General features: G+C 37.3%; 1 protein-coding gene across 4 annotated transcripts; it reads left to right on the forward strand.

Moving 5' to 3' along the window:
- Positions 1 to 11,664: 11,664 nt before the first annotated feature.
- Positions 11,665 to 114,902, forward strand: FAT1 (FAT atypical cadherin 1). Of its 4 annotated transcripts, none has more exons than XM_079305585.1 (29): positions 11,665 to 11,929; positions 19,838 to 23,126; positions 48,332 to 48,646; positions 65,581 to 65,642; positions 68,419 to 68,748; positions 69,258 to 69,468; positions 73,250 to 73,389; positions 80,736 to 81,011; positions 81,219 to 81,429; positions 83,783 to 87,850; positions 88,489 to 88,685; positions 90,005 to 90,158; positions 91,557 to 91,790; positions 92,988 to 93,377; positions 94,572 to 94,786; positions 95,188 to 95,325; positions 95,619 to 95,762; positions 97,867 to 98,064; positions 102,116 to 102,917; positions 103,829 to 103,960; positions 104,069 to 104,232; positions 104,803 to 105,265; positions 105,801 to 105,954; positions 106,186 to 106,296; positions 106,509 to 107,140; positions 107,387 to 107,524; positions 109,566 to 109,625; positions 112,247 to 112,282; positions 113,187 to 114,902. In XM_079305585.1, the coding sequence occupies exons 2-29, from the start codon at positions 19,859 to 19,861 to the stop codon at positions 113,807 to 113,809; spliced, it is 13,866 nt and encodes a 4,621-aa protein (XP_079161711.1). In that variant the 5' UTR covers positions 11,665 to 11,929; positions 19,838 to 19,858; the 3' UTR covers positions 113,810 to 114,902. The 4 variants fall into 4 exon arrangements, with proteins under 4 accessions (XP_079161711.1, XP_079161713.1, XP_079161712.1 ...); XM_079305586.1 differs by lacking the exon at positions 11,665 to 11,929 and adding an exon at positions 13,623 to 13,738; XM_079305587.1 differs by lacking the exon at positions 109,566 to 109,625.
- Positions 114,903 to 130,496: the final 15,594 nt, after the last annotated feature.

Raw genomic sequence — 130,496 nt, forward strand, 5'->3', positions numbered from 1 at the left:
TTCTCTTTCCCAGGAAACCTTCAACCCCACATGTTCCCTAAAAACATTCAGGAGTCTTGTATCATGCTCAGAGAATTGTTTCATCTGGGTTCAGGGAGCAATGAAGATGTGTGCCTCATAGCCACAGACCTAGGAAAAACAATGTAATGAGAAAGAATTAAATAAAGCAGAGGGAACTGGGCTTCTCAAGAAACTGAGGGTCTTCTTGTTCAGATTGGTCACACACAAAAAAAATCTCGTCAAATCAACCCAGCTGTGATTAGAAGAGCCAAAGGAAAACTGATTACACAGAGTAAACCATCCATTTCTTAAACCAATGGACACACCCAGGCTGAGAATTTAATCCCTATGGATAACTATTTTTCCTGTGAGGCCGTTGAGCATTACAGTGGTAGCAGTGAATCCTTGTTTCCTGCACGTTCCCTGGCATGAACAAAACCCATTTGTACTCTGGAGTTAGTTGCAAAGTTTCTTCACTGGTTTCTTCCTCTCAGTTTCTCTCCTTTAAGTAATTTCTTCACCTTGATGGCAGAAACTTGGAGGAAATAATGGAGGGATGCCTTTTTAGCACTTTAGGATAAGGACCAACTATAAATTCTATGTAATATATTGTTGCTTTTACAAACACTTTCGTATTGTCATCTAGAAATGCAATGCAGCACAACAGAATGAAAATTATTTCAAAGGACAGACATCCCTTATGCATTTTATGGGGTGGAGGGGAAATAAACAAAGAAAGCAAGGGTTTGGTTTTCTTAAAAAAACCCCAACATTCCTGACACTTGAACTTCAAGGAGGAGCACACTTGTGTCTGTCTTTCTGCTATTGTGTCAGGATATGTATTAACAAGTGAAAGGGTCATCATTGTATTAGGAAGCCAAACAAAATATTTCTTTAATAACTGAATGAGCTGCATACATAAACTATGGAGGCCTCACTTAGACTAGACCATATTACATAGATCAGCTTAAAGAAATATTTCAAGATCTTAACCAAACAGAAAAGGAAGTTAAATAAAGCTCAGTCATTGGCTGTTTTGTTTTTAAAAATTCACTACTGAAAATCTGATAGACATCAGCTTAACAAATAAATCATGAAAAAATTTTCCTTGGGGTTGTATGTGACATTTTTCCTGAATTTACTTTAATCAAAAAACAGTATTGATTTTTCTATGGTTTAAGATGATAGTAAACTTCTTTGATCTTGAATTTTGTTTAGGACCAATTCTGTAACTGGATTTTTCTCATGGAAGGTGCATTGTCAAGTACTAGATACAGAATTTCTTCTTACCTCTCCAGGTAACTTTAAGAAAGGATTATTGTCTGTAGTAATCTGTGAAGTCTGAAAAACTCAAGTCCTTTATGTCCAAAGCAACATAGAGGGATGGCAGTACAGGTTTCACTCTATTGTTATTCCCCACTTATTTGCATTTTCAGCAAAAAAGGTAGTCTTATGTAAAGTCTCTAGAAGTACCCCTTTTCATCTTCTGAAATTTTAAACATGTATAAAACCTTTCTTTGCATCCTAAACACACATCTACACAAAACTGGATTCATTCTCAAAAAAATTTCTTACAGCCAGTGATGAGATATCAAGAAGTCAGTATATTCAGCCTCCACTAAAATGGGCCACATTCAAGCCAGTGACTTGGCTGTAAAAATTCCATTCTCTCTCTGGAGTATCTGTTATCTCAGATAGCCTTTTTACTCTGTAATTATTTTTGTCCACTAAACTCTAAACTACTGAATGATGATTGGGAAGATACAGAAGATTTAACATGTATATTTGATATTTCATCAAAATGCAGAAAACTCTTTCATGATCATGGCTTTTATTCTTTTGTGCAGTGATGTTTGCAATTAGAACACAGTTGAAATAAATACAAAATAAGAAATATAGTCCACTGTCAGTGAAGATACTCTAGAAAAATATTTTAATCAAAACTGAAGAGAGAAGAATATTAAAAAAGGACAAAATCTTCATAACACATTTTACAAATACAGCTAACATAATACAATCAAGTAGTGCTCTGTTATAGCCACTGAAATTTAATTATGTATAATCTTTTTTCAATGAGCCTGCCTGATTGAAAACATTTTCATCAGACAGAAGGACAGAACTGAACAAAGTTTTAATAAGCAGTTTGTTTATGTGGTTGGATACAGTGTACAGTCGTTGTCACCACACAGACTAAGCAGTTTAATAATGTATTTCACTGTTTAAATCATGCAAGATGAGAAGACTTGCATGCAGCAGTACAGTTTCACATAATGTAGTTTCTGCCTGCTGCCTCTGGTAATGAAATAAGAAGATAGCCAGAATATTTCAAGTAGTTGGGTAAAAAAACTTATCTCCTGCCAGCACAAACATAGTTACTTTCTGAATAAACAAACTTCTTCCATTGTTGTGAAAGTAGAAAGTGCTTTTCCAGTCTGCATTTTACTTTCATTTTGCAAAGGACTGTGAAAGAATTGTGGTAGTGATTTCATGACAAATAATCACTCAATTGCTTTTGATTCCCTGACATACTTCAACCCTGACAGGAAAGTACAGGTGATGATCAATTCTTGCATTTATTTTATATGGGGTTTTTTGGGTCACCAATTAAAAATGCTACTGTAAAAATATTTCCAGCTCAACACATGCAATCCTTAGAATCATTTCATTTGTACAATGTCTTGATAATATAATATATAAAAATGGAAGTGACGGGCTATACAACACAACAACACTAAAAAAATTCAGTATTCAGTGTATTTGCAGGAAGTTTCAAAACCAACCCCCCTTGAAACAGAAAGGCCTCTTTATTTATATTGAGGAAACACTTGATAAGATATTTTGTTGATCTCAGTTAGATTTTCAGAAAAAGTTCAAATGAAAATGCAGTGGAGTGCCCTACTCCTGAACACTTATGACGGTAGCAGTAATAGGAGAGAAAACTAAGCAGGAAGAAAAGTCAATAACTTGAGAGTAGAGAAGGAATTATCATCAAAGCCAGTCTTCCATCATGTATTTAGGTTCCTATTACAGTCATAAGATTATAAGTACACAGAAAAGTTGACATAGACAGCACTAGCAGAAATATCCTTAAAACCTGTTAAAAAGGAAAGAGGGTGGGGAAGAGAAGAGAGAAAATACAATGCCAAGCAATGAAAAACATATTTAGATATGAGTTTTCTTCAAAATAATTTTATTTGATGCAATGCCTTGAAAATGGCAAACTTAAAGTAATCTTTTTCTTTATCACCCTGCTTTAGTAAACTGCTCTTGATTAACTGAAATATATTTTCTTTAATTAATCAGTTCCTGTTGGATAAAATACATGCTGAAATATTCTTTATTCTAGATTTTGGGCAGCATGGCTGCACTGTGATTTATTTTGAATATTATAGGTCTGGTAGAATATTTGACTCATCAGGCTTGAATAATACATCTAATGTTGCTTCCACAGGTCTGAAAAATTCCATCTGTGCAAGATACATATGGACAAATGAATCACCACAAGAATTTATTACTGGTTACATCTGCTTTCAAGGTACAAACAGACCTAACTACACTGGCTAGTTGAAAAATCTGCACAAAACCTGCAAAAATTACCTGCTGCAATGGTAAGTTCAAACATCTTAACTGAATGCTAGCTCTGCAGCATACCCAGTACCTTTTCTGGAAGTGAAAATATTCCCTTCTCTGTCCCTCTCATGAAACTCATCTGTTGAACTCACCAGTCTTCCTCACCAATATACTTCTTTCTGCTCCCTATGTAAGAACCTCTTGGCAGATATTTCTTTCTCTGTAGCTTAAACTAAAACAGGGGCAATTTTTTCTGAACTAAAAGAAACTGCTTAGGAGTTGTGTTTAGGTGGCATGCAAGCTTTATTGCATAGCTTCAGCTTCCAAGACACCAGCTTTATAAAGATTGCCAATATAAAACAATAGTACAGTAGAATTTTTTTTGAGGGCAGTTCATGCCTGAAGGCATGCTCCATAACTCGCTGTAGGTAAGCAATGATGTTGCAATTGCAAGCAGAAAAGGACACAAATACATTTCTTGTGACTGACACACATATATGCTTATAATGTAAAAATGGGATACATTGATATTGATTCTTAGTTAGATCCTAGTCTGATATATGCTTTTATTTAACAGACATTGCCCTTTATGTGATCCCATTTCTATGAGGGACTTTTTCCATACATTCAAAGTGACACAATGTTGGGCTGAATGAACACTTCTACAGTGCTCATTATTTGGCTAATTTAAAAAGGAATAACCTCTCTGATGTGCCACAACAGAACTAAAGATGGTATAGAGTACTAGAGATAGTATAGAAAGATAGTAAGACTAGAATGTAAATATGACAAAGCTTTATTTTGGAAGATGATGTGTTATATTGATCTTGGACGTTCTGTAAGGCTTTTAATGATTTAGCTATTTAAAATACAGAACTTTGCCCAAAAAAAAAAAGAAAGTAAAGAAGGCAGAAAATAATATTCTCTTTGTTTATCATGAGACACAGAAGGTTAATGTGTGCTGAAAAATAAGAGAAAAAACAGGTTGTCAAGTCTTTTTCAGTAATACAGAGCATATGAGACAATAGATAATTTTTATGTGGAATATACATATTAATCCTTTTATTTAGAAATTTTTTCTTAGCAACACAATTTCTTTGCATATACTAGAAAATAAATTACACTGCTATATGACAAGAATTGTGATGGAAAGCCAAGTCAGGTAGGGTGGATAGACCAAGACCATTTTCTTACACAGAGCTGCCAAAAAGGGATACTAAATTACCTTCGAATACAGGAAAAGCAGATTTTATTAGCTTTTAAAGTAGAGTAGTTGACTTAATGGTGCCTAGGCAAGACAGAAAACAAATAAAAAGAGTTCATAAAAGATTCTTTCTCTGCCCACTGTGCTCTTGCAGGAGAGGTTCCTGTTTCATGTGCTGGATTAATTTCAGCTGGAGGAGCAATGTTTCGAGAAATAAAGAACCAACCACCCCATTGTACTCATGGAGCCATTATTATTTCCATGCCTCACAATGGATAACTGTGCAACCTTTTAATAAACTGTCTTTAGACCAGAGACTCTCATCTCCTTGCTATGACACTCTGCTTGAACTAGAGAGCTAAAAGGAAAGGGGACTTGTCATGCTGAGCACCTTCTATCTGTTCCTTAAACATTCAGACTCTTCCGAGATCCAATAGTCTTTCACTGAATTCAGGTTTTTAAAATTGATTTAAGTTGAATTTTGCTTCATGAAATAGAGAAGAACACCATGTAAGCCAAGGAAGAAAGGGTTTTTCCAAACCTACAATCTTTCTGGATCAGACAATTCAGTTTACAGAAGATAATATAACATATGGAATGGGAATATCTAGTTAGGAGAGTCCTCTTATGCTGGACAAAGTAATATTCCCAAATACATTGAACTCTAGAAGCTGGGTGCATGAACACAAGGGTTAATCTGAAATGAACCCTAATATTACTAAAATGGGCTAAAAACCACCAGTAAAGACCAGGAATCTTCATCTTGATGAAATCTAAGGGCTCTTAGCTGTCTGTCCAGATTAATTGCAGCAGAAGAATAATGTATAATATTCCATTCTGTGGAAAGACATTGAGCCTTAGTGATCATGGAAAACAGCTTCCTTTCTATCTATCAGCTTTTCAAAATTCTGAAGTCATCTAGGTCTTTAGCTGCTTGGATTTGCAAATCCTCAACCTTAACCTAAGATTAATTAAATCTGAATGAATAAGATATCTAGTCTTAAATCAACATGAAGTTTATGACATGGTAGATGTCAGCACAAATAAAATCTCTTTGAGATATACAGTAAACTGAACTTGGTTGGGTTCTAGACTTACATGCTATATATTTTAATGCTATAGATTTATAAGCTGTAAGTCTAGATCTAGTCTATTAAAAAGGACCAACGACCAAAATAAGAGATATGGTGACTTGGTCTTAGAAGAGACCTATACATACATTTTTTCTTATAACCTGAAGACTACCTAAAGACATTCAGAGTATTACATTCCACCACTAATCATCCTACCAAACTAAAACCATCCTACCAACCCAGGAACATTAGGTAAATCTACTGCTTATGCAGAGTCAAAACTTATTTCAGATGTTTATAAGTACCACAATCATTTGGTCTCTCTACTTTCTTCCATAGTTCTTCAAACTCTAATTTTGGATTTAGGACCAATTTTAGAATCAAAAGGACCAGCATGTTAGCCCAAAACAGAACACAGCACTTGTACAACAGTCCTTCTTTTACTTCATTCAATCCTACATAATGCTGTCACCAGAGCTGTTACAACTTCAATTTTGTGATCTCACATCAGCTCTGGGTTCAATGGAACCTGGACAACTAATTCCAGCTACTTAAAATCAAGCAAGTCAAATTATTACTATTTTTTAGCACCATGTCATATAAGCACTATTTGGACTTCAACTTTTTTTCAGTTTTGAAAGCTCTAAAAGAGATGAAGAACCAGACCAAGAAAATAGGATATTTAAGATCTGGTGGAGAGCAGATTTCTTTCATCTTTTTGTACTAGAAAGTACCAGTCATATCAGCTCTGGACTGGTGAGTCTGAAAATCCCTTTCCTTACTCTAGTGCTAACCCTGTTCTTGATAAAATAAAAAATACCTACCTACATAGCTTAAAAAATTATTTGTAAACTAATGACTGTCATAGCCTAGCCCTTTTTGGATCTTCTCAAACATTTTAATTGTGCTATAATTACTTAAATCTAAACTCAGTAGTTGTGTTGTAGGCATGAGACTCTGAACCAATGCATTTCTGCCTTGAGCTGGGGGGATTTGAGTTCTATAGAGCAGTCCAAGCACCACTCAGTAGGAACATAGCATCTAATGGAGAAGCAGACTTAGCCTGCCTTGCTGAGCCAGATAACACAAAAATCCCTGCAGATCTCCATCATCTTTCCACCCCAGGGAATACTGAAGGTGAATGGGATGTTCAGTTTTGTTTGGGATGAACTAGCACAAATCGTTACCCTAAATTCCATCCAGACCTTTAATCCAAACACTAGTACTGTCCATAATGGTGCAGCTGGTTCTGTTCTGGTTCCAGGATGGCATAGAGTAGAATAAGTATCATAAAAGCAAACTTACATTACGTGACTTTTAAAAGCATTTATGAAGATAGATTGGTGAAGAAAAGTGTGATGTGGAAAAGTGGCTTGTTTCTGAAGTAATGTTAAAATGTTTCTCAAAAGTTGACATACACAGAGGTAATCTGTAAGACCAAAATGTTGTAAATATGAGGCTGCCTATCTCACTTATGTTTAAAGAATAGTTTCCTTCTTCTTGCTGCTAAAAGAACAAAAGTGAAAAATCACTGCAACACATCAGCTGTCTCTGTCGATTTAAAGGGTCAGAAGATTATTATTGGAATGTTTTAATGTCCTCACAACTACTAGTACCTGAAGAACTAGAGCCTAGAAATATAAAATTATCTCTTAATTTTTCCCCTGTAGCATTGCTCCAGGTTTTCTTTACTACTGCATATGTGTGCATTAAACACATACCCACAAATAGTTGTAGCTTGTAGATTTCATGATTGAGTCACCATAGTAAACTCCTCTTTAGGCTCACAGGGCACACAATAGATTGTCAGGTAGCTGAGATTGTTTAGCGTTTCATTATACCAAAGCTGATATATGACTATTATTTTGACATTGCTGCCTTGGAAGTCTTGAATAGCACTTTGAAAGAATACCTAATCAAATAGTCAGTGATATTTTACGCAGTAATAATTCTCTAGGGTAAAAGAAAGTCAATAAAAATAATTAAAATATGAAAAGTTAAATATCCTTGCTCAAATTCTGTCAAATAAAGAGATGTATGCTAAGGTAATCCTAAAGATTTTCAGGGGTTTTGAAAAAGTTTGGTTTAGGTAAGAAAATGTCAGCACTCTCTCAAATGTGTATTTCATAGAACTTGCTCCCTTTCCCTGTAAATGGCAGAGGGGAGGAAGTCAACATTTGTAGCTCAACCCAAGTTTTCAAAGAGTAGACAAGAACAGCCAGAAAGACAGAATTAGTTTTTATTGCCCAGGTCTGCATTTACTAGACAGGAAACAAGCTAGAGTGATAAAGGAGTATATACCCTTGACTGCAGGCCAGGGAAAGGATAATTATGAAGTTTTGGGAAGTTGTTTTGTTTTGCTTTCCAAAGGCTACAACTATTTGAGGTCTGGGGAGCTCTTCCTAAAACCAGATGAGGAAAAAGAGAACAACCAGAGAAGAACTGTTACCAAACAGCCTCCTCCTCCCTGTAAAAATGCAGTTCAGACAGAGTACAGGTTTTGTGCTGGCCTTTTGTACCGTACAGAATTTAGTTCTTACTGTAAAACCAATCAGGTCAGTTCATATTTAATTGACAGAGAACTCACAGGAAACTGTGTCTGACCTCTTTACTGAAAAGATGTATTTGCCCTCTGTCACAGACAATGGACGTTTATGGCCCCTTTATTGCCCTCGAGTTACAGGCTGCTATTGTGTTCAAAAGTGCTTTTTTGAAGCTGTATTTTGTGTAGCAATTGCAACTGGTTTACCCTCACAGAGACCAAGAGAGAGTTATCCTCTCTTTTGCCATCTCTGAGCCGGTGCAATTCTAAGTGCCAGTTTTGATCTTCAAAGTTTTCTGCAGCTAAATCTGCAACAATTTAAAATAATCTTCTCTTTAACAAAATAGGAGCTGAGAAATCAGTACTTCAGATATCATTTCCCAAGTGCATACCTTGGGTTGAGAGCAGGAAAATTTCTCTGGAGGACACTTGAGTTTGGCATTTACTTCCGATCTCACCCAGTTAACTACCACCTCCTCTTTGTTAAATATATAGCAAACAAGAGTTGAAATCACTGAGGCTAGGTTTTGAGGTAAATTAGTGAGAAGAGTGCCATAACGTCTTAGAAGCAGATAGTAATGGTTGTGATTATGATTATGTGGAAATATAATTTCTATATCAGTATTTGGGTAATTCCTAAGTTGAAGGATTCATGTTTCTCCTGGAAGAAAAAAAAAACAGTTGAGTCCAGACAACTTTTCTTTTTTTTTTCAGTTGAAAGCTGAGCTGAAACTTGTTTCATCTTAAGCAATTTGGTAAGGACAGACATATGTTAATAGATGACAGGGAAAACCTGCCCTCTATTAGCTACAATGGTTGCAAGATTGGAAGACTTTCAGCAATGTGGATGATGCCCTAGACACCCAAGTGTGATTTCAAGTATTCTCTTTTGTATCTTTCCTATAGGTTAGCAAAATATAAAAGAATTTATGAATTTGCTTTGGGATAACATATCACAAAGATACCTTTTCACATTATAGTGAAAGTAAACAATAATTATAACAGCTTTATTGACACTATTTCCAAGAAAAAAATTTAAAGGGCAGAAAAAATCCCCAAAATTAAAATGGAATATTCAGTAAGTATCAAAATGGCTTTGTTAATATTATTTAAGATGTTAGAAACCCGTCTTAGAAGGTAAACCTATCTATATTAAGTAGACTTATGAATACACTTGCTTGGACATCATGGCTCCAACACTTTATCTGAAGTGGTAAGCACCATTTACCCACTATTGGAGAAGGATGGCATTTCCCTTTATTCTTCTTCTAAAGTACTTACTGTCAGCACAGCATGTCTAGTAGGAGATCCAAATCAGAAGCCTCTAATTTTTTTGTTATCTTCACCAGATATTTTTCAGAGATGTACCTGCCCAGCTTACAGGAGGTTATTGCAAGTCTACCACTTCTCCAAGCATTAGGGATTAAAATTTAGACAAAATTTAAAGCACATGGTGGCCCTGACCTTTTGTTACTTAACTCAGCTATCAACCACAATATGGTCAATATTCCTGAAAGGTAGGAAATTTCATACTCCAAGATTACAAAATATTTGCAACTGTAGGGAGTAGAAGTGTGGTTTACATTTGTTTTTAGCCCTTAGCTATAATGGCCTAAAGTGTTTCCTTTTTAGTCCTTTTCTGGAATGCTATTTTCAATGCAGTTTATTTTATGCAACTCACTTTGAAGCAGTTTTCACAGAAGAAAAGGTCATTTGGCCCAGTGGCACTTGGATAAGGACTCAGTATAATTCCATCTAGGGTCTTTAAAAAGAAGATGAGATGCTAAATAAATCAGTCAGCTGTGTCTGTTGTGGAAATCTATAAGGAGAAAGAATTTTGACATTAAACTTTCCAGAGATTTGCCCAAAGTGAACATTCCTAGACTGAAATGGCATATATGCACTATTTGGAAATGTACTTAATATTTATATACTGCAGTTTCTATCTGCTCTTCCTATCCTAGAATCCTCTACACTCATTTGGCTGATAGATTTTAGTGGTGTATCTTATTGGAAATAATGACCCAATGTCTTCAAGTCAATTTGCCTTTTGGAAGAAGGCCATGACTTTAAGGTCCTTAAGGATAAATTGTTTTAAAGTAAAAGATTATTTTACCTTGTGAGAATTTCAGACTGCTTTACAAATTTATTGCTGCACTATGTCTTTCAGGCAAATACTTTTTAAAGCGTTTTCTGTAGTTTTCCCAAAATTTTATAAAACACGCCATTCAGGACCTTCTGGGGCCGCTCCTTTCAGCTGATCCCTGCCACTAGGCAGTGTAACATCTCCTGAACTTTGTCGAAGAAGAGTAATTGGTTGGGGCTGATTTTGGATGAGGGAGAATCACATTATAAGTACATCTTGCTTGCTTGTGATGAAGAGAGGAGAGGAGAGGAGAGGAGAGGAGAGGAGAGGAGAGGAGAGGAGAGGAGAGGAGAGGAGAGGAGAGGAGGGAGAGGAGAGGAGAGGAGAGGAGAGGAGAGGAGAGGAGAGGAGAGGAGAGGAGAGAGAGGAGAGGAGAGGAAGGAGGAGAGAGGAGAGGAGAGGAGAGGAGAGGAGAGGAGAGGAGAGGAAGCTGGGATAGAGTGCGAAATTCCCGTGCTCAGCCCGCTTGGAGCCTCCCGGGCAGGCTGGCGGCTGTGCCCCGCCGAGAAGGAGCCGCCAGGCGCGGGCGGCGGGGCAGCGCCGTCCCGCCGAGCCGCGCGGCCGTCCGTGCGGCGGCGGAGCCAGCGGGGCCTCCAGGCTCCAAGCGGGAGGGAGCCGGGGCGGCGGGGCCTCACCTGCGGGAGGGAGGGAGGGAAGCAGGGAGGCAGGGCGGCCGCGGGTCCCGGTGCCCGTGCCGGAGCGCAGAGCTGCACGCCGCTCCCGGCTTCCGCTCCCGCCGCCGCGCTCGACTGCAGCGGCGAGGGCAGGGAGGGGGTGGTGCTGCCGTGAGCAGGGTCCGAGGGGGACGGACAGAGTGCGAAAGAAGACGGAGGGAGAGGGAGGGAAGAAGGGAGGGAGGGAGGCGGGGGAAGGAGAGAGGGAGGGAAGGAGTCGACGATCCGGCGCAGCGTCCCCACTCTCACTCTGCGCTGCTGTAACTCCTCAACTCTGCCCGCTCTTTGCCTGGACATGTCTTAAGAAAGTTGGATCTCTCCCTCTCGCCTTCATTATTCTTCTTTTTTTCCCCCTTCTCTTTCTTTTCTTTTTTTTTTTTTGGTTTTTTTTTTTTTTTAGTTTTTTTTTGTTTTTTTCTTCTTTTTCTTCCACCCCCCGTGTATTTTTGTTTCCCCGCTCGCTCAAGTTTCAAGCGGCGGATGGGTCGGAGCCGACATGCCGCGCAGTGGCGGCGGGGCCGGGCGCCGCGCTGGCTGCGCGCCGGGGCCGCGCTGAGCGCCAGGGCCACCGCGGGGTTCACGCTCTAGAGGCGTGTGGGCACCGGAGCATTGCTCGCGCTTTCTCCAGAGGACAAAAAAGAAAGCGGGGGGAGGAAGCGTGCGGAGATGAACTGAGCTGGAGCGGACTTTGTGAGAAGAGTGCCGAGTCCAGCTGGTCTGGTGAGTTCTTTGTTTAATGAGTTTATTATCAGCAGGGTGCTGAGAGGGATGATTCCCTCGAGAGTTCTACTGTTCTAATTTGTTGCGTTACTGAAAACAGTAGGGTCTTCGATTCAGCCCGTGTTATTTAACTGTGTAGAGTGCGTATGTTTATGTATGTACCAATACAAGTATACACACCCGCACATCGACTCTATGCAAAGCTACGTGTACCTGGATATGAAGGTACCCCAAGCTTTTCCGTCCCCTTCCCAGAGGCTCAAGTTTCGCGTCCCGGAGCCCTGCACCCGGAGCCGGGCTGGTCGCCGCGGGGCCAGCGGCTCGGCTGTGCTCCCTTCGCAGGAGCCGGCGCTGGCAGCAGTGCCCGCCGCCCGTGCGCTGTGGCGCGGCGCCCCCTGCCCGCCGGCCGCGGAACTGCGCGGGGCAGTCGGGGCCGGGGGCTGCGGGGCCGGGGGCTGCCCGGGCCGGGGGCTGCCCGTTGCAGGGCCGGCCCCGCCGAGGGACCGCTGCGAGGCAGATCCGCCCGCCTGCGGGTTGGTGACCCTGGGAACCAGCGCTTTCAGACGGGCTTGGTTCCTTTTGACCTGCAGCCCTGGGCGCCTCAGGCTGTGGTTGAAGAGGGGCTCCCTGCGCCGCTGGCTGTATTTATTATGTGGCTAATAAAAGACGTTGGCGGGGCTAATGCCTGGTAAATGCGCCCCCCGCTGGCGGCTCCTTCCTGCAACCCGGCGCGTCGTCCGTGAGTCCGCTGGGACAGGATTCCCCAGGCAAACATTTGATCATTATTAAATGCGATCACTTATTAATGAACGGGGAATCCTTCAAGGACTGTTTCGGAGTACTAATCTCTAACGGAGAGCTTACAGACTGCCCGATACCCCTTCAGCATGAATCCGGCAGGGCGCTTTTCCTGTTGAGGGTACGGAGAGGTTGCCCATACCCTCTCCGCTGGCCGCAGGGTGGTCGCCGCTGCGCTCCCCCGGCTCCGCGCTCCCTCTCACTGCCGCTGCTTTTCCTGACGCCGGAGCAGGGCGCCGTTCCTTACAGCGGTGCCGGGGAGACGCCAGTCGATTTTGGCTTCTGCTGAGACCTCCCTCATCCGCCCGGCCGTTCAGCAGCGGCTCGCCCAGCCCAGCCCAGCCGAGGTGGGGAGGCGTGAGCCCCGCCGGCGGTCCGGGGGCGGCAGCCCGGCCGCCTGTGGGAAGGGGAGTGGTGGCCGAGGCGCTGCGGCTGCCGCTGGGCGCTCCCGGGTACCACCGGTGCGGGCGGGCACCGCGGGACTTGTCCCGGCCACTCTGTTCCTCAGACAGCAGAGGACCGCGTGTTTCCGCGGCATCAATCCCCGGCCGCAGCTTTCCGAAGTTCCTGAGTAGCGTTTCTGGGCGAGAACTTCGCCATAGGCGAAGTCGCCCGCGTCCCTGGACCGGCACACGATTCCCCGCCGCTCCCGTCGTGCGGGAGCGGGGCGAGCGCGGCGGAGGTGAGGGATGCCCCCAGCCTCGGGCTACCGGGAGGAGCAGCTTGTGGCTTCGGTTCGCCCTTCCCCCGCTGTCCTGTTCCCGGCGGGGCCGGGCAGGGGTGCCGGGGCCGCCGCCGCTCCAGCCGAACGCCGCAGAAACGAGTTCCGGAGGGGCGGCCGTCCAGCGGCGCGGAGGAATCCGGCGGCGGGGGGCGCCGCGGCCCGCAGGGGGCGGAGAGCAGCGGCGCGGCGCGCCGGCGGCCGGGCAGGAGAGGGGAGCGGCGCGGCAGGCACCGTGCGGGGCTGGCCCCGGCCCGCGCCCCCGCCCGCAGGCAGCGAGCCGCAGAGAGGTGAGCGCTGCGCCACGCAAAGTTGGCAGAAGTTTTGGCGATGGGGGAGGACGGGCGGCGCGGACCCCTTGGGAAGTTGAGGCTCCGAGGCGCGGCCGGGACGGGGGCGAAGCTACCCGGAGGCGCCGGGCGAGCGGCCGCCTCGTGCTGCGGCCCGGCGGGGCGGGCTGCGAGCGGCCCCTTCCCCTGCTGCCGACTCTTCCCCTGCTGTCCGCCCCCCTCCCTTTCTGTCCGACCCCCTCCCCTGCTGTCCGACCCCCTCCCCTGCTGTCCGCGCGTCCCGGGCTCTGGTGCCCCGTTCCCCCCGCGTTCGGGCCGCGTTCCCCGAGAGCCAGCAGGACTCTAGCGGGCAGGTTCCGCCTGGGTCGGGCAGAGGAAAAGAGCTGGCGGTGCTGCTTTTCCCCCAGGCAAGGTGTCTGAGTGCGTCTGATGGGCCATTGCAAACTTCATTCCCGGGTGAGCCGGCAGGGGCGGTTCGCGGCGGGTGAGAAGTGCCTCAGGATGAATTTCTTCCTTTGTTCGCACTTCCACACCGCCTCCCTCGCTGCGTTCCTCGCCGGATTGCTCCGAAAGGTAAAGGGCAGTGCCCGCCAGGACCCGGCGTTTGGCAGCGGCTCTCCGGAAGAGCCCGGCTGGGCTCATCGATCGGCTTCTGCTGTTTCTTATGTTCTTCTTTACGGTAGTTGAAAGCAGGACAAAGTTATGTTTGAAAGATGCACTTTTTAATCTCGCTCGTCAGTAAGTGACGCCGTGTTTTACCGCTGATAGTATCCCCCTGTAGTAAACTTTTTTTTTTTTTTTTTCCGGAAAGGCATTAATAAGTTAAAGGAATGCTGCCTTCTAGCAGCAGGTTTTCCTGCGGTTTAAATACTTGCATACAAGTTGTTCCTAGGGAGTGGCGTAGGAAATACTACCTGTATTCTTCTACCACCTCTGCTGTCTCTCTGTAAAAGGAAAGAACGTTCTATAAGAGATGTGGATTTCCCATTTGCTTTTCTAACCGTTTGGAAATAACTCAGCTGTTTATATCTTATTGCATGCTGTAAATTATTTTAAAAGTTTTATTTCATTCAGTGCGAAATCCTAAAATCTCTTTTAGAAAACTGAAAGGTGAAGCTTTAGTAGTCACACTAGAAGAAAGACAGTCTATTTTTTTAAATTAAGCTTACTGAGGAACTTTGGCTAAGTTAACTCTGCTATCAGTTCAAGTAAACAAGTGTAAAATGGCTTTAAACTGTCGAAGATTTCTTGTTTGATTTTTGGTTTTCTTGGTTTTTTTTTTTTTTTTTTTTTTTTAAGTTTAAACCTGAATTCAGAATCAGAAATTTTTAGAACAGCAGAACTATTTTTGTTATCACAAATTTCAGGGTGCCATGCTAAATTTCAATCAAACTCTATGCACAGAATTTGGAGGTCTTTTCCTTGCTCAGCTGGTTAGTTTATATTAGATGCACTAGTAACTAACTCCCTACAGATAAACAGTCAAAACTCTCCATGTGAATCTTTGTTTCATTCTGGTCTCAGAATTTTTGCCTGCTGTTAGAATATACGTGGCACATTTTCCTTTTAACAGCTCAAAAACATAAAGTATCTCATAAGATTAATTTATGACCTGGGGAACACAAACATGAAACTTACTGGACTTTAGTCACAAGTTGAAACTGTTAAGTTAATCTCTGCGACAATGTACATTTTTTGAATAACTTACCAGCTTTACTAAAGTAATACTACTATACACTCTCATCATGTGTTACTTCTCTGAATACGGAAACAGACACCTTCCCTCTCTGAAAAGCCGAAGACACTGTTAATTTGTTTGGTTGGAAAGTGTTGAAACAGCTAAACCTGGTATTTCTTTTTTTCCCATCAGACTACATAAATAATTGCTTTTAAACAGTTGGAAGGATAGGTGTAACCACAATTAGTGCAGCTTGCAAAGTCACACGATCTGTTATAGTCTGCTACACTAGAAATCCTGTCATGACTGTTTAGTTTCACAGTGCATTTCTGTCAGACAGCATCAGTTGGGTGTGCTGATCAAAACTGACCTTTAAGGTAAATAGTTAATGTTTTGCTTGGTAGGTAGGGTATTCTGGATTTAACTGGTAGAGTTTGCATGTAGAAAACGAATAACAATGAAACTAAGACTAACTAGGGTATATGGCCTGGTTTGGTTCCTTTTTCTACCTGTGACTTGTGTTGGTGAGCGAGTAAATATAATCTCAGTGTGTGCTCCCCACAGATACATGGTAAGCTTGGTTCAATGTATCTATGCAAAGCAAGATAATCGTGGTTTGATTTGTTTTGGTGGGGTTTTTTTGGGGTTTTTTTTGGGTTTTTTTTTTTGGTTTTGTTTTTTTGGGGGTTTTTTTTGTTTGTTTTTTTGGTTTTTTGCTTGCTTGAAATTGCCAGCATTGAAATTGCTTTTTACTAAGTTCTGTACTTCATGCTTAAAACTTTCGAATCTCAAGCTATAAACTTTGAAATCTAAATACTGTAAACTTCCTGTTAGGGGAAATAGTCATTTGTGTGACTGCTATCTTATCCAGTTATCTTAATTTGTAAGTTAGCAATTTGAGCTCTTCTAGACTTAGACCTTTAATGTTAAGATAATTCATATATCTAAATTTCATTAATATTTTTTCAATATACATATTATGTTAATGCTTTGATGCATTAATAGTTTTTGTGATGTTGTAACTAAGTAGTAAAACTGTCTTACATATCCCAGTGCCCAATTTGCATATAAATAAATATGACCTGGGTTTGCATTTAAATAAAAATTATCTGAATAATAATTTCCAGACAGAAAATCAAAGTTTGTTTGAAAGTAGCTTTTCAGAATAATACTGTGTGCAGTTCTTATGCATTCAAGGCTGTGGTGTTTTGTTAAGCAAACGGTTGCCTTATGTATTGAACATGGATACAGAAAATCCTAAACTGGTCATGTTCCAAAGATAATAAAAATTTAGGAGTTCAAAGTGTAGCCTTTGGCTGAAATGTTTCTGAAATTCAGTCATTTTGGCACGCTGTAATGAGCCATCTGAGTTTATATCTAACACATTATCACTTTGTCTTAATGCTTTCAAACTTTCTCTTAGTTGTTAATGGTCTTTATAACTGGAATTGCTTAATACTTTAGATATTTCCCAAGAATATAGTATGTTGATTTTTGGATAATCCTAGTTTCTAGTAGCTATGTAAATTATGACAAGGTGGAAAAGGTGTCATGTAAAAGAAATTCCTAACTTGTTTTTATCTGACATAGTTAGCTGTTCAGTAGAGAGATACTTTTGCATTCTCGATTGTGACTCAGCAAGTCGTAGGGGTTATTGCTGAGGAGTGGATTCTCTTACTGGTGGTGTTATTGTTTGTGATGGGCTGTAACTGTTGCTGGTTCTCAGCAGACTTGAAGTTGTTACAGAAGAGCAGCAAAAAGTGCTCAAGGTATTATGGCACAGAGAAATGCTTACAGTAATAGTAAAACCCACAGAAATGTTTAGTTTGAATATTAATGAGAAGTTTGGATATTTAATGCAATTTAATGCATCTTAATTTGGTAACTGTCCCATCCAGTGTGCCTGAGATGTGAGAAGCAAATTATAAAGGATACAAACATCTACAGTGTTTTACATTATAAATCCATCACTTCAAATAGCCTGTTGCCAAACTTAAGCATAGGCAGTGAGTTAGCAGGTGCTGCAGCATCAGAAGTAAAGCTGAGTTTTGGACTTGAGTGAGTATAAATTAAAAATAATAATAATAGTGATTAAAAATCCCAGTGCAACTGAGGGAGAAAAGAGAGAAGTATCTGATCAGATCAACATAAAACTTGATCATTGAGTAATACGTTCCTGGTAACAGATGACTTCCAAAATTCCAGCAAGATGGAGGAAAAACTGAGTTTGTTGATTTCTTTAAAATGGAGTTTTAAGTAGTGTTAACATTGCCTCTTAAGCCAGTCTGGTGGCACCTTAAAATTTTCAGGGTTTTGGAATTAGTGATATCAGCTATTTATTGCAAAGATTTGGTTGTGTGTAAGAGTTGGTTTTGTTTGTTTGTTTCTTTGGTTTTAAGCAAGTATTTGTTAACTTGGCAGTATGCTGGGACATAAAGCCCTGGAGACACAAGTGTCTCTGTATTCCCAGGACATATCATAGCCTGGGAAAGAAAGTGGATAGGGGAGGAATAATATTGTTAAGCCCTTGAAATGGTAACCTTACTCATTTGCTCTTCCAACCTTTTCTTCATTCAGAGTTAAAACCTTGTAAGTATTGGTTCCTACTAGTGGCTTACTTCAAAGAGCTTTAATGCTCTTTATTATTTGCTTATTCACTTTTTATTTGCTGTGTTTTTAGTTTTAATTGTGCAACTTAAATGCTAGATTTGGAAGACAGACACAGTTTTTTTTCCTTCAAAAGGATATGCCATTTCATTCCTCCTCTACAATACTTCCTATAGTTTGTGTGAATCTGAGTCCTAAATTCCTGTCAAAGTCATTGAGTTAATAATATCTGTGACTGAATTCCTTCTGAGGATTTGAAGTGAACTGTTGACACAAGTAGATTAATTTGCTCTGATGTTTGCTAGTGGGCAGAGTCAGTTCCTGGAATGTCAGCCAGTGTGATCTTTCACCTATCTACCTGAGCAGGTAGGCAGTAGGGAAGAGAGAAATTACTGTAAGAGAAAATGCGAGTGCAGGAAGGAGACAACACGTGATATTATTTTAGCAGAGATGAGCAGAACTAGCATGAAGATAGGCACTTAGGAGAGATTGGCATCCAAAGAATAGGATAAGGGAAAACCTGGGCTAAAACGTGGGGAGAAAAAGTCAGGAACAATAAAAGAATAACACAGTGAGTAATTAGCTTGATTGGTATAGCAGATTGGCCAGGGAAGAAAATTCAGAAGGAGAGGCAAGGGGAAAATCTGAGGATAAATAGGGAAAGGAGAAAGAAACGAGTGTGTACTACTTAATCAAAGTAATCAATACAATGTTAGATTGCTTTCTACTTGCTGGAAAGAAATTTTGCCCCCAAGATCTTGTTGAAAGCTTGGGCTTGTTGAGGGAGCCTTCTTAAGCTTTGAGATCTGAAGAAGTAAAAACGGTTGCTATAAACCCAGATGAAGAAAGTGGTCCCAGATGTCTTGTTCTTGAGGTTTTTGCCTTTCTTCCTACTTCAGTCTTGCCTAGATTTAGGTAGCAAAAATGCTATACTGACTTCAAATGGTAAATCTAGTGCAGCTGTGCCTCTATGACTGTCTTGCTGTTCCAGGCTCTTTCTCTGTCATTTCTAGAGTGTTTTGGAGAAATGTGACTGAAATGTTCTTCCAGTAATTTTGATAGATTCTTCTTCTTACAGCTCTTGATAATAATTTATTTCAGATTTGGTTCTGAGAGGGTAATAAAGGAACAAGTCTTACTCTTTACAGGCTTTATGGGCACCACCTTAGTGGTGCTTGATACTTGTATTTTTTGTGATAAGCACTACTCTTACAAGGGTAGTCAGAGCTGGAGGGAATACAATAGAGAATTATTCTCTGTTTTAAAATATTTATAATTATTGGAACAGGTACACATAGGATGCTGTAAAGAATTGATGGTAATATCAAACCAACACTTGCAATTTACTTCCACGTATTTGGAAATCAGCCATTTAACAATCTAAATGAAATGAGAGAGGAGAATTTTCTACTAGATGTCATTGTCTTGTATGAAATAGAGAACTGGAGTGAATGTTCACTACTCCAGATTAGTTCAGACCTAGTTTGTTGGCTCATAGCAGACAGCATTGACCTATTTCTTCTAGCATGTTGCTTCATGGGGATGTTAATTTGAACTTGATTTTGTGTTCCTCCTGTGTTGCATTAGTAATTCCTAGACTTTTGATGTAATGGATTCTTGGCTTTTTTTAGGAGTTCTACATTTATCCGTGTTTCTGTTACTGCAAATAATTTTTACACTTTCGGCAAGAAAAGGATATAATCTAAATATGTAACATAAAGTTTTCTGTCAAGTATGAATAGTGAACTAAGCATCAATGTTTATTTGAACATTTGAACAATCATAAGTCTTATTGCATCTCTTTCTTGTTTCAGGGTTTCTTTGTAATTGCTGCCATGGGAAGATACTTGACTATGCTGCTGCTGCTGATGCTGCTGGTGCAGCACTTTGAAAACTGTGAAGGAGATCAAAGGCCACATCATGCTCCATCAATGCAATTTACACAAGAACAGTATAATGCCACTGTGTATGAGAATTCTGCAGCCAAGACTTACGTTGGGCATCCAGTGAAAATGGGCATTTACATTACAAATCCATTGTGGGACTTAAGATACAAAATTATTTCTGGTGACAGTGAGAACTTGTTCAAAGCTGAAGAGTATGTTCTTGGAAACTTTTGCTTTTTGAGAATACGGACCAAGGGAGGAAACACAGCTATCCTTAACAGAGAGGTGAAGGACCATTATATGCTGACTGTTAAAGCAGTTGAAAAAAACACAAATGCTGAAACCCGCACGAAGGTCAGGATACAGGTACTGGATACAAATGACTTGAGACCTCTGTTTTCTCCAACATCCTACAGTGTTTCTTTGCCTGAAAACACAGCAATAAGGACCAGCATCGCAAGAGTCAGTGCAACAGATGCAGATATAGGAACAAATGGAGAGTTCTACTATAGCTTTAAAGAAAGAACAGATGTGTTTGCTATACATCCAACTAGTGGAGTGGTAGTTCTAACTGGTAGACTTGACTATTCGGACACTAAGCTTTATGAGATGGAAATTCTTGCAGTGGACCGTGGGCTGAAGCTGTATGGTAGCAGTGGCATAAGCAGTATGGCAAAACTAACTGTTCATGTAGAGCAAGCAAATGAACATGCCCCTGTTATTACAGCTGTTCCATTGACTCCATCAGAATCAGACACAGACCCAACATACGCAATTGTAACTGTGGAGGACAATGACCAGGGTTCAAATGGGGAAATAGCATCATTAAATATCGTTGCAGGAGATGTGCTTCAACAGTTCAAAACAGTGAGGTCTGTTCCAGGTGGCAAAGAATACAGAATAAAAGCCATTGGTCCCATTGATTGGGAGAGTCACCCTTTTGGATACAACCTTACCCTTCAGGCTAAAGATAAGGGGAATCCTCCACAATTTTCTTCTGTAAAAGTTGTTCATGTGACATCACCACAATTTAAGTCTGGTCCTGTCAGATTTGAAAAAGAGATATATAGAGCTGAAATAAGTGAATTTGCTCCTCCAAACACACCTGTCATAATGGTGAAAGCTGTGCCTAGTTACCCACATTTAAAATATGTATTTAAAAACACACCAGGAAAAGTAAAGTTCAATTTAAACGCTCACACTGGTCTTATTACCACGTTAGAACACATAAAAGCACAATATGCATCCCATTTTGAACTTGAAGTTGTGACAAGTGACAGAAGAGCTTCTGCAAAAGTATTAATTAAGGTACTAGGCATGAATAGCAATCCTCCCGAATTTACTCAGACATCCTATAAAGCCTCCTTTGATGAAAATGTCCCGATAGGTACAAGTGTCATGAGAGTAAGTGCAAAAGACCCTGATGAGGGAGAAAATGGTTATGTGACCTATAGCATTGCAAACCTAAATCCTTTGCCATTTGTGATTAACCACTTCAGTGGGATTATTAGTACCTCAGAAGACTTGGATTATGAGTTGATGCCAAGGGTTTACAATTTAAGGATTAGAGCCTCTGATTGGGGTGTACCATATCGCCGAGAAGTTGAAGTTCCTGTTACTATTATTTTAAATAACTTGAATGACAATATACCTCTTTTTGAGAAAATAAATTGTGAGGGAATAATCCCCAGGGATCTTGGTGTTGGAGAACAAATAACAACTGTGTCTGCTATTGATGCTGATGAGCTCCAGTTGGTGAGATACCAAATTGAATCTGGAAATGAACTTGATTTATTTAGCCTAAACCCAAATTCTGGAGTACTTTCTCTCAAACAGTCTCTAATGGATGGCCTAGGTGCTAAAACATCTTTTTACAGTTTGAAAATTACAGCTACAGATGGAGAGAACTTTGCAAAACCATTGTATATCAACATAACTGTAGTTAGTAATCGCAAACCAGTCAACTTGCAATGTGAAGAAACCGGTGTTGCCAAAATGCTTGCAGAGAAACTTTTACAAGCAAATAAGTTGCACAGTCGTGGAGAAGTTGAGGATGTTTTCTTTGATACTCACTCTGTAAATCTGCATGCACCTCAGTTTAGAAGTACACTCCCTAGTAGCATTGAGATAAAAGAGGACCAGCCTGTGGGCTCCACCATAATATCCATGAATGCTACTGATCTTGATACTGGCTTCAATGGAAAGCTAGTGTATGTTATTTCTGCAGGTAATGAAGACAGTAGTTTCATTGTTGATATGGAAAGAGGAGTGCTGAAAATTCTGTCTCCCCTTGACCGAGAACTAAAAGATAAATATACCCTCAATATTACTGTCTATGATCTTGGAATACCACAGAAATCTGCCTGGACCCTTTTAGATATAAAAATTTTGGATGCTAATGACAACCCACCAGAGTTCCTCCAAGACAGCTATTTTGTTGAAGTAAGTGAAAGCAAAGAGCCCAACAGTGAAATAATTCAAATTGGAGCTACTGATAAAGATTTGGGGCCTAATGGAGAAGTGAAATATTCTCTTCTTACAGATACAGACAAGTTTACTATTAATTCTGTGACAGGAGTTGTCAAAGTTATAGGGGTCCTGGATCGGGAGGAACAGCACATTCATTTGTTGAAAATTGAGGCTAGGGACCAAGCTACTGAAGAACCTCAATTATTTTCAACAGTTGTTTTGAAAGTATCTGTAGAAGATGTTAATGACAATGCTCCCAAGTTTATTCCTTCAAATTATCATGTGAAAATTCGAGAAGATCTTCCTGAGGGAGCTATTATTACGTGGCTAGAAGCCTACGATCCTGATTTGGGCCAGTCGAGTCAGGTACGGTACAGTCTTCTGGACAGTGGGGATGGCACCTTTGACGTTGACAAAGTGAGTGGAGCAATACGAGTTGTGCAAAGACTGGACTATGAAAAGAAACAACTTTATAACTTGACCGTGCGCGCCAAGGACAAAGGAAAGCCCGTTTCCTTGTCCTCCACGTGTTATGTTGAGGTTGAGATAGTTGATGTGAACGAAAACTTGCACCCCCCACGGTTCTCCATATTTGTAGATAAAGGCTTCATAAAAGAAGATGCTCCTGTTGGCTCCTCAGTAATGACAGTATCTGCTTATGATGAAGATGCAGGGCGAGATGGGGAGATCAGATACTCCATCAGAGATGGATCGGGTATAGGAGTTTTTCGAATAGATGAAGAAAAAGGTAAGGTGGCTTTCTGTTATTTTTATATACTAAATAAAATCAAATGCCAGGAAAGAGAGAAGCAGCATTGTCACAGTTGATGTAGGTGTTCTTGAGTGACAAAAAAATGTCACCAACAATGTGTATAGTTGTCTGCTACTTCAGTGAAATTATTTTTAGATATTTGATAAATAATTTTTCTCTAATATTCCCACTTCCATCTAGCCTACCTAAAGCCATGCTGAAGTCTTAAAAGCTATAGCACTCAGAAAAAAGTAAGAATACACTTGATATAAAATGAAGGTCTGCCCCACATCCTCTGTCTTGTGGACAAGTGGGCCTGTCATAGTTTCAGACTTAAATGACATTACCTTTCACTGCTTTCACTGAAGGTGTGCGTGGGTGTGATATCGCCATACCTGCTGGTTTTGTTAGTTACTTCCAGCGTTTATAGGTACCCACCTGGAATTCAGTAAACAGTGCTTTCTTCATCAGAAAAGTTCTGCCAAAGAAAGCATTGATGCTGCCTTAGAAAAACCTCATCAAGCAGGCAGAACTGTTGACTTATTTCGTAAATAATGCATACATTGATGAGCCGTATGAGAATGTTTTCAGTGTCATGTGTTCAGAAGAAACGTCGTTTTATTTTCAGTAGAATTCTAGTGCTGACTTTTAACATTTTGGCTGGATGTCTATGTAGCTATCTATTCATTAATGTCTCTGATAACGAGAGAGAGCATTGATATTTTGAAATAAATTGAGGAGGACTCTGGTGCAAAATTTGTCTACAGATTACGTGTAGGTAAATGGTGACATATGTGATCTATGTCTTAAAGAGAATAAAGGTTGTAACTGAGAATAAAGAGTGGGAATTATGTCTGATTCATCCAGTAGTCATTCTCTGTGCTTCCCACAGTTGTGAATCTGGGTAATAGAGACTCATTAAGCCACTTTACTCTTTAAAGTTTGGGTGAACAAACTGTTTCTGACTACCTTTTCTTCTCTGGAAAGTCAGTTATTAAATTATGTGGTTTGTGGCTAAAGAACCAGCTCTACAGCTCTGCAGTGCTTCCCTTAGGTTAGCTTTTGGCGAAGCATGTATTTAAGATAGTGAAACAGATTTTCTAAAAGTGAACAATTGAATTTTTTCTTTCCAAGACCTTGTAGTTTCACTTTTGGCCATTTGGTATGTGTGCAGAATATTAATTCATGTATCATTATGCATTTTTTTTAGCGTAAGTGTATTAAAGTTCACTGTGTGTTATGGTATTTTAGAAGTCTCCCTAGTTGTCCTATAGAGCGAGGGAGTTTGGCAGTTTATTATCAGTGGTAGGTAACAGTAAGTGAGAATGAATTAGTTGTTTGCATGTCTTGCCTCTCTACTCTTTTGGCACTAAGCGATTTTACTTGAACTAACAAATTGGTGTGAGTTTAAGTAAGTTGCTTTTTATCAGCAGGGTTTACAAAGTAGGCAGAGCTTGGGGCAAAAGCCAGCTTCTGTTTCAAAATGCTGTCCAGAACAGTGGCTCTGTATTTTCAGGCATTGTCTGTATTCATATCTGGTATCTAGTGTTTGCAGTTCTTCAGGGATGAAAGTAGAGGGATTTGGTGGGAATGAGGTGGTGGTAGAGTGGGGTTGCTAGTTTTTAATCTTATTGAACAAATTCCATTTATGATACTGGCTGGTATGGGAAAGAAAGTGTTTATTTCAGTTTCCTTGATGTTTTTTTCATCAAATGGTGTTCTAAAGGAAAGGACATTGTGTACAAACTTGACAATGTAACTTGCATTTGGATTGACACTTTGTTTTGGTAAAATAATTGTTCTTGAAAGCACTCTTTATACTGCAGTGTCTGAATATTTGTCATACTTTCTAAAATGGACTGGCCTTGATATAGGGAACAGACTGATTATCAGCCAACAAAGCACATTGAAGAATTTGTGAAAGGAAGATTTGTCAAGCAACTTGCTAACTTTTTCAGCTTGCTGAAAGGCTCTTCTGACTTTAGCCTTGAGCAACATGTCTCATCCTGATGTCTTTGAAGAGCATCATACTACACTGCCAGTTCAGAGATGGATAAATCAGATTTAAGAATTTATTTCAAGTCAACACTTAACCATTCAGTGTCTCACAGTGGCTCTTTTGTCCCTTGCTTATAAGAAACTAAGGACAACAATCATATTTGCAGGTAGACTAGACTAGATGATGATAGAACCACTGAATAGCTAGTTCCATGCATTGATTTTTTTTTTTTTTAATTTTTTTTTTTTTTTTTTTTTACTTTCAGGCTATCTTTCCCATGTTAAGTTTGTTTTAATTTTACAGTTCAAAAGGCAGGAAATAGTATTAGTGTTTGATATTTGTTCCTGTAATTCTGGTATTTTCACAAGGGAATTTATTATATCTTTGCCAGAATGTCTTGCATTCTGTTTTTGAAGACTCACCTTTATTTTTGGTCAGCAGATTTTCATAGGTTCTGTTTTCTGCATTTGTGTCCAAACCTTTAGCAGTGAATCTCTTAATGAGGAGCACTAAACACCAATGCTTCCAAACTCAGGAGCTGATTTCATTACTTAGTTCCCTGACTGCTCTGGTGCTTTTCAAGTAGACATAGAAAAAAGATGTATTAGGGGTGAATTTGGTAGTCAGTCATATTTCAGCTTTCTTAGTCTTCTTAAGCCTGAAAAAGCAATAATGGTCAGAAGAGGAGGAGAACAAGATGGTAAAAGTCTAGAAAATTGCAATAGTTTCTGTAGCACCTATATCACTATCTGTTTTTTGTAATGCAAGAAATAGGACACACACAGTTAATAGGTTTTAAAGTATTTTTCCTTTCGTAAGCTAAAAAAAAGTATTTTTCACATGAAGTGTAATAAAGTAATGAAACACATTTCCTCAGGAAGTTACAGAGATTGAAAGTATGTCTAAAGAAAATAAATTATACTAATGAGATTATTTTGAGGTTCAACCTCGTGCTATCTTCAGCTCATAAAATGTTTACTGGAAGCCAAAGGGATAAGGGAGAGAGATCAGAGGTCATTGCTCAATATATAATTCAGAAGTACAGCAGTGCATTGTGCCTGATATTGTACAAAAATAGAATTTAAATTTCATGATAAATGAAGACTGTGTTATTATATGAGAGGAAAGTGTTAAAATGTCATCTTTGTGCTGTGAATTTATATAGCAAAGCTATTTGTTTATTCTTTAGGTGCGTATTCAGGAGAACTTTGAATTTAAGATAGCTTTTTATTTGTGAGCAGAACTGAAGGCTGTAAATTGAGATGATCAATTGGCTATATAAATTGCCTGCTAAAGCAGCTGTAAAATATTTTCTCAAAGAATTTGATAAGAAGTGGAGCACATCGGTGTGTGTTAATAATAGAAGGCCTTGTTTTGATGCAGATCTCAGTGTGCCACAAGAAAAACCCATGCACCATCTAAATCCCATTAGCACAGAACAGTAAAAGTGAGATAAATCATGTCAATACCATGCTGCTACTTGATTGAGAAAAAAAAACTCTAAAGAGTTACAGAAGCAATTGCTGGAGCAGAACCTAAAGCAGAAGCTCTGTGGGACCAAGGCAATACTGAAAGTTCTTTGTCCCAGTTTTTATTGCAGTGGGTAAGGAGGGAAAAAGAAGAATGTCTTCCTGTTTACTTTTTGGTTTTCAGATACAAGGATGTAGCATTTCCATTGAGTATTTGCACCCATCAAAGGCTAACTGAAAGATGGAAGCTCTAGTTTGTATAAACAGTATTGGGAAGAGCTCGTAGTATTTCTTCCAGTTGTGTAGGCAGGTAAACAGTGTCACTCACTGTTGGATGGATGGACACTATCATGGGAGCACTGTGTGGTGAGCAAGTGTCCACGCTGGTTTTCAGCTGTTGAAATGAGACTGAGAAAAACTTGTAGCAGTTATCTGGCCTTCTCTGAAGAATTCTTGCCAACTAGATTGCTCTTTTCCTTGAGTTATCCAGAATTCTTAGCTTATCATTGAGTGCTGTTCTTACCTTGTTTCAAGGTTGTTTTCTTATGGTTTTGCTTTTCTTTCTAGTGCTCAAAGTTTAGATAGCTGAGGGAGCCAGTAGACTCTGGTTGTGTAGATGACATGGATCATTTATCCTGAGAAAAGTTTCATTGAAATGTTTAGGGAGGATGGGAGCCCATCCTAGAAACTGATGTTCAGAAGTGAAGGAGGGTTTAAGTAATGAATTCCATGGAGTCTGTTATAACTAACCAGTTGAGTGGTTGCATTTACAATCCTTATACATGGAAATGCTGGGTGTTACATGTAGGCCCTGCACAGTAAGATTCCAAGCCAAAGGGAATTTTATAATCTTATTATCAGAAACAGATTATCAGAAACTTAACGATTAGTTCAACTGGCAAGGCTACCAGCAGGTGTTTTCTAAACTTCTTCAATTGAGGATATTTCACAGTACATCACCTAGTTCCAGAGTGGTGAAGGATGATGTGACACTCTGGACCTCATACATGATAACCTTATTACTTGTGTTTACAGTGTGTAGTTATTTGTTGCCAGGAATTTAACTGTTCTTTCATTAACCTTAATTTGAGTTATTAGGCCATAAGTGTTAGAGAATAACAGTAATTCTGCTTTAATGATACGGACAAAGTTTAAGGTGATTAATCTAATTTGCTGACTTAAAAAATGCATGACTGTGGTTATTAAAACAAAGATGTGTCTAGCCTGAAATGCTGTCTCCAGTAGCATAGGCAGGACACAGAGATGATACTATCTTCTAATACTTTCCCAGTCTCTGGTTATTTTGTATTTGGGGAGTTTCTAAATCACATGGTTTGTAACATTCTCATGCTTATCTTTCTTGTGTAGTCTTCCCTTGGAACCATGTAACTTTCAAGTGTAACCTTGCTACTGTGATAAGGAAAAAATGAATTGTTTAAGTAAAGAGTATTAAAGGAGCAAGTAAAAAATTAACAGGGGCATATGGAAGAAAATTAATTTTATTGCACTATCTCCTTATGCATAAAGTAGTGTCAATAAAGCTTAATGGCTGTAGGATGCTATTTTTAATATTTGCAGAACTATTTCCAGCTGGGAAGACATTCATTAGGGGGAATAAATAGCATTTTAACTGTGTGAAGCAAAGTACTCAATTATACTCATAAATGAAACAGAGCGTGGCTAACATGTAATAAGTATGTTAACATCGCTTTGTAGTGTTCATGTAAATTCATTAACTTAAATACAGGATATCATTAACATTTGTACATAAGGGATAGCTTCAGGTTCCATTTCTTCAGTGGTCTTTGGCTTCTGAGCTTTTTGAAGACCGGCATTAGCAAAGTTTAAATCATCAGTGGAGCAGAACACATAAGCACCCACTGGATGGATGTTAAACCAGCACCGTTTTCTGGAACAGTAACCTACTGGCCTGCATCTGTACCAACAATACTTGTACCTTTAGGAAGGGTAACTATACCCAGATAATCTGTTGGGAATCCTGCAGTTCACTCCTAGCTGTGCCACTTGCTCTTTGAAAAACAGTAGTTGGCACAAACCAAAAAATGTGTTGAGCAAATCTTATTGTAAGAAAGCTATAAAACATTAAATTAAAAATTGTAATTGATCAGGTGATGTTGATACTAGGGAAATAATATTCTAGGGGGCTTTAATATGGTTGACTACTTCTTAGAGTATCTTCACATCATAAACTAAGTTGGTTTACAAACATTGCGACAATGGCATTTCCTGCTTGGCTTCTGTCCACACATGCAGTCTCATTGGCACATAGGTTTTGCAGTTAAGATTCCTATATGTGTATTTTGATCAATTAAAAGTAAGAAGTAACTAGGAAGAAAACCCCTCATGGAATGGTGTGTTCTGATAGCATTTTATTCCTGCAAAGCACTGTAGTTCTTCCTACTACATTTGAAGAGAGAGAGGGACTAAGAGGTTCTGTATTTCTGCAAAATACTGAGTGGCTGCAGCTTTTTGCACAGTAAAATTTTACCCTAGCTGGCTCAGGTACAGTCATGAGTGAAGCTCAGAGAACAGAGTAATCTTCCATGAATCTAATTAGCTCTTCAGGCAATATTTTTCATCCTACACTGCATTCTGTGCAGCTGCATTACATTGTACTGAAGTTAATGATTTGCCCATGCAGCTGTAGCAGTTAGATTTCTTCAGTACCTGAGGCATACATGTCCTAGAGTAAGAATTTAGATTATTCTGATGCAATTTGAAGAAAACCCACAAAACCAACCCAAACTAAAAAAAAACCCCAAGAAACCTCCAAACCTAAAACAACACAAAATAACCTGAACAACCCTCAACATGCAAAACAGCCAAGAAAAAAAAAAAAACAACAACAAAACCAACCCAGAATGATTACTAGGTGCTGTTAACTCCAAGTTAGAGTTAAATTCTTAAGCTTATAAATGCTAATTTGGAAGGTTAATACTTTAAATGAGGGGTTTTGTCAGCACTTCAGTTTGCAATTAAGACAAAACCTAATTCTAATGTATGCTGGATATTTGAATGACATTCTAGTCAGCAGACAGGAGTTTTTTCTTAAACAAAGGACTTGTGCAGATTATTTTTGGATTCTGGAGTTGGCTGGGTAGTTGTCACACTGACATCTGGAACAGGATTTCAGGTCAGCACCTGAAACTTGAACATAAACTGTTAAACTCACTTCTTTGGAAAACAGTACAAGGGCAAGGATCTATTTGTTTGAATACTGTGTAATTAAAGCTCTTGAAATAATTAAAGTAACAGTTTCTGAGTTTGTGAGATGTATTTTTGTGTGTATCTGTGAAAAAGTCTATGTTGGGTTGGTTTGGGTTTTTTTTTTTGTTTTGAAAAAATTTGAGAACGTACGTGTTCAAGATGTTTTAGTTATCTGTGTTTAATAATTAAAAATACAGCAGTTCTGGAAGTATGAAGTGGTTTAGGTCAGAGATGCAGAAGTAGTAATTTATTTAGCTTTCTCTGTGACGACAGTTCTGTAAAAATAACACTACTTAAAAAAAGGGGCAGGGCAAGTAAGAATTGCTTTGGCAGTTAACTGCTCTGGAAAGATATTTTGATGCCAGTACATGTTAAGGACTTTTTCTAGTGGTATATTTTGTTCTTTGGGCATTTTTTTCCCCTTTGGTGTTGGATTGAGAAAGATGAGCAGCTTGAGAACATCTTCACTAACTCTGGGCCAGGTCTGCACATTTCCACTTTCCTGTTGACACTCTTATGAATCCTTTGCAGGAGAGTCCTTATCAAGCTTCTCCAGAACAATCAGGAAAAAAAAAGGTTTTGTTGTGACAATAAATAATAAAGCCACATGGTAGTATGCCCACCCAAACACTATGACCTGTTTTTTAAAACGTTTATCCCATGTTTTTATGTTCTCTGTTTTCTACTGTAATTTTCAATGGTAGTCAAGCATGCTATATATGGAACACAGCTGAAATTCTAGCTTAGTCTGCAAGATGGGAGAGACAACCATATCTGTGTGGGACACTTAAATTGAGGAGGCATATTTGTGGTTGTTAATTACAGATGGTAAAAAACTTGGGTAGACTATTTCTAAAACGGGGTATTATTTTCTGCTTTCTAATTAAGGATTTCCAGTGGGTTTGTGTGTGTTCAGTATGATGCTGAAAAGAGTGATGTTGACAGAGAAGATGAACTTTCATTTTGGTTTTATGAATTGGTTTCATTTTGGTTTTATGAATTTTTTCTTCAGTGGCGTTAACACAAACTTGTGCCATTGTGCAAGAAGAAAATAGTTATGTTTAGAAAAAAGTAACTGTTCCTAAATTGAGTAGTGTTTTGAGTTTAAAAAACATTTGCTTAAAATTTCATGCAACTAAAATGTATTTTCCGCCAATTTTTTATGGTTTTAAAAATGAGGCATTTGGCACATAGATTCTCTTTTTATGAGATAGTACAAATAGTTGTAACACCAGCTTGCTAAGTATGATTTTTGTACTTCTAGATCTCCTCTAGTATTAGGAGAAATCTAAAAACCTTTCTTTTAGGAGAACAGACCAAATTTAGCACAATTTCTGTCTGATAAGAGAAATAAAAGAGCCAGGGACCCACTTGCTATCTGTCAGACTGAGGACAAAGCCTGAATTTGCTGCTATTCAGAAAGTATTTTATTAGGAGATGACTAAATTCAGGTGTCAGGCAGCCATGGTACCAGCAAACAAGCAAAGTGTCTTACACCAAAAAGTTAGTGTATGTTAATACTCCATTTCAGAAGTTACTTGGTTAACCTGCCAGGGACCTTCTGCTTTTGACTCCAGTTTGCAGCTTTGTACTACTTACTGAGGGTGTGATTATGTTCATTTTAAGGTCTAGAACTAATGGTGCCACTGGGTTAAATTGTGATATGATGCTGTTGCATTTGTGTTTCTTTTTTGGTGCATCAAACTAAGCCTGGTGTTTGGAGCTAATGTTGAGTTTCAGTTTGGCAGAGGTTAAGGAGGCCTGGGTTTGGACCAAGGTCCTGAGCAGCCTGGAGCTAGGGAATTACTTTTCTTTCTTAGGCTTGAAGAAAACCATGTAATTTGCATTTGTGATGGTGGCAACTCCCAAAGTGCTATTAGGTTGTTAATGCAGCTTTTAGAATGTGTCTTTGTAAAAAGCTGAATTAGTTTTAGACAAACATATTCATCTTATGCTTTCTGTTGGCCAGGGCATCTTCCAAAGTAGTTCGAGTTTTCTTAGGTATCCTACCGAGTAAAACATCACCTTAGCTGCCAAATGGGGATCCCATACAAAAGCTGAGGGTCCCCTCCTCTACTGCAGGCATGCTGAAAGTAAGGGATTGTTCTGTTGTGAAAGGTGTTGATTGGGTTACAGCTTGGTTTGATGAAAACAGAGCTGCCTGGGGGCTGTGTCTCTGTAGGAGATGAACTGGGGCTGAGCCACATGTGGTCCCAAAGATTACCTTATAAACACCAATCAGTTCAGGCAGCAGAATAGATATTAAGGGCCTATTAACTTACTTGGGTCTCTCTTTGACTTGAAAAGTACTTGTGAGCAAAGGAATAGTAAAAGGGAAGGGTTGCCAAAAGCCATGGAAGGTGCATCTTGCTATATCACTGTTGGGACATCTGTTGAATTGGGGATTTATTTCCTACTAGGCATCTGCTGAGCTTTTGAAGTACATATTAAGGTCAAAGGAGGGGAGCTTGGAATGATTGCATAATGTTTATTCTTTTCTTTGAAGATTTTAGACTTTAATCATGCAGCATTTGGACATATTTAACAAAGGACAAACCTACATGAGTATTTGGCAAACTTCCAGAACTTATTACATGCAGTAGTTGCAGCTTTAGAAGTTGGATTTAAAAATACTTTGGGCTTTGCTGAAACAAGGTTTTGCAGGTCCATTTTTTAATCCGTATATCATTCTTACTGCATCTGTGACTTTATTACGCTGGACATCTGAATGTGACCAAAAATGAATTTTCAATTCATCACTCTCCATGTGGCTCAAGAAAAGAAAGTCTCTAACATTCCAGTGCCAACAGAGAGGGATTTTTGGAAAAACAGAAGTGTCTAAAGAATCTAGCAACAGGAGTGCAACAAATAATTTCTGTGTTCAGAAATGAGTTTTCCCCAAGCTCCTTGTGTTCTATCCATTATTCTAATCACTGGTTCTTTTTAATTTAAAATTATTTGTGAACAACAATAATCAATATGTTCATGGTTTTTATAAGTGGTTGCATAGTTTGGATTGGCATTAGGATTAAAGAGCAAACTACTGAGTTAGTAGATATAAGCTGACTTGGCCTAATAGTAGTGGTGGTCATTAATAGTTCATTGGACTCTGAGTTCTGTGTCTTTGCAGACTTCTCAGAGTGGTATTGTTGATAACAGAACTGAATATCTGCCTGTATGTTAGGAAAGTTACACATAGAAAATACAGTAATTGCATTGCTTTGTTGACTAATCTTCTACCTAGAATAATCTTCTCTGACATGAATAATTTCCAAAATCTGCATGTATCTTAAATCAATCATTTTGGGTGTTTATATAAAAGACAGTCTTTTATTTTGCTGATGCAAAAAGCCTGATACCACCTCTATACACCAGAAAGTGAAAATTGCTGAGTTTTGGTTTTGAAGCTGCTGACCATAGAGTGCTTTTTCATGTTTTGTGTCAGATTTAAGGATTAAAGATTATATTGCAAATGTCAAAATGAAAAAAACCATAATTATGGAATAATGGTTTGATTTTAGTGTTACTGGTAATGTACAAGAGTATTACAGAATTGATCCAGTCATATGGATTAAAAAGAAATTAAGATTCTGGTAACACAATATGGTGAAAGTGAATGAAATTAATGAATAATATGCTAAAAATGAATACAGACTTCCTGTATGTGTTGCCTGTAGTCCTGGTTGTATTTATTAGAGAGAGGGAGTTTGGTAGTTCAGCTTGGAAGACTTTCAGTGCAAAGAAGTTGGTGGTGGCATTATGAATTATGGAATTATGAATGTGATCTTTAATGTTGGTATGTTGTCCCCTCCATTTCTTCAAAGCTGTGAGAATGGCAGCTCTTTCACAGGGAATGCATCTCCATTCTACAGGGGGTTTCTATTTTTTTTTAAATCCTTCTCCCCTCTTTGCCTGTAGATTTGCCATGACAGGGTATATCCTGTCTCTATGAAAATTAGAGATTGCTGTCTAATGATAAGGGTTTAATCTGCAACGAATCAGACATGTGGAAACTTCTGTCTGTGGAATTTTCTGTTTGATCTGAGAGGAATGCCCTTGCTGTGCCCTTCCTGTAATGAAAGCAAGGTAGAGTGAATTAAAGTGATTCTAGATAAGATTGGAATGTGTGCATTGGTTATGCCTCCATGATATTTGGTGTTGCAATTCTGGCCATATGTATTATTTTATTATTTAAGATACTAGCAGCATAGTTCATCTTAGTAAAAGATACCTCTTTCTGTTTTAGCCGAAAGTGCTATTTCTTTTCTGCTGAAATTTGACTTAATTACTTAGGTTTGAACACAAAGTATTGCCCACAACAACTAATATTGTCAGCAAGGTATTGAGTGAGCTATAATAATGTAGCAGCTTCTTCTGTAAGTAATAATTTTACAGTACTCACTTCATCTTCTGTTTTAAAGATTTTGTTGGTGTACCATTGTGAGAAATAGCTAACAGTTTCTCTCCATCATTATTTCAAGACCAGTTAATGATTAACAAATGTGAAGCTGCCTCTACAAGGCATGCTACTTACTTTGGAAGGGGGAAGGAAAGATGATTATTTCCTCACATAAGCACTCTGGTGTGATAGTTCACTTTGAAGGTAATTTAAATATTACAGGATCAATTTCAGCAGATTAATCAGAAATGGGAAAATGACCTGTGCCTTTCTTTGATACTTGGTTATATCTATATGCTTTCTGCCTGTCCTGTTAGTTAGTACAGTAATATTTTGGGTTGCTTGTGTTAGTCTAGACAGTAGTTTTAAATTAAAAACTATGTAAGAAGATGTGTCAATTTGTTAATAAGTGGATTACTTATGTATGGGTATAGGCAACACATGGCTAAAAAAAAAAAAAAAAAGAAGGGATAAAATCTAAGCAGTTCATAGTTCAAACTATTTTACACCACTCCTAATCAGATTTCTGAAAGGGGCCTTGTCTGTTAAGTACAGAAACCAACAGGAACTGGGCTTGTAAATATAAAAAACCAAAACTATCATAAACTTGGGCTTTTCAATTAGCTTTTTGCTTGCTTCAAAATGTTCATACTGAATGGTGAAATTTCTTACTGAAATTTTGGACTGACTTGAATCTTTACAGTTCAGGTAGAGGAGGAAAGTTTGAGAAGGTTGAAAAATAGTGGAAAATGAGTTGTCAAATTGTCATAGACTCAAATGACACATCAGTTTTAATGTGCGTTGTTTAATAAGGAGTTTAGGGAGTGACAGAGTGAGAGCGAGATCACTGCTGATTATTGGAGTAAATGTTTGAGTGAATATTGATCAAGTGTGTGGTGATGGGAGGAAATGGAATAAGAAATACATGCCATTCTATTTCTGTAATTCCAGGGATGATAAAAAAATACTTTGGAAACTGAGTCATCCAGTCTAGTCAAACACGAGCATGGCCAACATTTGAGTGGGTTTTTTTGCACAGTAACAGAGATTTGAAAAGGTCTTTTTCTGCAACTCTGTCTAGTTGCTGTGTATTCCGTGAATTTCTTAAACAAGGAAGAAAATCCTCAGTGGTTAGGAGCAGAATGCATTTTCTGCCTAAATGGTCTATTACTTACCTACAATATCATATTGTTCTTTCATTTACAGACTATTATAGTGTTGACAGAGTTGAGCTACTTCTGTTACAGCTTTATGCTAAATTACAGTTTTATGAAGTGTTATTCATAACACTCATTTTCTTTGGTATTGTTACGAAGGGTGCAGTTATCTTCAGCAAAAAATGTTTCTGTGGAGAATAATTAAGAGCTTTTTCAATGGAAATTCTGTCAGGCAGACTCTGTGATCGCTGTTCATCCAAATGCTTGCAGGTTTGGCTAGTAAGCAATAAGGTGAATTAAATATATAGGTTTTTATACTTTTAAACTGTAACTTGCATTCATTTCTACTACTGTTAGTAATTTTTTATTCTGGAGAGTGTTGATTAAAGTTATACATGCAGTTATCTATTATTTATGTGAGAAAAACTGAAACCACCTCCCAATAAGCATCCAGGGTCCCCACAAATAATTATACTTGACATCTGATAAGTAATCTCTAGTTTTCTAGTTAAAAGTCTTCTTTTTAGATGTTAGGTATTGATTCTCCACTGTGCTCTAAGAATTTGCTTACAAATTGAGAATTTCTCATTCGCATAGTACAGTAATCATAACCAAAGAGAATAAACATAATTTTGTAGTACCAAAACTCTTTGCATTCATGATTCCTCTGGCTTTACATTTTTACTCCAAACCAGATGAGTTCAGAAATGGCCTTGTGTTTAATTTGATTCATATGCAAAGGCAAATAAGGCTAATAAAAAAATTAGTTTAACAGGTATTGATCAATGTAGAATCCTCTCTGGAAACACAAGCAGAAATAAAATCTGAATAAATAAATAGATACTTTGTAAGTTAATAAATCCGACTTTCTCAAAACAGGGTTGAAAATGTCTTTTGATGTCATTGGATCCCAGATGCTTTAATTTCATGACTTTGTCAGTTTGCTTTGTTCTGCTAGCATTAGCATGCCCAGAGGTATATCAGATCTTCTTTGTACACAGAAATCAGCTTGGGAGCAGCATTTCTGTTGGCAGTAATTAAGTGCTATTGTGTATAAAGCTACCTGTTGCAGTAACATGAACAGCAGTAATGGCCTGATTTCTAGTATTCCTCTACCTGCCTTTTGATAGATAGCATATCTTTCCTCGTTCAGAGCTGGTCTGGAAACTCTCATTGCTAACCAGTGGTTTCTGCAACTGAAAATACTTTGGAGACTGAAAGCATGAAACAAAATTACAGTAGTCCAAACCACAGCCATGCATAAATAACACACACATGTGCTAAACAACAATTTTTTGTCGCCGGCTCGTCGTGAGCCAGAGTTTCTGTGGCACGCAGCTGTAACTGCTCCTCACTGAAGAATAGGGTTGCTCTGTTGCTGGGCCTTCAGTGTCTGGCAGAAGTTGTAAGAAGTAGTAGAAGTAGTAAGAGGTATACTGCAGTTTCTAATTGCCACCAATACGGGAATCTGAGGGAAATGCTGTGTGTGCAGGAAAAGTATTCTTGGGATACATGGAACAATTTTCCTTATTTAAGATGGTCATTAAACCCTTAGATTTACAGACAAAACCTGTAATCTGTAAAGTTTAATTGTTTTAAAGTATATTTGTTGCAGAACGTCCCAGGTTTTAATAGTTTGCAGAGAACAAACAGCTAGATCCTTTTGGATCAACAAACCAGTTTCTGAACAATTAAATGTGTTGCTCTTGTGCATAATTGGCTTCCCATGCGTCTCATTATTTTCCTTGTAGACTCTTCTTCTGCCTAAGGGGGACCTAGGTTAATCTGTCAACTCCAGTTAGTTTTGAAATTCCTGGGGCCATTTGCAGAGGAATTTCCCCTTCAGAGGCTCCCTATTTCCCAGCTAAATTATTAGACTTACCACACTCACTGTCAACAATTCCTTAGTAGTAAGAAGAGTGATGGAGAAGTTAAGAGGGATTTTGCAGTTGCTGTTGAAGCCAGAGTTCTAAAGAGCACTTATTTGTTAATTTGTGTATTTAAGAAATTCTTTCAAACTTAAAGAATATAGAATTTCATCCTTTGCATTTCTCATGCAGAGGCAAATGCACATCCTTTATAAAACTTTGATTAAATAATTTCCTTCTTTGTCCTTTATGTTCATAAGTAAACAAACAGTGGACCTGTAAAAGCCTTTGCTTGTTTGTGAATCACCTATGTTTTAGTAGAAATGTTCTTGGTCATGAAGGTAACTTAGCTTAAAATAGCTCAACAATGTTTTCCCAAAGTGTTTTTCTTAAATGTGGTTTCTTATTATAATTTTATAATACTATGTAACTGAGTTTCTTGGGATATGGAAACTGGTTGTGCCCTTATCTGTAGACAAAAATCTTTCCTGTTTAAGGGATGGGTGGCCAGAGCAAAGACTTGCTTTAGATCCTGCAAACCTTGCTCTCATAATGCAGTGAGAGAAGCTGCTTTTGTGGGTACCAAAATCCCAGTGCTTGACCCAGAACCTGCTGGCAGTCTGTTCTGCTTTCTCTAGTAAACCTGCTGTAATGTTGATGTTGTAGTGCAGTCATGTTTTTATCAGCAAGCTTTCTCTCACATCATGAATGACTGCTCATGTTAACAGCAAAGCTTGCTTTACTTGCTCTCTCTTCAAGGAAACGTAGCTCCTATGTGGTTGTATTACAATAATTTTTGCTATTGACATAGGAGTTAACATTACATTTCCCTAATGTGGACTCATCAGGGGGTTTTTATGTCTCTCCATATCAAGCTTTAGCAACATGGTCCTGTTCCTCTGTATGGCAATTATATTGCCTGTCAAAAAGCTTGACATACAAGCTGCCTAGCTGACAGAAATAAGCTAGAACTATTAAAATAACCATAAATGAGGCTGACAATGGGAGCTGTCTGCCATTGTCCCAAAAGATTTTTTGAACTGGAAGTAATCAGTTGAGTTCCAAGGCAGCGCCATCACAGATCTTCTAATTGCAAAAATTCCCCCTCGCCAACCCCCCATCTTCCTGAAAGGAAGTTCACAATCTTTGTGGACCTTGGGAGGTTTATTACTTGTAGCCCAGACTACCTAGTACCAAATCATAATTTCTGGGCATGATAGTTTCTATAGACAATTTTGGAACATACCTAAAAACTGTTTTTCTTTTATAAATGATCTGAACTCTGTGCTTTCTGTTAATTTGACTTGTTTTTTGTCAAAATGTGCAGAAAGTAAAGTAGCAAGAACTAGAAGTTAAAATATTACAGCATCTAATTATTTAAAATTCTGGTTTTGACCCATTTTTTTTATTCTACTTTACCCATTTAACTGCTATGTGAAAAATCTGTTTTTTCAATGTTTTAAAATAGTCTGGTTTTGGCATAGAGCTTTAACTATGCACATCTGTACTCCTTTGTGCTATCTCTAGATGCTCTTAACTGTTGAACATGGTGTATTTCTACAAATCTGTCTACCTCAGCCTGGTTTATAAGCCGTACACAGCAGAGGAGAGTAGTGACTTTCTCTCCCTCCACTTGAACACAGTTCAAGTTACTGCTGGTCTTTGTCATTCATAGCACAGAATTGATGCATAAACTGTTCTGTGTTTTATGGCCCGGTTTAGATTTGGCCACGTGATGAGGCTCTTTAGGTGCCAAGTTTTTGTCCCCAAAAAAATATTTTGCAAGGACAGCCTTGATAACTTCTGTGAGCTTGGCAAAATGAGACAGGTTTCACTGGACACTGATAGTGTCTGATTGTTTCAGACTACATTTGTTGTTCCATTAGTGTCATAGAAATTCTTTAATTTTAAATACGGTAATTTTTTTTTTAATGAAACCTGAGGGGTTTGAGAGGTTGTATTAGTATCACATTTACTTAAGGTATTGCTACAAAATTGTATTTGTCTATATATTTTGCTACATCTAGTCAGTTCAGTGAAGTTGAATTTGAGATATAAAACATTTTATTATGATTGAGATTTTTCTTTGTTCCATTTGGTTTGGTTTTTTTTGTCAAAATTTTAAATCTGCTCCACTGGTGATGGTTCCTCTGCGCTGTTTAAGGGTGGGTTCTGTGTGCCTTGGAGTGATAATCTTCCCCTTCCATCTCCCAGAACTTGCAGTAACTGGTCCCTGGGAAGAAAGAAAGCAGTGGTGGGCTCTACATGCTTAAGATCTTGCTACTGCTGCAGTTCCATCAACTTACTAATATTAATAGTGAAACTTTCACTACATAGATATTTGAAACTTTCCAGGCCTTGATTTGTTGGAAAATGAGCAATTTGTCCTTGAAACAGGAACAGCAGTTGCTTTCCATTTAACAGTTCTAGATGAGCATGATTTCTCAGCTCGTAGTACACAAGACACAACTTGAAAAGTGTATAGCTTCCTATGTCAAAGAGCTATAAACAAAATTTAATTACATTTTCTGGAATCTGCCCTAATACATGCTGAGAAAAGACATGTAGTTCTAGTATGATACTTTCACCTTATTTTAAGTACTTTTTCTGTAGCTTTTCCTGAGAGAAGTTTTTCTTTGTTTTCTCTGAAGCTGAAATAGTGAAGTTTCGGTTTTTGCCTTTCTTATAAAGAAGAAATTGCTTTATTGTAAAGAAGAAATATTGCATATATTAATATAATGTTATAAAAGTGAATTAAAACCCCTATATAGTAACTTAATGAATATTTAAATAAATAGATGTGTAAAATCTGTAAAGTATATGTGACAAGCATTAACTTTTAGAATGAATGTTTATATTGTTTATATTGTAAGTAAGACAGTATTATCTTGGAGTACATGACAAAATCATAGGTTGGTTGGTGGTTTTTTGGTTGGCTTTTTTTCCCCTAACATTAAAATATATTTAATCAGCATGCATGTAAAAGTTAAAGCACTGAATTATTAAAAAAATAAATCAGAATGGGTTAATTTGCATTTCAGCTTAGGTATTCTTTAGACATGTTTGCAGACAAATCACCTCACTCTGAGGTATGGAAAGCACAGTATTGATGATTTGTTGCCAGGTTACAGTCTTTCTATCTTTGCCTAATTAATGCTTCTGGAGAAGAGGTGAGTGAAAAGCAATCAACATCTCTTGTTCATGTGTGATTCAAAGGCATGCAATAGTTGCTAGGACTTTTTGCTCTCCTTCAAAGTTGCAAGCAAGGATTATTATATACAGTACAGTTTAGTCTGTGTCAATCTTCAAATGCAAGAAGTCTGATACGAGTAGCTTGCATTTTCAGTGATAAGCCTAAAATTGCTATGGACCCAAAGAGCAAATCATATTTCTCTGGGTGGCTTTTGCACTTTGTTCCATAGGGCTGTAATCACGTAGTGCTTCCTGTTCAGAGTGCACACACAATAAAAGTAAGAAACTCCTCTTATTTGTCAAAAATAATACTTTTCCTAAAGTAAGAGATTGTATATACTTTTAGAAAGTTCATAGTGCCTGCCACAGGTCTTTAATATTTCAAGAGTTAGAGTGCGGTGCCTCTCTTGGCATTCTGCTGTGTTTATAGAGTGGATGAGCTGACATTTCAATTTTGCAAGAGGAATCTCATTCCATTCCTTCTTTAGAAGGAGATTGTTTCATGGAGGTACTAGGATGGAGATTTTGGTCTTTTCAGCTGTTATTTTATGTACTGAATAGTTTGTTGTCTCTGTGGCAGGACATACGTAAAATTTTCAGTGCTTAAGGATAGTTGGTTTGTGTAAAATTAGGGCTGATGTGATTCTATGCTGTCTTTGTTTTGGTTTTACTAAGCGGTTATTTATTACACTTGAGTGATCAAATACTATTAAATTTTGTTGACATTAGCATTGGATGCTGTTTTAGAAGCATGGTAGGCTTAAGATTTAGTTGTCTCTTACACACTGTTGCTTGGTAGAGGCCTGAGTTACAGTAGCACAGTGGCCTCAGGGAAAGAATAATTTTTTTCTTCAGAGTTCAATAGGTTACATGTTTCAAAACCTTCAAATTATAAAACACTTCATGGTATGTAGGGTTGTGCTGCTGCTTCAAGGCATTTCCCAATGTCAGATTACAGTCGTGACCAGAAGTTTCAGAAGTTATCAGAAGGAAGTTGAAAAGCTAACAGAAACAGATAGAGGGTTTTTTTAATTGCTGAAAAAATTGAAAGAATTCTGAGCTATGTCAGTGGCCACAATTAGTATTACAGATGGGTGTAGTACTTGTAAATAGTGCACTCTAGTCTGATGTAGTCTGTTTTATCTTGCATGGGTAGATACCATAACTATTAATAAATGAATTTTTTTTTCCAAGTCACCTTCCTCCTTCTTAGCATTTCTGACAGGGATCATGAAGTGGAGGGGAAAAAAAAAAGTAAAAAACCCCTATGTGTAACGCACAGAAGCACACAGAGTTGCACTTGCCAACTGTCCTGATTTGACTGTGCTTCTAGAAGTTACTCAAGGGGAAAAGGAGAGTAAAAGAGAGCGGATGTGTTCCTCTTTAAGGCCTCTGGGGTCTCCTGAGAAGCAGACAAGCACTGCATCTTTTCCTATGCCAGATGCTCTTTCCTGGTTTCTTATAGATGCAGGTTTTTGAGGGGTGGGGGACTGTTTTTTGGGTTTTTTTTTTTTTTTAATTCTCTCTATTCTGCTATAGCCTCTGTATTTGTACAGCTCAGGAAAATGCTAATCACATCATGGTAGATGATAATGTAAGAAAAAATCTAAGAAAAATAGAGTATGTAAGAAGAGATGAAAAGGAAGTAATTTGTGTTCATCTATGTTTGATCTGGATATGTTTGAATAACCATGCTGTTGTTAACAAAGTATTAGTTAGAATAGATGCTATTTTAAATACAATGAGCTGCACAAAAAATTAAAAATTGAAAATACCAGCTTTATAAAATATCTTTGTTTTTCTGGCCATGTAATTATGAAAATTTTAGGAACAACCTGAAAACTGTCCGTTCTGAATTGTATAACATTAGAAGCCAAAATATGATAGTATTATATTACATAAGATTTTACTTTGGATGATAACCAAACCACTAACAAATCGGGCTGATGTGACTCTTTCTTTGTTGTAACAACAGCTTAAGCAAAGTTTCACAAAATGTAAACCAGAAATTTTTCCAGAAAAACTGGCCTGTAGACCTTTGGGAGCTGGGATCCATTCACATAAAAACTTAAAGAAACTCTGTATGTTTCCTATCTTGTAGTAGCAGGGATTCATGTAGTAAACTGCAGTATGTGCTGAGCAGTTTTATCTCCAATTTGAAAGAGTGTGCAGGCCATAGTGATAGTTTACCCTGCAGTGACTTGCTGTTTGTTTAGAATTCAGGACAGTTGCAGTCTGGGTTGGTGAGCTGGCAGTCTAGTGCCATTGAGAACAGCATGTCTCTGTGTTTATAACAGGCTTAATCCACTGGCTTTTGAAACTTTGATTTGAATTGGCTGTTTGTTGAAGGTCATATTTGATCAAAACTTTTGCTCATGCAATTTGTAAAATATTGCTTAGCCCCCCTAATGGCTTTTAAAGCAGCTGAAGAAGCTTTTTGATTTACCCAACTTATTACAAGTTAGATTAATTGAGTTTGTAATCAGATTTCAAGCATCGTGTTCCAGGCCAGGGATTTCTTAGTTTGTTTCAAATGTCATTCCCGGGGCAAGTTCTGCTAAACTGCATTTTCATGCTTTGCTGACAAATGATTGCAGGTTTTGATTTCCATTATGGAATCATTAATATTGTTAATTAGAGTTCTTATGGATAAGCACACTTAAGGAGGATCATCCCTGGGAATTGGGAGTATTATAGTTTGAGCATTTGTTAATTAGATAAAATTGGCATATGCATGAGTGTCAGATTTGAGGTGTATTTTATGCTTATTTTTGTTTTTAAAAGTGACTTTGGTTGTAGTGATTTGTTTGTGGGATTTAAACCGGGGAAAGTGTTGGTTCTTGTTGAGGGTGGGTTTACTGTTTCAACTTTTTTCTCAGTGGCTGTATTCATAAACCATCCTCCTCCTCCACATTAAATTCTGTCCAAATTATATTCTACAATAATCACTTAGGACTTTTGGGTTCCTTTAATGAAATTGATAGAAAAGTCCTATTGCATCGAGTGGGAACAATATCTAGTGTAAAATTTCAGACATATGAATATTGTAAAATCAGTTCTGATGTTCTCTTGCAGATGACTGAGAAGCATTTAATCAGAGCTCTTTTGTGCTCCCCTCTGGTGGCTAGTGACTGAATTTAAATGTCTTTTTATCCTGACCACCTGAAAGGCTTCAAGATTGCACAGCCAGTCAAGTGAAAAATGCTTTTAAAATCCTTCCTTCACCTTATGTTTTGAATAACAATGTTTGCAGATCCCTGGGATAATCATACAGACAAAAGATTCGTTAGTAGACTTCTCAGCTTGTTTTGCTACATTAAAAGCAAATGATTTGTGAAAGTCAAAGTTAGCCAACTGCCTTAACCTAGAGGATAGATGGGAAACCTGCTGATTAAAGATATTCTGTAAATGGGAGAAAAGTTAGAGCAGAGATGGAGCTTTTACAGCACTGACAATACTGTAGAGGCACTTATGGTGTATTCCTTAAATGTACCTTGCACCACTTGAAAAAAAAGGAAAAATTCTCTCTTGGAGTGAAAACATGCTGTTGAAACTGATGATACGATCAACATCTTACTGATGCTTAATGGATCTAGATGTTTTGTAATTTTAAAACAAATTAAATCTTGCCTAGATTGTTTTATTGTTTTTGTTTGATATAGGCATTCCCATGAGTTTTTCTGTTATCTTGAGAACCACTGGAACTAAAAAACAGTGATTTATAAACTCCACAAGTGCTGAGTGCTGACTTTCAGGCAGCATACAGTCTTATGATGCCCTAGTATGTAAAATAGGTTACTGTAGTCTACATTTGCAAGAGCAGAAAAGTGAGACAAGGACAAAAGATACTTAAAGGATTGGTTCTAGACGTGTGATTTGGTAGAATGATTGTTATTGTTCAAAAAAGTAATCAGTCAAATCTTTTGAGCTGGTGTTCCTTAGAAGGTGTAGTAGGCTGCTAAAGTTTTTGTGCAATTTTATTCATTATTGTTGCATAGAAATTAAAAATTAATTTATTTGTATTCTCATAGGCAAAATCAGGAAAGATTTAACGTTAAACTTGCAGGAACAATTTCAACTAGATTAATGACAATAGGATGGTGTTCTGGAATTACTGATGTAAGATCACATTGTTGAGGGGGCAGAGAAAAAACTGAAGTACTTCATATAGTTATGTGTGTTTAGTTTTGATTGTATTTTGTGACATAAAAGCTGATGTAGGACCAGAAGAAATTCAAGTTTCAATTGTCTGAGCCTGCTCCCATCCCTAGATGTGTACTGGGTTAGTGTATCTGTTCCATTTTATTGCTGGGTTCAAACATCAGGAAGAAAGCTGAGTCATATTATTGGCCAGTCATCCCTTCCCTTGCTATTGCCTGCAGCTTTGAGCAATGAGGAGAGCTGGGTGTGGTGGCCTCTCCTCCACAGCCCTCAACATGAGAAGGCTGAAGGGAAATTTTTGTTCCCTATCTTCTTGTTCCAGTTCACATAGCTTTTATAGAGGAATGCTATTTTGAGTCTTCATTTTTGATGTTGTCAAAGTAATCCACTTACCTGTGATGGCCTGTCTCTAGTAATCATGGCATTGTAGAATAGTTTCAGTTGAAAAGAACCCTAAGGTTCATCTACTTCCAACTCTGTGCCCATGGGCAGTGACACTTTTCACCAGTCTAGGTTGTTTAAAGCCCTATCCAAGCTGGCCTTGAACACTTCCAGGGATAGGACATCCACAAATACAAGTTTCCCAACTTGCATACTCATACCTGTCTATTGCATCTATTTTAAACTGGGTCCTTTGTGCCTTAAAAAAAAATTCAGATATTAACCTGTTGATTAGTGTTAAAAAGTTAGGCAGACAGTTTTGCATAGCTGATTATAAAATTGTTTTTTTGGATGCTTTCTATTTCAGATTGGAAATATAAAGGCCACACATGGAAAAAAATGTTCACTCTAAAATTCAGGATCTATTGAGTGAGAAACATGAGAAAATGGAAAAACAATGACCTGTTGCTTTGACTAATGCATGCTTAGTGTGTGAGTGCCCACGTAGGAAATTGGGACATTCTGAAAGCTGGAGCTGTCTTATTGGGGAGTCTTTACATAATGTATCCAGAGGTCAGATCATCAGACAGATTCTAAACCTGTTATTGAACACTCTGCAAAGTCTTTGTAAAATATACAGAAGTAACATTATATATCCAGATCTAATTTGAAAGTAAAAATTAACCAAAAGACAAAGTTGGCCATGTGCACTGTATCATGCTGCAAGTTCTTCCACATATTTCTTTCTGAGATACAACTTTTTGGGTGTTGTACTTATTTTTCCTCTTCATCCTGTGTGACGGATGTGGCTTAAGGGATTGGACATTTGAGAACTGATACACTACAAAATATAAAATAGTATCAGTCATCCTTTTACTTGGGGAAGGCTTTGATAACTAGAGAGGTAGAATTTGTAAATGCTAGGTGAGCAGATTGCAGGAAGTGAGCTTCATTTCCAGAAGAATCTCTTTTTATCTTTCTTTAGAATCAGCCAAGCCATTTTAACTGTGTTAAAATTGATCTGCTGCTTCTAATGCAGCTACTGTTTAGAATGTGGGAGGTGTAAAATGAAAACAGTTGCTCTTTTCAGTAGGAATCACAAGCAGTAAAGCAGCATTTCTGGAACCCTTGCTAGGAGGGAATTAATACAATCCAGTCTTCTCTTCAGTTGGATGAGAAGGGTTTACAGAACTTTCCAAGGCATACATAGAGTCAACCCAAGAGTAAGTGTTTGTATGCTATATCCAGCATTTAGATTTAGAAGTTAGTCCACAGTGAGTTACAGATTTGTTTACTCTCAAGCAAGTCTCCTGGCTGAGGTACAGCCATGCAAAAATTGTACCGTGAGTTACAAAGTAGAATCTGAGTAATTGAGTACTCAAGGCTATGTCCATTTGTAAGAGCAAATTTATGCAGAAACCAGTAACCAGTGCACAAATCTAGTGACTACTGGATAGTATTACCTTTTTGTTTTTATAGTAAAACTGTCATCAAACAAAATATAAATACTGAGGAAGAGAGACTGGAAATGTAAAATACCAGTATTAATTAACACCTGAACTTAGTTTATGTTGTTGTTCTAGAAAAACATAAAAAAGGAAATTATAAAGCCAGTAGTTTACTTCCAGGAAAACGTTCATAGACTGCATGTATACTTTGCAATTGCAGTGCCCCTCCTTTTTATCCCAGTTCTGTAGCCTTTGACACTATATTGAACCAATTTCCACACTGACATCTGCTGGTAGTTCTGAAATGCCATGTTGGTTGAAATGCTATATATGGGAATTTGCAGGTCTAAACATGAGTTTTAATCCCTTCCAGCCCTTCTGAAGTGATCTTACTGACATCTTAAAGTTTTAAACTGTCATGGTAAGACCTTTATGCAGCTTCTCACAAGGCAAAGAAAGTAGTGAATAAATATGTAATTGCTTGATATTTTGCTCAGTTAGTATAATGTATGTTAAAAAGTGTCTGTAGTGTGTGAAGGACACAATACTTGGAGTTAATTCCTTTCCCAAAGAACTGGCTGGCATATGTTTATTGATGGTGTATATATGTATAAGTATGTACACATATATGTATCTGTGTGAAGTAAATGAGCTCAGTAGAAGTGCCACATCATGCATTACCACATTATGTAGCTTTATCCAGAGTCCAAAACTGGCTGTCATGGTGATAGTTTGACTCATCTTGGCTCCAGTCCCGATTAGTCCTGGTGTGTGAGTGTGTAACAAATACTAAGAACCATGACAAAGCCCTTCAGAATTTCCACTGAAATGGCTGCTAGGGCTTACTCTGTTCCTCATCCTGACATGTATCAGGTTGATTTTAAGTTCTATTGAGAAAATACCTCAGATCAGACACCCTGTAGAAGTGGATCAGCAAATGGAAAGTGTGGAAGTGTTACTGTGCCATGGCTCTATGACTGTTTAATACTCATCCCCCATTTTATGGGTTACACCATATCCCACGTACCCTTTTGACACATGCATAATGTGGCTGTACCTGTGGAGTAGCTGCTTATAAAAATAACGCTGTATTTCTTTGTACTATGTAGATTCTTTAGTCAGTTTTGGCTTAGACAATCTCCATAGCAGACAGCTTTTCATTAAGTTTGTGAATTGTATAGTAGTTCCTTATTTGGTAATTCATTTTATGTTTGTAAGATTGAGCAGATTTTTGCCCCTATATTTACTGCCTTCCATTTCTAGAGTAATGGCAACCATTGGTTAGTCCTAATGCAGCAAAGGTTAGCTTTGGTATAACTTTTGTTTTCTTTTGTGACATGTCTGTGTGAATACAAATCAGTACATCAAGAAAGTTCAGTTAAATAATTCATTTGGGCACAGAGATAAAAATGTTTCACATTTAATAGTTGCTTATTGATATGAATAATAGTAAAGAGGTCAATAGTTTGGCATCTGAACTGGATCGTTTAATATGGTATAAAATTTACTGTAATGAGTGAAGAGGTTGTTCAAGTCCCAAAATATTGTGAATTACATATTTGAATTAATATTTCAGGCAAAACTGATTTTATGAATAGTGCTAATTGGTCTGATGTATTTCAAAATATGTTGGAAAGGAAATCAATTAATAAATTGTTTCAATATGTGATGTATAATTGCTAAAACTGTTATTTTATTTTTTGTAATTTTATTTTTGGGCTTTGGATTAGCCTTAATATAGTTGTGTGTGTTTATTAGCACACACTGTAGAATCAATGTTAGTTATTTTGAACTTGTATTCATTTTGATTTAATTTATTTGAACTTGTAACTTACTGTATTTTTACACTTTTCTGCATTCTTATTGAGCACTTTCTGTTTATCTTTCTTCCATTAAACAGGTATTATTGAGACTGCAGATCACCTGGATCGTGAGACCACTTCACATTACTGGCTTACTGTTTATGCAACAGACCAAGGCGTGGTGCCTTTATCATCTTTCATTGAAATCTACATAGAAGTTGGGGATGTTAATGATAATTCTCCTCAGACCACAGAACCAGTTTATTACCCAGAGGTCATGGAAAACTCACCTAAAGATGTATCTGTCATTCAGATTGAGGCTTTTGATCCAGATTCAAGCTCAAGTGAAAAGTTAACCTACAGGATTACAAGTGGAAATCCTCAGGGATTCTTCTCAATAAACCCCAAAACTGGTAAGTGCAATACAGTGTTTTATTTATTAATAAACTAATGTATTTGCATAAATGCATAAACCAGGTGAAAACAGAATCTTTGGTTTAACATTGAAAACATGCTTTCACAATAGCTGGAGTTAAGCTGGTGTCTTGGGCTGTGTCAATATTAGTAAGTAATACAAACATGTAGAAAAGGATATGAGTGAAGCATTTGGTTCAAAGTACTTGACATCCACATCAGGAATGTTTTGTGAAGGCTTTCTTCTGAGTAGCTCCACTCCAGACTGGTCAATGTCCATGCATATATATAGTGCAGTAAGTATACAGTAAAACTCCATATTTTAGTTTAGTTTCATCCAAATTGTTTTTAGTTGTCTTCAAAGTTTCATGCATAGTTTTTTGTGTCAGCCCTTTTAAAATTTTTTTGGGAGCAGGGAGAGGTGTTGTTAGTATAAGCAAAATAAGCCATTTGTTACTGTAGACTCACTTGTCCCACAGTCAGAAGATACTTTCTTTGTAATTAACTATTGCTGCTGCTAGAAATACATAATTGAGAGGATTATTTTCAGGTATGGTTTTTATGCAATGAAAAGAAAGAGTCTAAGTTCACTGGCTATTTGGAAAGTTTCAGGTTTCAGAAAAAAACACTGAGGTTTTAGCACAAGAGCCAGGTAACCTTTTAGTAACTGAATTGCAGATACATGTGAAAGCTGTGTAGAACAAACAGGTAGGAAGCAAAGTAATCATTCTTAACTGAAGCTACCCAGTAATTTTGAAAATATTTTAAGAGTTGCTTCTCATCCTTTCCTTCTGAATATGGAGAAAATAATACATGTACTAGATGCTTTTCCTACATTTAGAGCTTGGGGTTTTTTGCCAGGTTGTGCCCAGCTTAGCTTTTTATATGTTGAGTTAAGGTATTATTTCACAGTAAAAATTATGAGAGATGCTTCTGATTCATTCAACCAGATGTTTGTTTTTTTTTCTCAGAATTCAGGGAGTTTTAGATTAGAAGTCCTGCAGAGGTGTAGTGAGTGACTTTAATCTATTGCAAACCCAATATGTACAAGGGAGCAACAGAAGCTTTATTAATTTAGCTCTTATCCATTCATGGAAGCAACTTCAGGGGACTTCAAGGAGCAAAAATGGAGTGAAAAAAATATGTTTTGAAGGCTATGGCCTTCATTTTGGTTTGTCATTATTTCAGCTCAGGGTATGAAAGGCTTGTGTGCTTTATCAGTTGCAACTGCTGTGTCAGCAAAGCTCTTGAGTACAAGCACAGGTATGTTATTTGGGTTGTTTCTGCCAATAATTTCTTTGTCAGCATGTGCTGCATCTGTGAAAACACTGCCAAGAGGGACATATGAGATAGCTATAGCAACAGAAGACATTTAGTATAGTTAAAGCCTTCATCTAAGCACTATATTTACAAGATGTTGGTTTTAGGGAAAAGGCAGCCTGACAAGTAAAACAAGAAAAATCTAACCGCAGTCTTCTAGAGTAAATGCAGAAAGTGTTTGTATGCTTTATTTCTGTTTGATTTACTCTGTGTCTCTGTTTTCTCTTGTTTTATATGATGTAAAAGGAAAAGAATCTGTTTTATCTACTTCCTTGCCCTTTCTGATTTTGAAAAGTACTTTTGCCTGCCACTTTGATGTTTTTTGTTGTCTCGATATAATGCTGGTAAAATAGGAATAAAGTTGCCTGTGAGTTGGATGGAGAAAAGTGAGTGACTGCAGTATTCAAATTGCAAAGAAACATAAATGCTACCTACCTCCATTAATTTCATCATCAAGTCATGTAATTGGCCAGTTATTTTTGGTTATTGTTTTCTTAAATATTCCTGCAGGTCATTTTCTCTTCTTCCATCTTCTGTTCTTTTCCTGGCCTTTCTGCCCCTGTATCATTGGTGGCATTTTCCAAACTGTGATTTGAAGAAAGACACTTCTGTACCTCTGTTCCCAAAGTTTTGACATAAATAAATATCTTTATTCCTATTTAATGGTAGAAGAATTAGGGCACTGGGAGATTGTGGCTTGTCTTTGGCCAGAGTTTTCACTTTTCCATGTCAGTAGCTTACTGTGATCTCATTTATGTTAGAAAGGGACCTTGAGAGAGAGCACTCAACACAGTAGATGGTGAAGTGATAAGGAACACTTAATAGAAAAGGAATAAAGATTTTCTGTCAAGAGAGTTTCTTACCTGCCTTTATTGTAGCATACATACATTAGAAGCAAGCAGTGAGATTTGCTGTCCTTCTCAGCTTGGTGTTGAAAAAAAAAAAAAGCGAAGGGACACAATTGGAAATAATTAATTAATTATATTTCAGAACACAAGCACTGGAAATAAAATAATCTCTCTGATTTTCATTCAGCAGAAAAAATTTTTTTTCCCTCAGTATAGTTAGCTTAGGTATTTGCCTGTCATGTGCCATTCATACCACCCTTCACTGGTGTCTATTACTGTTAAAATTGTAATGCTAGGTAGGCAGTCTTCTAGACAGACGTCTTACACATAGTGATAGGGAAAAGGTGGGCAGAGAAGAGAAGGAAAATTTGTTTCTAGAGTGCACTCAGATAATTCAATGGATATTAAAAAGCTAACTCATATATATATTGTCTCCCCATACAATAGACCCTGAATTTCATGTGCTTTAATGGCCATACTGCCTATCCTGTACATGACCAGTTGGAAACTGTTAGTCTGCAGTGGGCAATAACAAGTTTTGACTGAAGTTACCAGGTTCATAAGTTCTCAAGTCTCTCTTCTGTCTATTAGGTATTGAATATATTTCAGCTGAATAGATCTTACTTGGTGTGAAAGTGTTTTCAATAGAATTGACATGTTAAGGAGTTGAAAAAACACTTTGAAATACACTGGTTATTGTTCTAGTTATAACACAGAGCATTTTATCTCCTCTGATCAATTGAAAGAGGACTCAGCTGAAGAGTACATTTGACAAAAATTGGAGAGATCAAGTCCTGACTTGTTTGCTTATGTGTGCATATTATCCCTGTTGTACCTTGTGAAGTTACCACACTGAGATATATTTGTCCAATGAAAAGAAGCCCCAAATTTCCCTTCTAGCCACAGGGGAGATAGGGTAGGAATAGGAATCAAGTCTTTTTAACTGTATCCTACTGTAACATCAAAAATGACAGTATGTCACTTAAGTAGGTGCTGTTGTGCGTCCTCAAAGGTGAGTTGAGGACTGTAATAGCTTCAGTTCAAGTCAGCTAAAATATGTTTAAAATATGTTTCAAGTGGTAATGTGTTATTATTTCTTCTCCTGGTCAAGGATCCACTGCTCCTTTCTCTTTGTAAAATTTAATGCTATGGTATTGTGGTCCATGGCTAGAATTCCCACCCACAGTAGTAACACAGATTATAAATAGAAACAACCTACGTGTAACATGTATCAAATGAAACACTGCATTCTGTTCTCCTGATGTATAGCTAGTGCATTTCTAGAATTTTGAGGTGGACTCCAGACTAAGATGTCTATGTTTTAGTGCAATAATCCTGAATTTTTAGAATTGAAAATTTAGCAATTCACTGACATGGATCTTCATAGGATATAGTTCCTCTTTCACAAAAAAGAGATTTCATGACAAGAACTATTGACTAACTGATCTGTTTCTTAGAAATGCTACTGGTTTAAGTAGTATCTCCATGCTTCTTACTGCAATCTTTTTCCAACTATCCCCTTCAGTAAATCTTCACACTTAAAAACACTTAAAAACGTCTTTTATATTTCAAATAATTAAAAAATAACTTAAGGAAACACTGCTAAGTTTTTCTTTGCACGCTATTTCACTTCTTGGGACAGAATATATAACACAGTACATCACAGGACATTTTGTAATCTTTTCACATATAATTGGTCTTTCATGAAAGCAAATGAAATAACATTTTATTTGTCTTTGGAGTTTCCATGTAACGAAAAGAAAGTGCTGTACATCTGAGCTGTCCAGGTAGAATAAAAATAGTCATCATAATATTATTTGCCAGAAAGAGTGAGAGCAAAGATTTAATTCTGCAGCTTTTCATGCTCAATCTGTAGACAAACATGCAAATTATACTAACTACTTGTGACATGGCTTGTAATTTAATACAGATGTAATTGACAAAGTGGAAGAGTTGCAACTCATGTTGATAGGTTTAGGTGGAAAGAGTTGAAGTTGCACTATTTGTTAGCTATTCTGAACACACATCCTGGGACTCTGTGGTTAATCTCAGCAGTTAGCACTAGAGCTGTTGCACTGAGCATCAGAAAAGATTTGCACATTTAGCAACACTCATGTACAGCAAGGGATTACATAGCAGTAAACAAGTTCTGGGATTTGTGCTTTGGAGCTCAAAATACATATACAATGCTTTTACAGGCACATGTAATACATATGGTGTATATAATAGTGGTTCAGTACTAATGCTGTTTTTTGCAGGTGTGGTTTATTTGCTTGTGAGCTATTTGGGTACATGTAGAACTGCTAAGTTTTACATATGATAGATGCAAATTTCATGGCTGTATTTACAAAATACAATTGATTATTTTACTGTTTGGAATAAACTACTCAGTGTTTCTATTCTACATGAACGCAGTCATATTGAGTAGAAAAATTTATATTTTTCCTCATCTTTGCACCTTTCATATTGTAATATCTTAATTTGCTTTTTTGCTTTTGAGAAGTGTTGCAAGGATGACACTTGATAGCAGAATTGCTTTCTTAGAGAAAGTGGAACAGTTAATTAGTATGGCATCTACAGGTAATAGCTGATGATACCATTGTATATAAGTGTAAATTTATGAGTTGATGAATTATGATTTCATAACTTCTATTTGGATTCAGAAATGGATTTGTTAGTGCTTATTCAAAAGAGTTATTGTATTCATTTTACTAAAAGCTTTTAATCAAACGATGTAATTTCTTTCTGAGGAGGGTAGGGCATGCATGAAATGTGAGCTTTTTGTTGCACCCAGTAAGAATTGTAAGGGTGGTTTGCAAACTAATTCCCCAATTGAAAATGTGTGCTTACAGTTCCCCAGAATGACATTGTCAAACAAATTCCTTTCCTGTCATTGTTTCCTGTTTCTTATTTTTCTTTTAGCTTTATTTTTTAAATTGTGGGATGGCAAACACCATGTGAAATTAGAAGAATGGTATTAATTCTAAATGACTAATAATAACTCAGTAAGTGATATGTAAAACATGGAATTTGAAGAGCTAGGGAGAACTTCCTTAATTGCTGCAGAACTATTAGATTAGACTTAGCTCTCTCTAAACAAAAAAAGCCCGCTGAATTCCTTGAACTCTGAATCAGTTTCCATACAGATGAAATAGTTTTGCTGTGCCATGTTTTTTAAATATGTCTGCTTCTCAGTGTTACAGGCTTTATATTATTTGCATAGTGAAAGGGGTTCCAGCTCTCCTTAGTATTACTGAGCAAGAAAATGGAATCCTAACTAAATAACCATATAGGGTCCTTATACTCTCTTTGTATTACCATGCACATATATTCAGGCTAGAAAAAATTTCTGCTCTTTTGCCCATTTGGTATGCTTCTTTCCACTTCACCAGGACTTCTGTTACATTTATTCTGCCAACCAGATTTAGCTTCGGGAGGGAATCAGGGCTGGGTAGCAAATCCACTTTCTTGAGAAGTCATGCTTTACCTCAGAAATGTAAAAAAATAATGGGAAATGAGGAAGAGAGGTACTGAATTCTGATTCAGATTGGCAGAAATGCTGATCACAAAAATATAACTCTCTGTGCTATTAATGAAACTTGGTCTGAGAATGATCCATACATCTGAAAACTGGACTTGGGTTCACAGCCTGGACAGGAGAATGCCAAAATAAGTTTTGAATTGTTAATTTTCACATACTTAGGTTTTGCAGGTGTAAATTGCATGACCTAATTACTTGGAAGTGTTGGTAAAGATATATTAATTTATATATGAAGCTATTATGAGAATATTATGGACATACTTTTGAGGAACTTAGTAATCTTATGGTGTAGGAGATACTCCATTTAGATAAGGATATTAGTTGGGGAATTCTGCAAAAGCTTTGAGTAATTCCTGTTCCAGAACATAACTGTATCCTGTGCATTTTACACAGTAAGCTTTGAAGCAGTGTGTGTGTGTCTGATTTGGAGACCGAAGTGAAATGGGAAATGGGTACAGCTGCAAACAACTTCCATGGGTTTCCGATAACACTGGAGAATTACTTACTGAGGAAATGAAGGGTCACTGACCACAGAGTAGTATTGGCTTCATTTTAACAAAGGAAATCTTTGTTGTTTAACTGCTTGTGGGTTTTAATCCCAATTGACGTAATACTTTGGAATTGGATAAAACCAGTGTTAGTATATTGCAGGCTTACATGATTTGAAGTTAAATAAAGATCAAAATGCTGATTTTTTTCATCTAACTTCTGTAGCTGGCAAGCAATACCAGGCTCAATTATTGTTCACCCATGTCACACAGCTCAAAGTATATGTAGCAGCCTCCATGTGCTCTAGTGTTTACCTGTGACATGCAGAGGAAATAAAGTATTTGATTATACTGTCTCTAGAACAGTTTTTTTTGTTTATTGAAAATGTGACACAAATTAGCCCAAAAGTTTGTAAAAAGAACTTAATTCTGCTAAGAGCTACTTTGATTTTCCTTTTTAAAAGGATTTGAAAAGCTAGGTCTTTTTTGTAACTGGGAAAACAAGTTAATATCTGGAATTTCTAATAATATTTTCATACCCACTTATTCTACACTATTTAGAGATGTAGCATTTGCAAATATAGAATTTTGCGATAATAGAGGCAGCTATTTTAAAGATTACTTGAACACTTCTTTTAAATCTTAGATTGTGGTGTTAGGACTTTATGTATTTGTTGTCTTACATCCCTTCGGAAAAAGAAGAGTTTTGAGAAGATAAATGGGAAGCACAGCAGTCCTTTTCTTTTCCTTTATTTGTTCCTGGAACTACATAAAAACTTCAGGTCGTACTCTGCATGATCTGTGTTGTAAACCAAGAGTAAAAGAGTGAAATTCTCCTTCTATTTTCCCATGTTCTGAGGCAGCAGTCATGGAAACATAGGCTTGGGTTGGAAGATACCTGAAACCTCATCTTTTTCCAACATCTCTGTGTGAGCAGGAATATCACCCACTAGGTCAGATTGCTCAGGGACCCATTCAGTGTGGTCTTAAGCATTGCCAGGAATGGGGCATCCACAACAACTCTGAGCAATCTGTTCCAGTTCTTCACTGCCCTCTGAGTAAAGAATTTATTCATAACATTTAATCTAAATCTTCCCTCATCCCCTCTCCCTTGTCCCATCATTATCTGCCCATGTGAAAAGTTGCTCTCCTCTTTTAGAAGCCCCCTTTAGGTACTAGAAGGCTGCTGTAAGGTCTTCCTAGAGCATTCCATGCCAAACAATCCAAACTGTCTCAGATTGTCTTCATCAAGAGGTCATTCTCATGCCCTTCTCTGGACCTGCTCTAACAGGTCCATGTGTTTCTTGTGCTGAGGACCAGCCCTAGAGCTGGAATGCAGCATTCTCAGTGGGGTTTCATCATAGCGGTGTAGAGGGGCAGAATCCCCATCCTCAACCTGCTGGCCATGCTGCTTTGGATGCAGCTCAGGATATGGTTGGCCTTTCAGGCTGCAAGTGCACATTGCAGGGTCACACCCAGCTTTTCATCCTCAAGAACACCCAAGTCCTTCTCTGCAGGGCTGCTCTCAGTTTATCTCCTAGTCTGGACTCTTATGGGGTTGCCCTGGCCCAGCACCTTGCACTTGCTGAGCTTCATGAGGTTCTTGTGAGCCTGCCTCTCAAGTTTGTCCCCCTCTGGATGCCATCCAGTCCTTCTGGTGTGTCATCTGTGCCAGCTTTGTGTAATATGAAAACTTGCCAAGGGTGCATTTGAAATGACAGTGGAGCCAAACTCTCTCTATATCATATGTTCTTTTCAGCTGGAGTATATCATATACAAAGTTATCATTCTAGTCAAGGAAGAGGCAGTGATCAGATAGTGCTGTGAGCCACTTGCAAAGTCCTACATTCACATGTGCTTTCAAAGATGTGTTTTGCTTGGTAGGATCTCTGAGTAGCACAACTTGAAGTTGTGTATGTAGCAACACTGTAACATTAGTATTGATTAATTTCATAATAAGAAAAGATGCCTCAGAATTAGTGGCCTGATTTGCATCAGCTTGGCTTGATTTTTTTTAATCAATGAAAATAGATCAATCCCAGAAAAAATGTTGTTCTATATGAGGTAATATAATTTTTCTCTATGAAAATTCACATCTGAGTCACAGTTCAAGGACTAACTAGAATTGAGCTATAAAACTGTACCTCAGTTTTGCTGAGAGCCAAGGCAAGATTTTGACAGCAGTTTACCTGATCTCTCTTATGAGGATTGTAGAAGTTCTTTATGTATATGGTTCAGTTGCAGAAGCAGTTCCCTTTAAACCTGTAAATAAGGCTGCAGTGCACTAATTCTAGTATATTTTAAATGTAGGAAATAACATACAATTAAAAACAAAAGAAAAAGGGAAGAGGCAGCAACATTTTATAAATCTGCAAATTCTCACTTAGAAATTAATATTTTAGGGTTTAAATGTATAGGGAGTTCAGAGCAGTATAAATAAAGTAGGATTATGCTAGGTTTGTAAAGATCTTTCAAGATGATGTGTGATTTTATGGTAATAATTCTGTACTTAGTTATGTATGAAAATGGCATATGTCAAAATGAAAAATAAAAGAGTGATGGACATAAGGTAACTTAGAGTTAATTACTGAAGGCATTTGAGCTTTGAGTTCGTGGGTCTTTTGAAGGCAAGAGTATTTCACAAAGTAAGCAAAATGGTAACAAAAATTTATAGTGTTCTGTTGATAGTGGGATCAAAGTTCATTCTAGAGGAAATGTGTCATCATTTACTAGCTTCCTTAGATAACCATTTGTAAGTTTTGTTTAATCTTTCATTCAAAATTATTTTAGCTATTTGTTATTATTTTTTAAATACTATTTTTTGGAGATTTTATCTTATACTGCTTTTTACTTACAGTTCTGGGTTTTATCTTTTGTGTGACAGAAACTAGCAAAAGAATATGAATGACGGTGAAAGTGGACTTACCCTAAATGCTTTCAAGAACTGAGAATTCAGGATCACAGGCATTTTAATGTTGCTGTTTGGGTGTTTGTTGTTATTTATATAGCTCTTGTCTTCTTATCTCTGAAATAATTTTACTGCTAAAAGAATTACTGCAGAAGAAGCTAATACCAGCTAAATCCAGACTGAAAATAATGCAGTGAGTGACTAATTAGAATATACAAAACTACATGGTTCACTTTTTATTAGATATGTTCGTGGAATTTTCTAGAATTATATGATTAATAAACACTGATTTTTACATTTCATTTTGAAATCTAGTTGAAATTTAATGTCTACAGTGTTTGTCATATTGGAAGACTTTGCTGTTAATGTAGATTATTTTTTCTTCCTTATGCTGTGCATAAATAAGCTTTGGTGGATTGCTTGTCTTTGCTTCATGCTCAGATCACAAATATGATTAATGAGCATTCTGCTCAGCAGATTCCAGGATGCTGTTAAAATAGTTCGGGTAAGTGACTCAACTTCAGATGTGCACCTTGCACTTACACTTTATAGCAGTAGGATTGAGTAGTTAAATTGCCTGGTTACAGATAAACATGGTGCTTGGTAGTATCAAATATTAGCCATAGGATGAAGTAACCTACTTTTTGGTTCTATATAAAAAGCTTACAGTCTCTCTTGGTAACAAGCAGCAAGCTAATAAATACTGAGCTGGACTTCATGATCCTTGTGTGTTCTTTCCAACTCAGCATATTCTGTGATATTGCTGTACTTCAATAAATGTGCTGCACAGATATGCCCTATGCAAATAAAACACAGGGTGTTACCCCTTTTTTGATGCAGTCCTGACTTGGGTAAGGCTGAGATCTCAATTACTGCTTGACTTTTCATGGAGTCGTTCAAAGGGCAAGAAGTATTCATCTGGGACAAACATGCCAACAGTGGTTTTGTGGATGAAATACAGAGCGTATGCACTAGCATTTGAAACAGGAATAAGGAAATACCTAAGTAAAAAGTAAAGGCAATCTGAGGAGCAAATAGAATGTGTAGTTCTTAATGTGTTTCAGACTTTTCAGTCTGAACTTTACTGAGGTGTCTGTATGCTGTGTGAGTGTCCTGTTGGCTTTTGGTTGAATGGCTATACATGGGAATTGAAGGGGAAAAGGCACTGCAATTGTGAAAGACAGTACTAGTTGAGTGCCATCATGCTATACTTAGAAAGGGAGAAGTGACTTCAACAGAGTGTACTGCAGTAGGTTTCCTTTTTAAAATATATTTTCTAGAATAAATTAACTTTTTTCTATAGCTAGGGTAACTGTAACTCATTTGTGCAATTGTCTTCATCAGGAAGTTTATATATGAAGTAGAAAATAAGTCCTTCAGCCCCAAAAGTGCATTTAAACTATCCAGAAAACTCTCCTAACTGCAGGCTGTGAGCTCTGCTAGGTAAAATGAATCTTTGTTTTACCTAAACAACTGCATAGCAAATAGGGTAAAATTCAAGAGGCCAAAGAGAACAAGCAAGCAACAGCAGAACTATTAGAGAGAGTATATGGCTAGGAGAATTGAAAGAGGAACCCAGGAATTCTTTCTGAAAAGTGGTACCATTTTTGAGGCCTTTATTGAAATAATTGAAGTAATGATTGCTTTTAAGTGTTGTAGTTGAGCAGTAGAGGCATTTGCAGCCATTTAAGGTGCTTGTAAATTATATCCCTAGTTTCTCTTGGGACTGTATATTTACAGTCATATTTAGCATTAGAAAATTGTTGGTGACAATTCTGTTGCTGGTTTCGATGAGAGTTATTAAGGTGGTTAGAACAAGGAAGAGTTTAAGAATGAAAAGCAAGTGAAATTGCCCGGGAATTATCTTTAAGACTACGTAAACCAAAGTTCAGTTCCTTTATGATGTACTTGCTCCAGTATGATAGCTTGCTAGCACTATCTTGTTTCTTTTTTCACTCAGCAATCTGCCTTCATGGTGATGAAGCTTATAATAGCCATCATCAGTCGTTCCATGGCTAGTAAGACAGAGTTTATTTTTTGCCAGCTGCAAAGCTGGAATCTCTTCCTCAATCCTTCTGCTAATTACTGTTATTGACCTGCTTTTATTAATTATTTAATTTGGTTTGGTTGTGAAGACCTTTTTTGACTTACTTAGAAAATAAGGTTTGACTACAGTCTTGCCAAAAAGCTTATTTGAACATCTTTAGAAAAAAAATGTGGGCCTTTTCTGGTGGTCATTGATTGTATGGTAAATTAGGTGTAAAACACAGTTAACTTGAAATCAGTTGAAAGAAGACTGGAAAAAAAAGTCATCTTTATGTGTCAGTGATGAAATAATCATGGACTATTGTTTTATCAGTCCTTTTGTTCATATTTTGGAAAGTGCTGAGATATGAGAAGAAGTTTAAAATGATGTCATAAGAGATCTTTCAGACAGTGAGACTTGACACTCACTGTATTGTGAGAGATGTCTAAGACATGACTTGATCACACCTAGTACTTCTGGGAAGAGAAAACTGCTGATTCCTGTGAACTTCATAGTCTGTCACACCAAAATATGACAAAAAGTCTGTCTAGAAGGGAAAGCTGTCTTGAATTGGATATAATACACTACTTCTTAAAAGAGGAAGATTAGTGGGAAACCCTGCCTTGAAGTGAGACACTATCTCTATGACTTGAAGAGACATAATTGGCCTTCGACTTACAGAATATTTGCTAAAATATTAATAATATATTAATATGTTAAAAATAAAAAGAGAGAACCCTTTAACATTCACGAGTAATTTGTTGGTTTGGGGGTTGAAGTGGGGGACTGAGAGCTAAAATAATAGACTAAGTTGCAGTAATCATGACTGAGAGTTTAAATGGTAATTGATTGATGCAGTCCAGAGAAACTATTTCTGCTGGTTAGTTATGGTTTGCATTTAATACAGAGGACAACAATCACATTGACCAAATATGGCCTCCCTTATGATACTGAGTTTATGACTTGTATCTGTTGGTGTCGCTGCTTCCTTAATTCTTCAGTGCCAATGCATTCAAAGATCAGAGAAACTGTATTTGTTTTCGTGTGCTGCAGTTAGTGTTGTACTAATTCAAATCAAGCCTATCAGTTCAAGCTCATTGGAGGCAGCATAGTACACTTGGCATCTGCTTTAGTCTTTTGGTTCATTGTGGGAGTTAGCCATGTCTAACAGGCAAACTCCCAGCTACAAAATCTTCATCATCTCAAGCTGAATGTGCAGCTGGAAAATGTGCAGATATTTGTGAAAGCACACTCCCCTTGCAATGACCACTTTTTCTGATGCCACTTCTTTCATCACTGGGATCATCCATGCCATAAAGATAGCTAATAGATAATTCTTAACAGAGTGCCCACCTAATTTTCTATGTTTTTTAAAAAAATTGCCGTTTCAGCCATTGAATGGAAATTGTTGTTGATGTGCTGTCTTCAGAAAAGAGATGATATTAAGTAACTGGGAACTGATGTGAAATAAATCCCTAATATCTGATCTCTGGTGCTAATTTCTATTCCAAATGTAGCAGTTTTATTTACATAATTGTATGCTGCAGTTGCATTTCTGTATGTTTGTTTTGCTATTATTTAAAATAGAAATCTGAAGTAAGTTTTATCTGAATGCAGTTGTGATTCTCTTAGTTTTTGAGTAGACCTCAAATAGACAGCAAGTATCCCCAGAATGAAAACTCAAATAAGGAATGAAGGAAAATACAGTTGTACTTGCTACTAGTGCAGGCTTTTTTGTTTTGTTTTATTTTGTTTATTACAGATGTTTACAGATGGTTTCAGTTCATTCTAGTAGCTCTCCAGCTAGTGAGGCAGAACAGCTATGATTTATCCAAAGATTCTCTAAATTATTAAGCTGATATTGGGAAAATGTTTCTGATGAGGCAAGCTTTTAAATATTACTAAATACATAAATTGCACCAATTCACTAGAGATACCATTTCCTCATCATTATTTTAGAAATGTTTTTTATAAATTTGCATTTTTATTTTCTCAAGAACGCTTGACCCCTCTTGCCATAGTGACATTGATTTCGGGTGAAATAATAGTCAGTGATATGACTTGCTGTTCCTGTTAATTTTGGGGGAGAGGGAGGCTGATAAGAGGAGGCAGAAGCAGAATACCAGAATATGGCTACAAAAAATGCTCTGAGCCAGTTTTGCTTTGAAATAGAATGCTTGTCACAGTGACCTGTTTCTCAAACATCCTACTAATTCATTCAGCAATAAACACATTCTCCTCACCTCATAACAAGGATTTCAAAACTGAATTTTTACAGACTTCTTCAGAGCTTAATTGAAATTTTTTACTTGCCTCTCCTTTGGGGATGTGGTATGTGCAAAATTGTGGTCGTGCATTTATTTTTGTAGAGGGAGGTGCACAGCAATAATACATACAAAGTGTTGCAGAAAAGAGTAGCTCAATATAAGAAAACTTAAGAACAGAGCAGAGTGGTGGCTTTTGTTGCAGGGAGCTGACTTACATTAGGTCCAAAGATTCTCGCCAACCCTCTTAACAGGCAGTCACAGTGCATAGGAACACTTGACCTTATTATCACAGCCAGAGTTCAGGAAACCTCTTCAACAATGGACAACATCTGTTGGTGCAGCATTAAACATTCTATAATATAGAAAAACATGGCAAAAATGTAAGAATGTAATGATTGCAATAATCAAGCCTTTCATAGTCTTAAACTGAAGTGAAACACTTCACTGACGCTAAATTTGCACTTAGGAAAGTATCTAGCAGTAAAGAGTTAAATAAAAAGAATGTCATGCATGTGTATGTGATTCTAAATCCAGAAGTGTTACATTTCCTTTGTTGGCATTAGTGATTCTAAATCCAGAAGTGTTACATTTCCTTTGTTGGCATTAGTTTCTGCTGAATATACAGGATATATATGGTGAAGACTGAGCCCTTCTGTTATTGGTCTGAAGTGTTCTAACACTTCAGTTAACACTGGGGTGTGGCATGCTTGGCTGAAATGACTGGAGTTTTAGCAGATCAAAGCATGTATATTTTGTTCTTACTGGATATTTTTCTGCTTACCTGTTTGAGTTGTATTGAGCAACTTCATTGAATAGGAATTTTATCTGGACCAAGACTTGCTTTAGGAATCACTAGTGTGTACAGTAGTGGTACATGGTAGAATTTTGTTTTGTGCTTGAAGCAAAATCTTTTGAATGTTTTTTCGATAGATATTTTTTTTCTTCCAAGTATTAGTTGCCTTTTTTAAGGGTGGCTCCAGTCTTCATGACTTTTGATGAAACATAAAATTGATAGGAGGCTATTGAAAAGTGCCATTTTTCTGATCTCATGTAATTCTCTGCTTGGTGCTGCTGTGAGATATGGAGTCTTATTATTGTCAGAGGATGTAGACTAACTATTGAATATTCAGGGAAGTGCAAGCATCATGAGGTATTTCTGCTAGGATTGCTTTATTTTCCCCTGTGGTTTTTGAGATTTTTCCCCATCTTCAACCCAGCTGTTAAACAGTCAGTTTCTTTAGTGGCTGTGCTGCATTCTATCCTTTTTTCTGGTAACTGTGGTGAGCCTTGAGATTAATGTTTCATGGGAGGGCTTGTGCTGGCTTTTTCAGAGGTACTCAGTAGAAAGAGATTTTAGGAGAGCTTGTGTTTCCTAAAGTAACCTGCAAGTCCCTTTACTGGAAGGAAGCAAATGAGGCAGTGGCTGTGCCACTTGTGCACTTTCAATTAACAGTCCAATTCTGTTTCCCATAGAGCCTGTGAAAAGAAAATGTGTTGCCCAGACTTAGGCAGAAAAGTAAAGCTTTTTAAAATATGTGACAATAAATATTTTCAGTTGTCATTGTTCACAACTCTGTAATATCCATGTGAAAATATTACCTCAAGAAGGTTAATAGACAACTGTCACATAATTTTCTCTTTTCTGCTGCACCTTCCTAAATTCACAGTAATGATGCAACTTTTTTTTCCTTGTTTGTTCAGTTTGGTTTGGGCTTTTGTATATTTTAATTTTCATTCCCCTTTTCTTTATAACTAAGAACAATTACTTCATAATACCAGAAGATATATCCTAACAATACCAAATATATCTCCTACGTGCTGTAAAAGCATAAAAATATGAAGCAGGAGAAGATGACATATCATTGTCTAGAATAAATAATGGATTTGATACGATGGCAAACAAACTTGCTGGAAAAACAAGGGCAGATTTGACCATAATTGAAACAGCTGTTATTTGCATTATCTGTGTTTTGGAGAATAGTTGTTTGAACATTTGACAGCTGTAATATCACCTTCCATAGGTTTTGTGCATATCGTTTAGTACAGGCTGCCTGTTTCGTTGGTATAAGTAAACTACAGCTGTTTTTATCAGAAGCACTGAGTAGCTATGCACCTGTAGTGTACAATCCTGTTTCTCTTGGCCTTTTCTTTTAAGTGAAATTGAAGTCTTTATTGCTTTTCTTACATACTCTGGTTTTTATCAGCTGAGAGACAAAATTGAAGGCTTTTTATTGCAGCAGGCCACCTTTGAAAACTTCGTAAGTGGATTTTAATTTTACTTGTATAAGACCATATTAATAAAAAAATTAATCTGTAGTTAGAGAATGAAACATGAAATAGGCTGCCTGTATTTTGATGTCTATTTCATCCTTCATTGGGAGGTTGCTTCCCTGTTTTCCAGTTTGACAATTAAGGATCAAGATGGCAGTGCTTTCCTTTAACTATGAAAAGCTAGGTTAGTTGGATAAAATGTCTTCTGACATTGCAGTATCTCCTCTGTGTTGCTGCTTTGGAGAATATGGGATGCTTGGATCAGTAGTTGCTTAAGCTGGGCAAATCCAAACCTAGGTGCTTGCTTCATGAAGGGCCAGCAAGGTTTACTAGCACAGGCTCAGTCCCATGTGAACACAGCAGTGGTATTTGTGTTGTACCTTGTACCTGAAAAAGGTTAATGGCTTTTGTGCAGCAAAGATGTTGAATTCTCTTGTGGCTGCATCTGTGGCACAGTTAACTCACACAACAGCAAATCATTTAGCTATAATTGAGAGTTGACCAAATTTGCTTTTCATGAAACTCAGTAGTTAAAATTCTGAACTGTTAGGGAGAATTAATTCTAGTAAGATCTTTCTGTATTAAATTTCACTGGTTTTTTGTTACCTCTTACTCTTTGACTTCCTTCATTTAAAGCAAAACCATCAGGCTTTCCTGATCTTGCATCAAGAGTGTATTAAAGTCTTGTGATAACATCATGCATCAAAAACTTGTGGTTCTTCTCTGCTATTGTCAACAGCAACTGTTTGACTGATTGTCATTGTGAAATTAAGCCAACACAGACAAATTACTGTTTTTTCCTCTATTATTGCATCTCATCAGGTTATCCTTCTTTTGCCTTTACCACTGAAATTGCAAATAGGTGTTTCTCCAGAAGAGATTGGTAATTAATTCAGATAATGTCTGTCAGCACCCTTTGTAAAAGGTGTGTGAATGCCTTCTGAAAACAAGATTTCATGTGAGAGAATTGCATTCATTACTCTGTTAGAAACATAACACGCACAGATGTGTTGGAACACTGAACTGTGTTTGTCTTAAGAGTTACAACAGCTTAGTTTTCAGATTGCAAAGAATATTTTCACAGCTTTTAAGGGTTGGAAACCTCTCACCCTTTCCCTTAATGAAAGCATAAATTCTACAAAAATGGAAGCGGCCACCTAAGAAGAAATTGATATTGAGGATATCAGTAACTGCTGATTTAACCTAACCTTCATTCAGATTATTTTCTTGTGGGATCTGATTAATTATTCTCTTATGTTTACAGGGCTAATTACAACCACATCCAGAAAACTAGATCGGGAGCAGCAGGGAGAGCACATACTGGAGGTAAATAATTCATTTAGATTTCTGAAAAACAGTAAATTCATAGCTCTTTTACAGAGAATTAAGTTTGCCAGGCTTGATTACTATATGAAGAATTAAAAAAACCTGAATTTCAGAAGTAATTTCCTTCTGTGTTCATTATGTTGCAATGCAGATAACCACCTATCTTATAAAAACAGTTTGTTGAGGCTTTTTTGCTAAAAAAGAGTAAAGGTACAGATTGAATTCAATTTTGTTTCTATATCTCAAAACAAAGATTTACATTCAAATGGTACAAAGGCACGATTGTTAAAAGGAGTGTGATTCTTCTTTTTGTCTTCCTGTGTAATTATTGGAATAGCTATTTCAGCCTGACTTTTGCTGAGTATAGACTTCTGAAAAAGAAGTGCAGAATGTTTTTATCATATGGAGAGTACAAAAGGATGGTGTGTGAGTAGCCCTATTTTCTGCATAACGTGTTTACCAATCACATCAGTTGCAAGACCTGCATTATGGAGCCCGAGTCCAAGAGCATGAAACTTGTGGCATGATGCTTTTTTTAACTGTATTTAATTAATTGCCTGGAGTTTATTTAAGAGCTTTTGGAAAGGAAACATGTTGAGAAGGGAAAGGAAAATGCATACAGACCTTAAAGTCAGTTTCACAATGTTGTTGAGCAGTGTAATGATATGGTACTTTTCCTGTAGCAAGGACTTAATATTCACAGTGATCCTTATGTCCCAAGATTTATTTGGAATGTTTATTGTTCTTCTTGTCCTGGATGACAGATAAAAGGCTGCAATGGGAGTTTGCCAAATTAGTGTTAAAGACAGAGAAGCAACTTTAGATTTACTCAAAACTTTTGAAATCTTTAGAAAGGTGTTCCAGTGGGAGTGCAGCGATGAATGTATTTATTCCCTGATAGCACAAACTATCTTTTTGTGTAATTGCAGTATAGGTACAGTGTTCCTGGGCCTTTTGTATCCCTTTGGTGCATTGTGAGGCAGACTAATGCAGATTTTGAACAAATATTTTTATCATTATTTTAATTTCTGTATCAGCTTTGAAATGAATGCTTTGTACCTAAGTACCTAAGTAGCAGTGGAGCAGAATTTCCTCTGCAGTTTGTTTCTAGAAGTAACAGTAACAAAATTAATTAAATGGCAGATCTGATTTAGCACTAGACATAGTATCCCTGCAAATTTTAAAGCAATTATATAATTCTCTTTTCAAATTGCCTCCTCAAATCTAGTTGTCTCAGTTTCCCAAAGCACTTCATGTCCATTATATCTTATTTCTTGACCACTGCTATGTATATTGGTTGTAAAATTGGTAAATCGTGATTTTTGCGTCTCTTTATATTATACTGGGGTTTTTTATTAGATTTATACAGTAAATAAAATGAGCTGTGGATTTTTTCTGATCCTGAGGCGACATGGCCCATATGGCTTTGATTGCTTACACCTTCAAACAGGCCAGCCACACTGAAGTTGCCTGTTGAAAATTGTGTATGAATTGTGTGAATTCTCAGGCTGCAGCTAAGCAACGTCTGTGTGTGTTTGTGCTACTTGTTCTGGGCCAAAACGCCACAGGTCACACTCTCAGTGTAATGTTAGGTGCAGTTGTCTGCTAGCAGTCATGCTAATTTAAGCTTAGCTTTATAACCTTAAGTTAACATGTACAGAACTCAGAAAATTTATTTTTAGGATTAAGATGTCACGTAATGGTACATAAATCCTCCTGCTTTCATCATTCTGTATAAAATAGCAGTTAAGGCTCATTGCTCTTTAGTTTGGAACATTGTTTGTTGCTTGCTGGTGTACTTTACAATTCTTTATTCTTTGTTCATTTTGAATCCCACCATTAAAGTTTTTGGTAAAAAGTCTGTTAAGTATCTGACAGGAGAACCCTTTATTACAGAGTGATGACTGACAGACAGCCTGGACCTAAAGTAGCAGTTTTCCCATGTGTTAGTTTTATGTTTACAACTCTGACAGGAGGTTAGAAAGAAAGCAGGAGATGCACAGAATGGTAGATAGCATTATGAACCAAGTGCTGAACATCTGGCCAATTAATTGAACATTGAAATGTTGGTGGGTTTATTCCATTTTGCTGTTAAATTTGGTCTTTGATTGCACTTCTGCTTAAATAGTAGTAATTAATATGCCCAATTTTTTAATTCCAAATTTGTGTTTTCTGTGTTGCAGTTTACACTGTCTTATGCAGTTATTTTAGATTAGCTTCATGTTATTCTCTCATGTCTTAGTATAGTCTTGGTTGTCAGTATAGTCTTCAAAACTGATAGTACATTCAAATCAAGTAGATGTTTCTCAAATTTGCCTTTGTTATTTGCTTGGTTCAGGACAATGCTGATTTTATGTTAATGGGCATGTTATCCCATTCCCCTTGTTATATCCTCATTTGGGATATGCTTTGATTTTCTTGCTGAGTATGATTGGGGGGTTTTGTTTTGAACTGAAAGGTATATGGTGATGTTCCATTACAAGTACTACAGTGAACAAATATATATGTGGAAATCATACCATCTGTTAGAGATGAGAATGAATATTTGCAGTTCATGTTGCATTTCATGTATCAAAATATTAAGATAATAGCTGAATATACTTTTGAGTGCTTTTTGTAAATACTCACCGAATAGCTTTAGTCAAGTGCTTTAACTGAGTTTAGTGGATAACTGTACAGTTGTTTAGACAGTTGTAGGAGAATCTCATTTGAGGAACAGCATTGTTGGAAGGACCTTGTTTGGATCCTCTAACTTTACCCTTATTAATAAAAACAGGTAACAGTAACAGACAACGGTACTCCTGCAAAATCAACAATTGCACGGGTGATTGTGAAGGTCTTAGATGAGAATGACAACAAGCCTCAATTCTTGCAAAAGTTCTACAAAATTCGGCTTCCAGAGCGTGGTAAGCCTGAGCGAGAGAGAACTGCCAGGAGAGAGCCGATCTATCGAGTTATTGCTGCAGATAAAGATGAAGGCCCCAATGCAGAGATCTCCTACAGCATTGAAGATGGTGATGAGCATGGCAAATTCTTTATTGAACCAAAAACTGGAGTGGTTTCATCAAAGAAATTTTCTGCAGCAAGGGACTACGATATCCTTTCAGTGAGTGAAAATCTTGTATATCATGAATATGTAAAGCGTTCTTTTATCTGTTCATTTCTTATTCAGTAGCTGGCAGGTGAGTGACTGCAGTATCTGAAGGAAGAAAGCTTCAACAAATCCAGAAGTATTGTTTTGTGTGTTTGGTTGGTTTTTATTAAAGGATGATTTGAGATGTTTGTATTGTGTATTAAGAACTGCTGTTCTTTCCCAGAACCTGACAGATAATTTATGTGATGAGGGAACATAAACAATCAGTTTGACTCACCTTCAGGGAGAAAGCAAAATAAAAGTGAATTTATGGTAACAGTTTGTGCTGCTGTCAGGTACTGCATACTTTTTCTCCATTTGCTGCCCAGATAATGAAGGGCAAGTGGCACTTTGAGAGACACTTAACCTTTTTGGAAATATCTCACACGAGCAAACATGCTTGGAGCTTATTACTGCTTTCTATTTATGTGACATAATGATTTATGTAATCCTGTAGCCTAAAAGATGTGTCTGTTTCACAGATTAAAGCTGTAGATAATGGTCGTCCACAAAAATCTTCAACGACACGGCTTCACATAGAATGGATTCCAAAGCCCATCCCACGCACAGAGCCTATTTATTTTGAGGAATCATATTTTTCTTTTACGGTGATGGAAAGTGACCCAGTTGCTCACATGATTGGTGTAATAGCTGTTGAACCTCTTGGAACACCACTTTGGTTTGACATAACGGGTAAGGATGCCTTAAGGGCCTTTATTATTAGAAACAAATGTATGGAGTCTGAGATACTGGAGGGCTCATTGCAGCTTGGTTTTAATCACTCTTCTAAATAATGCAAGGCTTTGACATTCTTTAAATGCAGATGTGGATTTTATAAGTCAATTTTTTTTAATTTTTATCAATGCCGCTCTGTATCAAAGATTAAAATTAAGTTGCAAAATATCTGTTGCAGTTTTAAAATTATTATGAATATTGTCACTGAAATGAAACTAATGAAGTCAGTCTCATAGACTCTATGATAAGCAAGGCAATAAGATGCTAATTTTCTGCAAATCAGGGTAGTATGCTCAAAAAGAGATTTTACTGTTCACATGGATTTCTTCTCCTCTGGGCTGCTTCTCAGTTTGCTGTCCTTTGATTCAGTACTAAAAGGAAAGCTTGCAATGTTCCTAACCCCAGCAATCTTCTTCCTGTATATATTCTTTCTACTAAATCATATCTTAACCTCTACCATTGAAAGGGGATTTCTAACCAGTAATATTACTATATGTTGGTGTCATGGTAACAAAATTAATAGTACTTTTTTGAAGTTTAGACTTTGTCACTAGACTTATGAACACCTGTAATACACAGAGTGTTCACTACATAGCTGATAGTAAAACTGAATTTTGTTGTGTGTTAGAATCAAGGAGAATGGCATAGCTTTGTTTCAGGAGAGGTGCCTTGTAGTGAACTGCTTCTAGTCCTAAGTAAAGTCTCTCTGTCAGTCTATCAGATTTCTGATAGACTTGTGATTCAATAGATTTGTGGTTTTTCTACTACATTCATGAGAACAGCAGCAGTTAAAAATAAAGTTTATGAAACTGACCCAAGTAACAGGAATATATAAATGCCAAATACTTGAGTGTGTTTTCAAAGAATTTTAAAGCACATGCATACAGATGCAAGTCTTCCCTAAATTCATGCTTCATGCATGAACATTCTGTGATGATCATGATAATCATTGCTAATGAATTAATACTTACATAGAATTTTTAAATGGTTCTTTCTAATGCATTCATGGAGAAAAAAAAAAAAAACAGAAAGTTCCTGTCCAGATAAATTATAATTGGAAAAAAAAAAAGAAATTTGGCATTTAGGCAAATCCAGGGATTACAGATTTGTACAACTCTCTAGAGGGACTAAAAAGTTGATGCTTTCTTGCATTCTCATAGGAAGAGGCCTCAGATTTTTGGAGTCCAAACACAGTACAGCAGTGATGTTTTCTGGGGCCTTTTATAGCAAAATTTGTTAATTAGATTTGGGATGTACTTTATAGAAAAGTTCTTAGTGTGCTTCAACTACTATGCACTCTGAGTAGTGTGTATGTATGAATAGAATTCTGATTGATAGTATTATTTGATCTGCTGGTTCTAAGTGTTCAGCACAGTTTGGACATTCGCATATTTTTATTCTTTGCCTAATGCAGAAAGTTAATGACCTTCTCCTGCTCCTTTTAGAAAGACATATACAGAAAACTCAATGGGGAAAGAGCATAACTTGTCCAAACATTGTAAAATAAACCATTTTATTTTGACAGTTTTCTTAGTAAAAGTGTTTTGGAAAATTTGATATATGATCATGTTGTGAAGTTATGGGCTACACTTACAGGTGGTCTACCACCCTCTTTTACTGTTTCTAATAGCATGAATGAATTTGATTGACAGCTTTCCTTTGTGTTCTGTGCTTGCTTTCCATGCTTTCTTTCTTTTTGGCTGAGCCAGGAGACAAGCTTGCTAGTGAAGTATTTTACATCTTACAGATGGCTTGTGACCTGAACTGTACAGCAGAAGGTATCTGCTGAGATCACATAATTTATTACCAGATTATGAGATCTGAAATGAAAGCGTACATTTATAAACTATTTATTTTATTAACCCTTCGGAAATCAAAGTGCTCACGGTTGCATTTGTGACAGGTTCGTTTTTGTTTTGTTTTGTCATCATTACATTTATACAGCATCAATTCTGAGCATCCAGTTTTGGCTTTAGCCAAAACTGTTGCTGTTACACTTTCAGTGTACTAGATGCAGAAGTTTGGGTTGAGTTCTGCTTCAGTGGATCACCAGATATCACCACAAATACAGGCAGGGCCCTGGTGATTTTCTTGATAAGAAAGGGAAAAGTGTTGGTTAAAGAGCTTGTCTTTGTCAGGAAAACTGATTGTACCAATTCATTCTATTTACTTTACTCTTCCCTGAAAATGTAGAGAACTTCATTGAGACATCTGAGAAAATGGTTTTGCCTGCTAGGTAAAGAAGGAAAAACTAGATTCACCTTCTAAAACTGACGTCCTGCACAAAGCCCATTAAAAGAAATTAATGTATATCTGCTAAGAAAAGAAAAAAGCTGCTGCCTTTCATGATGTCCAGCTTCTATCCATTTGAGTGATTCAGAAACTGCTGCTGGGCCAGTAAGAGGAGTTAGCTTTCAATTGAGCTAGAAAAATTATGCTGTGTTGGTCATTATCAAATATCTCAAATCCAGTGAAGCAGAACCCACCCATCTTTCCTAAAGTGATATGTTTGTCTTGTAGTGGAACCTTCTAAAGGCAAAATCCTTTTTACATGTGAATGGGGGCTCATTTCAGTGTTTACTGTTTTTTTCTTGGACTAAGTTCAAATTTGCAACCTTTGGAACTTCACCCTCTCACTTCTAACCGTGGCTTTTCATAAAAGGCATTTAGTGATTTGCAAAGCTTAGCATGTATAATCTTGTTAAAGGGGGAAAAAAACCACTCAGATGATATCTGAATGCTATCTACTATCCTTGTAAAATAGAATTAGAAAACCACATGGCCATAATCAGGAGAAATTGGTTTGCCATATCTAGCAATGCCTTGACCAAAATAAAAATTGATTCTTCCATATTAGGCAGTTTATTGAGAGGTCTAAAGCAATTGTAGTTAAATGGTAGTATTCATCATCACTAATAGTATTTGGTCTTAATGGACATTGCATTCTCAGGACAGTCTGCTCCGGGTGGCAGGATGATGATCAATTAAATGTTTAAGCAACTGAGTGTAGCTATTGATCTACACAGTTATTTAACTATATTTCAAAGAGTAATTTGAAAGTTTCACAAGGGAAATTAAGATAATTTACTTCAGAAAAGGAACTTGGCCATATTTAAACTTGGGGCATTTAAACAATTAGCACTATTCTGAATTACCTATCTCAGCAAGTGAGATAGTGAATTCTTTAGATACTCAACATTAAGATGAGAATCCTTTGGAGATTCTGCAGCTTTTTCAGCCTTATCTATAGTCACATATGATTAGAATAATATGCACTCTTCTCCAAAAGACAAAAATTTGTATGTCTGATTTGGGAATTTAATGTATTTGGATAAAAAGTATGTTTTTCACTCATTAGCTGAAAATCTGCCCAAAAGGAACTATTGCATTTGATTCAGTAATTCTCAGTATCCTGGTCTATGGAATCATTAAATTCCATGGAATTTTTTTTTTTTTTTTTAAGTAGAGAATCTTGTTAATAAAAATGTCCCTGCTGACTTTCCATGAGCCAGGCAAGTCAGCTTTGTCCAAAACTACTCACTTTTAAATATCTATTAGCAGCATATCATGTTACCAGGAAAAAAACCTAAATTATTTAAACTAAATGTATGTATAAATATATGTGTATATATAGTTCCACCTTCATTAAGCATTGGAAGACAGAACATGATCATACATGAAAACAATGAAGCAATAATGCATTTTATTAACTTCTCCCTCTCACAATTTCCTGAACAAGGTGGCAACTATGACAGTCGATTTGATGTGGACAAGGGCACAGGAACTATCATTGTTGCAAGACCTCTTGATGCAGAACAGAAATCAAATTACAACTTGACAGTAGAAGCAACAGATGGAACGAGATCTATCAGCACTCAGGTAATGAACTTTCTGATGAGGCACTTATTAAAAGGATATGTAGCTGGAGAGTGGTGAAGGTGTTGGGTTTTCTTCTTACCTTTTTGTTAATCCTAGACAATGAACATAGTTTATTTAAATTAGGGACTTTGTGTAAAATAGAAGTGAATTCTGATATTCACAGAGCCATGTTGTTTGGTGTAAGGTAGTGTGTTCCTATGCTGTAGTCTGAACAGCTTTTAAGTTATAGCACGTTCCTACAGCTAAATAAATGAAAACGGAAACTAAGCCCCTGCATCCATGACTTTCTCACAAGAAAAGGATTAATACTACTCATCTGATTTACTTCTCTTTACAAGCTCCTCCAAAATCACTAAATAAATGGATTACTTTACTTGAAATTTGAAGACAACCATTTAAAAAAATCTCGTGGTTCCCTTCCCCGTGCAAGACTTGTGGATGACCAGTTATACAATGTCCAAGTAATGTTTTGTATGAAACTGAGCTGCTTCTTCTGCATAGTGTTCACATAGAAACAAAGTTTAGATTATAACATCTCCTTGTATTGTCCCAAATAATTTATTTTTGTTTTGGTGGAAATAGAGATTGTTTAGCAATCTCCAAATAGCAGCAACCTCAGACAAACCAATGTTTTAAAATTACCTTTTACTAATACTCTGTGATGGTGGCAATTCTTTGCAGTTGGACTAATGAGTTCACTTAAAGGTGCAGAAGCCTTTTGTTACAGCACTGGAAATAATTAATACTAAAGTAGTTTGTGATGTGTATCTTGCCTGTTTTTCCCATCTAGTTTCTTTCTCCAGCCCAGAAGTTGAATGTATTTGAAAATACAGTTTAGCTGAGGTTGGTGTGAATAGAGGATCACAGAGGAGCTTCTCTTTTCTTCCAAATAGAAAGGAAAGGCTTTATTTAACCATTAAAGATTGTTGGACTTGGACAGTGATGTGTCTGTATTACCTACCCCCATCATTGACCTGCACCTCAGGCACTCACAGAGCAATAACTGGGTTGCTACTGTCTTTTCTGTACATAGAGATCTGTGCTACAAATGCAATTTCTTCTTGTTTAGCTTCTGTGAAGTGCATATGTTTTTCTGTTATCTTTTCTAATGTCTTATATGTTGTCTTCTGCTTTTGGCCAGGGGAGAAGATGTTTCTTGTCAATGTTCAGGATTTTAAACAGAATCGTTATTGAGCTGACTGCATGTCTGGAGGCTTGATAGGTCAAATAGAGTAAATTTAATAGTATAAGGTGACCAAGTTTCCTTTGAGAAATGCCTTTGCCTTTAAAGGTGACAATTGTGATTTTTGTAACCATGAATCTTCAAAGACAGCAACATATTTCTCAGTAGGAAATTGCTGCAATCACAGCTGTGGTGCCATTGCCTCTGGTGCTGATAGCCACCATAAAAGATTTGGAGAATCCTGCTGTAAATGTGTTAAAATTTGCCTACTTGTAGTAAAAACATTGAGCAGATTCACTTCTGGCGATTGCAGCATGCCAGATAGAAGACAGGAATTACTTAGGACAAAAAATAGAAGAAACACAAATTCAGCTATGAGTCAAAAAGATGGCATGAGGCTTTTCCATAAACATATCCACCCCTCCTCCCAAAAGTGCATTCAAGACTCCATCATAATTTCTGTTGGGGTAGCCTGGGGGCTAGAAAAGGCTTAATATGGGGCCTAGCTTATCCAGATAGCTGAATTTGTGCAGATGTCCTGAGCTGTAAGAGTTGAACCATAATCTGCTTTGTCTTTAGCCCTCACCCTTTCTCTTCCTTTGAGTTATGTGATTAATTTAGTTATTCTTGGGAATTCACATTGTACCTTTTGTTTGAGTTCTGTAAATCAATTTGTTATTTTAACAATTTGCCAAGCTAAGTGAACATGATAAACATTTACCCCACAGCGTTCTTCTCCAGAAGAATTGGAGTAGTAGTCTCAAGTTTGTAATTTCTGTGACTGTTTTCATATCTTTCACTTCCTCTCTCAGTTAGGCTTGGCAGCATCAGAGGTTGTGGTTTCTGTTACAAAACAAGCACAAAGACTTGCTTTGCGTTGTCTTATATTTGCCCTGCTTGTGGGATAAGCACAAAATTCCCTGTTGCCATTGGAATCTCACTCTGGTGCACTAGACTGGGGAGTGTGGATTAGTTCAAACTCTGCAACTCTTGGTGCATGATCCTGATTTTAATTGATTATCCTATCACCCTCATAACTCCTGGCCCACCCAAATGCACTAACCTGCTAAAATAACCCTCAGGACTAGCCCTCAAAGGATGCATTTCAGATCAGACTTAAATTAAGGGGTCAAAAATGTTGATACAATATCAAAACTGAAGGTGTGATTTATGGCTGCCAGTGTCCAATCTCCATTACTCACTGCTGAAATACCGATGATTAAAGTTTAAATGTGGCATTGGATTCTTCTAAGGGCTGATAAACAGCTAAAATGGAATGACAGGCAAAATAAATTCTGAATTCTGAGTGCATACATGAGGAACAACAATATGCCATACAGAGCTTTTAGTTTACAAAGTAATTGCTATAAACACTGGATATACAGTAAACAATTCAACAGATCTTGATTAACAGCAGAGTAAGTAATTTTGCATTTAATTTTAAAAAGGAAGTGGCATTTGCAAGAAATTGGGGAGGGGCACAAGAAATTAAAATCTTGCTGTGTAAAAGCAGTGTATTGAATCTGACTTTAAACTGGAAGGCATTTGTTGGCCTTGGGCCATTAACATCTGTAGAGCATTTGACTCTTCAGGACTTCAGTTAAATAGCTTTTTTGAAAAATAAAGCAATAGTAGGCGTGGAGGCTATTAGAATTTTGCATGCATCTAAATGCCAAATGTATGAGGCAAAGCAAGGACAAACAAATTCCAGGCCTACAGTAGTGGTGCTTGACATGATGTTAGAAACTAGTAGTGTCACACTTGGAAGGATTATGATCAGAAATAAAATAAAAATACATAAACTAAATAACTAAATCCCATAAGTCAGTGTTCCTATGTACTGAAACAGAAGAGTTTATTCACAGGACTTAAGTAGTGAAAAATGAACTATTGAATTGATTTTTAGGGGAAAACAAAAAGAAATAGTCCTGTTTCTAGCTATAACCACTTGCAGTCATTGCTATGTAGATAAATTTTTTTCCTTGGAAGTAATACTTCAGATGGTTTACAGCTAATTGCAGCATTTTACCTATTGCTTTGCTATTGCAGAATATTTAATCTTTCTTTATTCACAATTTTTATGGATGTGATATTTTGGGAATGAAGTATAGAATAATCTTAATTTGCTACATTTTTGTATGCACTTTTGCTTGCTTGTGATTACACTGCTCTACAGAGACATTTAGAACTGAAATGAAGTTACATTATCTCTGGTTAATACAATTTTTTATTTATGAAAATGATTATAAATATGTCAATGTAACTGTAATGTAATTATGGGACATGAGTAGTTTGAACTCCACATAGAATCAGTAAGTGAAAAATGATATTAAAGCAGTCTGAAAGAACATTATGTGTAGATATTGCACATTGAGTATGTTTTGTCAATGGCACATATCTCCTCTTAGTAGCAATCAATACATCCCTGTGCAAATTTGGGTTTCACCTGCCAGATTATTAATAGATTTGAAGTCCTTCCTCAAAGTAATCCTGGTCTGCTTTGTTCTCTGTATAACTAGTGTACATTGCTCTCAGTGGGGTCTGTGGGCAGAAGGCAGCTGTGCAACACAGCCCTTGCATATTTTTGCAAAATTCATAAAGTTTCTTTAGTTCCAGAGCATTTTGTTTGAAAGATCATGTTATGGTCTGCTGATGTCAAGCTTTTCTAGATTGTGCCTCTTTCTTAAGAAATAATATTAACATATTTCATTTTAATTGAATCTTATAGTTTAATTGAGAAATGTTCAATGGCTAATTTTATTTTATGCTACATGTTATGTTAGAATTGACACAAGTTCTTAATGTGTTTTGTTCTCTGACACACTAAACCATATTTTTCTGAATGGGTCTTTAAAATTGCACTGGCAATTATTTCTGCAAGTGCTTTCCATTTAACTTCAAGGTCTTAACAGTTTACATGACAATTTGGTCCTCTTACATTTAAAAGGTAATTGCACATCTAGCACCTGTCAACCTCAGTAAGAATTCCTGAATTGAAAATAAGTCTTCCTTATTACATTTATTTGATATTTATTTAACAGTTTACATTGGAAAGAGCCCTTAGAGTTCTAGTTAAAATTCCTGGTCAAAGCAGAGCAAACTGCATTGGTGATAAGGTTTTTCAGTGACTGGTCAGGTTCTACCTGCCTGGGAACACTAGGCACACCAACTCTTCCTTGGAATTGCTCTTATGCTGATGCTTAACAACTCTCCTTGAAATTTACTTTTTTTTCTTATGTCTGGTTGTATTTTCTTGTGTTGGGACTTGTGAGTGTCACCTCCTGTCCTTTCAGTGTGCATTTCTGAGAAGAGTCTGGCTCTTTCCTGCACTCCTCCTGTGGACAGAGTGCTTTTCAATCCTCACTGATTTTAATTTTCATTGGATTTATTTCATTTTGTAAAGGTCTCTCCTGTACTGCAGGGCTTAAAACTGTGGTGGATCTACATTCCCACCAGTGAGTATGAAAGAGAAGGGGGTAATTCCTTCCCCCTGCCCTTACAAAAGCAGCCCAGTGTGCAGAGTTAGACAAGTTACCAAAAGGGAGCCCATCAGGTCACATTATGGTTGTTCACCAGAATTTGCACAGGGGCATAGAGTAATAACATCACTGAGAGAAAAATGAATCCTAGAGTAGGTAGATAAAACACTCTTCACTTGAATTTAAGATAAACTTTGGATTTTGCATACACATAAAATTATTACACTAATATATGAAGTTGTGTATTTGTAGTTGTGTTTACCAGTGTGGAGAAAAACTGCAGCCTGAGCAATGAATGTGACAAGTAATGGAATACCTGAGCTAACCATTTATAGTGACTGAGTCACTGTTTATTTCTTAGCAATATTTTTTTTAATAATTCATATTTAATAATGCTGTACATCTTGATGTGCTGACTCCTTATCTGCTTAGCCCAACAGTACTTTTTGGAGGATTTCTTCTTATATGTCATTTTAATGACTTCACTAGCTAGTGCCAGAGTTGTTGGTAAATCCTGATGCTATGGTCAATGACTGTTTTCAGTTAAGCTGTTTCACTGGATATCCTGTTAGTCCTGCAGGTACTAATGTTGGTTTTACAGTCACTACATTCCTAGTGCTAAACTTAATAGTCTGCATGGGTTTTTTTTGTGGTGCTCCATTCTAGAAATGCTGATTTTCTTTATTTGTTATGATACTACCAGTAGCACAGGTGGCCATGTCTTCTCCAAAGATTCACTTAACAGAATTGCTCTGTAGTTGCATACCTTCTCACTTCCAATTTTAACCTAAGTTTCTGTGTTTCCTCATTTGGGAGTGGAAATAAACGTGAACTTAATAGCAATTTTAATTTAAATTAATTGCATTTGACACCTTAATAATTTCTTGGGGGTGGAAATGTAATAAAAACATTGGTAATGAGTTAAAGAAGTGTTGTATTTGTATATGGCCTTTAAAACTTTAATTTATGCAAAAATGTTTTTATAGTTTGATTTGTATTGAGTGTTGGGGTTTTATGCATTATTTTTAATTTGTTTCTTCCTCTTCCTTTGGTATCATTTTTAATTTTCCTGAGGCCCATTGTTCAGTGAGCAGCTGTTTTTACTCAAGTGCTTTGAGAGAGTGTATTAGACCCTTCTGTCTTATTTCTTCCAAGAGGCATTAAAATGTGTTTTATTTATACAAAATTCAAAAAGAAACTAACAACTCTGCTTGTGTTGCTTTATTGCATCATGTCTAATAATGACAATATAAAAAGACCACATTTTTAATATAATACTTATTCTTGCTTTTCATCTTCCAGTTGAATTTGTTAGTTAATGTATTTAAAAGCTTATCCTAATATGTATCCTGGGTCACATAACATTAATATTTCTCCCCTCTGAAAGTCAATATTTATTCTAACTCTTTGTTTCTTTTCTTTAATCTGTTTCTAATCTGTGACAAAACCAAACTCTTTAGTCTCCATAGCAACATCTTGTAAGTGATTTTATCATTGTGGCAAATGATTCAGTTTTAGACTAAGATGCTAGCTTTGCAAGGTTGATATTTCCTCTTCCTGTAGCAAGAGGTATGCCATTTCCTAATTATTTGCCACCATCAGGATTCATCTAATTTAGTTTCTACTACATGCAGTTTGATACCTTTTCTAAATTGCATCTGTAAACTCCACCAGTTACCAATGGAAAGCAGTAATTGTCTTCCAAGAACAATTTAACCCACTTACAATATTGTAAGTACATATTTTAAAAACCTGTTTATATACTGTCCTTAACAAATTTATAGAAAGCACCTAACCTTTGGATGGATAAAAGCATGGCTGTATGTGCAGCACATAAAGACCTTGAATTTAGCTGTGTGTTGCTGGAGCTTTGCTGTCTACTTGCCAAGTCCTTTGCATTACTGTTTCTTGTCTGATGTTACCACTGGGAAGGAACAGGATGGTGGCTGTCTGTCTTACCCTTTTTATGCAAGACTTTGGTGCTGTGAAAAGCAAGTGGGGTGCAGGGATCTTGTGTGGTTCCAGTGAGGAATACTATACAAGGATGCAATTTAACCATCTGATTTAATTTAACTGTAACTTCAGAGAAATCATGTTGTGACCAGTGAGCTATGCTGAAATTGTGCTACATTGCTGGAGATTAGTAGACAATACCACCTGCAGTTCTTTGAAATAATGCATTTTTGTGGCAATTCCACCACTTCTCTATTCTTGCCTAGGCTTGCAGATGTGAGGGGCTGAAAGAGGTTTTTATGTGAGGGCAAGGAGGAGTATTATACCGCCTTGAAAAAACACTGCTTGAAATTGTAAATTTGTACCCCAAAAATAGGATTTTTACTCGCTCTAGGATCCATATTTAAAATTTTTAATTCCAAAATTAATGAAGAATTTTTTTTTTGTCTTGCTATGGATGAAAATAATTTCCTTTAAGATGTCTTATCTAAGATGTATCTGCTTGTACAGATTTCTGGTTTGACTTTGGGAAAGGTAAGGCAGATTTGGTTTTAGTGACATTCTTCTTCCCTACACATCTTGGATCTCTCCTCCTCCTCCTAGGAAAGTAAAATTGTCTTGAGGTGGTATTACTCCAGTATTATGGTCAGATTTTAAATGAAATAACCTCATTTTATCTCTTTTTTACCAAATATCATCAGTGTTTTCCCCTTCCCATTGTATCATTTCAGGTGTACATCAAAGTTATAGACACAAATAACCACAGGCCACAGTTTTCTGCTTCAAAATATGAAGTTGTTATACCTGAAGATATCTTACCAGAGACAGAAATTCTGCAAGTCAGTGCCACAGACAGAGATGAGAAGAATAAGCTGATTTATACAATGCAGGGCAGCACTGATCCCATCAGTCTTAAAAAATTTCGTCTGGACCCTGCAACTGGCTCCCTTTATACCTCAGAAAAACTGGATCATGAGACCATGAACCAGCATATTCTCACAATAATGGTAAGTACACATGAAATGACTTCTATTGTGAATGACAAACAGATATTTTTAAATGTCATTTTAGTTTGACCCCATAATTCAAACATTTATTTGTACGTTTAATTTTTACGCAGTCTTTGTGACTGATTACACCTTGAATTATTGCTAATACCTGGTGAACTACAGGAAGAACAGTGCTAATGACTGGTGATGTGCTGGCTGTTGCAGGTTCGAGATCAGGATGTTCCTGTGAAGCGCAACTACGCCAGAATCGTCGTCAATGTCAGCGACACAAACGACCACGCTCCATGGTTCACCAGCCCTTCCTATGAGGGACGAGTCTATGAGTCAGCAGCTGTTGGATCTGCAGTGCTCCAGGTTACAGCATTAGATAAGGACAAAGGAAAAAATGCAGAAATTGTCTACTCTATTGAATCAGGTACATTCGCTTTCTTACATCTTCAGCCCGTTGAACTCGCTGATACCTTTTCAACTGTAGATTTGTAAAACCCTATCTGTTAAAAAAGTGGGGGCAGTGCAGGGTTATGTGCCATATTCTGAGAGATGTATTGAAGATACAGCCTCAGAGTATTTAAAAGAAAACTACCAATATTCATCTATATACTTTAGCTATTTATGTTATCCTCTGGATACATTTGGCATATTTTAGTCATAGGGGAAGAAAAAGCCATCTTTAAATGTTCAAAATGAGTAATTTCTTTAGAAGTTGCATAATCATTCCATTCAGGTCTAAAAAATGCATTCTATTTTGATATTGTAAGTCTTATTTTTTGTGGCATGGGCAAAGCAGGGATTTGATGAATAGAGTAAGAGCCTGAGTCAAGTGCTTTTGTGTTTAATATAATGCAGAAGGAGCTCAAAAATAACTTGAATACGCATGTACCAAACCCTTAAATAATATAAGCTTTTAAGGTGAAGTTTCTGATAGATGCATCAAAGAAGGCGTTGCTTTCCATACTTCTCTCAGACTGATTTTAGTAGTGGGACTACTATTCTATCCTATTAAAATATTTGAGAAATTCCTTAAGGGTTGGTCAGTTTGGCATTAAAACTCCTTCCAGATTGCAGGCCAGGGAATATTTTTAACCTCAGAGTATCTTTTTTTTTTTGTTCAGTCCATTAAATCTGAATCATTAAATCTGAAGTAATACAAGTTTGCCATTATCATGATCCTGAGCTTTGTAGACACCGTGACTAGGAAAAAAAAAGTAATTTAAATTTCGTTCCTTATGTGAGGTACTACTTTCAAGGTAAAAAATAATTGAAAGTAAAAATCCCAGTAACAAACATAAGAGACTGTATATTAATGAGAACAACAACAAGCAAAAGTTACTCAATTACTGTTGCATGCAAAGTGATATGGCTGATGCTTTTTTAAAATTTTATGTAAATTGCTGTGTAAAGGATAGGAATTATTTATTATAATTTTTTTTTTCTTCCCCAAAGTGCTGTTTTCATATGACGGCATACCTTAACACAGTATTAAAATAAAGCTGTGGTTATTATACTCTGACAAGAATGAGTGTTTTTGAGTGTTTCATAAGTTGCTTAAACTACATGAAATGTTTCTGTTGTTTCTAGAAATAGGACATTTACTAAGCAGGACACCAACGTCCATAAAATTTTTCTCTTGCCTTTCCCATTTTGTTAGTGCTTGTTTTATGAATGCCAAACAATGGCAGGAAAAAATGTGTATGCCTGCAATCTAGAATGAAGTAACATGCTGTTCTGTTCCTTATTTCTAGCTTTTCGTAGGAGTAAATGTAAGACCTGTAAGATTTATATTATAGAACTGTGATCTACTGGGAGGTTAAAGCATTATAATTGATGTTCTAAGCAAATGGAAGGAACATTCCTTAAATGCCTGTAATGGCTGCTTAGATATGTAATAGGATATTCCAAGAATGCCACTGTGTTTAGTCTCCTCTAAAAAGCCCAAAAATACCCAACCAAAAAAAAAAACCCAGCAGTAAAAAACCCTAAACAAAACACAAAACCTCCTTCTTGCCTACTTGTGTGCAGAACTCAGAGGTTTCTAATGTTTTCTTTTTTTTTCATGTTGAGAACATGGCTTTAGTAATGTAATTTTTTAGGTAAGTAAAATGTTAAATCTTAGCATATTTAATACATGAGCAGAGTCTTGTATGCAGTGTACTTCATCTGTATATTTCAAAATTCGAAGCAAACAAGTGTTTCTATTAAATGGCAGCTGGTTCTCAGCAGACATTATTTTTCTTCTAATATTATCACAGGGAATAATTTGTCTGTCTATCATTAGGAAGCTGAGGGAAGTAACTGTTTGTCCAATTCAAAAAGTTTGTTTTTGAAGCAGTGATTTAAACAATACTTGTGTAAACAATTAAGAATCACAAGAGTTTGTTACAACCCTTCTTTTTTTGTTGTCCAAAACATTTCAGCTGTTTTAGATTATAAAATGTAACTTTGATTCCACTAATGTTAACTTTTGAATACAGGTTCCTTTCAACTACAGTCAATATTTGTTTGCTAAAAGAAAATTTTTGCATTTATTTTCAAGACTTGAATGGCTTTGCTAACTATATTTTATGAAATATTTCCACTAGTAAAGTTAGAATTACTGCCAATTTTTGATTACAGAAAACTTTCCAGCTAATAAATGTTTATCAAGCAAAACTAAGAAACTTTCATTGTCTCTGTGTTCTGCCTATGTCTTTTTAAGTATAGAGCTAAATAAGCAGTCATCCCTTAAATTCTATATACTTCTTCCTTAATTGCTTTTTCTTTCTTCACAGGGAATATTGGAAATTCCTTCCTTATTGATCCCATTTTGGGTGTGATTAAAATTGCAAAGGAGTTAGATCGTAGTAACCAGGAAGAATACAACCTGATGGTAAAAGCTACAGATAAAGGACATCCTCCAATGAGTGAAGTTACCTCTGTTCACATATTTGTTACAGTTTCTGATAATGCCTCACCAAAATTCACAGCCAGAGAATATTCTACAGAAATCAGTGAAAGTGCCAACATTGGCAGTTTTGTTGGAATGGTTGCAGCATACAGTCAGTCTTCTGTAGTTTATGAAATAAAAGATGGCAATACAGATGATGCCTTTGCTATCAACCCCAATTCAGGTGTCATTGTTACCCAGAAGATACTTGATTTTGAAACTTTGCCTTCTTATGCTCTAACTGTGCAAGGAACAAACATGGCTGGCTTGTCCAGTAATGCAACAGTTTTGGTCCATCTTCGGGATGAGAATGACAATGCACCAATTTTTATGCAGGCTGAATACACAGGACTCATCAGTGAATCAGCTTCAATTAACAGTGTGGTTCTGACTGACAAGAATATCCCATTAGTAATTCGAGCTACAGATGCTGATAAAGAATCTAATGCTTTGCTTGTTTATCAAATTGTTGAACCATCTGTCCGCCAGTATTTTGCCATTGATTCTAGCACTGGTGCCATTCGGACAGTAACGAGTCTGGACTACGAGGAGACAAATATTTTCCACTTTTCAGTGCAAGTGCATGATACAGGAATACCACGTCTGTATGCAGAATATGCAGCTAATGTTACTATTTATGTGATTGACATCAATGATTGCCCTCCTGTGTTTTCAAGAGAGCTATATGAGACAACCATTCTGGTTCCAACTTACAAAGGCGTGAAAGTCATCAGCGTAAATGCCACTGATGCAGATTCAGGTGTCTTTTCCCAATTAATTTATTCCATTATTGAAGGCAACATTGGAGAAAAATTTTCAATAAACCCTAAGACTGGAGATATAACAGTACAAAACACAACTCAGTTAAGAAGCAGATATGAATTAACAGTGAGAGCATCCGATGGCAGGTTTGCAAGCACTGCATCCGTAAAAATTAATGTGAAAGAAAGCAAAGCAAGCCAGCTAAAGTTCACACAGAGTTCTTACTCTGCTACAGTGCAGGAGAATTCCACAGAGGCGAAAACAATAGCTGTTGTTACTGCTGTAGGGAATCAAATAAATAAGCCTTTGTTTTACCGTATTCTAAATCCAGACAGCAGATTTAAAATAAGCCAAACTTCAGGAGTCCTTTCAACAACGGGAATACCATTTGATCGTGAACAGCAAGAATCTTTTGATGTGGTTGTGGAAGTGACAGAGGAAAATAAACCATCAGTTGTTGCACACATTGTAGTTAAAGTCACGGTAGAAGATGTAAATGATAATGCTCCATTTTTTGTCAATCTTCCATATTATGCTGTTATTAAAGTAGACTCTGAAGCAGGCCATGTTATTCAACATGTGACAGCAGTAGATAAAGATACTGGCAAAAATGGAGAGGTGCATTACTATCTCAAAGAACATCATGAACATTTCCAAATTGATCCCACTGGTGAAATCTCCCTGAAGAAAAAGTTTGAACCAGACACACTAAATAAGGAGTATCTGGTCACAGTAGTGGCAAAAGATGGAGGAGACCCTGCATTTTCAGCTGAAGTTACAGTCCCAATTACAGTTATGAGTAAAGCTATGCCGGTGTTCGAAAAGCCTTTCTACAGTGCAGAGATACCAGAAAACATTCAGCTCCATAGTCCTGTAGTACATGTACAAGCAAACAGCCCTGAAGGACTCAAGGTATTTTACAGCATCACAGGTGGAGATCCTTTCAATCAATTCACTATCAACTTCAACACTGGAGTTATAAATGTTGTTGCCCCTCTTGACTTTGAGTCTCATCCAGCCTATAAACTGACTGTCCGAGCAACTGACTCCCTAAATGGGGCGCATGCTGATGTGTTTGTAGACATAATAGTGGAAGACATCAATGATAATCCTCCTGTGTTTACAGAGCAGTCTTACATTGCAACACTTTCTGAAGCATCTGTCGTTGGAACATCTGTTGCACAAGTGAGCGCTACAGATGCCGATTCTGGAACCAACAGGGGGATTTCCTATCACTTGGTTGAGAATAATGGTGAAAGTCATGACTACTTTCACATAGATAGCAACACTGGACTCATCCTAACAGCAAGAACTTTGGACTATGAACAAATTAAGCAACACAAGTTACTAATAAGGGCCATAGATGGTGGCATGCTGCCCTTGAGTAGTGATACTGTTGTAACTGTGGATGTAACTGATCTCAATGATAATCCCCCTCTTTTTAGCCAGTTGCTTTATGAAGCCAAAATTAGTGAACTTGCTCCTCGAGGACATTTTGTGACCTGTGTGCAAGCCTCAGATGCAGATGGTTCAGATGTTGACAAGCTGGAGTACTCCATTCTGACAGGCAATGATCAGAAGAATTTTGTGATTAATAGTAAAAGTGGCATTATCACCATCTCAAACCTACGCAGACAGACACTGAAGTCCCATTACAATCTTAATGTGTCAGTTTCTGATGGTGTCTTCAGAAGCTCGGCCCAAGTCCATATAACTGTAATCAGTGCCAACATGCACAGTCCTGTTTTCAGTCAGAATGAGTATGAGGTTGAACTAGCTGAAAATGCTCCATTGCATACTTTGGTTACTGAAGTTAAAGCAACAGATGAAGACTCCGGCACATATGGCCACATCACTTACCACATTGTGAATGACTTTGCAAAAGACAGATTTTATACAAATGAGAGAGGGCAGATATTTACCTCTGAAAAGCTTGACCGTGAAACACAGGCTGAAAAAGTGATTGCCATTAGTTTAATGGCCAAAGATTCAGGAGGGAAAGTTGCTTTCTGTACTGTTAATGTAATACTTACAGATGACAATGACAATGCTCCTCAATTCCGAGCAACAGAATATGAAGTAAATATTGGGTCTGATGTTCCACGGGGTACTTCGGTCATTAAAGTCTGGGCGTCTGATGCTGATGAAGGTACAAATGCAGACATCACATATTCTATTGAAGCAGAGTCTGAAAATGTAGAAGAGAACTTAGAAATTGATTCGTTGTCTGGTATAATTACTACAAAAGAAAGCTTAATTGGTTTGGAAAATGAGTTTCTTACTTTCCTTGTTAGAGCAATTGATGGTGGATCCCCCAAAAAAGAGTCAGTTGTTCCTGTCTATGCTAGAGTACTCCCACCAGAAGTGCCTCCTCCAAAATTTTCAGAACCATTTTATTCTTACACTGTTTCTGAGGACATTCCAGTTGGAACTGTGATAGATGTTATCAAAGCAGAGCATAATCAGACTTTAGTATATAGTCTGATTAAAGGGAACACTCCTGAAAGCAACAGAGATGAGTTTTTTGTGATTGACCGCCAGACTGGAGAGTTGAAACTTGAGAAGAATCTTGATCATGAAACAACTAAATGGTACCAGTTCTCAATTCAAGCACAGTATGCAAATGAAGATTATAATGTTGTTTCCTCAGTAGAGGTAAGCATTCAAGTAAAAGATGCAAATGATAACAAACCCATTTTGGAGTCCAACCCATATGAAGCATTCATTGTAGAAAACACACCAGCTGGAACAAGAGTCATACAGGTTAAAGGAACTGACTTAGATTCAGGACTCAATGGGCAGGTTACTTACAGCTTGGATCCTTCTCAGGAGCTGGACATTATAGAGTCTTTTGCCATAAGCATGGAAACTGGCTGGATTACCACTCTGAAAGAACTCGATCATGAGAAAAGAGACAAATACGAAATCACAGTGGTTGCATCTGACCGGGGTGAAAAAATTCAGCTGTCTTCAATGGCTGTGGTTGAAGTTACTGTCACAGATGTGAATGACAATCCTCCACGGTTTACTGCAGAGATCTATAAAGGAACAGTCAGTGAGGATGACCCTCCTGGTGGGGTAATTGCCATCCTGAGTACAACAGATGCTGATACAGAAGAAACCAATAGACAAGTCTTTTATTACATCACAGGTAAATCTTTTTCGGGTAATGTCAGAATAACCATTTGAGTGGTGCTGGAATGATGGGAGATAGAACTTAACTTTGAAGAGATTGGTGAGTGCTTGAAACCATAGAGCTGCAGAGAGAGAATGTGTGTGTCTTAATATGAGTACTAAAAACTTCAGTGGAAAAATGAGTCGTAGCTGGCTTTGTTTCATGTTTGCCTTGCTTAAAATGTCTTTCTCCATATATTATTTATATATTGAATTTAATTTTAAAAACTATACTTAGATTAGTGATGTAGTTAAAGAACATATAAAAGAAATTTCACAAAATAATAGGCTGTTAATTTACAATGGAATATTTTATTGTTTTTATTTAGCACGTCACAATACGATGTTGTCTATAATGCTGCATGAATTTCTAAATCAGTTTTTATGGATTCTTTTGGCCACAGTTCAGTTGGTTTTCTGAGCATCTACTGATTATTTCTACCTGGGAAATCAAGCAATGAAGCTATTTCCTCATAATAAAGCCACAGAGTGCCTGCTCTTTTTTTTTTTTTTTTTTTTTTTTTTTTTTTTTTTTTTTTTTTAGCTATACTTTAAATTGATAGAATATTAGTAGAAACCTCCATCTTTAAATAAATATTTCTTTTCATATTTCAGGAGGTGATCCTTTGGGACAGTTTGCTATTGAAAATATACAGAATGAATGGAAAGTCTACGTCAAAAAGCCTCTGGACAGGGAAGAAAAGGATAATTATCTTCTAAATATTACAGCTACTGATGGGACCTTTGCAGCTAAAGCTGTTGTGGAGGTTAAAGTCCTTGATGCTAATGATAATAGCCCTGTTTGTGAAAAGGTAGGCAGTCTTCTATCTTTCATTACCTGCTGCTTTCATACATAAAATTTACATTTTCTTTGAAATTGCTTCTCAGGAGACTGACACATAGCTATTCCTTTTAACCCAGTAACAAAAATTTGGACTTTTAAGATAGAATGCTGTCAAATAAAAGATACTTCACAGATTTTTAAAAAATCTAAAGACTATTCATTGACACTCAGTGGGTATTTAAGAGATACAGGGAGAATTGTAGTACATTTCTCCTATGTTAATTCTTTTCCAAGAAAACTTCTTTTAAGCTGCAGCCATCATAGTTTATATGCTCTATTTTATGACAGAAACAAAGTTTTAAAGAAAGCTAAATGCCGTTGCTTAGTTGAAATATGTGTGTATTTCCTGTGATAAAAGAGTTGAAAAGAATGGAATATTATCCTGCAGTTGCAGTCAACAGCACGAAAAATCTCTAAGCCCTAAATGTTTTCTTGTTACAAAGCTGTCTACCAGATTTTATAGTCTGCAGAAATGGACATGAAAATACAAGGAATGGAGAAAACTCAGAAAGATAGCCCCTGCAAGATGTGTTATTGCCTCTTTTGGACTTTTCATAGTTGAACACAGATTTGATATTACTAGGTTGAAATCTTCCCTTCTACTACGAAGGACAAGGACAAGTATACAGTGATTTTTTTTCTTAGTTGATGTTTATGTTGGTTACATCTGTGTAAATGGTTGCAGTTATACACACATTGGCAAGTCAGTATTTTTAGCTTCTTTCCCCTTTTATTTTCCCCTTTGTTAATATTGGTGTTACAAGTCTTCATGCTTCAGGAATGTAATGCACATTCCTGACATGATTGAGCTGTAAGAGTGCTTAGTGCCATTAAATTCTGAATCTTTTTTTATGTTTAATTTAATCTTGAAGTGTCATTAAAAGGGCAGATACCAATGTCTTGTAGGTTGAGACAGAACTAGAAAAGGTGATCTGCCAAAAAAGATAAAAGTGAAATTAGCAAAAATTTGTAACTCCTATTTTGGGAATCCATTCTATTATCAGTTAATCAGTTAGAAGTGTTTCAGCTTCTGAGCAATGCAGTTCAAAAGGGCCTATAGTTTGCAGTATTAAATACCTTTCTAAATAATCTAATAAATGTGAAGTAATTAATTAGAAAATCATAAGTTCTTTTAATTTTCAGTAATTTCATCCTCTGGTTTACATTATTGTTACCACATGTTCAAACACAATATTATTTCCTCTATCATTCCTTCTTCCCCTCCCCCTTTCAAGCTCTGCTTATTTCATATGTGTAGTTTTTCAATGTAACTTTGAAATCTTGCAGACTTTATATGCTGATTCAGTTCCTGAAGATGCCCTTCCTGGCAAACTGATAATGCAGGTGTCTGCTACAGATGCAGATATTCGTTCCAATGCAGAAATTACTTACACACTGCATGGCACAGGAGCAGAAAAATTCAGACTCACTCCAGACACAGGTAATAATACTTTATACATTATAAAAGATTCTAGTCACCTCATTTCATAAAATGTTTTGCTATTACATTAAGACAAAAATATCAGTCATTAAAACTTTTCACTGAGGGTTGGTTTATTGTACAGTGGTTTAAAATATGACTTTCTACTCCACAAATACTAATAATATATTGAATAGAGTCGGGCAAAAGGCAGGTATTTTAATATATCAGGAACTAAAGCGTAAACAGGGTAATTGTCCTAAAGCCAGGAACTTTTATGCCAAAGTGACTGGAATAAAAGTATGCCATAAATTTTGCTCTTTTTACATTCCCTGTAGTAGTAGTAGCAATAATGGTTTGTAACTGAAAATATCTTCCTTCAGATTGTCTTTGCCATCTTGTTTTGGAAAATTAAATTGGATGAGGTTAGATGGAGCAACAAATTTCTTTTCCATAGCAAACTCCAGAAGTACCCCCATTTTTATTGGAATGAGATTAACTTTTAACTTGCTTCACATTGGTCTTCATGGCATGTGTGTGTTTTGTTTTATAGTATAGGCCACAGCTGTTGCCAAAATCCTATACTGTGCAGGCTGCAGTAGACATGCAGTAGGAAGGTGAACAGTGTAGAAAAAATGGAATAAGGTGAATGCAAAACTAATACAAGTAGAAGAGATTAGAAAACTTCAGTGACAAAATAAAAGAGAAGGACCTTACTTCATGAGTTTCCGGGTTTTTTCATCTTTGAATGTCACCTGTGTGATGTGCTACTGTGTTGTTACATAAACTGACAATTGGCAGGGCTAGAATACTCACAAAAAGTGTTTCATAATACTTTTTTGAACTGTTTATAAGGAGATAATGACTGTACATAGTAGTAGCCTCTCATGTTTTCTGTCTCTTTAGAAAGAAAGCATGTATTAGAGTTCTAGAGGTTTTTCTGTAGTAGCTGTTAGGACCTCATGGTGAATATCTGTGTTTATTCACAGTGTTAGAGGAGGAAATAGCAATGGCTGTGGAAGGAATACAACTAAATAGCCTAGAAAAACCAGACATGGATTTAACCTTGCATTTTTTTAAAGACAGAGTTCTAATATTTTAATTTTCTTTGCAGAAACACACATGGATTTTTTGCATGTATATGCATTCTTTCTATGCACTATCAGAGAGTTTAACTTTAGCTAATTTCTGTTTCAAGAGCATTAGAAGAAAAAGGGATTTAGTTCTTAACCTTTTCAAGCTGAAAAGGCAGGTCACTTACCTGCTTTGCCCAAAGCAGAGTTCATTAATACATCTGTTGACTTAGCCACTGATGAAATTACTGTAAACAAGAAAACTCTTGTTTAGCTTTTCTGAAAATATGTTAGGGGTACTTAAGCCTTGCAACTTGCACCAACTTATGTGTTACGCTATTTGTAGGTGAACTGAAAACATTAATGGCACTTGATCGCGAGCAGCAAGCAGTTTATCATCTTCTAGTGAAAGCCACAGATGGAGGAGGAAGATTCTGCCAAGCTAACATCATCCTAACTCTGGAAGATGTGAATGATAATGCCCCAGAGTTTACAACTGATACTTACTCCATCACAGTATTTGAAAACACAGAGCCAAAAACCCTTTTGACAAGAGTGCAGGCAACAGATGCAGATGCAGGTATGCATTCTTTGACTGATACTTTTGTCATGTTCTCAGACTTACAGTATTATTTCTTCAGTTTTATCTTGAGAAGTGTCAGGTGTTTCAGTAGACCTGACAGATGTTCAATACCCTTCAGGATTAGACTCCTGAAAGATACATTTTGGTCTACTAAATCATTTAACACCTGACTTCCATGTGTGAGTAGCTTGGAAGACATCCCTATAGTGTCTTTGGAAAAAAAGAGGAGAGGTGGGAGAGACAAAATGTAGGATATTTGTAGTGTCATAAGGTATTAATGTTATGATTGATTAGATGCATCCTTATACTTCTGATGTAAGTAACAGGACTGTCAAGCCATGTCTGTTCAGGTAAATAGGCATTCATGGATTTTTGAGTGTATGCTTCTCAGGTCAGCCATCAATGATCAAGAGAACCCTGGTTAGCTGTAGCTTTATGTATATGCTGTTAAAATTTTTACTGTCTGTTTGTCTTCATTGTTCAGTTACAAACACTTACAAATACTTATGTGAACATGAACTGAAAATTACACTAGAGTTCATAGACTTTGTTGTAAGGAACACAACAGCATTTTTAAAAGTGTACCATTTCCACATCTCATCAATTTCTTAATCTAGTAGTACTATGAATAGTTGCCTCAGTCTCCTAAAACAACTGAGTTGCTTTGTGCTATGATAAAGCTAGATTGCCTATTTGGAAGGTAACAGGCAGATGTTTTCATACTTGACTAGTCTTTGAGGCTCAGATGGACCAAAATACTTGCCCCTAAAATTTGTAAGGTTTTTTTGTTTTATAAAGACATGTTGCTAGAAATTATGCTCCTGTTAATTTTGGGGCATGATTCTTAAATAAACATACTAGTTTTGAGTCTAGTTAATTGATACAACCAAACTCTCCCTTATCATCCTCTGTTGTTATAAGCTTGCTAAGCAGACTCTGTTGTTCAAAAGTTGTAATTATATTTATATTAACAATTGTTTTGTGGTGTAACTGAAGTAGAACCATGGTTGATGCTTTCTGTATAACAGAAAATTAGTGCAGTGAAGTGTTAGATTTATTTTTTTTTAAATTTACTTCTAGCATGAATGATAATATTTAGCATGCATGTCTTATTTCCATAGCTATCAGATGAATTATTCTGTTGTTATGTATTTTGATGGCTGCTTCATACTTGAAAATTGTTTTCAAATACAGGGTTGAACCGTAAAATCCATTATTCACTGGTGAACTCTGCAGAGGGGCAGTTCTCTATTGATGAATTCTCTGGAATCATTCGTTTGGAGAAGCCTTTGGATCGGGAGTTACAAGCTGTGTACACATTAACTTTGAAGGCTACAGATGAAGGCTTACCTAGAAGATTGTCTTCAACAAGTAGTCTTATAGTTTCTGTTTTGGATATTAATGATAATCCACCTGTATTTGAGCATAGAGAGTATAGTGCAAGTGTGTCAGAGGACATTTTGGTTGGCACTGAAGTTCTCCAGATCTATGCTGCAAGCAGAGACATTGAAGCCAATGCTGAAATCACATACTCAATAGTCAGTGGGAATGAACATGGAAAATTCAGCATCGATTCAACAACAGGTAACAGGTTACAACTCTGAATATTACTTTAGGCCAACCTAGCATGATACCATACTGCCTTCCTCCACAGTTCAGCTATGTTATATATAATCTATGTGCATCATCCTGGCTGTAAAGTTGCTGCTGCTGTCTTTTCACCCATTTTTCCAGCATGATTTCTAGAGGAGTGCAGTAAAATGTGGAACATGAACTTTATTTATTGGATTATTACTTGGATTAGATTCATTTAGCTAGCAAGAGTAAGGGTTTCCTGACTGGAAATTCCCCACTCTGGAGGGTAAGCAGGTAGAAAGACATAGATTTGTAAGGAGAAACATAATAATCTTTCCACAAAAGGTATATAATCAGAAGGAATTGCCAGGCTTGGCAAAAGAAGGATTAGAAATAAAATCGATTGGGAAGACTAGTCATTGGTCCACAAAGGCAATAATCCTAGAGAAGTTTGATATGGCATTCAAGGGAGCTTGGAATAGGAATATTATGTTCAACCATATATCCAGCATTACAGTAGAGATGTTAGGCTTGTATTATAGTCAGATTTAGTCTCAGAGACTATTCAGGTTATGTTCAGAATTTTTCCCTATTAATGACAATTCTTTGTTAAAAATCAATAAATACCTCAATTTTAGTTTTGTTTACTTATATAGTTCTTTTTCTAGACCTAATTTCTAGTAAAGTTGTTTGGGTTTTGGGAGTTTTGTTTTTAATAAGATTTCTACCCAAAAGTTAATTCTAACTGACTTAGTAGTTAGTTAAATAGTTTATTTATAGTAGTGTGGTAGTTAATTGTACTAGTTCTGCTTTTTCTGGTGGACATGTTGGTACTAAGGTATAGAAGTACTTTGCCAGATAAACTTCATATATTTGAAAGGAATAAAAGAGTTCTAGAAAGACTCATCCAGCAAATCAATGTGTATGCTAGGGATTGCACTATCTTAACTAGTCAGTTAAAAACTCACATTACAAAATGCAAGCCAGGTTGTGTGAATCTCTTGTGGTAATGGCAGGAACTTTGCATCTTTTTACTGACATGTATAAAGCATAATCTTTTAACTGGGTAGCTCTAGCTTTACAGTGACATATTAAGCCCTGAAGAAGCTGAATATTTGTCAGGTCAAAATAAAAAGTTGAAACACATAATATTACAGCAGTACAGAGTTTGTGTGAGATTTTATTTTTTTTTTTCTTCCCTAGGAGCCATTTTTGTCATTGAGAGTTTGGATTATGAAAGTTCCCATGAGTACTACTTGACAGTGGAAGCCACAGATGGAGGCACACCTTCATTAAGTGATGTTGTAACAGTGAATATTAATGTCACAGATATCAATGACAATTCTCCAGTGTTTAGCCAAGACACTTACACTGCAGTAATCAGTGAAGATGCTATGCTTGAACAATCAGTTATTACAGTACGTATTGGTTTTTTACCTTCAAATACTCTGTCATGATGATCATGCTTTCAGTCTGGAAGGAATAAATATTGATTTGAAGGTAAACATCAATTAATAGATGTTTGCCACTGACTGAATTGAAAATTTACTTGGAAAAAGTTTCAGAAGTAGGGACTTCACATGCTCTGGGAGAGTAGGTAATATTTTGTGATATGTCTGTGTTCTCCTAATGAGACTATGACATAACTTTTAGAAGAAATTCTGGAAATTAAGTGACGTTGGTATATATTATTGAGATAGCATTTCTCCTGTGAACTGTGAAATTTATTAAACCAAGAGCTCATCTTCAGGATGAGTTTTATCTGAAAGGTGCTAGATTCTATTTCAACCTATTTTAAATGAGACTGTGATGTCCTTAGGTAATGGCAGATGATGCTGATGGACCTTCCAACAACCGCATTCACTACACAATTATAGATGGCAATCAAGGAAATCCTTTTACAATTGATCCCACCAGGGGTGAAATAAAAGTGACTAAGCTTCTAGACAGAGAAAAGGTAAGTTCTTTGTGTTTTTAGGGTAGCTGGGATTAATATACCTGTACATAATTGATGATCACCATTTTCCTACTCTTTTTGTAAATTACCATTTCAAAATTAATATATCTATAATGAAGTACAAGCATCTGTTTATTAACAGCACTTTTGGGAGGAAGAGAAGGGATTAAATATATGAAGGAAATCTTTACTGGGGGTTGTGCTAAAATAATTCTTTCATAAAACAAAATCTGAGTTTGTTACTTTTTTTCTCTTCAGTAAATGTTTTAAATTTTTTTTTATTATTTTTTTAGATTTCAGGATATACCTTGACAGTTCAAGCCTCAGATAATGGAAGCCCACCTAAGCTTAACACAACTACAGTTAACATTGATGTTTCTGATGTAAATGATAATCCTCCAGTGTTCTCAAAAGGAAACTATAGTGTTATCATCCAGGTAAATACAACTGGTGAAGAAGTTAAATCAATAATGTTATTCGACTGTGAATTTATGACTTGAATTTTTCTGTAATTTTAATTATTTAAGGTCACCACTGAGACTGCTTATTAGATAACTGTTGAGGGTTATAAAATTCCTGTTTGCATGTTATGTAGAAACTTACAATATAAGTTCTCAGAATCACAGAATGGGTGAGGTTGGAAGGGGCCACAGAAAGTCATCTGGCCCAATCTCCCTGCTAAAGCAGGGTCATCCTAGAGCACTTGGCACAGGATTGTGTCCAGACAGTTCTTGAATGTTTACAGTGAGGGGGAACTGTATAACCTCTCTGGGGTCTTTTTCAGATTCCTTGTATGTGTACATGTGTATATACATATTATACATTCCATTTGTGCATAGAACAATCTTAGAATCACACAAGGATGTTAAAATACTTAATAATTTTGCTATTTCATTTTAGTCTTAAGCATAATTGCTTAGAAAAAGACCCTTTAGGTACCTGTTACTGTGAAGCTAGTGTTCTGCACCATAGCACATAGGTTAAGCCTTAATTCCCATTGGCCTCCTCTGGGATCAGCAACAGAACATAGAACAAGAGTGGAATTTCATTTGGCTGCATACCAATCCTTTGACTAATTTTACACTGTAGGATGGTAGCAGTAGGCCACATTCTCAAGTGTCTGGCATGTACTTGCCTGATTCAGAAAACTGCTAAAGCAAAGACAGCAGAGTCAGCTTCTATACTTCTTGTCTTCCTAAATCCAATAGGAAATAAATGGAAGTCAACAAAGGAATTGCATTAAGACCTGTGTAGAGTAGTAATGGAAATGAGCTCAATCCCTTGTGTCCTTGTACTGTTTCCTGGCCTGGTACAGTAGATCAGTGAGGATCAGACAATGTTACCTGATGCACTGTGCCATCCTTACATACCACTTGTGTTTTGGGACTAGTGTGCATCATTTGTAAAGGCAGCTTTCTGAAATAGAATAGGGCAAAGGGAATATATACCATATGTACACAGTATACAAGTAAGATGTCCTGAATCTTGCTTAAAAAAAAAACAAACCAACCAAATAAAACAAAAACAAAAAAAAAACCCAAAACCAAATCAACAGATTTGTTTGCGTGCTATCAAATGCATCTTCTTTTCCCCAATTACAGTCTTTCTTGAAATAAATGTTAATTAATGTCTCTTAAACTGCAGACCATGTAGCCAATGTCTATACTATTTTGTCTGTACTATTTCCCTTAATTAAAAAGGAAAAGCTCTTGTTTTATAGTTCATTCATATGAGCCTGCCCTAGTTGAAAGTAGCAGAGAAAATGCTGGAGGAGTTGCCCAAGAATGCTGGTGTGCATTGCCTTATGTATTGGAGATGGATATATTTGGAGACAGTAGAAAATGTGCTTAGCTCTTAGGAAAGTCAAATTACTCTGGATTTTGAACTGTAAATATTTGTATTTTAAAGCAATGGTCTTTGTTTTGCTGAAAGGGAAAAAGCTTCAGCTGATAAAAATCAGGTATCTATGTAAGATACATGATGAGCCAACGTATGTGAAGCGTCTGTGAAACTTCAGACATCCACATGATGCAAACTTGAAGGGATTTAATGATGCAAATTTTAAAACCCAGATTTCATATTTTAGCTGGATGGTGGCTGTAGCAGCCACAGCTGTAGTCAGAACTCTAATTAAGGGACACAAGGGATTAGATGGAGGAGTGTATTTTTCTAGTCCTCCCAACAAAGGCATTCAATTTGACTTAACAGGTGTTTTCTTTAAATTTCATATCTTTGATGACTTAGTAATTAGGCTACAGTAATTGTAATTCAGACCAGAAGTGGAAAATGTAAAGTGTCAAGGCTGAATGACCTCCAAAAATGCAATACAAAGTTTAAAAAACTGCCTTTCTCCTTTTACTGTTTCTGAGTAATATTCTCCAAGGGTAGTAGTTTCCCTGAAGCAATATTGTCATTCTGATTTCTCTTGTACTGACTAACTGCTTTGATGGTAATTTTGGTGGGTTTCTGTTGCAAGGAAGAAATCAGCACCAGACTATATCCTCACGTGTAACAAAACCAATGTGTATTATATATCTATAGGAAAATAAGCCTATTGGATTCAGTGTGCTGCAGCTGGTGGTGACAGACAGGGATTCTTCTCACAATGGCCCTCCTTTTCTCTTCACCATACTCACTGGAAATGAAGAGAGAACTTTTCACATTACCCAGCAGGGAGTTGTGACCACAAGTGCTGCACTGAATCGCAAAGTGAGAGATCACTATTTGCTTCATGTTAAGGTAGGATGCTTTTGTCATGTTCCCCTTACTGTTTTGCATTTTAAGCATTTAATTAACTTTTCCCATTCATGTTTACTCCTCCACTTGTCTTTCTGTTAGGAGATCCTGACATGCCAAGTAGTCATTTGAGGCATGTCCCATGAGGTGACATCTCACAGACAAAACCTGTTGGTTTAAATGCTAATCTACACAGATGCAATGGGAAGTTTAGTTAAGCTCAGTTAGAAGTAAAGTGTAAGTGAAATGTTAATTGAGTGAATGGTCTTGATAAGCCCTTTGCCTTCTGGTTGGAATATTGAAAAAAACAGGAGGGGACAGATCCCTTGTGCCATTCACTATTGACTGCAGAATTCCTCTTGCCACTGTTGTTTTCACCCTTGAAGCTGTGTTCTGGACTAAACTCGCATGATGAAAGCAGGGATTGCACAACATAGCAGTAATGAAAAATTTTCCTGTAGGGCCACATTCTTTTTTCAATGGAAATTGAAAACATATTTTTTTAAGTTTGGACATTTTTTCAGAGCATTGAAACTTGCAGTGCAGTAGTTTGTGATCTTGGGATCCTGCGGTGGAAACCACAGTATAAAACTCAAAAAATGACCCTGAAGTTCTATGGTACATGCTACATTTGCCATTGCTGTGCAAAAAGACCAGACCATGTCCAAGGTTACACTAACCTAGCTAAGTTCTCTCAAATACTTTTTGTAACCTAGTGTGAGAGAAGTTCAAACCAATAATCATATCTAGTCCTTTTAAATTCAGTTATAAATTAAGCAGCTGGGAACAGAGGACTTAAAATTGGTAGGCTAAAAATAGATTACCTTAATTCTTAAATTTCATTTCCAGATTCAGGTTTTTAAAAAAATTCTTACCTTCATTTTCACATGAGGAATTTCTTTCAATCTCCAAATTATTCTTACGCATACTATTGCAGATAATTTATGAGTAAAGATGCACTTTTAGAATTTTAGAGTAATACTGTTTATAACAGTGGGTGCTGAACTGTGTCCACGTTGGGATAATTATGACATATTTACACAAAGTCTGTTTTCTTTGGGAAAAGAAGAAAAAATTCACACAGATACTGTAATTTTCTGTTTGAGTGACTGAAATGTTAGTAACCAGGAGCCATCAGTATAAGGAGAGATATAGTTTAATTTAAGTGTAGTTTAGTTTAGGGTTTAAGAATTGGGATGGAAATGTGTGCAGGTATATCATTCCTCTGTTAGCCATTTTTCCCTCACTAGTGATATGCCAGTTTACCCAAAGTCACCTTTTTGTTTATGGATGTTTTTCCTGTATGTGGAATTACTATAGTGCAAGATTCATATGTTTTACTTTAAATCTGCTCTAAGCAGTAACTAATTTCTATTTAGTTTGCCTTTTAAATGTATTCTTATGAATACATGGTAAAGGCATTTATGTTTGTACTATATAGGCTTTTACACTGACTTTGTCACATTTCATGATTTAGCTTCACCCTTGGCCTTTTCTTATGTGCCTGGCTTTTCTTAAGTGTGAGATGCCTGTCTAACATCTTCCTCTGTGTGGAATCTTACAATTCTTTCATTTCTAAGCCACTTTCTGGTCTCTAGTCTGCAAAAGTGCCTTTTTACTAGGGAATGAATATGGGCTATTTTAATGGCATGCAGGAGCTAAACAAGTATCTTAAAACAAATGTACTCATTTAGAACAAAGACTTCTCAGAGACTGTAAATCATTAAAGCAAACTGTACTAATGTCCCTCTTTTTGTGTGCTGTACTAAGCAATCTCAGTATTTTGGACTTGTCTAATCTGTTGATTTCTGAATTTCTCAACTGGATTATTGAAATGTATCAGTGTCTTTTAATTGCCATTTGTCATTTTACACTTTGCTAGCTTTTTTCAATAGACATATTGCTATTATTTGCTGATATTACATTTCCATGGGTGTGAAGGCATCCAAGACTAAAACTAGCATTTCCCTATCACAAGACTTCAGTTCCAATGATACACACAAAATTATAGGCATGGCTATTGAGGTAAAATATTCTTCCTCTTTTCGCTTAAAATAATACTTTTTAAAGTCTGTAGGAAGACATTTTCTCAGGTTTACTTTATGGTTAATTTCTGCATTTTGATCTTGCAAATCACAGGTTAATGGCTGTGTATGATCTCTTGATACCCATTTTCAGTTTTTACTGACCTTTACTGTTGTGCTTTTCAGTATTGACAGCTTTCACCTTAGTTGCTTTCTGAATGGATTGCTGAGGTAGTGGTGTTTTTAATTTAGAGGCATACTTTCATTTGAAAAAACTCATAACCAAATTAAAACCACTAAAACCACACAAACTTTCCCTGTATGCACTCTACACACCCACTACCTCCAAAAGACTTTACTTTTTGTCATTTTAATAGAAATAACAATATTTTTTTCCCAGTGATCACCTTATATGGGAACACTACTCGTATTTGCTTGTCCTCTTTCCAAAGGAAATAGATTATCCATTAACAAATGTCTCACAGCTTTAGTGTGCAAAATCTTCAGCTGTGAGTCATGCAGTCCTTTGTGCCACACTCCGAAATCTTCAGTTTAAAACCATAGCACATTTTAAAATATCTGCACTATTGAAAGACCATTTGTCCTGGGGCTCTTCTTTCCTGCTTTCCTACATTTGTTATAATTTTGCTTGTGCTTGTTTTGAGCCTTTTCTTGTTTTCCTTGGGCATTTCTTCTGTAGCTAAACTGCCTGCCTTGTCTTGTTCCCAGGCAGAGATCTAGGCAAAACAAAACTTTGCCAACTTGAGCTAAAGCTCTTGTTATTTATTTGGGTAACTGGAGGACAAGTCTCTAGCCATGCCTGTCTTCTGGAGTTACCAGAAATAGATGAAGACATGCATTACCTTTTAAAAATGCCACATTTATGTGCCCATCCACAGATAATATTGTGGCTGGAATTACTCCTCTTTTGGTTAAATTTGTATAAAAAAATCAAAAGCAGCCGCTCTGTATAAATCTTCAAAGTGTACTCTGTAAAATTATTGCAAAATCTTTTAAACAATACAGAATATCTTCTACTTTCTGAGCCTGGTATATCCCCTCTGTGCCTTCACATGTCTCCAATCCTCCTTTAACTATTTCTTCAGTGTCACTTTCAGTAATTGGGAGAGAGTTCTGGGGAAAGGTAGATGGGAAACAGGAGGTGAGAAATAGAAGGGAAAAAGTTAACCCAAGGGAATGGTCTTCATTCATTTTTCCACTCGTTTTTTTACTGTCTTCATAAAACAACAGGGTATCTCTTTGTCCAAACAGGGTGCAGAATAGGTTGTTCAAAAAGGCTTCAAAATTGAATTAGGATGATACAGTTAAATATAGTTAACTAACTGTCTGAAGCAAATAGTACTGCAGGTGCTACAGGAATGTTCTGTAACTCTCTCCATCATACTTGCCTAATCTTATTCATAGTAAAGAGTAATTCTTTCTTATCTCATTACCCCACCTCTTTTTTCACACTCTGTGACCAAAAATCATGAAAGCCAACGTAATTAATTGTAACCTTCTGCATGCTTTTTTTTTTCCTTTTGAAGTACTGTTTGGCACAGTGCATTTTTTTGTCTTCCAGACCACCTTCTAACTGAAGTGAAGCATGTTGTACATTTCTAGTGCATGACTCATTTCAAGTTTGTAATGTTTTTTCCATGCTTGATATAAAAAGCTTCAAGCACCATCTGCTGTCTGAAATCAGCTACTGTGCATTTCCTCTGTATTTGCTATCAGTGTTAATAGCTTCCTGGCATTTTCCGGTAATAGGAAAAACTGCAGGTTTTTAATCTCGGGAGAAGTGAAAATATGTTTGTGTGGGCCTGCTTATATAAGCTTTTTAAATTTTCAGTTTTTTATGTTAGGAATTGTGTTATGAAATTTATGTAAAGCATTTTCCTATAGGTCTTTTTGGTGGGTTTTTTTTTTTTTTTGGTACAAAAATACAGCTCTACTGTATACAGTACAAATATTTACAGTAAAATTTGAGATAAAGCAAAAATGTAAATCTCTCCTCATCTTTCCTTTAGGTTGCAGATAATGGAAAACCACCGTTGTCATCTTTGACTTACATTGATATTAGAGTTATTGAGGAAAGCATTTATTCTCCAGCAATACTGCCTCTGGAAATATTTATCACAGCCTTTGGGGAAGAATATTCAGGTGGTGTCATTGGAAAAATTCACGCAACCGATCAAGATGTTTATGATACCTTGACATACAGTCTGGACCCCAAAATGGAATCCCTGTTCTCTGTTTCCAGTACTGGTGGCAAACTAATAGCACATAAAAGGTTAGATGTAGGACAGTACCTCCTAAATGTGACTGTTACAGATGGAAAATTTACAACTGCAGCTGATATTGCGGTACACATCAGACAAATCACACAAGATATATTAAATCACAGTATTGCAATACGCTTTGCAAACCTGTCCCCTGAAGAATTCATTGGTGATTACTGGCGCAATTTCCAGAGAGCATTAAGAAACATCCTGGGTGTGAGGAGAAATGACATCCAGATTGTTAGTTTGCAGCCTTCTGATCCTCCTTCTAATCTGGATGTCCTCCTGAATGTTGAAAAGTCTGGTAGCTCTCACCACCCAATGAGAATTTTGCTCCACAAGATAAACTCTTCTGTGCCTGACCTAGAGGAGATTTTAGGTGTCAGGATAATTGATGTGTTTCATAAGCTCTGTGCAGGCCTAGATTGTCCTTTGAAATTTTGTGAAGAAAAGGTGACAGTGGATGAGAACATCATGTCAACCCACAGCACGGCCAGGCTGAGTTTCGTCACTCCTCGTCATCACAGAACAGCAGTTTGTCTTTGTAAAGGTAAGAACACAGCAAGGAAAACTGCATCCTTGAAAAGATTGTTCTGGTTCTAAAAAGCAGGAATTCACAGATAGAAGTTTATATTACAGGACAAGATTAGGAATGTTCAGTAACTCTCTCTATAATATTTGCCTAATCTTATTCATAGTAAAAAGCAATTCTTTCTTATCTCATTACCTCATTTCAAGAGTTTACATAATACAAGCTTATGGGAGCAGATACTGTTTTTTTTTTTTTTTATAACTACGCCTTCATTTTCCATTTTATGAAAGAATTTTTTTTGTTGTTGCCTGTCCTATATTGATGGCCAATTTCAGTCTTGTGTGCATAAAAGTAAGTTCCTACAAAGTACTGGAATACTTCCTTGTTTCTGCTTAGAGGACTAGTCCACAGAGGTTTCCAGACTTGTTAGGGAATGAGAGGGTAATGTGGGAAATAAATATTCATTAAAATATATGTATAAAGATTTCGGACAGAAGATTAATTAATCTTTATCTCTGAGGAAAGTAATATTGCTTTGTAAAATCAGGACTTAACTTTGCTAGATGAACTGCACATATGAAGTAAATATTTCAAGCTTGTTCCTTTTCTGTCTCAAATAGAAACGTGCTTTTCTCTGCTTTCCCCAACCTACTCTGTCCGTGTTTAATATCTACATGTTGGGTTTTGTGGTGAATTATTCTAATGGTAAGCCTTAAACTCTACAACATTAGTTTCCCAAATTTACCAGTTGAATTGAGCAATCAAGATAAGGATGTGCATCAGCCACTCTATATGCTGCTTGTTATCACTTCCTTGTCTGATAGTTAGGGATATCATTTGGGGTACTTTCAGCTACTATGCTTAAGAGGCCCTTTTCACAAAATACCATCACCAAAAATGGAAAATAAATAATGGATTTGGTTTTACAGAAGGAAAATGCCCCCTGGTGACCAGTGTATGTGAAGGAAACCCATGTCCTGAAGGTACTGAATGTTTAGGAGATCCAAAGGAAGGAAAATACACCTGTGTTTGCCAAGACAGCAAAGCTGGACAATGTCCCGGTAAGGAATTAACTCTAAAAAACTCTGTGTAAAACTATATTACTTTCCAAACATAACTTTTATTCCAGTCCTATGCTAATACTTTTTATGCTTTTCTGTATTCCTAAGCATCAGGTAGCTCTGCTGTGACATTTACTGGGAGCAGCTATGTGAAATACCGTCTCATGGAAAATGAGAACAAAGAGGAAATGAAGCTGACAATGAGACTTAGAACTTACTCTGCTCATGCAGTTGTTATGTATGCTCGAGGAACAGACTACAGCATCTTAGAGGTATATTAAAATCTTCTAGTGCTTATCTCCTCCTTTCTTCCCACCATCTTCTTACTTTTTTTGTGTCAGATTAAAAGATTGAGTCATAACGTCTCTGTAGAATTGTTATAATTGAAAATCGCCTTAAAGGTAGGGTGTGCTAACACATCCAGGTGACAAACTTGTACAGAATTTTTAAAATGTGTAAACAAACAGAGCTTCCTGAATAATTTCAAAGCTTTCCTGAATATTTTAAATAACTTCAAATTTATTTACTTATAATGCTGAAGTCCCTACAGGAAAAGTTACTTAAAGCACAAGATGAAAGGTATTGAAGTATTGTAATATTTTGACTATGATCTGTGACTGCTTTACCAGAGGAACAAAATCTACAAAGTGTATGGTTCAATTAAAAGAACCATGTAGAATAAATCACAGTTGCGGTGACTGGAAAATGGTGTTATTAAACTGTTTTTTATGAACACCGCCATCATCCTGTCTCTCCAGCAAACTTAAACTTTTATAGGCATCAATATTTTATAATGTTGTAGTGTGCAGACCATTTATTGATGACGTGGCTTTCCTCTGTAGATCCATCATGGAAGACTGCAATATAAATTTGATTGTGGCAGTGGACCCGGGATTGTCTCTGTTCAGAGCACTCAGATAAACGATGGCCAGTGGCATTCCATATCTCTTGAAGTAGATGGAAACTATGCACGGCTTGTTCTGGACAGGGTGCATACTGCATCTGGTACTGCTCCTGGTACACTCAGAACGCTAAACCTGGACAATCATGTGTTTTTTGGTGGTCATATTCGTCAGCAAGGTACAAGACATGGTAGAAGTCCTCAGGTTAGCAATGGTTTCAGAGGCTGTATGGATTCCATCGTACTAAATGGACAAGAGCTGCCCCTAAACAGCAAGCCACGAAACTATGCACACATGGAAGAATCTGTAGATGTCACTCCTGGATGCTTACTGACTGCCACAGATGGCTGTTCAAGCAGCCCCTGTCAGAATGGAGGCATCTGCACTGCACTGTCAAATGGAGGTAAGCTGCTCTTTATTCTTCAGCTTTTCGTTTTCAAAACTACTTTTCAACTTCTCTGCTTTGAAGGACAAAACAACTTTGTTCGTAATTCTTGGTTTCCCAGAGTTGTAGAAGGTCAGTTGTTGAATAGGTAGGAGGGCTCTGTGTACTTTCTAGATTCAAGTCTTTGGGTAGGAAGTAGACAAAGTCCATCTGGCAGAGTGGGGATTTAATCTGCAGTGCTGACATCTGAGGTCCATCCTCTTAACTGCCTACTTTGGAGTCTTTCTTTAAAAATTCTGAAATCATTGGGACATCTTGTGTTTTGTGAGAGAAATTGAATAATCCTTCAGTCGTGTTTAAGGAATCTCTTACTGTTATACTTTGCCTCATCTTTTGATAAAAGCATTTCTATTTTTCCCATCCTTTCTTTCTTGTAACACATTATTGAGTAGGGAGGAATTTATCTTAAATCTGTAGTTGGGCAGGGAGGATTTTATCTCAAATCCAGTAAAGCCGTGTGCATCTTTCAAAAAGACTGTATTTGATTTTTCAGGTTACTACTGCAAGTGTGCACCTTTGTTTATGGGAACTCACTGCGATGTAAGTGTCAACCCATGTGCTTCCAACCCCTGCCTTTATGGTGGGACTTGCATCCCAGTCAGTGATGATTTTATCTGCCAGTGCCGAGGACAATACACAGGTCAAAGGTATGTTTGTGTGGTTCATTGTGTCAATGACCCCTGTAGAAAACTGGAGATAAATGTGACACTTTTTCTGTTTCCATTTTTATCTGTTTCCTACTTATAGCTCAGACTTTGAGACACACTGGAGCTGGCTGAAGTTAACAAAAGCCCTATGTTGCAGCTCTGAATACCACCTTATAAACTGACTTGCAGTAAGGTAATCTTCAGCTGTTTTTGTTTGTTTTGCCATTGCAGATGCCAGCTGGGTCCATATTGCAAAGACAATCCTTGCAAAAACAGTGGCAAGTGTATTGACAGTTTGGATGGACCTGTTTGTGAGTGTGAAGCAGGCTTTCGTGGAGAGAGGTAGGTAGCATTCCACATACATTGAATTTTAGTAGTATGATTAACAGATTAACAGTTCAAACTGGTTGAAATCTGGGATGTTGATAAAATAGCTAAATGGATGTTAGCATGCAGTACCTTATAATAAATATATCTAAAATTGTTGAGAACAAGGTTGCAACAAAGACTACTGATGCAAACTAAACATCACTGCTGTGCTCTGTTTCTGATAGGTGCCTGACTGATGTCGATGAGTGTGTAGAAAACCCGTGTCTCAATGGTGCCCTTTGTGAGAATACCTATGGTTCTTATCACTGCAACTGCAGTCATGGATTTGGAGGCAAACACTGCACAGACATTGTTCTTAATAAATACGTTTCAACATCTTGGAACATCAGCTTAGCTGAAGTGATTGGGATTATTGTTTTCATCGCAGGAATCTTCTTGTTAGTTGTGATTTTTGTTGTGTGCCGCAAAGTGGTTAGTAGAAAGAAGAAGCACCAGCCAGAACCTGAAGACAAGCAGCTGGGAGCTACGACAGCCTTCTTGCAAAGACCATGTTTTGATGCAAAATTGAATAAGAACATCTATTCTGACATCCCGCCACAGGTTCCTGTTCGTCCCATTTCGTACACTCCAAGCATTCCAAGCGATTCCAGGAACAATCTTGACAGGAATTCTTTTGAAGGGTCTGCTATCCCTGAGCACCCCGAGTTCAGTACTTTTAACCCAGATTCTGTGCATGGTCACCGGAAAGCTGTAGCTGTTTGCAGTGTTGCACCAAATTTGCCACCTCCACCTCCCTCCAACTCGCCTTCGGACAGTGATTCAATACAGAAACCCAGCTGGGATTTTGACTATGACAGTAAGAGATGTTCTTATTTTTTATTTTCCTGTTAAATGTGTGTGCTGGTACTATTTTAATATGAGTGCAAAGTCTCTGTTTATACCTTTTAGAGTACAAAAGGCATTTGACTTTACTGAGTTTTGTCTCTGATCAGCCTTCATGCTCTACTAAGTTTTGTAAAAATGTGCAGATCTCAACTTTAAATTGTTTTGATTCTTTAATCTGGAATCTATTCATTGTCTCACTTGAAACTTTTTCTTTCAGCTAAAGTAGTAGATCTTGACCCCTGCCTTTCTAAGAAGCCTCTGGATGAAAAGAACTCCCATCCTTACAGTGCTAGAGAAAGCATGTCTGAGGTCCAGTCTCTCAGCTCCTTCCAGTCTGAATCATGTGATGACAATGGTATGTGAAATTCAATCGTTCTGTACCACTGCTGATGTTCATTTGTTCTGTCTTTGCATCTGTATCTCTTAGTAACAATAGGATTTACATTTATTGAATATATATTAATATAGCTTATTTAATATATATTTGTATTTACTTATGTTAATACCCAGATCTGTTAATTTTTAAAAATATTTTACCTATCTCTACACCAACTGTTAATTACTTTACCCTAAAATTATATGTGATCATTCTGCTGTTAGAGTATTACAGTGAAAATGCAGCTCAAGTTGTGCTTAAAACTTATTAGAATTTGGTAAACTGTCCTAGGTTATCCTTAGTTATCACCTTATGCAAGAATACAGTTTAAAGAATACAGTTTAAAGAATACAGTTTAAAGAATACAGTTTAAAAAATGGCCTCTGCACAAATATAACTTCCACTTTGCTGTTCAGCTCTCGGTAAAAAGCTTTCTGGTGTTACAGTTTCATTTGTTTCCTTCTCTTTTTCTTGCTGCGACCTCAGCTCCCATATGGATCAGATCAGTTCTGAGTGAGAGCAGAGTTTAAGGGATTGCTTGTAAGTTTGATTACTTTAGTAATGAAGGAAACCACACAAAAAGGAATTTTGTTGTAATAGAACAGTATGTTTGGCTTTCACCATGACTGAAATGAATTCATAAAAACATTTCATACATTGGAAAAAAGCCAATATAAAAATATAAATATTTTGATCACACCTCAAGTCCATCAAAATATAATCAATGGATGTCTTTTCCATTGTGATGACAGATGCTTTTATAGTTTATATGAATGCATCTATGTATTCAGAAACATGTCATACTGACTGGACAAAGCCACAGTTGTGTCCTAACTTAATTTGCTAAGTTAAGGTGTGCTTTGATTCTTTATTCCATTTTCTGCTTTTGTCTCTGCCTGGTAAAAAAGAACTTGCAATTCTTTTAGCTTAGGAATAAAGAACATTCTGCTTCTTAATGAAGTAGAGTGATTTGTTATTAACAGCATGAAAAAACCTATCTGTTTTAATGATTGGTGAAAGTAAAATGGTATGCTTCATTTTATCAGTAGACCTGATACCAACTTCCAGCTTTTTTTCCTGTGGTTTTAAGTGTTGTGTTGTACATGTTGTTCTCTCCTCCTCACTGTCTCATATGTTTAGTATATTCTTTTTCCCATTTCCTGTCATGTATTTATTACTCATTAATACATCATTTTAAGAGAAATAGCTGTAGCATCTGCAGATACTATTCCTTCCTTCCATTTTGGTAGATGCAGAATTTATTAGCTTGATATTTAATCCCTGAGCTGTGCAAAATAGTTGCATGTGCTTACTTCATTTTACCATATAAGAATAAATCTTTCTCCATTCCAAAACTATCTTGAGGGAAAGGGAAAACATAAAAAATACATTCATTTAAGTTTAGGGTTTTTTAAAAACGCATGTAACAGCCTGACTTTGGTTTCCCTACTGTGATATCTCTACTTCATAAAAGACTTAAGTAGATGAGTAACTGAAATTTTCAGTAGGTATTTTTCATATTTGATGCTTTTTGTTCATTTCAGGGAAAATTTCTTTTCCATATCTTTCATTGGTAGGGAGGAAACATAGTTTACATTTTTAAAGGAGAAGTCTAATGCAATAATCCGTAATTCACCCAACACAAGCCTTTAGAAAAGTGTAGTTTGTTGCTATGTAGATAAAGTATTATGCAAATGAATATATTTAGGCAACATTTCAGAAATTCTAACACAAATAGCCTTGTGCTCATGCAAAATGTGCTTCACTAGAACAAGTACTAGTATTCTGTATGTTTAGGAAGAATAAAATTGAGCTTTAGATACGTGTTTGATGTATTACATGCAACTACTCTCTAGACTGAGAGTAAATGTGTATGTATAGCAATAATCTTGCTGTATAAAATAGTAACAAACTGAAGTTTCACAGTGTTGATGGGGTTTTTTATGTGTATCTGTGTGCTGTTTAAAGTGATACTAACTATAGGTTTGTTTTAATTTGCTCCTTTTATACCTTTTACAAGCTTCCATAGTGACTGTAATACACCTTGTCAATGCTGTTGTTGACTCGGTGGAAAAAGAAGGTATATACATATTTTCATATTTATTTACTGCTTTGGCAGCATAATGCACGTTTGTCTTCTTGCATTGTCTTCTAGTTACGTAGTCCTAGCCAGATGTGAATTATAAAATATGATTTATTTAGACATTCTGATAAGTTACAGCAAAAAATATATTTATATATTGTATATCTGTTAATATTTTCTTGCCTATGCTGTAGATGCCTTGTGAACAGGTTTCAAAGTGTGTTTTCTTGGGAAAAAAGGGATTGACATAAAAAGATCTTGGTGCTCACTCTCTCTGAAAGTATTCATACTAAAGCTGGCAGCAGAATTGAGACAACATCAAAGGCAAATACATGCAGCACTGTAGATGAAACAGCAGCAGCCTCTGCTTCCTTTTCTTCTCCCACCCACACCTGTTGATACCTTGTCCAGCTGACCAGAATCAGAATGGTCTAGTGTCAGTACTCACTTCCTTGGTCTTCAGATCAATCTGTCTCTTAAACTGAAAAAAATCATTTTTTTGTCTGTAGCTGAGATATAGCCATACACATGCTCCTCAATTTATCCTCCTCAGTTTAAGGAGTTTGTTACTATGCAGCCTTACAACAGTAGCTAAAATGTATGTTTGGGTATATGTATGCACACATATATTTGTGTGTGTGTGTGTGTCTAGTAGGTATTTGGAAGTTAGAAAGGGGCAGGGTAGGCATTTTCAATGGTATTTTATTTCATTTCTCTAACATTTGAAAACTAACCACTCTGGGAAACTCAAACTCTTTGCAAAACAATAGTAGTAATAGAAGTGCCAATGAGTCTATACAAATGTTAACTATTGTTTTACTTGACTAAATAGTACTTTAAGTTCCAGTAAAAGGCAAGTGATTCACTCCATGACCATGAGTTCACAGAGGTTTTTTCTGAAATAACATCCAATCTGTGCTTCCTATTTCTAGATACAGACTACAAAACTAATGTTTTCTATACTAAGTCCTACTTAAAATGAAGCCATTGTAAGAACATAAAATCTATTTTAGTAGCTGAAGTTTCACTTTGGTTTGTTATCTGAAGTACCCTTTTTAATTTATACAGATACAAAAGAAAGTAGACAAATGCAAGGACTTCCAATTACTTTAGGGTATTTCATTAATGAGGGTGCCATTTCATTAATGTGTACCTATAGACAATAGTCCTCAGTGCAGAAAAACAGCAATGGACAGTACTTGGGAATGGGAGAATTACAGGAGTAAAAGAGGCCAAATCTACCAGGGGAAATATTTAACAACTGATTCAGATTTTCTCTAAGATTTTAATTGGTGGAATCTAAAAATTATAGATGTAGTTCTCAAGTCAAAGATAAAAGTATGGTTTGGTGTTTTAGTATCACTTTAAGATAAATACAAACATGCACTGCAGTCATAGGGAAATTAAATATGTGCTACACAGCTGCTTCTTAACATTTGGAAGTTTCTGCTCTTAATAAGCATTTCTTCTTTCAAAGCATCTTAGGTAAAGAGTTCTGCTCATTGTAGGACAGTTTTAGGCCTGTATTCTCTGCACTGCTTCTCGGGTTGTAGCTTGGTGGAAATCAGAGAAGCTGGGTGCAAGAGAAGATATAGCTTCAATCTAGCAGATTGTCACATAAAGATGGGCACATCTGGTTCTAGTTTGTGTTTCTGTCATTTATGTTAAAGGCCCTTTGCCTCAGAAGAAGAGGAAAACCAAGATCTCTCCATTCCTTGGTAAAAGTGCTCTAAATTCTAAAGCCTGGTTGGCTTTTGTTTTGAAACCAATTTCCCAGGAAATACAAACAATGTTATCTTCTAAGCAGACTAGTGATCAGAACCATCCCCTGGAGTTGAGACCAGGGATATTTTAAAAGTCTCAGAGCTCAGACTGACATCTCCATTAGTCTGAACAGTATTTTTCTTCTCTGGGCTAGGCAAGCTTAGAAACCGGAAATTTCTTCCAAAGAGTCAGCCTCTGTCCCTTCAGTCTTCCAGCAGATGAAAGTGTGAATTCTTAGAAGATTCTGCTGTTAGGATAGGCATCATTCATCCTTAGAGACTTTAATAGGGAATATAAATTCCTGAAGGCAGAAAGGTTTAATATTTGTCAGATAACACAGGGCAGTTCTCTGCTGAGCATGACTTGTTGGAATTGCTGTACAAAGGGAGGCAGGTTTCCCAGTGCTTTATGTATGGAAGCCAGACACTAAAGGAAGAGATACCTTGATACTTGAGAAACACTTCAAAGTGTGAGTACCAATAGATGGAGCCCTGTATCAAAACACAAGGGTAGATTTAAGGAAAGAAGAAAATTAAGTCCTGTTACTCTGTGTAGCAGAAGTCCTGAATATACTGATAGAAGGATTTCAGTAAACTCCAGACTGCAGGTTTTACCACAAGACAGCTGTTTCCTAGATGGGCTGTACATTAATTCAGTAGCTATATTAACAAGTTTTGACAAATAAGAAGCCTGGAAGAATTTTTTTAAAAATACTTCTGTATTGCTAATTAAACTAGACAAAAGCAGTGTGAATGTCGTAGTGACTAGTCATTGTTTGTCTGCATATTGGTTCTGCTATTTGATTCCTAACTACAGATGTTTTCTCCTTTTTCTTCTTATTCTGCCACCTAAAGAATCTTTTGCTGTTCCTGACCTCAGCAATTCAAGAGGTGACTTGTGCATGCAGTTCAATGATGTTCACAAAAATATTTCTGTTAATATTTGGTTTTAACACAGACTTACTATCAGTTGCTTGCTGTGCATTTGTCTGCAGTGATTTTTCTTTACTAGATTTGCACTATATTATGACAGTATATTTTTTAATTGGTGTTTAATTGGTGATGAGAGAAATTATTCGTTTTTAGATAGTTTAGGCTTCCATATAGTTTCCACCAGACAATACAAACTTATTCAACAGGAGTTGGCAAGAGAGGATCAAGTCCAGTCATTTTTGCATGATTAAGCTTGATTTTCCTGTTTTGTTCTTGTAGTTGAATGTGGAATGTATTTACTAATAACAAAAATTTTTTTATCAGAGGTGTTCCTGTACAGCTTAACAGCATTTTGTGAAACTAACTCTATAATTTGCTTGAGCAGCAGAGTCACTTTAAATGGTCTGAACACTTTACCAAATAGAAATTGCTTCTTTTATGTAAGAAAGTTGTGGGTTATATATGCTAAACATCTTCTTAAGAAAAAATGGGCCTTTGTTATCACTCTAACTAATTACTCAGCAACAATTAAGTATTTAGCTGCACCAGGTATTGATTCTGTGCTATCCAGGGAACAACTATGTATTGTGACAGCACATTCCGTAGGTGACTACAGCTCTTCCCATGTTAGGTGTGATGTCTGAGAAAATGGAAAAGTTCAAGTGTGAATGATGCACTCTCTCATGCATGGCATAAAGTTGTGTGGAATGTCTTTTGTGCAACCAGGGCAAACTGCTGATTAACAAATAGTGTCCTAATCACAGTGATTGCATTGTCTTAATACATGTGTTGGTTTTTCAGTTCAGACTGATTTGAATACAGGATAGTAATACTTTTTTCCTTTTTTTAATGAACTTTTCAGGTTATCACTGGGATACTTCAGATTGGATGCCAAGTGTTCAGTTGCCAGGTATCCAAGAGTATCCGAATTATGAAGTGGTTGAGGAATCAGCTCCCCTCTACACAGATCCAAATGCCATTGATACAGACTATTACCCTGGTGGTTATGACATAGAGAGTGATTTTCCACCTCCACCTGATGACTTCCCTGCACCTGATGAGCTTCCACCGTTACCACCCGAATACAGCGACCAGTTTGAGTCAATACAGCCACCCAGAGACATGCCAGCCGTAGGTAGCTTGGGTTCTTCTGCAAGGAGCAGGCAGAGGTTTAACCTGAACCAGTACCTTCCCCATCACTACCCTGCAGACATGTCAGAACCTCAGAGCGCACCCGGCGGCGGCGGCAGCTACAGGGAGCCGTACGCTCCCTACTCGCTGGGCTTCAGCCAGGACTTTGAAGCACCCCCTGTAGACAGCATGTCCATGTCTGTGTACGCTTCCACAGCCTCCTGCTCGGATGTGTCGGCATGCTGTGAGATGGAGTCTGAAGTCATGATGAGTGACTACGAGAGTGGAGACGATGGTCACTTCGAGGATGTGAAAATTCCTCCACTGGATTCCCAGCAGCATACAGAAGTCTGACACACTCAACAAAAGTGCCTGGACTCTAAGAAACTTTATCAAATCTAGAACAATTTTCATTTTTTCTTTTTTCTTTTTTTTTTCTTTTCCAGCAATGGTGAATGCTTTTGTTTCAGTGAGCTAAACTGGCATGGCAGCATTGGATCATGCAGTTCATTTCACTCAATGAACCTTTTTCCATTTCCTGACCTACTCTTTTTGGAAACTTCCAAGATTTCCATTGGTTGTGCCATTTCTGAGCATCCTTTATGTATTTACATTGTTCTATGTTTAAAAAAAAAAAATCACATACCACTTTTCCATGTTAGCATGATGCATATATTTATATAGTTCTAATGCAATTAATTTTCTCCTACTTTTTGTAAATTTTATGTACAGTTTTGATTTTAATAGTTTTAACTAGATTTTGTAGATATTTTGTGAATTTGTTTTCCACTGAAGCTAGTGGTGTTAGTGTGCCATTAAAAATGAGCACCCTGACTTATTATAATCAGGGCATCACTGGATGTATTCCCCTGAAAACGAAGGTTTGACATTTCATTGTAAAACATTAAACATATTGACACAATTTCAATTGTACATACATTAGGTCTGATATTTTTCTGGGTCAGCTATATGGAAATGTCTTAAATGGGTTGCTGTATTTTAGAACTGTAAACATTTTTTTCCCTTCTTGGAAAGTGTGTTGGGGACCCTCTACATACCAGTTTAGAACCAAAACCACCATGACACAGTTTTTATAGTGTCTGTATATTTGTGATCCAATGGTCTTGTAAAGGTTTTTACTGAAAATTACCATTAGCCAGTCTTTCTTACTGACAATAAATTATTAATAAAATACTTTAGCTTTGCTCTGTGTATCTCTATTATATAATATACCATTGACAAAGCATTCAGTGCAGCATTTTTTAAGTCTGTATATGTTTTGTACTGTATTAAGTTACTTGCTCCAAGCAACTCGTTTTCCTCTCCTCCAAAATCAGCCTGCAGCTGTGTTAGAGATGCTCACAAGATGGCAGTGTGTGTCTGCTTAATGGTGTTTTTAAAAGTAATCGGGCCAGTCTGAATAAAGATTGATGGGTATCAAACTGCAGTAGCCTTTTCGGTAGTTTGCATTTTTCTTTAAACATATAATATCAGCTATGTAAATTCCTGATTTTTTTATTTTTTTCCTCAAGTCACAAAACTGTACCAAAAAAAATCATCAGGATCTTTAAAGCAGTTTCTCCCTTCCTTTATCACTGAACTTTCATGACTAGTTACCCCTTGATTGTGCACCTTCATGCTGAAATGGCCATGCCATTGTCTTTCTGCTAAATAATTGGTCGTTTCCTGCAGTGATATTTCAATTGCAATTTCTTACATGAAGTTTTCACTAGAATTTTACCTTCAAGAAGTAAAGGTGGAATGCAGTTTTCCTGTTTATTACCCAGCTGCTTTTCTGACTAGAGAAGAACAAAGCCTGTAGCAGAGTTCTCTAGCATAAATTTGGCCTGATGGTAAGCTAAAGGAATAATGTAACTGTCTTCTGCCTCTTGCTTGAGGGATGCTTTTTAAGTTCAGAACAGATTTCCTGGCACATTAGTGAATTTTTAATATAGCCTGGAATTCTTTCAGCTCCACCTCCATTTTGTTCCTACCGTCATAAAGTTCTGTAGCCTAGAAATATACAATATTAGATTCTCTCTGTCATGAGAGCTGAGCCTCAGCCTTCTACCATCTAGGGGAGCAGGGTACTGTATTTGGAGTGCTATTTATATACAAAATGGAACAACTCCCAGCTTGGCAGCTGTATAATGGAAATTGGGTAGATTACAGGACACATCCAGGCACTGACATTCCTGTGTTAACTTGCCCATATGCAGGTTAAGAATCTCATGACTTAAGTAAAAAGACTAAACCATCAATAGGTTTAAACCCACAGTCTGGCTGTGCAGCCTTTTGTACATCAGACTCCTAGAATTTTATTAATTAGTAGCTTTAGAAGAATCTTACAGAACTGTGAGCAGAGGGTGTCACACACTGTAGTACCTCACATCACTGCTTAAGGCTCATCTTGAGTGAGGAAGTTGAAGCTTAGTGGAAGTTCTGCTCAAGATTCCTTAATATCTGCTACTCAGTAGGAACGAGTCTCAGGAGTCAGCAAGAGGAAGACACTGCACAAATTTTTATCATTTCTCAGTTGATAAGGATTCCCAGAAAAGATGAAAACCTGCCTTGCAAGGGCATTTTCTAAAGTTATTCATTTGCAGAAGAAAGGCCTGAAGACAGATTTTTAAAATGGAGAGGTGTTGTAAAGGACAGGAATATCAACACTTAAATATACACTGATATGTAGTACTGTGAACTGAAGGCTAACATAGAACATCAAACTGAAAAGGAACAATGTCTCATTATTCTATGATGAAATTCCTTGTAGGTGTAAGATGTTTTGCTGAAAGTATCAGAATGCATATATATATATATGTATGGGTTTTTTTTTTACTCTTCATAAGAACTGCTGCTAGGCAACATGCAACATCAAGGTTATACTTCACAGCAGAAAATAAGGCTGCATCATAACACTCACTTATGAAAATAGCAGGCATTTTCAACTCGTCAGCTTTCAACAGCTTTGCTGTTGGTGAGTAAAGCAAGGACATGTTGGACAAATGCTCCCTTTGTGGGGAGCTCTTATTGCTTAATTCAGGTCTAGTAAGTGGAATCAAACCTATTTTTCCCACACAGAGCTACAGCAATACACCAGATGAAGCTGGTGACATTTTAAACCCAATTAAAACTGATACAGCAGAGCATTGCTTTTCCACTCAACAGCAGTCCAGCACATTCAAAAGCATTGGCCATGTGAATTATTTTACAAGCCAAACATTTTAAAATAAGGAATTACAGTGAAGTCACACATTCACTATTCCAGTGTTCATCTGTCCTCACATTGTCACAGCAAGAGGTTCATGTTGAGATGTAGTTTCATGTGTTTCAATTTATGCCCATTCTTTCTTACTGTGCCAAAAGGCACCACTGGGATGAGTCTGTCTCTGCCTTTACAGCTTCACATCAGGTATTTATAAACATCATTAAGTTCCCCACTGAGTCTTCTTTTTTCCCCAGATTGATCAACCTCAGTTCTCTCAGACTCTCATATAAAAGCAGCTCCAGTCTCTTAATCATCCTACTGGCCCTTTGCTGAACTGTAGTTAAGTCCCCCATGGATGTTTTGTTTGGTTGTTTGTTTTTGGTTTGGTGGGGTTTTTTTTTAATTTTAAAATACTTATGAGCTAGTAGAATGAAAAGTTTTAATGAGCAGATTTGAGTCAAGCTCATTGCTGCTTTGTCCATTCACATTTTGAGTGAATGAAATGTCACTTAGCCTTGAAGCAAAGAACAAACTGCAATTCTACCTGATTAGGAGTAACTGAGGTAGAAACAACAGCCAGCCCTATGAAACTTCTTTCATTCAACATTTAACACACCTGGACTGAGAACTCCAGGATGCAGGCATATATACTTAGTAGAAGGAACATGACCAGAGTAGCAGATTTGGGCCCCTTCTCCAAGGATATTTACTCAGATTGTTTTTCCACTGTTCCCTGTTCTGCCATGGCCTCCATGTCCCAAGAAACCACATCCAAGGAGAGTTCTTGCACTGCCCAAGGAACACAAACCTGGATCCACTCAAGCCAAAGAAGGTATGAAATCTCTAACTGCAAGCACCATTTTGGAGTAGAGGGGTAGGAAGAAATGTTCTGCTTCCTCCTTGAATCTACCTGTAAAGCCCTTGAAGGAAGACAGCTGCAGGAACTAGTCTGTGTTGTACAAAGGGTTCATGTCTGACCCCTGCCTGCTGATAGAGCAGTGATGAATAACTGAATAACACACAGTGCCTGTCAACTTTGCCCCTGGAGAAGCCGTGCTGATTGCCTTCAATCACCTCCCTGTGCCTTTAGCATAGCTTCTAGGATAGTCTGTTCCATGACCTTCCAGACACAGAGGTGAGGCTGACAGGTTGGTAATTCTCAGGGTCTTTCTTTCTACCCTGTCTAAAAATGGGCACTATTTCCCTTTTTCCAGTCACCTGGGACTTCATCTGACTGCCATTACTTTTTAAATGTCATGGAGTGTGCCTTGACAACTACATCAGCCAATTCCCTCAGGGTTCTGGGATGTTCCTCATTGGGACCCACTAGCTTATGTACATTCAGACTCCTCCTTGATCTATACTTACAATTGGAGAGGCTTTGCTCCTCCAGTCCCCATCTGTCCACCTTCTTGAGAGGTATAGGAAAAGAGGTTTCCATTGAAGACTGAGGCAGAAAAGCTCTTGAGTAATTCAGCCTTTTCTTCATCCTTCTGTGCTGGAGGTAAGAGCTACAGATGTTGTTTATCTGGATTTCTGTGAAGCCTTTGACAGGATCCCCCACAAAATCTTTCTCTGCATTGGAGAAAGATGGATTTGATGGGTAGGTTGTTACGTGGATAAGGAATTGGTTGACTGGTCACAGTGGTCAACAGCTCAGACTCATGATGGACATCAGAAGTGGTGTCCTTCAGGGGTCCATACTGGGACCAGTGCTATTTAATATTTATGTAATACATAATAATGTAATACTTAGCACTCAATAATACTTACTATTTATGAAAACAAGCTAGGTGAGGATGGATAGACCCAGAGCAGCCCTGCCAAGAAGGACTTGGGTGTGCTGCTGGATGAGAAGCTGGATATGAGCCATCCATGCATGCCCTTGCAGCCCAGGAAGCTAAACAGGTCCTGGGCTGCATCCAGAACAGTGTGGGCAGCAGGGATGGAGGGGATTCTGATCATCTGCTCTGCTCTGGTGAGACCCTCCCTGTGTCCAGCTCTGGGGTCCAAAACACAGGAAAGACATTGATCTGTTGGAGGAGGTCCAGACGAGGCCACCAAGTTAATCAGAGGGATGGAGCACCTCTTCTATGACCAAAGACTGATAATTGGGATTGTTTAAGATGTAAAAGATAAGACTTTGGGGTGAGCTGATTGTGGCATTCCCTGAAGGGTACCTACAAGAAAGATGGAGAGGGACTTTTTACAAAAGCCTGTAGTGACAGGACAAGAGACATCAAACTGAAAGAAAGTAGGTTTAGACGAGTCATAAGGGAACCTTTTTTTTTTCCTACTGTGAGGATGATAACAGACTAGAAGAGGATGCCCAGAGAAGTTGTGGATGCCCCATGCCTGGATGTGTTCAAAGCCAGACTCTATGGGACTCTTGGTCTAGTGAGAGGTGTCCCAGCCCACGGCAAGGGCTTGCAATTAGATGATCTTTCAGGTGTCTTCCAAGCCAAACAATTCTATGATTCACAAGCACTGTCTGGATCACAGCTCTGCACACATCAGCTGTGAACATCCACACCAAGGAACCTGCAGGCTCCACACAAGGAGTCTGCATGCTTCACTGAAAGCTCTGCACACACTCCACATGTAGACAACCAAGAGGTGGGTGCCTCTGTTTCTTTTCATAGCTCTTGCCAATTTTTAGCATTAAATGGCCTTCAAGCCTGCCCAAGCCTTCATAAAAATACTAAATAGATGAAGTCCCCATTAAACCAAGCATGCTGTAGCAGACAAATTTTGGCACATTACTCATTCTTCCACAGCTGCACTGGGGAGAATAAAAATCAGAGAAGCATATTGAAATATCCAGTACAGTTGCAAAGCAGAAAATGGGATCTTTGCTTTGATCTTACAGAAAAAAAGTTTAAGAGAAAGATAATTACAATTATTTCTCCTCATGTAAGGAGGAAACTTGCTGGTAATCAAAAGCTTATTAATTACCAATGTCCATTGCTAAACCTGGTAACACACATCCAAAACCTCACACATAAACAAGTTAGCACTGGAACCAGTCACCCAGGAGTCAAGGCTATCAATAAGAACATGACCTTAGAACAAGAGCAAACAGTCTCATTTAGCATTATCAAAGCTAAGCCATATGCCTTTCTAGACTTTTTGCTGCAGATGGTCATTTCTCAGTTTCTTATACTCTTATATGCTTTGAGTTAAAACCTTCAATGTGAGGAAAAGCACTGAGAAGCCCAATTATGTGAATGAGTCATCCTATCCTTAATCCCCAGGGTCCCAATTGGAAAACATGCTAAGCAAGATGAATTGCTTTCAGAGCTTGAATTTAACTTTGAAGAAATACATAGGGAAAGATTATGCTGCTGCATCAAAAAGTTTATTTTGTAATTTCATCTTTTTCTAGAGAACTTGAAGCACTGACAGTAATTTATAGCATAAAAGTTCAAGGGCCTCCTGTTTAAATAACTAATACCTCATGATGGCCATTTAGGTAACAAAAACTTCTGCTTTGACATTCACTGGGGAAAAACATATCTAAATTCACAAAGAAAAAGGCTAAAAAAATAATTAAGCTCACAACTGCAGACTGATTGCATGCATTGAGCTTTTTTTTGTTTAAAGCTAAACACTATCCAGTACCACTAAAATTCCCTAGAACTCACCTCCAAAAACTCAGTGAAGCTGTTCAGAAATACCTAGAAAGTCAGAGAAGTTCACTTTGGCTGAGTTGGATTAGACACCTAAAGTGTTAAATCCACATCTTTCACTGGCTGCCTTCCTCAAGAGCTGGAGGAGGCTGAGGAAGCCAGAAAGCCATCTAACCTGGGCAGCAGAGAAGATAGAGACAAAAGATGCACCTGATGTCCCAAGAAAACAAAAGCAACAAAACAACTACAGAAAAAGGAACTACTAACACTGAAACCATGCAAACACACAGCAAACCAAAGCAGGAACTTACCAGCTCAGACTCAGGTATGCATAGAAGCAAAATGTGAGGAATTTTGAAAATCAGAGCTACTGAAAGTAGAGGGCAGCTGAGGCAGACAGAGGTTTTGCTTTAAGGCCAAGAAAGTATATCCTAATAATGGTTTCAAAGTCTTTCAGTAGGCCAGGTCTTAAGAATCCATATGCATCACTGCCATGATTTTTCTACTGGCCACCCTAAAGGTCCCACAACCAACATTTTAACACTGTGAGGCAGACTCAAAATTAACTCCTCAGCCCCATGGGGACAGCAGCTCATTTCTCCTCCATTTCTTCTGCTCTAGTTGAGGTTAATAAATTCTGTTGCCAAAGCCCTGCTAAACAACCTAGAGCCACTTTGCCCAACAGCACAAACACACAGAAAGGAGGGCTGGATTTATATCTCCAGAAGGTAATGATATTCACACTTTTGGTGGAACAAGTGGGGAACAGGTCTTGCATTAAGGAGCTGACATTCAGCTCCAGCTGTATCCGAATTCAGATATTACTGAGTCACCTCTCAAACAAGGAAAATATACAGTTGTGCTGTATTTTAAATGCTAGAGATTATTTCCCTGTATCTGGAGTGAAGTTAGAGTGTTTGTTTGGGGCTCTTTGTTGGGGGGTTTGGCTATAATTAGTCAAATTTTCTTAGGAAAAGGCAGAAATATCTTCCACATATTCATATTTGCTTTAATCAAAAATTTACCAAAAAATTGTTCAATCCAATCCATTTTAGTAGCCTGTACAGAAAAGAATGATCTTCAGGTAAAAGACTCAGGAGTATCTAACTTGGCCAAACTCTCACAAGAGGGTTAAAATCTAAAGGAAAGCTTGTAACAAACAAGCTTTGTCTATCTCTTTACAGACTTTAAGATAACAAGATGCTCTAAGTATGAAGGGTATATTGAACAGTTCACATACAGATTCTCAAAGACAACAAAATTTAAGAAGGAATCCTCTGAACAGAACTTTCCAAGACAATTCAAAATTAATGAGTTTATTTCTCCATATTTCCCTTTACAGTTTATTTCCCACAAGCTTAACTCTATGGTATCTTCCCTCAGGATCAGCAGGGTCCCTATGGTCTCCCTGTTCCCACCTGTGTGGCTATTTCATGCCCATCCACAGGATGCACCACACACCTTTCAGCCCTGTCAGTGGCTCCTCCACTGCAGAAAACACACCCTGAGCCCCTAAGAGCCAAATCAACTTTTTAACTTGTGCCTTGCTGTTCCCAATGACTACTGACACTGCTGAAGAAATAGTACTTAAGAAAATAGTTTAAAAACTAAGCCTTGAACGAGCATCAAAAGCCAAAACTTGTAACTGCCATGATCAAAACCATCTAAACAACACAGAAGTGAAGAAACTTTTTAAAGAGAGACAAGAGAGGCAGCTAAAAAGGCAATTCTTAGAATGGAGCACAGAGTGTACGAAGATGTTATATTAGCAAGTTTGTACCATTCATTTCAGCAGGAGCTGAAAGACGAAAAGGAGAATGGCACAGCAACAGGAAAGCAAGGAAAGCTATGAACTCCAGAAGCAGGAAATCACAAAAAAAAAAAAAAAAAAAAAAAAAAAAGAGGAAAAGAGGGAGTAAACTCCGGCAAGTAAGAGAATCTCGAAGTGTTTGAGGACCAATTTGCAGACATCAAAAATTAAAGTTTATTTTAAAATACATTAAAAGCAGAAAGTTCTGCCAGAGAAACTATAAATATGAAAGTAGTGGAAGATCAAGGTGTAACAGGAACCTTGGAGAAATCAAGACTACAGATATCTTCACTGCTGGATCTGTGTCCACTGTGGGAAAAGCTGAGTTGTTCCACTGCTTTCCAAATGGCTTAACATGTAAATCACACAATAAAAAGATATTAGTGAATGGGAATAAACAGTATCAAAGCCAATATGGCACTGGCTCAACAATTCTAAACCACTTCAGGATTAGAGACCCAGGTGTTCAGAGTCAGAGCCAAACCTCTCCAGGAACACAAGATTAAAAACTGGCAAAGCCAGGATACCAAGCAAGATGAACCAAGTAGCAGCTTCTCACAGATGCATATTCTTTTAAGAAAGAATGAAAACACTAATAGTAGAAGCAGCAGCAAGCAATTGAGACTGCTAAACTGAGATTGTTAAACCATCAATGTGGTCCACTGCTTGTAAAACGAGAACTGAATCATATCACATGGCACCAGTTTGGGCATCTGCACATTCTCTGTACAATCTTTTAATGTTTTCTTTGTTCCCAAACATAAGAGACAAAAGAGCACCTGCCAACATGACCATTATCAAAAATATTCATCCAAACAGCTTGGTCTTATCTAACAAAAAAGCAGATCTCCCATGGGAACTGTGACATTAGGAGTATAATCAACATTAGGGGACAAAAGCCCCTCATTTCTGCTGTCAATCAGTTATGGAACCAGGGACAGAAATTCAGGTTCAGGTAGAAATAGTAGATTAGAATAAGAGACTAAACAAAACCAAATTAGCATTTCCTGAAAGACAGGCTTACACAACAGCCAGTTCAGGGGATTTAAAAAAAAAAAAGAAAAAAAAAAAAAAAAAAAGGGGGGGGGAGTGTCCTTTATGTAAAACAAGGTTTTACCAAGATTTTGCACAAAAAGGAAAACCATTTTAGCAATTTGGAGCAGTCAAAAAATATGTAGAGGAGCTGTACTAGTGCCTTCTCCCATTTTTATGAATTATTTTAGTTCTGCTCCTTCACTGTTTTGTTAAATAAATGAAACAAGATGTTTTTCAATATGGACTAAAAGTTCACTTGAATTCAGGGTATTTTTGGTTGGTTTTTTCCAGTGTTCATTTCAGCAAGATAAAGGAGTTTTCACACAGCTGTACTGAAGGAAGTTTTCAGTTTGGTGTCTGAACAAGGGAGAAGTTATTTTTACTTCCCTGTTTCTGAAACTGCTCTTCATCTCTGTTTCTATACGGCAGCACTGTCAGCTGTGTCCCACAATGAAGTTCCTTCTATGCTTTTTTTAAGCCAACCCGATCCTTTTTTAAGGCAACCTGACAATGTTATTTCCTCCAGTAGAAATCACTGCTGCTGGAGCACTCTGGCATAGTTTCCTCAATGTGTTAATTTGCAGTGTCAAATCTTAAAAGAAAGTAATGGGCAGCAAAGTACTGGTTGCAATTGAAAACCTCTGTTACTACTTCACCCCTTCTGTTATACCTCCTTTGTCTAATTTTAAATATTAGCACTACATTGGCAAAAAACACAGGTGAAGTTGATATCAAACTACAGCCTGAATTTAGTAATTTAATCTCTCAAAAGCATAGGGACTATGAGGATGCAAAAAGCAAAACTGAATTATTTTTGCTTCCCCTTTCAGGGAACATCATAGGTGAAGAGTTTTCTTCCTCTTAATATTCCTTCTAAGTATTTTTATTTCTACACAATATAAATTAATCCAAACTCTGTGAAGTGTCATTTTGTTGGGATTTACAAAAAAATCAAATAAACCTTCTATTCTATACTAACAATAAATAATTTACTATGTTAGATACACTTATGACTCAACAAGATCTTATCCATCAATATCTTGATATTTCTGCTCCATTTTCATTTGGAGGAATGATGTGACAAATGCAGATCAGCACACAACAGCCACACAGGGCAATGGAGCAGCACTAACAGTGAAGGTTTGGAAACCACTGGCAACCCTAATACTGGCACTCAAACCCAAAACCGTCCTACCTTTTCAAATTCCAGTTCTTTTGTTATCGATTGCCACTGCTTCCTCTGGAGTATTTCCAAAGGATCTCACACAGCTCAAAACACATAGTACATGGTAAAAATATTTATTGCACTTGTAAGGTGGAGCATTTCTCCAACATCTTCCTTTGATACAGAAGTGCTACAAAATTCACTTCTGGCTCATCAAACCCACCAACAAAAGAGCCCAACAGGAACCTTAGAGATTTTTCAAGGGTTCAGTTCTGTGCATGCAACTGGAGGGGTCAGGAGCCCTCGCTGCTGGCCAGTCACTCCCTCCAAAACATTTCTCATTTCACTAGATAATCATAGTAGGAAGTAAGTATGAAGGAAGATAGATTTGCATTAAACATTAGTAAGAAATTTACAGTGAGGGTGGTGGTACACTGGAACAGGTTGCCCAGGGAGGCTGAGGCGTTCAAGAACAGGCTGGATGGTGCTCTGTGTAGCCTACTCTAGTGGAAGATTGCCTGCCCATGGAAGGCAGGTTAGAACTAGATGATCTTTAAGCTCCCTTCAAAACCAAACCATTCTATGACACTTGTGCTCACATTCCTCCCCTCCAGAACTCCAGATCTGTCTCTCCTTTAGGTATTTCACATCCCTAACTCTACCTCTAGACTCTCTTCCAGAGCAGATCAGCTGGTGGTCTGGCATTGACAAAATCCCTTCCCCTTCCACTCTGACCCATACTGCCCTTAACTCAGCTGTGAGTCTTGCATACAGCAAGAAGAGCCATCTCCCAGAGCTCATATGGAGACCCCGAGTGCCAGAAACTCTTCTCGTGGTCACAAGGGGCCGCTGTTAGCTGTACAATCCAGACAAGAGAGTTTGGAAAGCCTTCCAGGCATCAGCACCAAGCAAAATTCTCAGAGCAGTTCAAAAATGCAGGAACAGCTCCTGAACTAGAAGACATATAGGTTTCTTCCAAGCAAAATTTTTTTTTGGTACAGGATTTAGATAACTGCTGCTTTTATCAGGGAACAGAACCAGCACACCACTATGCTGCTTATTAAGAAGCCACAGAATCACAAGCTGACCTTTAGACAGTGCAGATGGCATGCCAGTCTGAATTAGTGAAACTGGATATTGTCATGGTTGCCCAGTATATAAATTTTCAAGGAAAACTATTCCCTGGGGAAAACAAGCACATAAAGACTTTGAAGTAATGTGTGTGCAAGCTTCAGCCACAGCCAAAATAAAGAATATGATACTGAATGACACTGGACAGATGAAAGAAACCAAGGGGACCACTGTATTTCAGATCTTAGGATGGCATAAAACTGTACAGCTGAGAAATCATCACCTAGTCTGGCACACCCGGAGCAGTACTACTCTCAGGATTATCTGTATTACTAAAGCGGCAAGACAGCAAGGGAACCTCAGTCTGAACCTGATTCAGTAACTATTCTCTGAAGCATCTAAAAAACCCCTATTTATTCCTAGCTCAAATGAAAATATAAATGGATTTTAAAGTGACTGTAATTTCTCTTCAGCTTGTGATCATAACACCAGCCTGGTTTCTTGTGCTTCAAGGGATCTGTTCAAAGATGTCTCTGCCACTCTGGTTATACTGTTAACTTCAGGACTTGCCCAAACTAATTGTCAACCTCTCAGGCTGAATGAGCCTGCACCCAGCCTCTTGGACTATATTTCTGGTTGTGCTCACTGCGGCTTGGGTAGGAGAAATACCCAAGACAGCACTCACAAGAGCTAAGATTACAGAGCATTGTTTGGTTTGAACTTCAGGGCATGTTGCTAACATGTCCCTCCTAACATTTTAGAGAGCCAGGCATCAGTCAGGGTGAAACAAGTGATCACATTATTCCTCTGAGGTAACAAGGATCTAAACTGAAAAGCAAATTAGTAAAGATTTGTCTTATATAAAATTGCCTCGCAGTCCTGACTGCTGTACAAACTCACTGAAGCTGGGCATTGGAAGAAGCAGCAGTCAGTCCAGAATCTGCATTAGTAAACAAATAATAAACAAAAAATGTGGTGAATTTTATTCTAAAGCCAATACAAGGAAATCACAGTGAGACCTAGACTAGTATCTGTTCTTTCATTATGCTTACACACATCTTCTCCACCTCCTTTTCAGGAAACTGGATTAGAGTATAGAGATATTTTATCCCTTGGTCGTCTCATACAGGCTTATGTCATTTCAAGTCAGCCCCCAAAGCAGCTCAACTCTTTGCAGGATTCACACTCCCCACACAGCTCCAGCCAGACAATTAGCCCTTTTGCAGCTCACTTCTGCTGGAGGCATTACCCCCATGTGTAGGTTCAAAAGACAGATTTCTGCAAGAAAGGCAGAAGCTTCTCTTTGAATTGGAGAATGTAAACCCCCTCCCTCCAAATTATTAAAATTTTGAAATGAAAGGGCTCTTGGGCAAAGATATGTGAATAGGAATAACAGCTCTTTATTAGGAAAATTAAAATAGAAGTGCAGTATCACAAAGAACAATCCCAACCCTGACAGAGTCAGAATACAACCTGACACCCTGTCAGTCAGTCAGGGTGGTGGCACAGTCCCATTAAATGGTGGCTACAGTCCTCCTGCAGTTGCAGGTGTGGTTCAGCTGGAGCAGTGCACCTGTAGAAGGTGCAGTTTTCCTCTGAAGGTCCAGGGATGATGTGGAAATGTCTGGCTTCCCCTCTGGAATCCAGTGGAAAGAAGGCTGCTTTGGTGCTCCAAATCAGTTTTTATCTAGGTAGGAAAGGCTTGGCTCCTCCCCTGGCTGGAGCATCTCCCAATGGGATGATGTAATTTTATCAGTCATGCAGTAGGAATCAATGGGCCATTAACAGAAGACACCTCCCTGGAGAAAGGATGGGCTGTGGAAGATAAAGATGATTGCCCCACCTGGTTTTAAAGATGGCCCATTAGCAGAGAGTATCTCCCATGGAGATAAGGATCACTGCCCCACCTGGTTTCAATAGATGCTGATAGAATACACACTTTTGGTTGCATCCTGCATTGCAACCTAAGACACCTGAACAAAACTTCTCTCTTCCTGTTCCCAAATGAAGGTTGTGCCAACCTTCCCACATCCTTGCCTTGATCCTGCCCAACCCTCAGGTGTAATACAGGACACTGAGAACAGATACTCTGATTAACCCCTTCATATCAACATGCAGCATTTAATGCAAAGCTTCATAGGAGTAAATTTTCAGCAAGGATCCGAAGAAAATTCACATGACAATCTGGATGGGGGCAGGAAAGTCAAACAAGGATTTCAGGAGTTTGTGGCTTCAATTACAAAGGGAAGAAATAACAGGCCTTTTACAATTAGGACTGTGCACAAGCAGCTCAGAAATAACTGTAAGATAAAAGCATAGCCCTTTGCTTTATTAGTCATCTAAACAGACAGAAGCTGATGTCAGAATGAGACAGATTAAGTCCCTTCCAAATATATGCACTGCAGCTTGCTTAAAGCCTCTATGCATTCCCTTCAACCATGACCCCACTGTTCAAATTCCCACTCTGGCTAATCTCCAGCTTGAACACATCCTTCTTGCCACTGTGTATTTGCAGTCTTCATAGACCAGTAAGCAACACCACATTATCCTTGAAGATTTACCCCCTGGTAAATCCCCTTGTTTGACTCATCCAGCTTGTTAAAGAAATTCTCTTCCTACATTAACTGCAGATAAATTTGGGTCAAATTAAACAGCAAAACATTTTAATGTACATATTTGTTTGTTTAGAATATCCTTTCTTAAATTCACCTTTGTTCATCTTTGTCCTTGTTTACTCATCACCATATATAGTGACTTTTACAATGAGGTTGAAAGTTCAGAGTTTTCCAGTTCTGTCAGCCAGCAAATAAACATCAAAAAATCTTAACACCAATTCTCTTGTGACTGATCCAGCTTCTAAAACATACAGTTCATTGGTTTTAACAGCACATTTTCTTTCACACCAGATATTCTGTACAGTTGCACATGATGCTAAATGCAGAACATTTTTCCTGAAATAGCAAAATAATAATTGTAAACAACATAGTATTTGTATAGTATGTGCTCTGATGTTGTTGCTTTATTTAGAAGACAGAAACAACACAAAATCTTTCTGGAGGTATTTTCTTGCCCATGCATATTTTTGTGTGTGCATATGAGGGCATTTCTTTGGTTTGTAAATTGTTTGTCCATATAATTTTTAAAAGACGCTGCATTGCTGAGTGAGAGGCACCTCAGGGTTTCATCAGCTCTTTGCTGTAATTGCTGTAATTGCTAATACTCTGTTCCACCATGAAGGATATCTGTTTAATGTATTGTAACAGCATCCTTAAGGGTGCACAGTGAATACATATTTAGAGAGAAAGAAAATTACCTTGAAAAGCAAATATAAAGATGCAGGTGGACAAAAGGCTACAGTAATAAAACAGTCCATTAAAAACACAGTTAAATCAATAGAAAAAAACCAGAAAAAGGAGTAAGTTTCCAGAGCACTCACTAACAATAACATGTGCTTGCAAGGGACAACTACATTAAAAAAATCCTTTTCTTAAAGCTTTTTGCTATTATGTAACTTCTTTACAGTCAAATACTGCCCAAAGGGCTTTGCCTGTAAGAAATGATACAGAACAATTCTAGGAGATGGTCTTGCAAGATACATGGATGCTACATTTTCAGGGATACCTGAACAACACTAAAAATCCCATAACTGACAAAAAAAGTCCTCAAAGAAACAAATCTACAAACAAAATAAACCAAAGAAAAAAACAACCACCCAAACAACCACAAAGCCAACCAAAAAACCACCATACAACCAAATGATAAACAAAAAACTCAAAACAAAGAAAAAAAATCCCAAATAAAACAAAAAACCCACCTAAAATGAAAAACCAACCCCCAAAATTAAAAAAACCTAAAAAACAAAACAAAAAAACCCCAAAAAACTCAAAACCCACCAAAACCAAAAAACAAAGAAAACACACAGAACCAACAAAACAAAAAGAAAAAAAAAAACCAAAAAAACCACACCCACAAAAAACCACAAAAAGCCCCCAAAAAACAAAACAAACAAACAAAAAAAAAAAACCAAACCAAAACAAACAAAATCCCCCAAAAAACCAAAAAAACACCCCTGTTTCTGAATGTGTTCAGACAATGTAAACAAGACCAGAGATGTGCAGTGGACTGTGCTGCAGTATCAACAGTTTGTCCTGGCCAGCTCCATTCTCCTTTCCCTCACCTTTCCCTGAGAAATCCAGCTCCCACCTCTCCACTACCATCTACAAATTAAAAAAAAAAAATGTGCTTCAAAGGATTGAGTGAACCAGGATGACTAGAGAGCGAAAAGTTAATTGCCACTTTTCTTGATGAAGACCAAAATTGTGGTTTTGGCACTGTCTAAACCAGTGAAACATTGCTATGACTCCACAACCCACTGAAATTTTTTATCTTTCATAATTATTTGACCAGAAAAGACACATTTTCTTCTCCACCCCACATCTACCTTGTTTCAAGCACTCATTCCTCCAATTTGTAACCACTGAGATGTCTCTGTCACACTATTCCACTGAGAAGGATGGCATCTTCTTTCTCCTTACACACAGCATCTGCAAATCAGTGGTTGCTTCATCTAGCCAAAAAAACCTGTGTCTTCCAGTACATGTAATAACAGGCCTAAGGCTTAGTTTAAGAATTTTTCTTAAAAATTCTGTTGTGCCTATTGACCCAAGCTTTAAGGTTCATCTGGTGTACTTTAAATTTATTTCCTTAGCCCTGGAGAAAAATGCAAAGCTAACAACATCATGGGTGATAAGAGATGGAAAATGCCTTCTTTATGATTAAATATATATTTAAATATGTATTTATAGTAGGGTTTATCTCCCTAATTCAGCTGTTTTCTTGGTTTAATCAGGAAGTTATTTTCCTTGATTCATCTACCTTTTTCTTTTTTTTTTTTTTTTTTTTTTTTCCTGCTTTCTCCAGAACTTGAGAAATGCATAAATATAATAGCTATTCAGAGTGAGATGCATAAATGCTTCTGGTACTTAAACTGCCTCTCACACAGCATAGGATTTTCTTTTCCAACTCAGCTGTCTACTTCTTTGTTTTTCAGTTCCCAAAGTGCAAGAGGGGCCTTAGAGGAAAGGATTACAAGATCCATGTTCCCAGTGTATCCAAATGCCACT

Source organism: Erithacus rubecula, assembly GCF_903797595.1.
Source record: "Erithacus rubecula genome assembly, chromosome: 5".
In the NCBI taxonomy this organism is placed as follows: domain Eukaryota; kingdom Metazoa; phylum Chordata; class Aves; order Passeriformes; family Muscicapidae; genus Erithacus; species Erithacus rubecula.

Coding starts and splice junctions, on each gene's coding strand:
- FAT1 (XM_079305585.1), top strand. CDS start 19,859: ATGGGAAGATACTTGACTATGCTGCTGCTGCTGATGCTGCTGGTGCAG. Junction 105,955..106,185: donor GGACAATACACAGGTCAAAG/GTATGTTTGTGT, acceptor TTGCCATTGCAG/ATGCCAGCTGGGTCCATATT. Junction 109,626..112,246: donor TGACTCGGTGGAAAAAGAAG/GTATATACATAT, acceptor TGCCACCTAAAG/AATCTTTTGCTGTTCCTGAC.